Consider the following 136,599-nt stretch of genomic DNA (forward strand, 5'->3'; position numbering starts at 1 on the left):
CTTCTATGTGCTGCTAGAATCTGGTTTGTTTCTTTTTTTTTTTTTTTTTCCTCTTTTTTCTTTTTACTCTGGAAAATGTGCTGTACAGTTACTTGGTTGTTCTGCAGTTATTTTTCGACCTTCAGAACCTTAGCTGTCTGCACATGGTATCGAATCCAACACACCGACCGACACACAGGTGTTTCAAAAAAAAAAAAAAAAAAAAATATGAGCACCGTCAGAGAAAACAAAGGTCTTCTTATTATGCTTTGGCCAATGACTGTTCGTAAACTGCATCGTTATTCAGGCCTATTTCCGAAATATCAAGCTCTCTGTAGGGACGTCCTCAAACGGCTCAATTTTTTGCCGACATATCATGTTCTAGGGTACAACGAACGCGACCAGCAGGGGGCAGATTGGTGCCTCCGTCCAAGTAGCGAGAGGCAGCTTCACTGTCGGACTCCAGTGCCTTTCACTTTGGTGACCTCCAGAACCAGAACGGGCTGAGCGTCTCCGCCGCCTCTTAGCCACACACCCTTGCCTGTGGGGGCGGCTCTTTCGGGACGTCGCGGACGCAAGATGCCGCGTTGCGCAGTTCTGCAGATACTTGAAGCTGCCGAGGCATCGACTGACAATCGCGCTCCTTTTTATCGCGGAGACCTCTTTAAGGGCAGGTCGTCGTGGGAAAATGATGGGTTCAGTGGAACTGGTGAGCCAAAGCCCTGCGTAGGTTAGCCTCCACGCTACGCTGCTAGTCTGTAACGGTGCAAAGTAAAGCCAGCGGTTTACACTTCTTACCGTTGGCGGAACGCGCGTGGGCCGCCGGGAGCAGCCGGCTCGCGTTCCATCCGCTCCTTCTGACTGCGCACAACAGTTGGTGTCGCCGTTAATTAGCCTTCCTGTGAGTCAACCCGTAGTGAAAGCATTTGTCGAAGGCGGCGTGGCCTGGCGCGCTGTGGAAGAGCCGTCCGAAAAGCCGTCCTTCGAACCCGGCGGCAGGGTGAAGTGCCTGGCCACGCGGAGAGGGATCGAACACAACTCATCCACATGTAGGCCTACCCAGAAAGTGCGTCTTCACCTACACGGGAAGGATTTAACACACCAGATTACCGTACTATCACTGTCATAAGACACAGACAAGTTAATCATCCGTTCCTTTCGTTTCAGTGCAGTTAGCGGAATGTTGTGGTTTCGTTTGCTTTGTACGTGTAAATAAATATTTCTTTTCTTCTTCTCCTGATATTTGAAGTGCCATTCAACGGTTGTCTTAGTGCGTGGTGGCCTGCTGTAGCGCATTCTAATGCAAGCACAAGCATTCTGGAGCTCTGGGAAGAGCTTTCTGGCCTGTGGGTTCCCCCCCACAGACAGTCTCACGTGTAAATATAAAGACAAATTGAAGTAATGTTATTTATTTACTTTTCCGTTATTCTCTTCCTCCCCCCGACTCCCGACGATTTTTCTTTTATTGTTCTAGGTGGATTTTTTTTTTTTTTTTTTTCCCCCCCTTTTTTTTTTTTTCTGATTTCATATTTGTTTTGGAAAGTACATTGTGATTTCTCTCCTCTTTTTGGATTTGCCTAATGTAATGTATTTTGTATATATATGTATCATTACGTGATTTTCTTCTTTTGTGTGTTCCAAGTTACGTTTTAGTATATTACATCTTCTAAGATTGGCAAGAGCTAACTGATAAATGTAAGGGTGATTTGTATTGTGTATTTTACATAGAAGATAACAAAAACGGATAACAAAAACTTCTGGGGAACTTTTATATTTATAAAAGTATATATTAACATTTAGTGTGTCGTTTATGAGGAAAAGCATAGAAAATATTAAGGACACATGTAGTTTGTTTTTTCTGAATATTTCAGACTTGAGCTCAGGCTAGCTTATTAGTGTTGTTTTCTTAAATTTTGTGGCTTGTCTTTCAAAATAAACTTTTTTTCTGTTTAGCTTTCTCTTGGTGTCTGTCTTATTACCATCTTTTACACCTGGACAGGAAAAGGTTAATTTATTGGAGTTAGTTTAGCAGCTGATTAAATTAGATTGATGATTATAATGGTCAAGAGATGGATATCCGGGTGGAGGAATTGCTCCCCCCCCAAAAAAAAAAAAAAACAGTAAAGGATGGTCTGAGAAGGTGGCAGAGATTTTACTCAGTCCACATGTCCACTACTGTTTACTGCATTTACCCCAAAGGTCAATGCTTTTTACCATTAGTGTGGTGGTTAGAGCTGCCACCTTGTACTGGCAGCACGGTTCAAATCGCACCCTTGATCCATGCCCTTACCCTGAATTACCCCAGTAAAAATGACACTGCTGCGTAAATGAGTAATCAGTTGTAACTTAATGTGCGAGCTGCTTTTAAACAATCAGCCTAATAAAGAGAGACCCTGGAGAGGTCGCGTTTTTGTTTGCAATTAACTGGTTCTGATTTTAATGTAGCTTGAAGGAACAATACCGGATCAGTCGGAACCGCCCCCCCCCAGCAGGGACGCTACGTGGTCCAAGGTAGAAAGTCTGTGCAACGAGCTCCCCCTCTCCCTCAGAACTGCTGAATCCCACTCAGCACTCTAGACAGGACTGGAATCACAACTGTCCTGCGTGTGCATCTCTTCCGAACCTCTAACTACATTTGCATCACAACACCTGTTCAGATCATTTTCATATTTCCAGTGTGACCCTGAATTATATATTCAGCTCCCGGGGAGACGTGTCTGTAGTTGTATGACTGCATCTAAAGCTCTTCCTCTGTTGGGAAAACGTGTGTCACTTTGGACAAATTAATAAATGTAATGGATGTATAATAATAAAAGTAACTAACTTATTGTTTTATACAGAACTCTATCGATCTGTGTGTGAGAATCATGATGTGGGATTTAGGCGGGAAACGAAACAGTGTGATCAAAAATGCCACGATGGGCCTCAGTCCACAGGAAAATAGAGCTCATTTGTGGAAAAGACACATTGTGTCACCAAGAGGGTCCTGATGCAATATCCATGAGGTCCACTGGTAATATCCATGTACTGGTACCAGTGAGCTACTGGGTCAAATAAGGTGTCAGGTGGCGAAATGGAGTAATTGAGGCCCAAATGTTAATGTAGTAAACGATGTGTTCGCGCGCCAAACGTGACAAAGGAGCGGACGCTGTACGTGGGGCTGTGTGTGTCTCTCTCGCGCGCGCGCGTGTGTGTGTGTATTGGCGGAAGGGGTGGGGGGGGGCCTCATCCAGTCAAATCCCCGGTGAACGCCCCCGGGAGCAGCTCGTGTCTGCGGGGGGTCTCCAGTGCGCATGCCACGGGCCCCCGATCCGCTCGGTGGGAATTTAAAAAAAAAAAGGGGGGGGGGGCAGAAGAGAATTGAAATCAAAGAGCACAAGTAGCTTGGAGATCAGACCTGTGGAGCCTCCTCGTCTGATCGGCAGCAGCAGGTATGTATGTAGCGCGCGCGCACCTGACCGTAGCGCTTGTGCTGCACGTGCCCGCTTTTAATGGCCACCGCAATGTTTTTTCCTCATCATCCTTCGTGAAAAGACTGACTGGTGTCACGAGAGCCACTCAATTCCAACCCTTCCGTGCAGGAAATGATAGAGAGCGGAGTCGCGCCTCACGTGTCGGGCGTCTCGGGACAAAGTGTCCGTCCGTCGGCACCGCTCAGGTACGTACAGCGAACACACTTGGTTGGTTTTTAATTTCAAAAAATAAACTTAAGTGAACTGAACTGATCCACGGATGTGTCCCCAGTAATAAACTTCCCGCACTTTCCACACTTTTCATGGCGTGATTTGGCGGGACCGTTAGTTTTTCTAGGCTTCGACCTGCTCTTGTACTGTACTGTAGTCGAGCTGCGGAGGCCGGTGAACTGATTATTTCTGAAAACAACTTGTGCGTCAGAAGTGCTCTTTACTAGTTACCCTTGTTTTAGTGTACATGTGTTGGGATGTTTAATTCATGGGGGGGCGTTAAGGGCCGTTTCTCAGCCGCTTATTGTCCGGTTCCGTTGGTCACGCGCGGCCGGTCTGCTCAGCCTCCTCCTGCATCATCTGGACATCCTCCTGTGACTCCCACCTGGAGGAAAAACTATTATTATTACTTCTACTATTATTATTATTATTATAATATTGTTATTTCTTACTATAAATTAATACATCTATTGTTATTATTTTATATTTAGGATCATATTATGATTATTATAAACGAAGAACTGTATTATTATTATATTGTCATTTATTATCATAAACGAATACATGTAATACATAACTGTGTTATTATTATTATTATTTTTATTATTCTTATTATTATTGTTGTTGTTGTTGCTGGAATTCCCACTGTTCTGGAAGGGCTGTATTGGTGATGCATGTACCCCTTATGGTGAATATATATTATTTTGGGTTTGAGTAAGGAGCCATCATTGTGGGGTGAGGGGTTGGGGGGGGGTCATGGCTACTGGTGGGGTGGGGGGTGTGTCCCTCTTTCAATTAGACAAATCCCTTCTTCACCTCGACAAATGCTTCAACCGGAATTAACAGGAGCAGAAGGTCAATATGGTAATTTGCCGTTCCGAGAATTTGCTGTTCTGCTCTGTCGTGTGGAGATTACAGTGAGGATGACCAGTGTGTGACCTCGCACGGCTCACTGTTTTTTTTATGCTGCTAATTCCCTCAGTGGCACAATCTTACAAATGCAAGTGTAAAACCATGGTATTTCCAGGGCATTGGTTACTTAGGCAGGAGCATCTTTACCGCTTGTGAAGTTAAAGGCTTCCTGCCGCTGGCTCTTTGGAAAATGTGGACCGGTGCGTTCGAAAAATGCACTGCGGAGATTTAACAAGATAAAATTCAAACCTGTATGAAAGCATATGTCAGAAATGCCGCTTCCAAAAAATTTAAATTAGGCGCTGGAAAATGTGCAATTACAAATGTGTCTTTTTGTCGAGAACATTTCAACGTTATAGAAGGTATCAGTATTAATATGAGCAATAAATAGGTAGAGCAACATTGTGTATCTTTTAAGTCGTTCGAAAGTGTCGATTTTTTTGATGTGCTTCGGTGTAAAGTGTTGGCCGAGTAGAGCACCGGAGTAACTTTTGACCTCGGAAGGTGGTTAGAAGTACTAGGCCACTGGCAGCAGGAGGCTGAACCCTGTCTTGAACCTGTGTGCTTCCCTCTGCAAGGGGGCAACTTCCTTTGCATGTGTCCTCCACAGCTTAGCGACGTGATGCTGACACGGGGTGGGTCGCAGCTAACAGTTAGAACAACCTCTTACCTCTGATTAGAAAAACTTCTGGAACTTACCGGCAGGTTCTGTTCAAGTGGATGCTTCCCTATAGGAGGCTACTATACCTTTTCCTTTCCGGTATTATTTTAAAAGGGGAGAACGAGTCAAAAAGCAGTTTTTCATATGGACGTCGGCGCAACTGGACTGAATGTCCAGCAAATATGGCTGGACAGCGAGCTGGACATCCCTGTCCTGCCCACATGGCCGCAACCAGGTTGAAAACACACTTTGCAGCACAGTAAATGGATCACGTAAGAAGGCTGTATATGATAAATATTAATTTTAAGCTCCTGCTTCAGTTCAGCTTATTTGCAATTTTTGGAGGGAAAATGATCAAATAGTATCATATTGTTAACAAAGTTAATAAAACGCAAGATCGATCAATAATAATTGAAATGTATTGCTTTTATACATGCTACCAGTTAATGAACTGCATCTCATTCATATCCCCTCATTGAGATTATTTGAACTGTGTATTTATATGCTGTAATGAAGATTTAGCCCAGTTTAGGAAATTTTTTTTTTTTTTTTTTTTTTACATACTAATAACTGTTAATTTGGTTGTAGTATGAATAAAAACTGATTATCTGAGCACGTAACTAAAAACCTGGGTGGTACTCTAAGTGCTGTTGAATTCATGTCATGGTAACCGCTCGTGTAATTTTCATGGTAAAGGAGGTTATGGAAGCGGTTCACCGGTGAGTTCTTCGGGGTGTGAACAGGCAAACTTAAGACGCCCTGAGTGGGCTTCAAACCTACACCCAACCACAGAGGTCAAGCACCATTATGACTGCGCCGCAGAAATGGATGTCTTTGGCTATTTCTGTAATGGGTGGGTTTTAAGTTCCGCATCAAGTCCATGTTGTCAAATTACATTTAAATAGAAATTTCTGCACAATCTGGTTGGTGGCTTAAAGTTTAAGTTGTCTCACAGTGGCTGGGTGGTGTGAGAGGATGTGGGTTCAGTCCCCACTCAGGCTGTGTGGAGTGTTCTCCTTGTGTCTGCATGGGTTTCCTCCGGTTCTCTGGTTTCCTCCCACACTCCAAAGACGTGCTCTTCAATTTCACCCATAGTGTGAGAGTGACAGAGAGAGTGTGTGTTCCACTGATGTATGAATGAGTGACCCAGTGTAAGTAGTGCATCTAGCAGTGGAAGTCTTTGGGTGCTCTGGTTTCCTCCCACACTCCAAAGACGTGCTCTTCAATTTCACCCATAGTGTGAGAGTGACAGAGAGAGTGTGTGTTCCACTGATGTATGAATGAGTGACCCAGTGTAAGTAGTGTGTCTAGCAGTGTACGTCACCACGGTGAATAAGGTGCGTGGGCTCATAACACTACATAGAGTTCATTGGAAGGCGCTTTGGAGAAAAGCGTCTGCTAAATAAATAAATATAAATGTAAATGCATAAGTTGGCCGATATTCCCTGTCACTCCTCCTTCCGTTCAGCCGCGATCGCGGCCTGTGGTAATGTCTCGTGGCGAACACTTGGTGAAGCTGATAGCGGACAGAAGATATGACGGTTGGTAGGAGGGGTCGGAAGTTAAATTTCAAAGATCACGTGGCTATCGGGGAGGAAGCACAGAGCAGCGTCCGTTCGGAGGTGGACGGGGATTTGCCGTAGACCCCCAAAGCCTGCCTGCTGGTCGAGGGATGGAATGGCGGTCGGGTGGATAAAATTCATTTAGGCGACGCAGCTAAATTTTTACAACAGTTTAACCACGTTCGGCCCCCGCACCCCACCGTTGCCACCACCTGCATCCCAGGGGACAAGGCTTGTAATGACGAGGAGGCATATGGCCTCCTGTTTGTACCCCTTGCCTTTGCTGTCGGTCAGACAGATTCACGTCAGAACTGGTTAAAATGATATGAAAGGGGTGGGGGGCCGAGGAAGACCCCTAGAGACGATCAAGGGGGGAGTCCGGTCGAGACAATAGGGCCACATGCCCCTGGGCCGACAGCAGTCCGAGACACAATAGGTGATCATCTTTCAATAGACAGGCCAACTGTCACCAACAACACGGGCCCACTTCACATTTCAAATCGCACTCGTACCCTTGTGTACATATGATTCGGCCAATGGCGAGAGGGGACCTGTGGTCAGCTGACATCAGATTCGCCGTCCATGTGGCACTGTGTGTGCGTGCGTGAGAGAATACCAGCCTTTAAAAACCCAACCGAATCTCCGGAGTTGCCATGGTGACCCTCTTAAAGGGACACTTACCCTGTCGTAAAAAAAAAATAAATAAAAATAAACACAAAGGACCTGTAGATGAGTCAAACTCTCTGAGGAGGGGTGAACTTAAATGATGGCATTAGACCCGACAAAAGCAAATTGCACAGTATTTATTCGAACGTGCTACATTTAAACATTTTTAGCCTTTTTTAAGCGAAACTTTTTATTTTACGCAAAATACGTATTTGCATTTATTTTACAGACTGATTGACTCTCGGAAGACTTAAAATTTTCTTTTATTTTCTTCTGAATCGTTTCATTGGGTTGATCCACGTGAAATGCTTCATTTCATTTTCTGGTGGCAGGTTTTTGCCTGCTGCCCCTCTCAAGTTATGTTTAATCATGGGCAGGTTGCTCACCTTGGACCCGTCCCAACTGCGAGATGATGTCCCAGGGGACTTGCAGTCCCTCTCCTGGCTCACTTCTGTAGAAATGCACCGGCTGCAGTGCGTCGCTGCAGGAACGGGGGAGCTGGTTGTGGCCCCACCAGGTGGTCTGCTGGCTCCAGGTACAGACGTCTCCTGAAAACACAGCACAGTTGTCATATGTCCCCTGGTCCTTTGTTCAGTGCTCTGTGTCGCTGTGCGAAAAGAGAAGAAAATTCCCCAAAAATCGCGACAGGATCTACGTCACTTAATAACAACACTTATGGTTTCGTCAGTTTAGCGTAGCAGGCAGTGCGGTAGTCATGACCCGGCACAAGTCCCATGGAGGCTCAGATTCAAGAAAAAGTCTTTGACAAGCATCTTGAGATTCAACCTGTGACCCAAAGCGCTCAATTACTGCTCGATTTGCGCATATCAGCATTTCAAATAGCGAAAGCCTATTTCCCATTATTTTAAAAGGGGCTAAAGTATAATGTGTTCCCATCTCATTCAAAAGCCCCAGCAAATTTTCCCAAATATCTCCAAAACACAGTGTAACACCTGTGTACTAACACATGATTTCAGTGCAATATAAAACACATTTACACACTTAGTTCTGGGGTAATTTCCCACTTTTGCTTTTGATTTGATCATGATCACTTCTCCGCAGGATGAGTAATAAACCAAACGGGAATCCACAGAGCATGTTGTGTTTATTGTGAACAACTTCCTAAAACTGCACATTGCTGCTAAAGTGGACAGCTGGTAGGATAGTGGTTTGAGCTGCTCCCTTTGGCTCACAAGGTTGCTGGTTTGATCCCCAGCTTTGAGCAAGGTATTTACCCTAAATTGTGCTGGTAAAATTACCCGGCTGGATAAATAATCGTAATATTATAAGTTGCTTTGGAGAGAAGTGTCAGCTAAATACATATCCGAAAAACCATCATCTGAACTATCGCTACGCTGTCTCCTCAATTATATAACACTCCCCGTATTGCCGACAGACACTCCCGTGGAGTTTCACACACTCCCCATAATATCTCACTCTATTAAAGCAACTCTCACATTCTTAACGCACCAACAGGGAGAGATCTACATACAGATGCACCAACCACAGTCCATCGTTGCACTTTTGCTTCAGTCTTGCAACGTGCAAATTTCGCTTCTTTTCGACATGCTTTGGATAAGTTTCTTTAGGCTGATTTTTCTTTCCGTAAGCCGAAAACTGGGTCCGTTATGAGCCGTCGTGCGGAAATTTTGGTTAAAGAGAGTTCGTAAACTGAGGGATGCCTGTACTTTGAAATATTTCACAAGTGTTTATGCATGAGTCCTTAAAGTGGCTGCAAAGTCACTCTTGGTTTGTTTCGTTTCGTGCCTTTTTTCAGTCCAGATGATGAGCATGAATGGAAATGAAGGGCACAACAACATGGACCAGGTTTATAAAAACATGCAAAGTGGCCTTCTGGGAATGAGCATCGTCAGCGGTCACCATGGCAATGTGAGTATCGCCTGTCAACGCTGAGCGAAGCTCCTTGGTGGTGTCCATGTGTAAAAGTAAGAAGAGCACTGAAACGTGTGAGCACTCATGTGTCAACATTCTGCTCTTATTGATCTTCTGCATCTTGAGTCCAAGGAGTTAACAAATTGCTTTAAATTTATGGGAATGAAAGAGTATAAATGTTTTGACTCTTTGTGTCTTTTGATCTGGTTCGTTCAACCTTAGATGACAGCTTCGCAAACTGGGCAGCAGTACCCTGTTATCTTCCAGGAGTCCTTACAGCAGGTGTTTGCCCTGGCACCCTTTGGGCAACAGGTATCAGCCCCTCGCAACAAAATAAGACGGTGTGGTGGCAAAACCCGTCGTACTGTATATTTCAAGGAGTCGAAGAACACGGTGTTTGTGACACCTGCTGACTGTCGGGTTCAAAATTTAGGCTCAGGTTCAGCGCCTTCGTCGTATTTAGCGTGTATTTCTCCGCAGTGTCCTCCCGCTCGTCTCCATGGCAACGATGGCCTCCCTGACCACAGCGTGTTCGCCCAGCCGTGTCTTTCTCCTGAGAGCAGCCGAGACCCGCAGCCCACATCCTTCCCCAAACCCATTTACTCCTACAGGTGGGTCCTCTGGAACGCTCGAATTACCCAAGATCGCTGATATTGTTGTACGTACCTCAGGAAAACATAAGAGGAGGGAGCGGCAGAGATTTTGGAATGACCTGACGTGACCCTTGAGGCCGTGATCTTGTTTTCCAGCTGCCTGATTGCGATGGCTCTCAAAAACAGCAAGACGGGCAGTCTCCCAGTAAGCGAGATCTATAACTTCATGAAGGAGCACTTTCCGTACTTCAAGGTGAACGCCACCACAGTGTCAGGGCTTCTTCTTCGGTCTTGGGCGGGATTGCATGATCATGATTTCGTCACCGTCTGCTCTTACGGGTCTCTCTCAGACGGCTCCGGACGGGTGGAAGAACTCGGTTCGTCATAACCTCTCCCTCAACAAGTGCTTCGAGAAGCTGGAAAACAAGCTGAGCGGCTCCTCCCGCAAAGGCTGCCTGTGGGCCCTGAACCCTGCCCGCATTGACAAGATGGAGGAGGAGATGCAGAAGTGGAAACGCAAGGATCTGTTGGCCATCCGCCGCAGCATGGCGAACCCCGGTAAGGAGACAGTTGGCGACAGATGGAAGGATTGTGTTGATAGCAGTCTAGAGATCAGAAGAGTACAAAGTGTGAAGGAGAAATGAGGAAGGGATGAGAAAGACTGTTGTCTCCGTCTGTGGGTTTCTGCTTGATAACCTGGAACATTCGACCTCCGAAGAGGTCCTTACGTGGTAAAATCGAGGCAAAGTACAGAATTAGTCATAATCCTGTGGCGGGTGGGCAGGTGGTGCAGCGAGTAGCGCTGCTGTCTCACAGCGCCTGGGTGGTGCGAGAGGACATGGGTTCGATCCCTGCTCAGTCTGTGTGGAGTTTGTATGTTTTCCTCTGGGTGCTCTGGTTTCCTCCCACAGCCCAAAGACATGCTGTTCAGGTTCACCCATAGCGTGTGAGTGACAGAGTGTGTTCCACTGATTTATGAATGGGTGACCCATTGTAAGTAGTGTATCTAGCAGTGTAAGTCACCGCGGTGAATAAGGTGCGTGGGCTGATAACGCTACATAGAGTTCGTTGGGAGTCGCTTTGGAGAAAAGCATCTGCTAAACAAAGACATGTAAATCCAGTACTCCCTTGGGCCTGATTTCACAATTCCCTTAGATGAATTGGACAAACTGATCATGGATCGCCCAGAGAGCTGTCAGCGGAAGCCACGTGACCCCAGTGTGAACCAACTCCCTCCTCAACCCATTCCCAGTGCAGTCTTACCGACCCAGTTCCTGCCTCAGTCATACCCGGTCCACTCCCTGCACCACCAGCAGCTCCTGGATCAAGCTCAGGTCCAAGTCCAGTTGGTACCTGGGTTCAGCTCACCCTCTCCTGCATCGGTGTCTCCAGTCCACACTGTCCCCGACCTGGATAAGCAGCAGGCTGGACCAGCTGACCTCTGCGACCCGCAGGGTGATGTGAGCCCTGAAGTGGACACCCTGGACCCCAGTATCATGGATTTTGCGTTACACGGTAAGCACCTGGCATGCTGCCTCTCACATTTCTTCCTGAGCGTGGAATTAAATCGCACGTTGTTCCACGTTGTACGGTGACCTCGAGTCCTGAGATTAACTTTGCTAACAGTTTTCTGGTGTTAAGACTGCAGTTTACCTTTACACGCCTCCATTGATAGCAGTGCCAAGTACTTTCTGAGCTCTTGAACGATGACTACCGAATGGTTCAGCATTGGCCTGTGCTGTTGGTGGTGCTGAGATAAAAGTACTTCCTTACCTGTGATTATTACCATGGTGACCCCCCATTGGTGGCCCAACAGGGGACCTGTGGGAGGAGATGAAGGATGAGAGCTTCAACTTGGACGCATTGGGGTCGGTCAGCAACTCCCCCCTACGTCTGTCTGACTGCGATTTGCCCCAAGCCGGGCCCTTGCCCACGTCTGATGCCGCCACCGCGCCCGATCCTGCCATCGTGTCCTTCTCCGACCTTCAGCTCACAGGCCTGTATGCCAACCTTGTTCCCCTAGACGCGGCGTTCAGCCCCTCTCAGTACACCATCATGCAGGGAGGTAGCGAGCCCATCAGCCTGCTGTGACGAGACTTGGTGCACCGGACAGGAAGCATCGAGCACTTTGCCCACAGGAACATTCCCTCAGTCACACCCATCGCTTTGGGAGGCTGCTCTTTGGTTCCGGAGGCTATCGGAGCTTCCTCATCTTCATGCCGTGATATCAGAGGCACCATTGACGGAGATGGTCAAGCTGTTCGAAATGGACATTCTGGTCCACTTTCGCTCCGTAGGAGCCAGAAACTTGGCAGCAGGACTAGAACTTTTTGTCCGGCTGGCTGAAGAGGAGCAGAGGCTGAAAAGCTTGGAAGAACAGTGAGGAGAAAGGAATTGTCAGAGAACCGGCAGCCTTAGGCAACCTCCTTTTGAGGGGCCCGGTGCCGATCTCCTCTCCGAGCTCAGGAGAGCAGAATTAACCGGAACACATATTTATGACCCTGCAGGACTGCTTTGTTTATTCCAGTGCGTTTGTTGAAAAAAGGTACGCGAGTTCTATTAATGTGGAACACCTTGTTGAATCTTAGTGCCCTGTGCAGGGCTTTAGCCTTACAAGGGTAGTTGTGTGTCCCGTGTTTGTTGTTCTTGTGCTAGGCATACTGTATTTACCATGTTTGTGTTTTTTGTGGTCATTTATATTTATTGCCGGCAAAAGTATATTACAAGTTGGTCACGAGCTGAGACACCTGTAAAAGTTATTGCGGTGTTATAAGACTAAAATGTAAAACACTGAAGCCCATTGAAAGAAAGTTCTGGAGAATCCCTAGTTCATCTGATCCCTCTGTGGCTGTAGCTTTAGAAGAAAACAGGCATTGTGTTTCCCGGGCTGCTAATTTACCTGGAACGTGGCACGGGCCCACTTTGTGTTTATCTTATGGTCGAAAGCCAATTTTTGAGTCCTCCATCCCACATTTTATTAGAGCAGAATGGTGCGTAATGGTGCTCGAAATAGTTAAAAGTCAGCATCATTGCTGATATCATGCTAACACAAACTGTTTTTACAAAATTGTTTACATAATTGTCTAAACGTATTCAAACATGTTTTAAATCAACTGTTAATGAAGTCTGTCAAAATAACTGAACCAGAACAAATAAAATTGTGAAAACATGAAGCGTACAACAAATAATGTCTGTTTAATGGTTAGGCAGCATGCTACTTCTCAGCACCTCAAGCTTTGCGTTTGTTATTTCGTGCTACTTTTCACACAGTGAATATTCCTCGCTGTTGGTGGATCCATACATGACCGGACAGCGCAGGCTTGCAACCATGGTAGCAAAGCAGCCTTAAACCACTTACTACTTCTCAGTGTACAGATGTTCCACCTGTATTCACACACATACCAGTTTTGGTGACCTCTGTTGATATCCTTCTAACATCATTTGAATGATTCTCTATTACACAATTAACAAAAAGAAAAGAACACACAAAAATGTTTTCCTTTATTTAAAAATATAGTATTCAAACTTCTACAAAACAGTAGAAAATATTTACAGAAGACACGTCCAGACATTAGAACACAACAGATACAACTGTTTTTGAATGGGTTTTATCAATGCTTTCAGTGTAAGCTCTTAAAGCAGGGTGTCATCAAAAAAGTTTTCAGCTAACAATCTGAACTTTGTACCTTACTGTACTTCTCAACATAATACGTAACATTATTACTGTCTTCTATGTCTCGATTATTAGATTCAAATCTACTTATTCACTGTTATACTTCATTGCATGAAGTAAAATTATGAAATTTTCCAGGAAACCTGCAACCCGCTGAGCTGCAGAAACAAACTTCCTGCATGTGATATGGTAGAACAGCAGAACAAAACTGAAGCGAATGAGTGTTCACTCGGGATACTTGCAGAGCAGGGCACCTGGGAACTCAGAGCGCTGCCCAGTCAATGGGCTTCTTCCCTGAGCGCTGCAGCAGCTCATTAGTCTTGGAGAAGTGCCTGCAGCCAAAGAAGCCACGGTGTACGGAGAAGGGGGAAGGGTGCGCCGCTTGCAGGACATGGTGCCGTTTCTGTGGAGAGCGCAGACGCATCAGAATGTGACAATGAGGAAAAGATGGAGGGATGGCAGCAGGTGGAAATGGAACTTCAAGGGCTCTGCAACAACTTTATGAATTCTTAATTTGAGTTCCTTTGGTAACACCCAGCTACAGTACTTAAGAACATCTGTAAACTATATACTGCACCAAACTACTTAATAACATAGTAATGAAAATTAGGTGCATAGTACAATATCCTCATCCCAGATCTTCTAAATCATCCTTCATGCTCGAATTGCCCCAGTGTCCACAGGATTCTCCAGGCCACACTCACCCGGTTAATGACATCGCCCTTTCTCTGGGCATAAGCTCCCCATAGCATAAAGACTAGACCATCCAAGTTTGCGTTAAGCCAGAGGACCACAGCATCTGTGAAGGTTTCCCAGCCCTGGTCACGGTGAGAGTTAGCTTGGTGTGCTCGAACTGTTAGCACGGCGTTCAGCAGGAGGACACCTGGGAGGCACACAGGAGATAGCGGTCAAATAGCGGTACTAGTGCAGAACAAGCTGACAGTCCACATCACAGATGGTGCGTACTTGTACGGACATGAGTTGCTTAACGGCGGTGATGCGTTCTGAGAAAGGCGTCAGGCGATTTTGTTGTTGTGCGATTACAGAGTGTACTTATACACACCTAGATGGTATAGCCTCGATACAGTCAAGAGATGCGGTAAACAGGAGATTTATGACACTGCTGCCGGTATACCACAGCATACCGTTTTACAATAAACTTTTATTTTTTATTACTTTTATTTATTTTTAACTTTATAAATGGAAAGAATACACTGTAAAGTACAGTGTAATAAATACATACACCAGTAACACAGGTGTTTGTTATCATTATCAAGTATTATGTACTGTGCATAATTGTATGTGCTATACTTTTATACGACTGGCAGTGCAGTAGGTTTGTTTACAGCAGCACCACCACAAACAGGTAACACGTTGTGCTGTGATGTTATGACGGCTACGACGTTGATAGCTGACAAGATTATAATGGAGCAGAAAAATTCTTACGGGACCACCTTTGTATATGTGACCAATTAAGCGGCGCATGACTGTACATACAGAATTTTATATTCTGCAATACCCTTATGAATCACCCTACAATAAATCAATACTGTATCTTGTGTCCTCTGTAAGTCATTTCATATTTCAGCATCAGCATAGTTTACCATAAAAGACAAACTAATTGCACTGAGTGCAATTGATTTTTGTGTAATTGGCCTGGAAACTGAAAACAAAGCCCACCCTGTTTGGCCCATCCTGTGAGGTCCCCGTGTCCAGGATGCTGGAAGCCTTCTATATCCACGGACAGTTCTTTGTACATGTTCTCCAAACTGAATAACAGAACACAAGAATAAGTTACTGCGAAGCGGTGAAGAATTATAGCTAAAAACTGGAGGTCGGCTGGATGAACGGTACCTGGGTGGGGGTGAAACCGGCTTCTGTACGCTGAAGCAGAGCCCATGGGCCTGACTGGGGTTGTGGTAGGGGTCCTGACCCAAAATAACCACCTTCACCTGAAAGTCATGACAAAAGCATTGACAATGAATGGAACGGGAAGGGAATCCCCCCTTCGTGACACACTACAGGGTACAAGCACACACACACCCACCCACCCACACACACACACACACACACACACACACACACACACACACACACACACACACAGAGGCAAAACTGTGTGAGCACTCACATCCTGGATGGCACACATCTGAGTCCAGGAAAACACTTGATCGGGAGGCGGGTAGACGGTGTGTCGACTCCTCTCTCCCGCCACATAGGACATGAGCTGCGAACACACGTGTGTATGAATGTCTCCATGATGATCATGTTCACCTCTCAGCGCATCATTCAAAAACACTGCAGGGAGCCAATTAAGTTAAGGCAACAATAACAGACGAAATGTAGGGATATGGCCAAATATAACCCCCGCAGGCACGTGACTACTGCAGATGATGTGGGAAAAATGAGCGCGCCGTTTATTTCCGTGGTACCTTGGAGAAGTAGGGCTTCCCGAACTCGGCGCTCAGCGCTCTCCTCCAGCTCTCCCCGAACCCCGGCGGCACATTGCGGGCAGCCAGTCTCTCCAGCGCGGCCTGCTTGTTCTGCTCGATCCGCTGCAGCTGCTCGGGACTCAGCGGAGGGGAACCCGGTGGTGCGTCGCTGCCGCATCTCAGCTTCTTCAGCCCGGACACCTTCGTGTATTTGGTGATGCGCCGTTTAAACGCGGCTCTCGAGAGCACCGAGACATGATCACGCACGCGACTTGCTATGGCGCGCGCGCCCGTAAGCATCATGGTGCACCGCTGAGTAGTGGAATAAACATACACAGTGTATACACGCGTCCCACACGAAGTGTACTGCGCTGATGTTGCTCCTGCTTCAGACCCCGAACAAGCTCTTCGATCCAATTTTTTTTTCCCCTCGCTCTCTCTCTCTCTCTCTCTCTAAAATACGAACTCGCCCATTTTCTTCACCGCGAATGTTTACATCCGGGTTCAACCACGCGGCATTTTCGCGGTATTAAACACCCCTAGCGTGACTCTATTGGCCACGAGGGTACGTAGCCCCGCCCCCGGCGCCGCAGCGCGCTCAGCGTGCTCTTTAGCAGGCGATAAAGGTTCTTAAAGTGCTGGATGCGGCATTGCCGGATATATTATGTCTCACTGCCCGAATAAGTGAACAGTATTTCACTGGCGCACAGTTTTAAATGTATAAAATTAGAACAGAAAAACTCACGTCATCATCCTTTGACTTGGTTTCTCCCTCAGCATTCCCGTCCGAAAGCCTCTTTTTCACCACAGGGGAAAAGAAAGAGTGGATTGTCTTCTGGCCAATCATGCTGGTTCTTTCAGTTGATATTTTATTAATGTTGCTGTTGTCCCTTTATTAATGTTTTCCGCTACTTTCAGACCCAGACACCGCTCCGGTTACAGTCCCGCGCTGTGCCGCAGCTCGCGCCAATTGCCCTTTCCCGCCAATTCCGCACTTAACGCGAGAGTTCCGACACGGAAGCGCAGTTCACATGTAAATTTCATGTAAAGTATCGCGCTTCTCGAGCTTTACGTTGGGCTGAAGTCGAAAAAATAAATGTGTAGGTCGTAAAACTAGCATGTCAGTCTTAGCTCAAGAGGACACTTGTTTTTTTAAGTTCTGCTAAAGAACAGGCAAAACTGTAGAGAAGTTCAGCACCACAGCGGCCGGAGAGCGACTCGCGGCTTGTCACTCCTTTACACTCCGAAACAAAATGTGACAGAAACGTGCACTGATAAAAAGTGTGACATTTTCTTTATGGTTACACTAAGTATTAGTACATCTTGATCTTCTCCTTAATGGTGCAGGGATAGTATTGCGGGAAATCGTGGAGGCAACTGCCAGCTTCTTCCAAATAAAAATATATTAATACGCTTAGGGTAGGAACAAATCCAGCCATTCACGCGCTTATTTAAGTAATATTTACTTTCCTTCATGTAAGGGCGGAACGGTGACGCAGCGAGTCGCTCGCGTGTCCCGCGCACGCGGGTTGCGCGCTTGTACGTGTCGTTCCCATCCGGCTCCTGCGGAGCTCGCATGTTCGGGCCGCGTTAACTTAAAGGTAAATGCTCGTAAATAATCAGTGTACGTCGCACTGGAGAAGAGCGTTTGCTAAATAATATAATGTCAAAGCACACTTAAATACGTGCAGCCCAGGTTTTTGTCCTTTTGGCAAAGCTTTTGTAGTTTTTTTTGGAAGGGTGAAGAACGCCCTCTAGCGGTGACCGCGTTTTTACCATCACTGTGCTCCTCTGCAGACCCCCCTCCCCCCTCCCTGGATTGTGGTAATACCACCCACTGAGATTCTGAGCTCCAGGAAATATGTCACACCATTTCTGTCACAAAATGCAAATGTAAAATGTAAGTATTGTATCTAGCAGTGTAAGTCACTGCGGTGAATAAGGTGTGTGGGCTGATAACACTACGTAGAGTTCATTGGAAGTTGCTTTGGAGAAAAGCATCTGATAAATAAATGTAAATAAAAATGCAACTCAAATCGAAACAGTCAGTGTTTCCCCAAACACTGGAAAATTGGCCATTGTTCAACGATTCTTCAACTCATGAGATGTGACCCCATGGCAGCCACCGGCCTGCTTTTTGTCCCCCCGTGTGTGACAGGCAGCTCGTTGGAAGGTCCGAGCCCTAGCTGCGTCCCACATTTGTCAATCCGTAGATTTTCTGTGGTTTTTGGTGAGTGAAATTGCAATGACACATTCTCTGGGGATTGTCTACAGTTCCTCAGGGCATTTATGGAGTACAGCCCCCCCATGTCAGCTTGAGCCATATTTGAAATTTACTGGGGGAGGGACCTCAGCTTCTTCATCCTTTTACCCAAAACTCTAATGAATAATGAGTAGCAATTTGTGTATAAATTCTTTGACTACTATTGCTAATATTTCTTGGTCATCTACATCTGACAGCATAGTGGTCCGAGCTGCTCCCTTTAAATCGGAAGGTTGCCAGTTTAAATCCCACCTACTGCTGTGAGGTTCTTACATTAATTCATTTAGCTGATGCTTTTCTCCAAAGCAACTTACAGTGTTAAAGTTACAATTATTACAAGTTTCCAGCTGGCCCTGGTAAGTGTGCGAGGCTCAAGAATACTACATCAAGAGCTGCAGTTCAGAGTAAGGCCCTTCAGCTGCAAAGCAGCAACTATAACCACTGTACCACCTGCTGTTGACAACTTTAAACTTACTAAGAGGTCAGTAATGGAGCCCATAATCAATTAAAGTCAGTTTTCCTGTCTTTAATTAGAAATTAACTAGTCACCGACAGTACTGGGCCTGTCCTGCAGGTCCGAGAAAGCCCTTCTGTTGGCAGCAGGCGTGTGACGCTCTGTCTCCCCCTGCTGTCCAAAGTATGAATTCGCAGAGCATCCGCCCGTCCTCCCCTGCGAAGGATGAGCCCCACCCCCCCTCCCGCACAGGCCACCCAGCTCCCCGGCTTCTACACTGAATTGAGTAGAACGGCGCGCAGAAGCGATGCCGTTACAAGCTTGAGAATTCTCTTCCGATATGCCTGAATATGTTTTTTATTATTACCTACTAGTCCAGTGTACGGCGCAGGCGACCGTGTTTGGAGCAGGCTCAGCAGCCGGGAAGGATGCGCGCGACAAGGTGTGCGTGGCGCCCGCAAGCGATGCCGACGTGCGGGTGAAGCGGGGGGCATCGCCGGAGCGTGGATGTGTGGCCATCTGCTTGCACGCGGATATTCGCCCCGCCTCTCGAATTGTTTGGCAGCGCTCTGCTTAATCTCCGTGATGTAAAGGCAGATGATACCTCGCAGTGGAGAGAAGCGACGCGGTGATGTCTCCCCCCCCCTCCACCACCACTCCCCCCTCCATCGTCTTTTAGGATACAAAGGGATCGCGGGCATCGCCGGCGGCAGATGGATTGACCAGGACCAGTGGCTTTTCTAAGGCGGATCGGTGCTTCCCGCAGCGCATCTCAGTAAGGGGCACGCGCGGTATCGGGCCCGATCGAGACGCTTTGTCCCCTGCGCCCTGTGCCCCGTTGGCGTCCCACAGCCATGGCCCTGGTCACCGTGCAGCGCTCCCCGACCCCGAGCGCCGCATCCTCGGCCGGCAGCAGGACCAGCGGCGCGACCGCCAGCAGCGGGACCTGCACCGTAAGTGGACGCGCACAGGGAGTGTAGGTGTCCAGCGAGGACAGTCCTCTGGACACAGGGAGGACACATACAGGCCTTTCATTCAGAATAAACCATGTAGGACGACAAGTACTACGGGAATGAGATCATTTACTGAACGTAATGCTTTTCTTTGACGCGAAATAATATCCTAGTGCCATATTACCGCATGAAATACTGTATCTGAGTTCCGTGAGGCTCCGGGCACAGCGGCAGGCGCGCGCTGTCAAATAGCGGCTCGCGCCCGAACTAACGCCGGCTTTTGTCATGGGAGCGCCGGACGCGCGCCGCGACTCCCCGCGCCGTTGTTTCCTGCGCTTTTGTACCAGATGCTCTCCTTTTCAGTGACACCGTGTCGCACCCGTGGCGCTCGGGGACCCTCGGGCACCGCTGCCGTCGGCGCCCACCTGCTGCCCCCGGGGCCGAGACCACGAGCGCATCCGCGGCAAATGACGCACGAACGGAACGCGCCCGGCGCTCGGAGATGCCAAGTCGGGAGAGTTGCGATCATTCGATTAGCCGCTTCTACTGATCGTAAACAATAGCTGGTCGTGTGAGCGATCGGATGTGTGTGTTCATTTTACACAATCCACACACACGACGGCGCTGCTCTCGCAGAACAGCTCCAAATGCAGTACATGATGGAGCCCTATTAACGTGCCTTCAGAGGCTACACGTGTGGCAACATCTTTCATGAGATCTACGTCTTTTACTACCTTCTCGTTTTGCATGTTGTTTCGCGCAGCCGCTCGATTGCGTTTGAAGCGGCGCGGCGGTTAATCGAGCCGCACGAGGGAGACAAGGTGGCGCGCGCGACTCGAGTCCTCGCCTTGGCGCTAAGCGGGAGTTGCGACGTGTGCTGGGCGGTTGCGGACATTTCGCGAGGACATGAGAGCTGCAAGAACGCAAGAGCGTTTGTTCGTTGTACAATAGTGCGTGGCGTGTATATGATCTGGACGGGAAAAGTGAGCGATCCGTCTCTGGACGTCTGAGGATCTGCAGGTGAAGAAGGAAGAATCCGCACAGATGTCATTACGTTCTATAGACTTATTTACAGTAGCACAGGAGAAAGGATTTTGTGTTGGTGGCTACACTGCAATGTGGCTGTTGTAATTAAAAATACACACACACACACACACACAAAAGCATTTCAACTCCAAAATAGCTGCATTTTATTCAGTGTTTTCTCCATCCATTAGGAAGTACATTACCTCCGAGCCTAGGAACATCTTTGGATGACAAAGGTCTCTAAACTAGCATCTAATGTCAGATTCAGCTTATTGGCCCTTTCAGTTTCAGTTTAGGCCTTATACTGCATGTTCTTGTCACCCCAAAGCATCCTGCTACAGCTTCCCTCCAGGAGAGGGTGGCATTGCCTTCTTAGATACGTTTAGGTCGTCCATAAATGGGAGGACCGTAACAGGGTAGCGATACACCAGCACAACTCTTTACACTGAACTTCATCTTGCTGCCGTCATCATCCAGCTGCTGCGACTGAAACATTCTAGGGCTTCCTATGTTGGCTGTAAAATGACACACCATAACAAATAGGGCTCTTCTTTCAGCAAGCATCATGGTGGGAACAGGCCAAGCTGGATAGACCAGACTACCTTTTCCGTGGCAGTGTCCTCCTACTGTGGGATCCACAGGTTTTCTCCAGGTGGCCAAGGGGTATAATCTCTCTTTCATATCCTGGGTCTGCCTCAGGGTCTCTTTTCTGGAGGGCAGACCCAATGCACCTCTGACAGAAGGTGCCCATGAGACATCGTAACCAGATGCTTTACAACATCTCAACTGGCTCTCTCCATCTGAAGAATATGACCTCCTCTAAGGGATAGGGTTATGTCTGCTGCATGTATCCCTAGCCTTGTCCTTGTGGTCGTGACCCAGATCTTGTGGTCACGGGTGAGGTTGGGGTTATACACTAGCCTGTAAGTCACTAGTTTTGACTCAAGACTCAGTACTCACTTTACCACATCAATCCTGTAACCATACGCAGTACTGAAGCTGTTGCACAAATCTGCTGGCCAGTCTGCCTCTTGCCCCTGTTTGTGAAAAGGACAAGATACTTAAACACCTTCACTTAGACTCTGCTTCTAAATGGAGAAAGCAAACCACCTTTTACTGATAGAGCAGACGGCACCGGAGCATCCGGGCCCGCACAAGTCGGCTGAGGGACAGTTTCTTTCCTCAGGCCATTAGACTGTTAAATACGCAGGGCTGAGACTAAAATTCAAATCCGCTGTTTTATTTCCCTGTATTCTCTGTACATACATATAGATAGTTTGTTTTTTGTTTCTCTATTTTTTAATTATTTATTTATTTTTTATTTATTTATTTATTCTTCTGTTGTATAATCTGCAAACACAATTGGTATATACACTGGGTTTTTAACGTAACTTATGACATACTCTTAATACTGCACTTTCTGGAGCTGCACTCAAGATTTTTCACTCTTCTCTACATGTTATGTTGATGATGATGTGACAATAAAGCTTGTATTGACCGTATTGACCGTATTGATAGAGAATCATCACCTGAAATTTGGAGGTGCCACTTGACTGCAACAAAAACACCTGCCAAACACTCGAACGCATAGTAGAGATCGTGGTCCGATGAGACCAAGAAGAAAACCTCATCTGCAAATAACAGTCGTCTGTCTGATGATTTTTTTCTGGCACTTCAGTTGACTTTCTGCAGATTCCACTGCCCTTGCTGTGTTCCATTTACTGCCTGATCTGGTTTGTATTCTTGCTTTTCTACTCTTCTCATCCTTTGAGTAATGCAAAGCCACCAAAGGTGTGGCCTTCATGATCTTGACCTCTTCAACCAAGCATGAAATTGGAAATAGGAAGCTGTAACTTTGTGCTGTAGAGACCAAGGCTGGTGAAGCTAGGCGGAACCTCTAGCTAGGGGCAGAGAAACCTGTTTACCTTCTTCTGCAAAACCTGCACTTTGGTGGCTTCAGTTGCATAGAGCATCAGAGGTCACATAAGCCTTGGCAGTAATCCATTTTGATAAAGCCAATGCATAAACTTAGGCGCTGAAGCAGTTCAGTCAATCTCCCCTCAAGTATTTGTTTCTCCACTTTTTTGTATCATGTTCTTTTATCTTGTACCCAACCATTTGCAAAGGTATTTGATTCTTTCTGCTGTTACAGAGGGATTTTGCTCTCCTTGCACATTCAGCACAAACCTATTGGTGATCTTTCCGCTCCTGATTACTAATCTTGACATCTATGACTTGAACTTCATCCTTGCTTACTTCCAACAGCTCTGTCAAGAGCTCTTGAACTCCAGCTGACTTGGACTTGAGCTGTGGTTGTCACTGTTAGGTCATTGATGCATGGTCCAACTCATCTTGGGATCTCTGAACTTGTGTTGTGCTCTTCTGATGATTTGTTCATGGCCTTCAAAAATCAGGTGGCTAAAACTGTACAGCCAGCCACGATCCTTTTCTTTAGTCCTTGCCAGGCAGTTATGGATTTCTCTCCAGAGAGTCTCATCTTTATATCATTAATGTGTTTTTAGTCGCTGTCAGAACTTGTTGAAAGGATTCCTCTTTCAGACCATAGTACTTATCTAGGGTGGCACAGCGAGTAGCACTGCTGTTTCCCAGCAGCTGGGTGGAAGGAGAGGATATGGGTTCGATCCCTATTCCATCTGTGTGGAGTTTGCATGTTCTCCCTCTGTGTGGGTTTCCTCTGGGTACTCTGGTTTCCTCCCACAGTCCAAAGACATGCTGCTCAGGTTCACCCATAGTGTGTGAGTGACAGAGAGAGTGTGTTCTGCTGATATATGAATGAGTGACTCAGTGTAAGTAGTGTATCTAGCAGTGTAAGTCACCATGGTAAAGAAGGTGTGTGGGCTGACAACACCACATAAAAGTTCATAGGAAGTCATTTTGGGGAAGAGTGTCTGCTAAATAAGTAAATGATGTGCTGTAACCCCTAAAATGAAACATATACTCTTATAAAAATCACATTTACATCCACAAATAGCATACCTGTTTCCGTACTGCTAGTCAGTGATGAGACATATGAAGTGATGAAGGGAGTTTTAGGAAGCAGGAATGAGCTCTTTATCTTTCAGGAGTGCCCATCGTCATGGCAACTGCCTGATGCGCAAAAACAGGTGATGGCTGCGGCTTGAAAGTTATTCCATTGTTCAAGTAAACAGTCTGACTGCTGCTATATCTGCTTTCCGCAAACATCACACCAAAAGTATGAAAAATGTACACATGAGATGTAAATTGCCATGGGACTTTTTGTACAGTAATATTTCCTGTTTATTTCAATGAGAATGTCCTCAAAGTAAACTCATAATGGGTTTTTTTTAATGTTCTTTATTTTTTTTGTAGGATTTTGGGAGTGAGGATGATCGGAAGCTGAACCGGAGGTAAGTTTCTAAACTCATCTGTGTCCCATTTAAGGGCAAGAAAGATCATACGTTCTTTTTCTCCATGGCCTAGAAGCCACGCACTACATCGACTGAACTTTGCGGAGGTATTGGTCATGCAGGAACATGATAGCAGTGCCATCTTCATATTTTAATATCTTTACATTTTTCTTTAGAAGGCTCACAGAAAGATCAGTGCGTGGAGCTGAAATGAAAGACAATGGTTGACAGTTTCGTGAAATACAGCGGAAGATGGAACTCAAAACGAAATCCTCAGAAGGGAAGAACATGCTCATCATCTTTTTTGGAAGATGGGGTCAGTTTAGAATTAGGCCGTCTGCCAAAGTGAATCATGAAAGCATTTAACCATGATTTTGACGTCAGGTCTGGTATTCGAATGGTCTCTGACCCGCAGCCATGAAGATGAAGCCTGGTGTAGCATAACACAGCAAAGCATTAGAATTAGGTTTGCATTTTTACAAATTTATCAGATAGTTAGACTTGACATGATACATCTTGAGGAACTGATGAATTCCTGTAAGTTGTTCTGTGACAGTTGCTTTGGAGAAAAGTGTCGAATAAATGTAAGTTCATTTTACCTTGAAGAACACCTTAAGGGTGTGTGAAAGTGGGCCCAGTCTGGTTTTTCATTCCAACCATTCCATCTTTTTTTTTCTTTCCATCCTCCGGAGCGTACCTCGTCTCCCCTTGTTGTCTCATCCTCTGTGCCGTCGAGGAAACTGCTGACTTTTTGGTTTTTTTGATCAAAAGCAGGAAGTTGATTCATGCCCTGGGTTTATTGCACCATTTCCTGCCTTTCTGCTCTCAATTACTGTGATGCTGGTAGGGTGGGGTTACATGACAATGTGTGATCAGCCTGGGGAATTTTTAATTATGCCAGAGACGAGTGAGGTTAAAGTGAGGGTTAACATATCACTTCATTATAGGTTAAAGTCTCAAGGTGGTGTTGTACTTTCTAAGAAAAGGGGGGTTGGTAACATAGTCATTAAAGCTCCGATGTTTGGACCCCAGGGTTACAGGTTCCCATCCTACCACCAGATGTAGCACCCCTGAGCAAGGTACCTACCCTAAATTGCTCTAGAAAAATTATCCAGTTGTATAAATAGCTCAATAATAGTAGGAAGCTTAACATTGTAAGTTGCTTTGCAGAAAAGCATCAGATACAGGTAAATTACTTCAGTGAGATTGTTAGGCATGATGATATTGACCTGAACAATTTCACACCAGCCGTAATGGTTAGAGTTGCTTTCTTTGGCTCTAAAGGTTGCGGGCCTGGCTGTAGTACTGTTGAGTAAGGTACTTACCCTAAATTGTTCCAGTAAAATTACCCAGCTGTATAAATGGTAAATAATCGTAAGCTTGTGATAATTGTAACCTTAACGTTAAGTTGCTTTGGGGAAAAGTGTTACCTAATGAATAAATAAATATTTAAGTTAATTTACTGCTCTATTCCAAGCTTCTTAGAATTTAAGATGTGGCCTTAATCAGCTTCAGTGTGATTTCTCAGCTGGCATTAGTGGCAGGAATGCTCTAGCATTTCCACATTTTTGGTGTAGAGCACAGAAGGCATCTGTTGGCAGATCCCCTGAAAGAGGACTTTTATTGCTGTCTGGCGTGAGCGAGAAGCCACTGAATTATAGGGTTCAAGTGGATCACGTTGGCTGTGTCTGTGAGGGAGAACATGTAGTTAAAATGTTCAGCAGGAAGATCAGTGAGGTGTGGGAAGTTGTAGGCACTTTGGCTGTTAAGAGGAAAATCCTCAAAAGCTCGTGTTTGTGTTTTAGGCTAATGTTCCACATGTTCCATAGAGAGCTATTTTTGGTTGCAACCAGCCATGAATTTTGACTGTCTGTCCAGGTCCTAACTATTAGATCCATAACTTGCTTACATCTCATCATGATGATAAAGGTGTGAATGCCAGAGTGGTATCCATGTGGTATCTAAGCATATTCTTGAGTAAGGGGATAGATGTCTGTTCAATGAGCAGAAGAATGTAGCTGTAATGTCTCCTCAAAGGTTCAACCTCATGAGCCTTACAGCTTCTCGAGGCTTATTCCTTATTCTGAACAGTGGCTGGTGAAAGGTAACAGAAGAAGAGCACCAGAGAAACACCATCCCTGTTGGCTAGGCTCTGTTCGGCTTGGCCTTTCAGCTTGGGTCACATCCCCAACCTTGACCTCCCCAACCTTTTCTAGACTTTAGCTTGTCTCTCACTGCAGGGTGCTTTGTTCCGACATACCGGCCTTTTCCAGATTTCCTTGTCCCGGGGGGTTTGTCTGGACCCCGCGCAACAGTAAAGAGCAGATGTGTTCCAAGCTTACCCGTGAAGTGCCTGTCTTTCGGCAACACAGCAGGTTCACGTTGCTCTCGTACGCTTGAATCCCACCATACTTTGCCCTGACTTGCCCGGCCTTGTCCACGTTCTTACGCTGCTTGCTGCGGAGCGCCTAAATCCCCGGTCGCTTTGCCCCGACATGCCCAGCCTTGTTCAGAATCTAGCCCTGCCTGTTGAGGCACGCTGAAGTCCCACTTTGGTTTCCTGGGTCGTGTCGCCAGCCGTCTTTGCTCAATTTCTTCTTTAGTTCCCTCAGGGGTTGTGCGAAGAGTCGTCATACCTGGGGTTTTATCTGAGTGAGGTTTCCACGAGAACATTGCGATGGAGCAGTGTTGAAAACCAAGAGTGTAGGACAAAACTCCCCTCGGACAAATAATTAACAAAATTTTTATTCTTCCGATAATTTGTAGTTTATGAACACTTCTCCGAATTGTAAAATACTACATTTATTATATAATGAGACTACAATAAGGAAGGCATTTTAAATTTACAGCTCACTTACTTTCATTCACTAATCATTCAGATCATTTGGATTGTTCGATTTGAAGTGTTACCGGGAAAGTCCTGCAATTATTATTACTTACTTACTCCTCAGCTTATGCCCACAATGGGGACTAATAGTCTTTCTGCAGTTTTTGTTCATAACTCCAAAGTCAAAGTTTGCTTTCTGATCCTTGGTTCCACCTTTCAGCTTTCTCTGGGTGATGCTCTATGAAATAGAAAGAGGAACAAAGGTTGATGTATCCTGGAGGAGTGCAGGGCAATGGGAGAGGATGGCGGAAAGGGACAAAAGATGGGTGACGATGCAGGTAATCCAGGTGGAGATGGGAGGAAGCCTCAACATCTGACTGTTGCCTGTCACCTTGTGTGTTTCAGCTTGAGCGAGAGCTTCTTCATGGTGAAAGGTGCAGCCCTCTTCTTGCAGCAGGGTGGCAGTTCCCATTGTCAGAAGGCTCAACCCAACCACCAGTATGCAGGTGAGTATCAGATGGCCATACCGTTGTATGGGCGGCATGGTGGCACAGCGAGCGTTGCTGTCTCACAGCATCTGGGAGGTGTGAGAGGACGTAGGTTCGATCCCTGCTCAGCCTGTGTGGAGTTTGCCTGCTTTCCTTGTGTGGGTTTCCTCCCACAGTCCAAAGACATGCTGTTGAGGTTCACCCATAGTGTGTGAGTGACAGAGAGAGTGTGTGTTCCACTGATGTATGGATGAGTGACCCAGTGTAAGTAGTGTATCTAGCAGTGTAAGTCACCGCGGTGAACAAGTTGTGTGGGCTGGTAACACTACATAGAGTTCATTGGAAGTCACTTTGGAGAAAAGCATCTGCTGAATTTGTAAATGTAAGGACATACAGGGGGTGCGGTGTGGCAGGCTTGGTCTGATCCTGCTCTCTGGTGGGTCTGGGGTTGGAGTCTTGCTTGGGGTGCCTTCTGATGGATTGGTGTCCTGTCCTGAGTGTTTCCCCTCCCCTTTCAGCCCTGTGCTGGTGGGTTAGGCTGTGATCCCTGCTTGGGACAAGCGGCTTCAGTGTGTGTGTGTGTGTGTGTGTGTGTGTGTGTGTGTGTGTGTGTGTGTGTGTGTGTAAGGACATACCCTGGAGAAGGAACAGTGACTTCCCCATCTCCTTGTACAGAGTGAGGCCCAGCAGGTGGACTGTCAGCTCTGACTGGTGCTGTTTGTTCTGGCTTGGAAGGAACAGGCCACATGTGTGGGCTCTATGAATAACCTGTAAAACACAAACCATCTGGATTGTTGCATCTAATGAAAACAATTTGCTTTTGTTGAGAATGTGGTTTAGAAGGACATTGTGTTTCAAATTAGAGACGTGTGGAAATCTGTGCTTGTTGTTCCGCTGTGTACCCCGTCCAGCTTGTCCAGCTCCCAGCTGAAGTTAGTGGTCTCTTTTATTTATGGGGGTTGAATGATGTCACAAATCATATAAGTCATTATAAATGTCTTGGAAAGAGATCGAGTAATTTTTTAAACTGCACAAACAAGCGCAGATGCAGCACTAAAGGAAACACCCAGTTTAGGTGCCTTCCACTTCCGTGGGGGGAACTGGGTGACACAACCTCATTTGGTGTTATTTTGTTCCTCCAGGTACGTTGTAGCAGTTGGACGTGTAGAGCAATTGCATTAAAATAGACAAAACGGAGCAATATAACAAAAGTCAGTGAGATACGCTGTGGTGTGTTTCTTTCCCACCAGGTGACCTCCCTCAGCACCTTCAGATAATGATCAACATCTTGCGTTCAGAAGACAGAATTAAACTGGTGAGAATGTCGGAACGATGCTGAAACCCCTTCCTTCCGTATCTGATCTCCAGAGACATGTTTATGTAGACCCTCGTTAACCCCAGTTAGATACCTCCCGTTGAAGGGTCTTTGTTGCGTGTTCCCTACCCCAGGCCGTGCGCCTGGAGAGCACGTTGTCTGACCGTGTGCGCTATATGGTGGTGGTGTACACCAGCAGTCACCAGGGCACAGAGGAAAATATCCTTCTGGGCATGGACTTTATCAGCAAGGAGAGGTACACCAGTCTTCTGTTAGATGTGTCTGTACCCTTTGGATACCATCCATAACCCTCCTCTTATTGTGGTTTCAGTAAAAACTGCTCTATTGGAATGGTCCTACCATTGTGGAGTGACACCAAGATCCATCTCGATGGGGACGGGTGAGTCGCGGCTTCTCCCATCTCTAAGAACGCAAGGCGTTGTACCTTTTGCATGATCAGATGACGATAGTGTGTCAAGTTTATTGAGGACAGTTAAAGACAATTAAAAGGTAGGGTAATTGACCTACAGTAGTTCTGCCACTGACTGCAGCCTATGCACTCAGGCCTGGCTGCTGAGAAAAATGTATATGTCTGTCACGTCCACGCCCACAACTCAACCGACAGCACCTGATTCTGGTCCAGCACCTGACTAACTGCTCACCCTTTAAAAGACCCTTCTCAGCTCCCATACCTTTGTGGAATCTCGTCAGAGACAACCGCCCTCCCTCGTGACGTCCAGTGCACACTCAACACTTGTTCTTCGGTCTCATCTTCCGGTTTTCGTCCTTTCGCTTTGCTTCCCGACCACATCCACGGATCTTCGTTCAAACACCGACCGCCGACCGACCGACCTTTCGCTTCGTCCCCTGACCTCGTCCATGGATCTTCGCTCTGACTTCGACCGTCTATCGACTGGCCATCTTCCCGTTCCCTACTCTGAGAACTTGCCTTATCCCCTGAATCCAGACGAACGACTCTGCACTTGGGTCCTGCCGTCCCGGTTCTCTCGGCCCCATGTGACAATGTCCTTTTTTCAGTTTTCACTATTAATTTATTTGAACGGACTGAGTCATAGCACGCAACACAAGGAGTACACTGAGAAATTGCAAATACATCCGCATACATAAAACAAGGGCAAAAGGTCGATAGGTTACAGCATTTCACAGGTATAGTTCCGCACAGCTACCTAATAAATTCCAGAAGGGTGTTGAGATATTCCAGAATTACTCAGAAATGTCACTGAGGTCAAATATTTATTGTAATGGGCAAAAAAGGTTCAACATTTTGGTCATCCGCATATGGATGTCACGTCCACGCCCACAACTCAATCGACAGCACCTGACTAACTCCCTACCCTTTAAAAGACACTCAACAGCTCCCATACCTTTGCGGAATCTCGTCAGGGACAACCGGCCTCCCTCGTGACGCTTCGTTGACAAGCATTGTTAACTCTCAGTTCACGCCTCTGGTTTTTGACTCTTCGCTTCGTTTCCCAACCACGTACACGGATCCTCCTTCCTGTCCTGTTTGCCGCTCGACCGACCCTTCGCTAAGTCCCTCGACCTCGCTCGTGGATCTTCGCCCTGACCGCCAATCGACCGACCCTTCGTCTGTCCCGGACACCGAGAACTTGCCTCATCCCTTGACTCCGGACGAACGACGCTGCACTTGGGTCCAGCCGTCCCGGCTCCCTATGTTTCGCGTGACAATAGAGAGGGAATTAAGGTGTAGACCGTAACATTTTCCTTAACCGCTTCTCCTGGTCAGGGTCACGGGGCTGAACATGTCAATATGTACAGTATGTAAGAGTAGTATGTTCCATAACTTCTTCATAAAAGAATTGGGGTTAGGGTTTAATAAAAAAGATTGAGGAGGGTAAATGAAACTTTGTGCTAAAGATTTTATTGGAACAGGGAAGTCCGCACTGAGAGAGCTGGGTTCAAACCCCTGTCCAAACCCACACCCCAGTGGCTGTGAGGCCCCGGTGTTACCCACTATATACACAGGCCTTCATACCTGCTGGTCATTCTTCCAAAACTGTCAACCATCTCAACTAGAGGTTTTTTACTGTGGGTTACAGTAGTGTGGAAGCTAAGGCTGGAGCTCTAGGGGGTCACTGTGTCCCGGTGGCTATGAACCAACTTCACATTCTTCTCCATAGTGGGTTTGTTTATGTTAAAACTGGTGCAGCTTCTTACCCAGCAAATTTAATCATTTTTTTCACATTTTGTCCCCGGGCAACTGTTTCAATTTGAAGTAAGAATTATTTTCCCTCCTCTCCAGTATCGTTGACTTTGCCGTTAGGCAAAACCATCATCCTTGAACGAATGTCAGTCAGTGCGTGTTTTCGACCTTTGCTTTCCCCCGTGCTGAAAAAGACAGGTGTGAAACAGCACATTATTTCAGCAGAGAAACATTTTTAAAAAGTCTTTTTCAGCTACACCCCAACCAGACTGCTACACTCTTCCACATGTGCATGCATTGTGGTCCCACACATGAAAGGTAAAGCATGAAGGTTCTTGGTTCTGGCTCCGTTGTGGTGGAATGACCTCCCTCTTTCACTCAGAACTGCTGAATCTCTGTCTGAAAAGGGTCTTAAAACTCACCTCTTCCAGACTCACTTGGCCCATCATCTTTTAAGTTCATGAAAGGTGTAAATGTTCATGCACCATAACTTTAAGATCATATCCGGATAAACCTTTTTACAGCTACTCCTGTAATGTAACGTAAAAGTTTATATGTATCTCAAAAAAAAAAAAATTACTTGGAAGGTGATCGGGAATCATGGATACTTGGAGAAAGTTTTATGCAGCTACTTGTGTGATGAACATTGGTTCGTATGGTGGAAAGAAACAAACGAACCGCACTTAAGAATCACACGTCTGCATCCAAGTGTCTCTTTCTGCTAATGTATTGAACACATTGTATTTTCTATGAGATGTTCGTCTCTTTGGAGGAAAGTGTCTGATAAATGAATACATGTAAATGTAAATGTAACTAATGACGGGAGGCACATTTCTAAGATGATGTACATTGTCTAGTGAGGAAAAAGTCAACAGAGCTCTACCATGTACTGGGCACTTCTCAGAAGCTCTAACAAAAGGTCAAGCCTTTGTCTCATGAACAAGTCAGAAGAGTGTCTCAAACGTCTCCGTTCCTAAACTAGGAAGCATAGCTCCTAACAACCTTTCTTTCGCACTGCAGGGGTTTCAGTGTGAACACAGCAAGCCGGTCGCATGTCTTCAAGCCGGTGTCCGTACAGGCCATGTGGTAAGGAGGCCCACCTTTGCTGCCAAAACACTTAATTCTGACAACTCTCCGTAGACCAGAGTGCTTGGAGTCCAAGGAGGAGATGTCATGGCAAACACTTTATTGGGAGGGGCCCATATTGTGCCAAGTTTTGTTTTCAGTGTGGTTTCTAGAACAGGTGCCGTGATGTTGTGCAGAATCGGTGCTCAGAGGGACCGCTTATTATGTAAAAAAAACTGGACAGCTGCTATCCAGTAATGTGGAGTCGGAGTTGGAAGCAGTTATTGGGTCACTGGAGTCGGGGTCCAAGGTTCTGTGTACCGACTCCACAGCCGTGCTGCTATCTGTTGTCAAAAATGTCGAATTTCAGGGGGAAAAAAGTGTAATGACTGCCACCCTGGAGAGGTACAGTGCTTTAAAAGTACAAGGATTCGCGGTGTTCTGAAACAAGGTGTCCTGGAACAGCGCATCGATACCTTAACCCTAACCGTAGGGGTTTTGCGGTTCCTCGGATACGCCTACCACATTTTGAGACTATTAATTGTTGCCGCTGAAGCGCACGATCTTGACCTCCCGAATGATCGTTTCAAATTCTTGGCGACTGATGACTTTCCCTCTCGGTGACCCGCGCTCGTCTACCCGGGCAGGTCGGCGCTACAAGTCCTCCATAAGGCATGCGAGGTGTCGCGCAGGTACAACTACTTCCCCGGTGGCCTGTCACTCACCTGGACGAGCTATTACGAGAGCTGCATCGCCTCCGAGCAGAGTTGCATCAACGAGTGGAACGCCATGCAGGACCTGGAAAGCACACGACCCGACTCGCCCGCCCTATTTGCGGACAGGTATCTCCCTGGAACACGTTCGTCACCTTGCTGAGCGATGGACTATCGGCCCCCAAAGGTCACAAAGTTACGGAAGGCCATAAAATACGTCCGCGTGCTAACCTGTCTAGTGGTTTTTGAGAGAACGGTCCGAGTTGTGTCCACGTGAAAAAGTTTGAGCTGAGTAGGTCCTCAAGTTGAGTTAAATTAAAAGTGAAATTGTGTTTTATTGAAACCAGTTTTAATACAGTGCTGACACTCCACATAAATTCAATGATACCGTTCTCTAGCACAGGGGTTTTCAAACTGGGGTCTGCAAGAGGGAGCTACTGGCTCCGCAAAAAACACACACACACACATCATCTGAAACCGCTTGCCCCGTATGGGGTTGCGGGGAGCCGGAGCCTAACCCGGCAACACAGGGCGAAAGGCCAGAGGGGGGAGGGGACACACCCAGGACGGGACGCCAGTCCGCCGCAAGGCACCCCAAGCGGGACTCGAACCCCAGACCCACCAGAGAGCGGGACCCGGTCCGACCCACTGCGCTACCGTGCCCCCCTCTGCAGAAAACATGAAAGGAAAAAAAAAAGTACAGTAAGATAATTTTTTACATTATTTATTTTTTAACCTAAAGATGTTAATAACCAAATCTACATATAGTTTTGTGATTTATAAGAGTGGTTCCTTAATACTGTGAAAAAAAGGTACCCTGTTCAGTTAATGTGAATATTTTCCAATTTTTCAGGAATACAAAAAAACTACAGAAGCTACAGAAAATTAATTGTGAGAATTATTTTTGGCTATAGAGAGTTTCCAAATAATAAAAGGAAACTGTTACCGAAACAACATTTCAGATGTACATTTATGTTATATGAATTGCAATATGTCTTTACATTATATAAATGTCTTTACACATGAAAATATATAGTTGCCTTTATATTTTAGGCAAGGGGGTCCCCTGCATAGAATCATCATATCTGGGGGTCCTTGGCATTAAAAAGTTTGAAAACCCCTGCTCTAGCAGACCACAAGGAGTTTCTCCACCGCCGTGTTTCGCAGTCAATGTTTGACGGGGTAACGATGGGAACCGCTGCTCTTGCAGGCCCACCGAAAGAGAACGGACCGAATGCCTAATCAGAGCCAAGCTAAGGAGCATCATGATGTTCCAAGACCTGGAGAATGTTACTTCCAAGGAGGTAAGGACGAATTGTTGGAAGTTCAAAGCACCACTTGAACGTGGGGATAACTGTAAACGAAAGTGCTGAGACCCGGTCTTTGGCCAGATCCGAAACGAGCTGGAGAACCACATGAACTGCAACCTGAAGGAGTACAAGGAGTTTATCGACAACGAGATGCTGTTCATCCTTGGCCAGATGGACAAGGCAACGCTCATATTTGACCACTTATACCTGGTAAGGGATCGCGGTCCATCTTCCGCTCTTGCTGCGACTCCTAGTTGCCGTGGAGACGCAGCATATTGACATCTCGCTGCTCACACGGCAAAGCATCGAGATCTGGTGATAAAAAAGCGATGCTCTTATTGAACGAAACAAACGCCTACAATAAAATACTTGTTTCCGTGGTAACCATTCAGCTTGTAAGCGGAATGCAGAGAGTGGAACAGTGGCGCTTGTTCACCCAGGAGTGTTACACCAGTTTTATTTGAATGAAAAGTTTCAGTTCATCCTGAAAAAATAAACAGTCACGTCTAATGAAGACGGCATCCTTTGCTCACCTCCCGCCTTTGTGTCCCGCAGGGGTCCGAGTGGAACGCCTCCAACCTAGAGGAACTTCAGGACGCAGGGTGAGTTGCCAATCCACAACATATGTCAGAGCTGAGGTGTTTATTTTAAACACCCCACTATTACCTTTTTTTGCTATATAAGGGTCCTGCTTATATCTGAAACTCAACAAAAATTGCGATCGCTGCTTTCCAGGAGATCAGTTCGTAATCGACCTAAACGCCAGTGTCTGTGTGGTCAAAGTGCACGCCTCTGTTTCAGCGTGGGCTACATACTAAATGTCACCCGGGAGATTGACAACTTCTTCCCAGGCACATTCCTGTACCACAACATCCGAGTGTATGATGAGGAGGCCACCGACCTGCTGTCCCACTGGAATGACACCTATAACTTCATAGTGAGGGCCAAGTGAGTACTCTCCCATTTCCGTACGGTGTTGGAGGCAGGAATTCACAAAGAATGCGCTGCGTTGGTGATATGAGGTAAGATGCCAATTGGTTCAAGTCCTACTTGGGGTGCCTTGCAATGGACTGGCGTCCCATCCTGGGTGTGTCCCCTCCCCCCTCAGCCTTGCGCCCCGTGTTGCCGAGTTAGGCTCCGGTTTGCTGTGACCCTGCTTGGGACAAGCAGTTTCAGTCGGTGTGTGTATATAAAAAACAGAAGGTTCTTGAATGAAATCAAGGGAGAAGCGTTTGTCAAAAGTTTTCATAGAAAGAAATGGACGACGGAGCCGCCAGGCTTTAGCTAAGGATATTCCAGAGGGTTATGGAAGCAGGAGATTCCCAGTGGTGTTTGTTTCTTGTGCTACTTGAGAAGTGCTGACTCTTCTGGAAATGCATGCTATGGAAGAGTGCCATTTGGTGGTCTTGTTTCTCCAGGAAGAACCAGTCCAAGTGCCTGGTCCACTGCAAGATGGGGGTGAGCCGGTCGGCCTCCACGGTCATCGCCTACGCCATGAAGGAGTACGGCTGGTCGCTGGAGAAGGCCTACGGCTTTGTCAAGCAGAAGAGGAGCATCGCTTGTCCCAATGCCGGCTTTATGAAGCAACTGACTGAGTACGAGGGCATCCTGGATGCCAGGTGAGTCCACGGCCAGTTATTGTCTCCATGCCTGTACCTCCTTATACATCATGCAGATCTGACCCGAGTGCTGAGTGCAGATACGCTTGGAGACACAGCACCAGGTGGTAGTAAATGGGATTTAAATAAACCTTGACACTCAGTGATATTTTTAATATTTCAAAGATATGATATTCTTTTAATTATGCCTTTTTATATTTGTACAAATAATTTCATGTTGTAAAACAGTGAGCTGTAAATTTACAATGCAAGTATTATCAATAATACAATATAATACAATACTACCGGCCACCTGCATCATTACAGCAAGCAACGCCACAACAAGTTGTGGAGACCCAGCCCTGCTGGCGATGCGCTGGAAGGGCCACAGAAGGTCCAGTGTGGCAGTACCAATGGCTCAGATGACACGGCTCGGGATCCCACCTCTGGCGACAGCGGCTCCGGCAGGAGCGCTGACCAGGAGAAGGACGCCGCCGACCCGCCCAACTACAACTATTACTTCCGACGGCTCTCAGACTCGGCTCTGGACTGCGAACCCCCCTCGCTGGGCGCCCAGGGCGTCTTCATCGAAGTGGAGGACGTGGAGAGAGACGCTCTGCTGGACGACGGTGGCTTCGCAAGTCGCCAAGCCCACTCGACTTCACACAGGGAGTCGCTGGAGGAGCTGCGCGCGCGGCTGGAATTCAGCACCGTGGAGGAGGACGCCGAGCGGGACGAGACGTCGGCTCGACGGGGGAGGAGCGCGGGCAACGGGGAACGAGGAAGGGTGGGCTCCTGCTGCTCCTCTCTGACCGCACGGAACAGCTCCAAGAATGAGAACACCAACAACAGCAACCGCCTGAGCATTAAACGCTGCTGCCCCCTGGGCTTCGATGTGAGCACCCAGTCTTTGCATTTTCTCCCTCGCGTAAAACGGTCGTATCTAAGTATCGCGCGGGCGAAGACCACTGCCGTCGTCGTGCGTGCGGCATATTGATGAATCGTTTACCTTCGCGGTGCTATTGATGGCTGAGAAATGAACGTGCTCTGGGTCCATTACTCAGTGTGCAGGAGCGTCACGCTTGTGTCTCACCTCTGTCTTTCCATCTGTGGTCTCTTTAGGACAGTGCTAGCAGCGGAAAGCCTTACAAAGTGAAGCCCTCCTACCAGCCACCCGGCCGAGTCCACAAGCTCGTGGGCGCGGACCGTGTCCGACGCCTTAATCCTGCCCGTTTCGGTGGCATCGCCAAGAACCTCGTGCCGCTCCACGTAGCCCAGGCCCTGCCTCCAACTGTGCACCTCGAGTCCTACCGCCAGCAGCTGGCATCACCGATGAACTGTGACGAGCTGACCAGGGATCTGCATTTCTCTTTGGATGCAGACGCCATGGACGAACTGCAGAAGGAGGACGAGAGACCGGAGGAGGAAGGTTGCGGCCGCATGGCTGCTCCCAGTGCTGGAACCGAGCTCACCCTGATGGATCTCAGCCTGGGGGCAGACAGGCCAGCGACGCCCGGGGATCTGACTCAGTTGGAGCTGTCCGGCCTGGTCCGCAGACGTGCCGAGAGGCTGGAGAAGTTGGCGGCGCTCCGTCCTGAGGCTTCCAACCTTTTGGATGCCATGGAGGTGGAAGCCGGTCTTGTCGAGGCGCCGTTGAAGGAAGGGCAGGGTGCACAGACCAACAACTCCAGCACCAGCACCAGCAGCAGCAGCAATGTGCGTGGTGCTCCGGTGAAGCCCGATCCGCCCCTGGGCAGCCTCACCCTTTCTGCAGGGGATGTTCCCCGTGCCAAGCCGCTCCCAGGGGAGGCGGAGCTACTGTACACCTTAGACTTACGCAACGGACCAACAGGGGATGACCCAACAACGCCTTTGTTAAAAAGCCAAAGGAACTGATGCCCTATAGCCTGAATCTGAACTTGATGAGTCCCTCCACAGCTTCCTACAGACATGGTCATGGGTGCTTTGGGGGGCAATCAGCCCTGAGAAGAACTTCACCCACAGTGCTGTAATTTAGTGTCATATTTAGTAGAAAAAGATGCCAAAAAACGGTTGTGTGGACACAAGCTCGTGTTGCATGAGGCTCAGTGAATGAGTACCGCTGTGCTTAATGTGGAAGGACTCACGTTCTCTCTTTCCCAACCTCCCCCAGGCAGCCAGACTGGTTGACTTTGAACAGTCTCACTTCTTACTCCTGTTGCAGTTTTAGGGAAGTTCCTGCTTCCCATATTTCAAGAAAGTTATGCAATATTTCACGGTGGATCACAAATACAGGTAAAGCTCCACGAATAAAAACCACGTGGCGTACGTCTAGTAACGGATTCAAGGTCCCTCTGATACTTAATGTAATGATAGTGTTCAATTTGGTAAATATAGTCCATTCATTGTGGCCAGGTATATTATGTAACGTATGATTCTCGCTGCATTAACTGGTGTTTTACAGGAGAGCACATCTATGAAGCAAAGGATAGTCTGGTGCGTCCCCCGTTCTTGTATCTTTTGAATAATTGCTTCGAATCACGTTCTGTAGGTGAATCCACCTTCCCTAGCGGTAGAGCTGTCCATCAAGGGCAATAATTTTACATCTGCTTACACCATATTATACCACCTGCTGCCCACTTAAACAAGGGCTCTCGGTCAATATTGTCTGACCCAGTCATCACTTGTACTGTATCCAAAAACAAACCTCACTCCGTGTCATAGAAACTCTGCCGGATCTTCTTCCGGGAGCAGTTGCCAGTCAAGCCGTCAGAAATGAGAGCCGAAAAAATTGCTCAGTCGTTCGGCTGATGAAAACTGACACGTTAAGGGTTTCGTCGCTCTGCTTTCACCTGAATTCACCTTTCTGGCCTACATCCCCAGCACTGGCCCCGCTATTCTGTGGACCGAAAGGCCTCTGGCTGCCGTGATTTAAAGCACCGACACACTGCTCTTATGCAAAGGCCTTCAAATTCGTCCTGCTTTTTTTTACATTTTCAAGGACGCACTTGAATTCATTAGCATATATCAGGCAAGTTTGTAAGATCCGAATGCATCTGTGCTGCGGCCTTCTGAAATAATTTGGCCGTCGCCCGCTCTGTTTAGAGCAAACCGTTCCCTAGTGTAAATTTCCATAACAGGCGACGTGAGTGTGAACGATATAGTTAAAGGCATAAATCTGTGGCACTTGACATTGCGAAGGTAGAGGAAAAGTTCGAAATGCAAAATGATAGGAGCATAGAACTTAGCTGCACAGGTGGGCCCCGATTTACGGTGGGGTTACGTTCCGCGAAACCCATCATCATAAGTCGAAAATATCGTAAGCCGAAAATGCAGTTAACGCACCTAATACGCACTTCTACGTGACAGACCGGGCGACGCGGATCGCTGCCGCTGCCCAGCATCGCGAGAGAGTATCGTACTGCATATCGTTTGTCTGGGAAAAAAATAAAAATGCAAAATTCAAAGTACGGTTTGTACTTAAATGTCTATCGCCAGCTCACCATCGTAAAGTCGAAAAAATTGCAAGTCGAACCATCGTAAACGGGGGACCATCTGTACCGAGTGGAATTGGATGTGCCCAAATGCATTTACTGCTTTGAGAGGCACCTGAAGTACTGGGTTCAATCTCTACCAATGCGATATACAGGAAGCACTGGAGTTGTTCAGCTTGAGTCCTGCGGAAAAATTTCCGACTCCGACTCCTACCCCATTGCCGCTCACGGCGAGCTTGGAATTTGCGGAAACGTAGAAAATATTTTTATTGCGACGTGACGTTTCATTCGCTCGCAGTACAGGTGCTCCTCCGCTTGCGACGGTTCGATTTTTCGGTTTTTCGAAGTTACGACGGCAGTACGCATTCGGTAGATACCGATTCGGTACTTTCGAATTTTGACCTGTTCCTGCACTGGCAATACGCGGTATGATACTCTCTCCCGATGCCGGGCGATGGCAGCAAGCCGCAGCATCCGCTGAACCCGAAGGTCGCATTGACCGCGCCAACGAGTGTGAACAAGCGATACCGTGTTGAAAACGTTTTTTTAATTTTGGGTTTTCGCATCCGTTCACGTCTACTAAACGCCCACGTGTGCCTCCTTCTTAAATTTGCCCAGCTGTAGGCTACGGTAAGCGTTCTGAGCACGTTGAAGGTCGGCTAGTCTAGGCTATGATGTTCGGTAGGTGCGGTACCGTATTCTTTTTCGACTTACGATTTTTCCACTTTATCGGGACGCGACCCCGTCGTTAGTCGAGGAGCATCTCGGTGTAATCTCGAGCTTTATATGTCGCTAGAATGTGCATTTTCACTTTTGCAGACAGGTGTGGGTAATGACTGTTGTTTACCCTGTGTGTTCCGAGTGAGAATGTGTCTTCTTCACCTGCCAGGAAGGAACAATTTTTATACTGGGCTCAGCTCTTATACAGGCGGAGAGATGCACCACGATGGCACCCAGTATAGAAGGGGGTGGGGGGGACACACAGCCTTTCTGATGGTGTGTATAGCAAGCGCTCATTTCACCACGCATTTCTTGAGTGTAAAGTGTACGTGAACAGGCATGGGCACATGTGTGTGTATGCATATCTATATGTACTTGTGATACGTTTGTGCTGTGCGTGAAGCCTGTGGTTCTCTATGGTTTACTTCGCATTCCTGACACTTGAAAGCATTGTTACAATGACTTAATCCTTAGAAAGGTTAACGGCCGACGCGACCGATGGACGTCGAGCGGGCGAACGTGTCCCCCGTCGCGTTCCTCTCCGGGCGTTCCGCACCGGTGGTTCGTGCCTTTCCTCTTATGCACGCAGTAACACAAGTGTCTTCGGCCGTGTGGCTCTGGGAAGCGGTGCCTTATTAATCGCATCGCACGGGAGCGTATGACTTGGAGAGCATGTCCACAAGATGGGACAATCTGCGGGGGCACTCCCATCCATAGAAAGGCCATTCGAACGATGCCGGATGATGAAAGGTTGACGGTGTCTCTCAATTTCCCACATTCAATAATCTAAAAACGTACTTGCTCGTTATTTCCGATGCGTCGATTTCGAATATCATCGGAAAAAGTAGGACGGCATCGTCAGATTAGCTCGTGCCCCAGGTGGTTGGCCGGTCCTGCGCAAAGGCTTCGTTCTTTCTGATATCGGCTGGTTTCCATATCTGGCTTCAGAGCCTTACATGTGAAAGGCATTAACAGAGCGCTTTGACATTTTGCAGCTTAAAAAAAGAATAAATAAAAACAAAAAACGTGGAACATCAAGGTTTTTAAGTATAAAGTGACCTCATTTTATACTGTTAATTTTCTGTAGTGTGAAGGCATAATGCACTTTTTTTTATATTATTAAAACAATGTCTTGTATGTGATTATTATGGAAATAAACTTTGTCATTCAGCTTTGCTGAAAAACGCTGGCAACACTGGAATGGATGTAAACAGAGTACCGCGAACGTAGCCTCACCCGCTTCAGAGATCTGGCGACACGAGCAAAGCCGCGACTCCGCTGTGACTTCGAACGGATTTCGGACTGTCTGAGGGGAGAGAAATGTGTAATCACGGACATGTCATGGTAAGAAACTGATGTGCAGTCCAGACATTTAGCTGTTTCCCATCAGTGTGTGTCCATGTGTGGAGTTTGCGTGTTCTCCCCGTGTCTGTGCGGGTTTCCTCCAGATGCTCTGGTTTCCTCCCACAGTCCAAGGACATGCTGTTCAGGTTTCCCCATAGTGTGTGTTCCGCTGTTGTACGGATGAGTGACCCAGTGTAAGTAGTGTATCTAGCAGTGTAAGTCACCGCGGTGAATGAGGTACGTGGGCTGATAACACTACACAGAGTTCGTTGGGAGTCGCTTTGGAGAAAAGCGTCTGATAAAGAAATAAAGAAGTAAATGTAAAGTCCGGATTTTATGCTCTGCAAAATTTCGCGTTCCATTTTGTTCGTTGTTTAAATTCCGCTCTCTGCTGGCACGCTCGTAGCGCGTGACGTCTTTCATATGACGTTTGGAAAATTTCACAGGCAGCAGCCCTGCATATTCACCGCGGTCTCTGGAGACTTTAACCATATCGGTCTCTCCTCGACTCTGCCGGCACTCATTCGGTTTGTCGGGCGCAATGCAAGAGAGAACGGGGTTTTGCACATTTTGTCACACCAACCTTGTTTGCTGCTGCCAAGCCCACCCCCCCCCAAAACACCACCCATCCACACTAGATTTCCCCACTGCTGCTCAGGTGAGGGAAGAGCTGCAGGGCCCGGTGGCATTGGTCCAAAGGTGGGGAAGGTGTGTATGGAACAGCTCTGCAGAGTTTGGCTGCATGTGTTCAGCTTGAGCCTGGATAGGTCCCAGTGAAGTAAAAAATACCTTGCTTGGCTCCAAGACCCCAGAAAGGTTGATCATCACCTTTAAATTCATCTGGCAGCATAGCAGTTACCCCTGCTGCCTTTGGACCAGAAGGTTGTAGGTTTGATTCCCACATCCAGTTGTAGTACACTTGGGTAAGGTACTTAACCTAAATTGCTCCAGTAAAATTACCCAGCTGTATAAATGGGTAAACAATTGTAAGCTTGTGATAATCACAGCCTTTGGAAAAAAGCATCAGGTAAATGAATAAATATAAACTATGACTGGCCTGTTGCTCTGACTTCATGCATCATGAAGACAGTAGAAGGGCTGCTCTCAACACACATTTTCTGAACCAATTATCCCAGACAAGGTTGCAGGGAGCCAGAGCCTAACCCAACAACTCAGGGCATAAGGCTGGAGGGGGAGGGGACACACCCAGGATGGGATGTCAGTCCATCGCAAGGCGCCCCAAGTGGGACTTGAACCCCAGACCCACCAGAGAACAGGACCCGGTCCAACCCACTGCACCACTGTGCCAACACACCTCAACCCTATTCCTGAGACTTCTCTAGACCTGCAGTTTGCCTACATTGGAGTGGATGATGGGCTCATCGACATGGTGAACAGAGCTGACCCCCCCCACTCGGACAAGGCAGGCTGCACTGTGAATGAAGCACAACACCCTTGAATAGGAGATGGTGACGATGAGTTATTTCCATTTTCAGCCATTTAAAAGTAAACTTTATGTTAAACTTTGTTAATCGAAGATGGTAAACTGGCATCCCAGTTCCCCGTGACGCATATTATGCTTCCCGAACAGAGACACTGAGACCCTAACTGTATGAGCTGTCGAGAATAAAGTCTTTCAGGCAAATTTTTAATTCATTATAGTTTCATGTGACTTTGTTTTTTTTTTACAGAACCTAACCTGTGGAAAAAAGACAAGGAATTAAACTGAATTATTAAGCTTCTGTTTATTGCAGCGTAGCAGGTGGACTCAAGGACAATTGAGATTTACAGATTTATGCTCCAAGTTGTGTTTGTGAGATGAGGTACAAGTATATTATTACCTGGTATTTAGTTGACATCATTAGTTAGTAAAGCAACTTACAACGGTACAAATCCCATGTTATACTACTTATAATCATTACTCAGCCATTTATACAACAGACTGGTGTAACACATGTTCACTCACTCACACATGTACACACTGAAGGCCATTCAGATTCACCAGTTCACATGTCTTTGAACTGTGTGAGGAAACAGGAGCACCCGCAAGAAACCCATGTGAGTACAGGGAGAACGTGTCAACTCTGCACAAACACTGCTGAAACGAAACGCTAGGAAGGGCTTCCCATATCCACATTTATACAGACTGAGAAGGGGACGGTAATAAATGTGCCGGGATGTGCGGAAATGTGTGTTATGTGTGAAATCAAGCAAAGTTTTTTCCTAAAAACTGAACTGCATTCTAATGGGAGAGACTTACAGGTATAATTCCAAAAAATCAGTTGCTTGTTTTCATGCTTGTTTTCATGCTTTTGTGCTGGTGGTAGCGCTGCTGTCTCACAACACCTGTGTGGTGTGAAAAGATGTGGGTTTGATCCCTGCTCAGGCCGTGGGGAGTTTGCATGTTCTTTCTGTGTTGGGGTGCTCTGGTTTCCTCCCACACTCCAAAGACATGCTGTTCAGGTTCACCCATAGCGTGAGAGTGACAGAGAGAGTGTGTGTTCCCCTGAGGTATGGATGAGTGACCCAGTGTAAGTAGTGTATCTAGCACTGAAAGTCTTTGGGTGCTCTGGTTTCCTCCCACACTCCAAAGACACACTGTTGAGGTTCCCCATAGTGTGTGAGTGACAGACGGAGTGTGTGTGTGTTCCACTGAGGTATGGATGAGTGACCCAGTGTAAGTAGTGTATCTAGCAGTGTAAGTCTTTGGGTGCTCTGGTTTCCTCCCACACTCCAAAGACACACTGTTGAGGTTCCCCATAGTGTGTGAGTGACAGACGGAGTGTGTGTGTGTTCCACTGAGGTATGGATGAGTGACCCAGTGTAAGTAGTGTATCTAGCAGTGTAAGTCTTTGGGTGCTCTGGTTTCCTCCCACACTCCAAAGACACACTGTTGAGGTTCCCCATAGTGTGTGAGTGACAGACGGAGTGTGTGTGTGTGTTCCACTGAGGTATGGATGAGTGACCCAGTATAAGTAGTGTATCTAGCAGTGTAAGTCAGCGCGGTGAATAAGGTGGGTGGGCTGATAACACTACATAGAGTTCATTGGAAGTCGCTTTGAAGAAAAGTGTCTGTTAAATTCAGCATGTAAATGTTGACGGCCCCATCTCCTAGACTGACATCTGCACCTGGGGGGAGAGGCTCTAGATGCACCCAAAACCTTTCCATTACCTTCTTCTCCCAAAATATTCCATCCCTGTCCTGCTGTTTACTTTCTTTTACCTGGGCCTTTACCTTGCCCCATTGCCCTGTCCATTTCTGAGGAGCCCCCACCTGCAGTTCCAGATGTGGCCATTGCCCTCGGTCCAGTTCCCGCAGGAGATCCGCCACCATCTTTTAAGATGGACACAGACTGGAGGGAAGAGAGAGACAGCAGTTTTGGGGTCACTGCTTAAATTCTGAGTTTGAGTTATTTTTTTAAGATGAATTATTTCTCTATTTTTCTGGTTTTTTGCGTTTGAAGAGTGCTGGGTGTCGCCGCTCGCCTGATCCCTTACGTGCTCGACAAACACGTGCTGTGTTTGTCCGTTTAATAATTTCGAAAAAAACCCCCATCTGCAGCTGGACATGTAATGTACAGTGGTTTATACCGTGGTATGTGACAAACTGAATGTACTCTACAATCATCAAGATCTCTCCTTTTGTTAACGGGATGCACTTTTTGCGCTGTTCTCGGAGACGTACGTCGCTTCGGAGACAAGCGTCCGCTAAACAAATAAGCGCAAACGTCCGAAGAAGTCCCACGGCCGCAAAAACGAGGCGTGGCCGCGATGACCCGAGCGGTAAGGGAAGGGAAAGGAAGGGCTGTCCGAAAGCCTCCGGCCGCTTTATCTCAGTCCCGGATGGAAATAAGGGCCGGAGCGTTTGGGCCGGGCTGATAGTCACACAGGCTGGGGAGACGCTTATTGCATTAGGGAAATGAGGCCTGCGCTAATGGAATGGGGAAGAGCACGGGGGCACTCCAGGGCTCGCCCACCTCCTCAGAGCAGAGCGCGGCTCAACAAAGGGGGCTCTGTGGAGCCAGAAGTGCGGGGAGGTCTGGGAACGAGCAGCTGCGGCCAACGCCAGGTGAGTGGAGCTGCTTCGGACAGAGAGCTCGGCCTTCGTCTTCGGTGCTCCGCTGCCTTGGAAGTCGCCGACTCGTTTCTGGGTAAAGTACTCTGGTCTGCTTGCCCGTAACCCGCCCGTTTCTTCCTCTCGACATATGTACACATGAGACGAAGCACAAAGTCGCGGGGCAGAGCATCTCGGACAGCGATCAGCGGATCAGCGTTACGGGGATGGGGGCTGTGCTCTTGGTGACCGTGACTGAGAGCTTCTCCTTGGCTTGGTTGCTGTTCTTGCATTAATACTTGGATTTCTGGCTGATATTTTTGTGTCCTATAAAACATCGATGCCTCGGCAAAATTTGGTTTTGCCGCACATTCGTTTACTGGACGCTTTTCTCGAAAGCGACTTCCGATGAACTCTACGTAGCGTTATCAGCCCACACGCCTTATTCACCACGGTGACTTACACTGCTAGATACACCACTTGCACTGGGTCACTCATCCATACATCAGCAGAACCAGGTGAACCTGAACAGCATGTCTTTAGAGTGTGGGAGGAAACCAGAGCACCCAGAGGAAACCCACACGGACACAGGGAGCACATGCAAACTCCACGCAGACTGAGTGGGGATCGAACCCACATCCTCTTACACCACCCAGGGGCTGTGAGACGGCAGCGCTACTCGCTGTGCATCCAGACGTTGACCGTTTCAACTAAGTTATTTAATTTTTCTAGGCCTTTCCTGAGCATAAAACTTGTTTTTCTAAAGTGTGAAAACTTCCAGATGGCTCTCATAGTAGAATTATTCATATTTGGCTGAAGAGATAACCTACATTAAATTAAAAACAGATGAAACTGAACCGAATAAGTCACAGAAGTTCCTTACATTTTTACATAAATGTATTATTGGCTTCACAGATATGTGCGGCGAGGGAATTGTTTCTTTTCTTTGGGAACGTGCTAACAGGCTCTCCTCACGAAAGTCACGCGTCTCTGACGGACAGGAGCGTGAGGTCGGAAGCCTGGGTGCAGGGCGGAGGAGACCTGAACACGAATTCGGAACACGTTTTGGGGGTCTGCGCAGGGAGCCGATCCAGGGCGGGGGCCGGGGGGGGGGGGGGGGGGGTCATACCCTGGGGCTCAAGGATGACGCAGCCTTCCTTGTATTGGATGTACGGATGAGTGACCCAGTGACCAAGTAATGTATCTAGCAGTGTAAGTCACCTTGGTGAATAAGGTGCGTTCTGCACATTCTCTCCGTGTCTGCGTGGGTTCCCTCCGAGTGCTCTGGTTTCCTCCCACACTCCAAAGACATGCTGTTCAGGTTCACCCATAGTGTGTGAGTGACAGAGAGAGTGTGTTCCACTGACATATGGATGAGTGACCCAGTGTAAGTAGTGTATCCAGCAGTGTAAGTTACCACGGTGAATAAGGTGTGTGGACTCATAACACTACGTAGAGTTCGTTGGAAGTCGCTTTGGAGAAAAGCGTCTGATAAATAAATAAATGTAAATGTAGGTCCATTTAGAAATACTTCATTACTCATTAAAATAGTGGGCCAATTCAGGAACAAAGACATATGAAAACCTCACCTTTACTATGGTGCTTTTCTCATATGGAGGATCAGCTCTTGTGGCTCCCCCTGCCGTGGGACCCCTGTCCTCCGTCTCCCTCCGAGTACCGCCCTGGAGCCGGAGGACGGTCGTGTCGGGTCCAGTCGTTTAACTGCGAGTCTTACTGACATGTGGAGATAAACCAGCGCTGGTGGCTCGGTGCCCAAGGGGCCTGGTATTGAGCTATTTAGAGCCTCTGTGCTGTTCCAGCAGTGGAGAAGCCTGCCCAGATTTCAGTGAGTGACGAGACACACACTTAGCAACGCGAGCTCAGAGTCAGAACCTGCCTGAAAGGGGACTCTAGTGTCTGAGGGCTTTGCTGTAGCCTTCTGGGTGCTCCTGTTTCCTCACACAGTTCAAAGACATGTGAATTGGTGAATCTGAGAATCTGCCACCTTTGCTCTGTTCCACTACAGTATTTTACCTAATAGATGTTTGTATCTCTGGTTCTACCTCGACTGTGTTACAGCCAATCTTTTCATATGAGTTCTAGAAAAAGAAAACGATCCTGGACTCAGCTGATTCTAAACAGCCCTCTCTTTATTCTGCGGGAGTTCAGCGGAGCTCCCGCCCGCAACTTTGTCGGGACAATTTAATAACCTCAGATCACAAGACATATTCTGTTTGGTAGGACTCTCCTCTTTTTATGACAATGCTGAATGCGATTAAAAAACCGACGCTGACATGCGGAACAGTTTATGTTCTGGAACCGCTGAAGCCCAAGGTGATCAGAGGGAAGGAGGGAAGGGGGGCACGAACAGCGAACGAACACGGTTGCGCATAATGTCGGATCCCTCTTATCAGCATAACCTCTCTAACCTTTTGGAACGTGGAATCACGAGGGTATCGGAGGCCCTTATCCATACCCCACGAACAGAAATAACGCGCAGCTGCCCAAAATAGACAGTGTCGCCAGCGCTGCACCCTTTTGTTATCCAGGAAAAAAAAAGGCAGTGCTGCCGTTGTACTCACACCTCCATCCATTGAGCCATTCCAGTTCATCGGTCTGCGATCATGCACTGCATGTGTTGTTGCAGTGTTTCAGCCCAGTTGTTGAAATTGCGTGTTGTTCGCAACATAAATCACAGCACTGCTATTGAAGCTCTTTTGAGCCTCTGTCTACATGAAGTATTTATACATGTCCATTTGTCCAGAGTGACTTACTGGTCAGTTTTTCCTGGGTAATTTAGGGTTCTGCACTCAAGAGTACACCGGGAGATCAAATCTAGGTCTTTCAACGCAAGGGTGACTGCTGTAAGTGCTACAGTACCTGCTCTCTTGGAAAAAACTGTATCAGTACCTGCTGAAATATGGGACTGCATAAAAACAAATGTTACATCATTTTTAACATTATTGTAAAGTATTACATATAACCCCCATAACATATGTTATCCAATATACAGTTTTTCCACAAATCATGCAGAGAGCTGGTAGCATAATGGCTAGACTTACTGTCTTTGGACCTTAAGGTTGCAGGTTTGATCCCCACACCTGGCTGTAGTACCCTTGAACAAGGTACTTACCCTAAAGTGAGCCAGTAAAATTACCCAGCTGTATAAATGGGTAAATAATTGTAATCTTAACACTGTAAGTTGCTTTAGAGAAGCATGTTAGCTAAATGTAAATCCTTCAATATTTGCACTAATGAACTGGTCATTATCTGCATAATTTAAATGCAGGTTTCCCTTATTCTGAATTGGGCCAGCCTGTTTAGTTTATGTCATTTGTTTTGTTGAGTTGCACAACACATTTACTGAGTTAGCTAACACTTTTCTCCAAAGCAACTTACAATGTTAAGGTTACAACTATTACAAGCTTACAATTATTTACCCCTTTACACAGCTGGGTAATTTTACTGGAGCAATTTAGGGTAAGTACATTGCTCAAGGGTACCGCAGCTGGAGATCAAACCCACAACCGTTGGATCCAAAGGCAGTAGCTCTAACCACTACACTACCAGCTGTCCCATAAAACATGCCCACTCATGCTCCATCACATGGGTACCAATAGCTCTCATCCTGCCTCCAACGACAGAAGAAACGTGACCAGCGCCACACACCTATGATGGCATTTAATTTTCATTTTGACTTTCAGACCTTGGAGTTGTCAATAATCTCTCAACATCAGGCACATGTCACTGACCTCTCAATATAGTCACAAGACAGCATCTGACCGCAGCTATAAAGGCGTAACTATCTTCCTTTTACTTCCTTTTTAACAAGAAATGTAAATATGTTCATCTCTCTGCTGAACGCCTCACCTGATTAGTTTACCATAAGCTGCAGAAGAAACCCAATTTACTGTACGCCTGGGAAAAATTGGCTGTTGTAAAGTGATTGCATATTTGTACAATGTAACAACCAAAACGGTGCAAATGAAGGTGAAACGTGGATAGAGCCTGATACAAAATGCAAATCGAAGGACCCGTGCTATAGCATTGACCCTGGAATTTGCTTCCTGAACAACAACAGGCTCGGTGTCGGTCGCACACTTGCTGTGTCCCTTTTACACCTATGACTGATCTCTTACCCAGCTGTCTTTCCTATTTCGTCCTCTGACTCAGAGACAGTTGTTTAGCCGTGCTCTGTGAGACAGATTTTAATTATAGCCCCCGCAGCTCCTGCCGAGAATATGAGAGTTAGAGACAGAGCAGAGTGGCAAACCGAGTGAGAGACACAGAGAATTTCAGAACTGAAATTGACGGCTTAGCAACTTCGTGATATTAAAAGTCTGATTTGCGGAGGGAAATGTAATTATTCCAGCTTAAGAAATCTAAATTGAAATTGAACTACTGAAGAAAAAAGTAATAGAGCGAGGGAGGGCAGAGAGAAAGTAGGAGAGAAAGAAAGAGAGAGAGAGCTCAGGACAGGCTACCGTGCCAGATAAAGGCGGTTGTCCTGGCGTACCAATCTCATTCCATCACAGGACACGGGTACAGCTTCACACTGGAGGGTAACCGTGCCTTATTCTCTCCTTTCCCACAGACGGGAATGGGACAAGCACAGCAGAAGAGCTCACGGCGAGGACAGAAGGGCAATGCAGAGAAGGAGAAGGGTGCCAAGGAGGCCGGCAGAGCAGGAGGTGAATGGAGCCGGAGTGAAAGCCCTGATGATCGAGACAGTGGCCTCCTTGGGGAGGTCAGCAAAGCTCCAGCACACCTGCACATCACCGAGTCCCCTCCAGTACTGGATAGCAGTTCTTCACAGTTTGGTGGACCTACAGCCGGAAGGGGTATAAAACGGATCTTATATGAGCACCAAGGATTTGGGGGTCGTCGCCCCGGTTGTGAGGTCAACCAGACTACCATGAACACGCTCACAGCAGCAAAACACCTCGCAGACACTAGCAAAGGAGAGTCCTTGCCGCGAGGACAGGACAGGAGGGGAGAGAAAACGGCAAATTCCGGGAAGGTGGAGAGCGAAGGGGTAGAATTTCACACGGGGAAATGTAAGCGCTGTGCTGATATCTGTGATCCGTCACCAAATGCCAGCCAGGGTCAGGAGAGCAGTGGGGTACCAACTTGCGCAAGGAAAGGAGGTGTTGGAGAGCCAGAAAAGGTGTCAACATCGCTCTGTGCCCGAGTGGACTTTACTTCAAATCATTCTGCCGAGAACATTGCTGATCCCGAGGGCCGTGTCGGCAAGAATCTCGCCCCTCTTCCAGCAGAACCAAGTCAAATTGCAACTATTCCACCAGGACCTGAAGACGGCCATGAAACGCAGAACAACGTAACACAAAGAGGTGTAGAACTCGGTGACGTTGCCGATGTTTTATCCACCATCCCTGATCCTAAGATAGTAGCGATAACAAAAACGTTCTATGTATTCTCTCCCGAGATTAAGCACGCCACGAGTTCATCACAGAAGGACGCCCGTGAGGAAACGGCTCCGGCTGAGCTAGAAAACAAGAAGACGGAGGTGACTCTGCACAAGGAGGACAAGCTGAATAAGGGCAAAGGGCCAGCTGAGAGTGACGTCAGGACATACCAGTCTGCTGAAACTGACCTTGCATGGAGACACAAGGCCAGCCTGGAGACCCATCCGTCCTCTTCCACAGGAGCATTAGAAGCTGCACCCAGTTTTCAACACAGAGATGAGAGAAACCCAGAGAGCCTTAGGGAGTGTCAAACGTTGAATAGAAATCTTCCAGACAGTGCCAGTTTCTTTCCGGTCCAACCAAAGACTAAAGCAGACTTTGAGAAAGAAGGGACAGCAAGCACATCGTACCCAGAAGTTAAACATGACAGACGTTTTACTGACAAGGGTCCCATTTCAACTGTAACCGATCTTATACCAGAGAGTGCTGTCATCCCATCCAAAACAAGGAAATCTGAAGCTGTCGTCTTTGACCACAACCGACAATCCACACGAAAGAGACAGGAACCTCTACAATTGGCAGCAGAGATGGAGAGAAAGGATGGAATGCGATTAGGCCAAAATGAGAAGGACTCCAGGCAGCCTGGTGAAAACCATGGCGATTTTGAAAGTGCCTTTAAAAAAAGAACATTCATTCCATCCTCAAAGTCTAGGTCAGTTAGTTTCCAAGGCAGTACAGAAAAAGAGAAGCTGAAAAGACTGAGTCTCCAAGAAGGAGAAAAAATTACCAATAACAGCACAGGTACAGTCCCTGTTCAGCCCCAAAGCAAAGCTAAGAACGGAATAATGATGTCATCTTCATCGGTGGCCAAGGCTGACAGCTGCTCAGTTAACAAGCATGCCAAAGTAGGCGCTGACCCTCGGAGAGTATCTGCCACATTGAAGGAAAGCCCATGTTCTAGGGATAAACAAAAGCAAGGAAAAACTCAAGGCAAAGGTGATATGAAGATGGACCACCAAGCACAGCTTGTCACACGGAATGGAAGGACAACCAAGGGAGCACAAGGCAGCAATGGGCAAAGCACAGATAATGCTGGGAAAAGCTCATCTTCTTCAGCGCCAGGGAAGTCCAACCCCAACCCTAAGGAAAATAAGAAGACAGCACACTTGACAAGGGAGAAAGAGCCAAGATATTTTACTGCTGTCATTACTCCGCCACCGAAGATTCTGACATTCCCGGGACGGAGTGAGCAGAGGACGACAAACACTCAAACAAAATCTACATCCAAGAAGACCAGTAAAACGGATCCTGTTCTAAACGCATTAAGAGTTGGATCAGCAGAGGCAGAATCAGAGATTCTCGCAGGGAATGTGAAATCAAACAAACCCGAAGAGGACGGCAGCCACCATGCTGAAGAAATAGCACCTACTGCAGGAGCAACTGATTCCACAGAAGGCAACTGCATGTCTCCAAGAGACCTTGACGAAGACTTGGAGCTCATGGTCCCACAAGTGGCGTCACGTGACAATGCTCCTCACGTCTCTCATTCATCAAAAACTGACAAAACCGCAGAAAGTGATTTAGACAGATTTGATGTGTCTGTCTCAGGGCTTCGCCACACTGAAGACATGTTAGAAAAGGAGGTTCAGACAGACGTACCATCTGTACTTATCCAAAAAGAGCTGAAGAGGCCATATGCTGACACCGAAAATACCGAGGACATGACTGCTGTTTCTGGGCAAGCCCTACATTCCAAAGATGAGGAGAGGTACAGGAAAGTCTTCCACTTCCAGGATATAAAGACAGAGGAAGAACAGTTAATATTAACCCCAGTCAAAGAGAATGCAAAGGCTGGTCAACCAGGACATGACAGCCCCATGTTAGAGGCCAGATCCATCTCTTCCTCACTCTCTACATTGGGACAAAACGAACTTGACTCAGCAGATCTTCTAATGCCACAAAGTGATGATGAGAATGGGAAGAAGAAGGATGCTACACAAGAGTTTAACAGTTTTGCTTACTTCACCACTCCTGCGCCAGAAGTCTTCCCAGAAGGAAGCGAAATTAAGATGTCAAAGAAAGAATTTTGCCTAAATACCATTCAAGAAAAACGCTCAATTCAACTACAAACTAAGGAGATAAAAATGGCCCCTTCAGTCCTGAAGACTGCCTTGAAGAATGTAGATACTCAGGAATATGAGACTGGCCATACTTTTGAAAGCCACATTGATAAAAACAATGCACAGATAGCAGAAGCAGTTGAAACCACTCATGATCTTGCTCCACTGGTCCTCGGTAAAGGCACTGGACAAATGAGACAGGGAGATCTGTGGCAACAGGATGAAATGCTCAGGGACATCATCAGTTATGCATCTCACCTGTCAGATGCGGAAATTCCACCTGGAGCAGACACAAAAAGGTCTTCCCCACCCTTGTTAGAAGTCTTGTTGGAAAAGAGGACTCATGTGAAAGGCCCTCCACCACCTGTCCCAAAGAAGCCCAAAGTTTCTCACACTTACTTGCAAGCCATAAAGGCAAAAGTAGATGCTTTGAAGCATAGGGTGTGTTCCGAAGATAGCAGAGATGACAACAAAGACTTCCTCTCCCAACTCCCAAAGACCCATGGACAGCATCAGTCAAAAAAAACGAGGAGACTGAATTATGTGACGTCAACAGACAACGCTGGCACAGATCATGAGTCTTCAGCATCTGTGCAAGAGCATTTCAACACTGCTTCCTTGGAAGCTGCAACATCTCTAGGCCAAAGGGAGCATGGGAATAAAAAAAAGAGTGTTGAAGCAGTGAGGGAGAACGAGCACGACTACCTCGCTGTCCTTAACCCTCTGTTGGAAATTCAGACCTTCTCAGGTAGGAACAATGTAAGTTCTCCAGACAATGGAACTAGCTTGGATGGCACAGAAGCGATATCCTCATGGGAAAAAGCTACTCCAACAGACACAGACTCTACTCTTCCACTCTTGGAGAACGTACACGGCAGGTGGTCAGATGAAGATGATGATGTTGGCAACCAAATTCCAGTTGAAACACAGTCGGGTTTGTCTTCTTCAGCTCTTCTGCGCATCTCCTTACAGGAGAGAGCTAAGAAAAAGGGGCCACCTCCACCCATCCCCAAAAAACCCAAACTCCACTTATCTCCATCTGAATTAGACCAATACCTGACAATGCTTTCAGCCATATCGGATCCAAACCAGCAGTTTCAGAACATTGACACAGAGGAGCTCCAGCTGTGGGATTTACACACAGAGCATTCATCTGCATCCGATCCAGACACAGGGATATCGGGGCATGATGGACCTGAATGGGCTGAACCAGGAGGCCCCAAGGACTGGGAATCTGATGAGCCAACCAAACCCAAGACCATTTCTAAACTGATCAGAAAAAATTTTCAGATCCATGAGAGGATGAAGCAGCAGAACGTGACCAGATCAGCAGAGGCGAGGGTGGCTGAACTTCTTGAACAGGAACAGACTGTGAATGTGGCGCAGATGAAGAAAGCTTTTGACGCTCCCAAGAAGTCTGAGAAAGCACCAGAAAGAATGCCCACACCGAAAAAGGGTAAGCTGACACTTTGTAATTAAGCTGTGTGTATTTAAAGAAAGCTATCGAAAATTAGTAGTCAAGCATTGCAAAGTGCAAAACATAAAAAATATTAAAACCGAATAACACCAGAATGGACACAATTACTTCAATGGTCATTAGTAATAATACAATAAAGCAGCTTCCCTTCATTAATTACTCTAATACTGCAGGTCTGTCTGTGTACTGTATACTTAAAGCCTCTCTAAAGAAAAATACATGATACATAAATTCAACCTTTAGAGCAAAAAAAGAGAACAGTAAATAGGAAATGCATGGAATCAATGCAAATGAGTGAAAAAGTTAATACTGTTCAGATAGTCCAAAAGGACATTACATTTAGGTGATACTTTTCTCCAAAGCAATGTACAGGTTATAATTAAGATACTTTATTGTCAATATACACCATTAATTACTTACCCATTTATATAGTTTAGGGTAAGTACTTTGCTCAAGAGTACTACAGCCAGAGGTGGGGATAGAACCTATGACCTCTGGCTCTAAAGGCAATAGCTGTAACCACTACGCTGCCAACCATATTAAAAACAGTGACACCAGCAAATAAAGTCGCATGGAGGCTGAGATCTTAAGGCCGCAAGAGCTGAACTGTAACTGCAAAGAAGCTCATTTAATGTCTCCAGTCTTGTTACATAGCGGGGGTGTGTGTGTGTGTGTGGTCTTCCAAAACACAAATTGATATTTTGTAAATTGAAAGAGGCATATTAAATGAAACCTTTGGTAAAGTCAGGTTCAAAAGAACGCTCATATCTTGGGGGATAACTTCATAATTTTATAGCTCTGCTTCAGTTTAAAGTACATCTGTGCAGTAGCTCAGGGTAAAAATACTTTATACTGCATATTAACCATTCTTACACACACAACCACTGCTTACAGGACAAAATTGCTATAGAAAAAACAGAATATTGTTAAGTAATTGGCTAAACACGTATTTTCTTCAGCTTACATTTACGTGTTCATTTATTAGACGCTTTTCTCCAAAGCGACGAACACACACACACACACACACACACACACACATTTTCAGAACCGCTTGTCCCATATGGGGTCGCGGGGGAACCGGAGCCTACCCGGCAACACAGGGCGGAAGGCCGGAGGGGGAGGGGACACACCTAGGACAGGACGCCAGTCCGTCGCAAGGCACCCTAAGTGGGACTTGAACTGCAGACCCACCAGACAGCAGGACTGTGGTCCAACCCACTGCGCCACCGCACCCCCCAAGCGACGAACATCTCATAGAAAATACAATGTGTTCATTACATCAGCAGAAAGAGACACTTAGATGCAGATGTGTGATTCTTAAGTGCAGGTATTTTGTTTCCATCATACGAACCAATGTTCATCACATGAGTAGCTGCACAAACCTCAGAATATCGACAATTCCTGATCACCTTCCTGGTACATTTTTTTTTTGAGATGCATAAACATTTACGTTACATTACAGGAGTAGCTGTGAAAAGATTTATCTGGCATCATCTTAAAGTTATAGAGCATGAACATTTACACCTTACATGAACTTAAGAGATGATGGGCGAAGTGAGTCTGGAAAAGGTGAGTTTTAAGATGCTTTTTAAATGTGGACAGAGATTCAGCAGTTCTGAGTGAGAGGGGGAGCTCGTTCCACCACAACGGAGCCAGAACCGAGAACCTCCGTGCTTTACCTTTCCTGCACGGGACCACCAGGCAGGCAGATGTGGAAGAGTGAAGCGGTCTTGTTGGGGTGTAGCGGTTGATCAAGTCTTGTAAATAGCTGGGAGCAGTTCTATTGATGCATTTGTCGCCAATAACCAGGGTCTTAAATCTGATCTGGGCAGCTATAGGAAGCCAGTGCAGAGAAGCGAGTAGAGGAGATACGTGAGAACGTTTCGGCAAGTCAGACACAACTCGGGCAGCAGCGTTGTGTATCAGCTGTAGAGATCTGATGGCAGTAGCAGGAAGGACGACAGCAGAGAGTTGCAGGATCCAGACGGGATGTCACCGTGGCCTGGACAAGTAGTTGGGCAGAGTCAGTTGTGAGGTAAGGACGGATCCTGCGGATGTTATGCAGGATGTATCTACAGGACCGGGTCGTGGCTTCGATGTGCTGAGAAAAAGACAGACTTGAGTCAATCGTCACTCCCAGACTCTTAGCCGAGGAGGTGGGCGAAATGAATGAGTTGTCCAGAGACTTCTCGACAGGAAGATGGACCAACTAGGAGATGAAGAATCTCTGTTTTGGGGAGGTTGAGCTGGAGGTGGTGATCAGACATCCATGCGGAGATGTCCGACAGGAAGGCTTTTTCATCTGACTGGCTTTTAAATCAATGTTCTCCAAAAAGCGGACGAGTGGGCGCTCAAAGTGACAGCCGCGCAATGGGCTGCTGGGGGGCGCCCGCGCGCTTCGCCACGAGGACACGAGTTCATTTGAATGGAACGTGACGTCAGCGTTGGCTCGCAGCACGGAGGGGTGTGCAAATGATACTTCCAGAACTGGCGTGTGAGCGTGTCAGTGTGTGTGGAGCTTTCTCCACTTTTACTTTGACCATTCAAGCCAATTAGTTTGGAATCTACAGTAGCAATTTAGTTGCAGCGTAAACGCACCGTATTGCAGACTTCAACAAGAGGAGAGCTGGTGTTTCAAACAGGAATGTGAATTTTCCGCGGAAGGCTGAGATCACACAGTTACGCTCAAAATTACATGCCAATTATGAAACAAATTATGCATTCGATGTCTGTTGCCACTCCCCATTTCCTAAATCTGTACTCTCACAAAGTTGTGACTATTAATAATAATAATAATAATAATAATAATGTCACGACATCAATTCAGTTGAAAACTGGCCATTTGCTTTACTCCACACACTTCCTACCACCTTCACACCCGCATTCCATGATCTCGCGGCCGGAGGGCTCCCTCTCCCGGTTCGCTATTGGCGCTCTCCGCTGCCGATCAATTTTTCCCAAATGTGTTTGGACGAACCTGCGGGGGGGGCGGGGAATGGAAAGGGCGTCGCTTCCGGTGTATCTTTGCCAGCGAGTTGGAGAAGAAGGGGCCGAATATCAGCGCTCTGCAGCGGGGAGGAAAAGATCGGATATATCCAGAGTTGGCTGGGAAACGCGCATGTTTTAAATCACCCACAGGTTCCTAAATTCGGATATTCGCCCATAAATCAGGAAGGTAAGGATGCGCTACGCGACAGGTCCTTGAGGTGTGGGTGCTCATTTAAAAAATGGGATCATTCGGAGAAAATGTGATGCTCTCATCATGGTCATGGTGTGTGTTGGCTTCACACTGATGAAGGCGCAGCTACCTTACATTTACTAGCAAGGCTAGTAGAGTAGAGCAGCCTGGGTCATAATTTTATCTGTTGATTTCTACCCGTCATGTTCTGTATCGTGCAACAACATGCAGCTAAGCCTCGCCTCTAGAGTACTACATCCCGAATATTTTCTGAATGTATGTAGTAAGTGACGTCGGTGTGTATTCCTAGAACATATCTGAAAATGCTGAGGAGGGTTTAATTTAAAGACTGTGTGAGCGCCGCACTCTGAGCGGACGCATGTTCCGTGTGAAGTAGGTGGGCTCGCTTGTGTTTCCGAGCTCTCCGCTCCGGCAAGAAATCATGGCTCCTCCTGACCGATCGCAGCGCCGCTGACGTGACCGAGACACGTTTTCCCTGTAACGAAGCCGCGTTCGCTCGCGACTGTGTGTGTGCTCGCGCCTGTGTTAAAATTTCCGCTGGGCCTGAAGACTAACGCCTCGGCGTGGCTGATGTTTCGTTGTTCCTTCTTGCAGCCGATTCCTCGATGACATCACCTGCTGCTTCTCTTTGTTTAGGTGGGACTGTCGCCGCGCTGATATATAGCGAGCGCGGGGTATCGATCCGCGAGGGTGCCGGTCGCGCGGTGCGGCGAGACCTGTCACGCGCTCCAGGTGTCTCTCGTCGTGACGCGGTTGGTCGAACGTGCGATTATGTAATGCCGTGCGCGGAGTCACGTAGTTCGCCGTCGTCACCGCGCGTCCGGTGCAGGCAGGAAGGGAAAGCGCGCGGCCGGCGGGGAGCCTTAGCAGGAATCCCGCCCGGTGACAGTTACGGAGAGCCACTGGCTCTCTGCTTGGTAGCGCGGGCACGTGTCCACAGGAGGAGCGCGAACAGCTCGCTTTGCCACGTGAAGGAGGCGTCCACGCTCTTCGGGCGCGCGCTGCAGCCTCGTGCCATCGGCACCGGGTGACGCCGTAATAACCTGCCGCGGGGTCATGACCCCAGAGGGCGAGGCGCCAAAGACGAGCTGGAACCCTGTGTTTGTTGGGGGGAACGCTATATATATATATATATATATATATATATATATATATATATATATATATATATATAGTAATATGTGTGTGTGTATGTGTATATATGTATATTTCGTGTGTGTATTATTTTTATATATATATATATATGTGTGTGTGTGTGTGTGTGTGTATGTATGTGTATATATATATATATATATATATATATAAAAATAAATAAATAAATAAAATCAGAGTATTGGGGTAACAGTGTTGGACTGGGGTGTAAAACTTTGCACTTACCAAAATAATAACAAATACGTACCAATACTCACTGCCATACCTCATACTAGCAAAGACTTTAGGATGTTGATGAAAATCATTCATATATATATATATACACATACATACATACATTTTTTTAAATTATTCTCAGGACAAGCAGTTTGGTTTGATTGGTCATTATTGATATATTAATAAATTTTTGGTTGTTTCGATAATCTCCTGTCAAGTTCTCCGTGAAGGCCACATCACTTTCAGGTTTGGGTTTCATTCTCCTTTTTACCTTTGTGACTGTTCGTGCTTCTCACATGTTCGCCATCCTTCTCCGGATATGACGCAGCAAGTTTGAGGTTAATCGGTTCTTTTTTTTCCTTCTTCCCAGTGGTATTTCCTACCGTGTCTCGATTGAAATAAGGAGGTGTGTGTGCTGCTGGGCCACTGTTGGTACCGTCGGCCAGGGGGTGCCGCGTACAGTCATCGGGACACATGTTGACTGCAGTGATGCTGCCACACGCTGCATCACATACTACTGCTGCTGAGGGCTTTGTCCTCCAGCCTTAATTAAAACCAAGCTTGATTTCGGAGCATGCGGCTTGGATCGCTGAATCACTTCCACTTCACCAGAGTTCCCTTTCAGTCGTGGTCTTTTTTTTTTTTTTTTTTTCTTTTTTCTTTACATCAACTGACATCCTGATCGCTCGCTCCATCTTTCCTGTTAAATTTATGGCTCTTAGTCATCTCTTTAGTAATATTTTTGGTTGTAATATTTTTTTTGTTTATTTCAGCCAACTCATTGTTGAGTTCTTACTTTTGCGAAGTTGTTGGTACGGAATATGTTCCCGGGATGGCATGGTGCTCTCAGCGGTGCCGCCTTTGGGGTAAGTGCTCATGCTGGCTGGGGTCGCATCCCACTGGCTGTGAGCGTGTGCTCTTCCAACCCGGAACCCGTTCCACCTGGGTCATTCTCACGGCAGTTGCTGGGATTGTCAGCCTCGGGATGCCCGCGGGCCTGGTGCCCCTTGCCAGCATAAGCTGTGCTGTGGCAGCAAACCCTCATCTGCCCCATATGCCCTGTCTGGGGGGGGAGGGAGAGGAAAGTAGGTCAGGATGTTGAGTGAAATTGGGCATGAGGTGCTGGGGAAGTGTCTGGAAGGATGTGTAATGCTTCTGGGGTGCAGTGTGGCTTTTGTAGAAGACAACCCTCACCCCGATTCCTGCCCCCGCCCCTTCCAGCAAAGACCTGCCATTATGTTCACTGGAAAAAATGAAACCTGTGCTTCAAACATACATCCCGGACTTAGTCTGCAAAGCTGGAACCTGTCCTTAGTGAGTCTGTCCTAGTAGTAGGATCCATGTTTGCATGTTGATCCTTTCAAAAGTTGAAATCTCAATTTAATCTTTAGTTTTTCTTGTCGTCAACTGAATTGTTCCCTTAACTGCTCATGGTCAACATTTTCTGGAACAATGAGAACTGGCTGGACCGGCTGTGCGGCACCTGAGCCCACGGGAGGAAGTAGTGTTGGAGAATAACTTGTGTGATGTTGGAAATGTCTCCTGGGATGGGCTGCAGTCCTTCACCAGAATCCAGCAAAGTGTTCTACGGAGCGGCCTTATGGGAAGCAAAGGGCTCTCCAGGTTGACTGTATGATCCAGCCGAGCTCTACTTCTTTTTATTTTATTTTTTTTGTTTATTTACAGATCTGAGGTCCCCTCATTGGTATGCTTTGTTACCCAGAATGCATGTGTTCCTTGTTTTTTGTTTTCCATTATAGTCAGTGAAATCCTCAAATCCTCTTCGCGCAACACTCTTGATGAAGGTTGCAAAACAGACAAGGGATTAGAGCAGCTAAGAGTGAGTGGACTTGTAGCAAGCTAATGTCAGTTATTAAATGAAATGATCTGAGAATAGGATGAGAAAGCAGGTAAAGGTTGATTGAATTAGTTTTTAGTTTGAATTGCAGCTTGAAGAAAACTGCATTCGTTGTTCTTAAAGGGAGATGATGGGATGGGATGAGATGAGGAAGCTGTTCTGTAATGGGCAGCGGTGAGTTGTTAGACATCAGGGCTGAGTGTGGGATTTCTGAGAATTTGAGAGTCAATGCCTTTGTGAGAACAGCAGCTCTAGATCCCCGACCAAAGTTTTGCCTGAACTGGCTCTTAAGGGATTTTGGGGAGGCGAGTTTCTCAAGTGTTGGATTTATGGAGCTGAAGCCTCTGCTAATACTGGTGATGTGCCTGACAGACTCGGGTTCAGGTGAGCTGGTGGTACCAAACTTTGGGTGGGGGAGTTGGCGGGCTCAAGTGTGTGATGTGTGTCTGTCCAGGTGGCTTGTAGATATAGAGTATAGGTGCGGAGTTTAGGAGTTTACGGAATTTACAATGAAGGTGCTGCCGTCGGGCTGCACCGAGGTGATGCTCTGTGTTGCTAGACAACAAAACATTTTTAAGAGTCAGTTTCGTCAATGTTTATAAATACTCTGAGATTTTTCAAGTGTGGTTTTCCTGTGCTCTTTTATTACCGCACAATTAATCCAGTTGGGCGGTTTGTGACAATTGGTAGATGGAAGCTTTTAATGATGTTTCTCTTCCAGGAGATGCTTTGAAATATGACTGTATTTTCCAGGGCCTTCAGTCCCATAGAAGCACAAAGCAGTGTTTGTCAGCAATAATCTGGATACAGATCTGAATTTGCATAGTTGATACAAGTTGAGAATTTGGAGGGAATTGCCAGAAGGTGTTTTCAGAGTTGTGCTGCTTCCTTCAGCCCTGCTCTGTGTCAATGTACTTACGTTTATATTTGCTGGCGTTTTTCTCCGAATTGACTTACAATCTTAAGATACCTACAGTTCTTTACCCATTTTTACTGGAGCAATTTAGGGTAAGTACCTTGCTCAGGAGTACTACAGCTAGAGGTAAGATTCAAACCTGTGACCTTTGGGTCCAAAGGCAGCAGCTGTAACCACTACGCTACCAGCTGTCCGTAGACTTGGAATGATGGCGTTGCCATGACATTCCCACTTTTTGTTTTCTTCCCCTAAATTGTGGCAGAATGACACAGCCTTTCTGATGGGATTTACTTCAGCATCAAGGATGGAATTGCATGTGTCATTTTCATTTGTTTGTCCTTTAGAAAAGTACACCATGAGAGTCAGATCTATGAAAATGGTGACGTCAGCTGTTCTTTATTTTCCCTTCTTCACTCTCAACCAGCTCGTCTCCGGAATTATAGAAACGAGCCTCATGGCAGTGTTTTTATGTGAGACATGGAAGCATTTTGGAATGAAACAGGCTTTTAGTCTGGGTTCATGACCATAAGTGTTTACTGACAAGGTGTGGCATCAGTCTGGACTTATTTCCTCACATCACCGTCATGTACCACTACAACAGTCTGCCTAGTGGTTTAAGATACTTTTTTTTTTTTTTTTTTTTTTTTTTTCCCTCCAAAAACCTGCACCTTGGACCATGTTGTTTGGCTTTGGATCTTTTGGGTCCAATCCTATCATAACTTACACTTTGCAACACTGACACAACATGGACTAAATTGACGTGGGAGGTAAATTTAGGTGAATCGCACTGCGAGTTGTTTCTGAGCGCTGACTGATTTTTCAGATGTTTTTCTTTTGTTTTTAAAACATGGTAGAAATTGATATGTCAGCAGATTTTCATTGTCATGGCTTGACTGAAATGGTGAGATTCCTCCAATCAGCAGCACAGTGAAGCTCAAAGAAGACCTGAGCTGGAGTGAAAAGTAGTGTACAGGATGTGACCCGTGGCAGTGTTTGACACAGCCGTGAGGGGCGTTGTGGGTCAATGTGAGATAAGGTAAAAATGTGATGTAAGTTTCATATCCCTGCACCATTTGCACCTCGGGTCTGTCTTCTGTCTTTGTAGAGCTGGAACGCGCAGCAGAAGTGATTTGGGTCGTTGCGGAAGATGAGTCTCCCGGTGAATCAGATGGCTGGTTGTGTGGGGGGGGAAGAGCGATGGAACCACACCGCGCTGCACCGCGTTTCACCACACCGATCACAACGCACCGCAGCACACGCCATGCTGCAGTGTCAGTAGGAAGGGATGTGTGTAGCCTCCTGTTCCCCCAGTAGCGCTGCCACGTTCCCATGGGCTATGATGCCTGCTGCTTGGAGGAATTGACTGCCACAGACTCCCAGAATGCCCTAGGTGTGGGCTTTATCATTTTTAACCCATTGACAGAGGAGTTTGGCACAGCACAGCGGGGAGGCGGAACTCGGCCTGTTAGCTTGCGGCGGTTCCAGCCCTGCTCTTCTTCCTGCTTGTTAAAACACAGGAAAAGAGATGTGGCACCGAGGTACTTTCCTGGTGCAGCGATTCCTCTTGCGCCTCCGAGCCCCGAGGTTCTGGGATGTGTCGGCCGGCGCCGCGTTTACTCTGCCGCAGCTATGGAGACTGTCTGCCCGGTGAAAAGATCGGGCTCCTGTAAGGCCTCGGATTCACCGCTTCATTTTTTTGTCTCAAATTATTTCAAATTTATCCGCTCACTCTCCCTGATAGTCGGCATTTTTTGAGTATCGCTGTGGGAGGGGAAGTACCGTTTGCCATCCTCTGCTCTGTTTTTATAAGCTGTGACTTTGCCCGTGAATAATTTTCCCCCCTTTTTTTTTTTCTTTTTTTCCTGCCACGGCTTTTCGAGGTTCTAATGTTTTGTTGGAGGACCGTGAGGCTGGCGCACGTGACCTCAGTGCGCGTACTCTGGATCGCCTCTCCGTTTCAAAAATCCCCCCCTCCCAAGGAGGCGTGATGCTCCAATGTGGCGGTCTTCGCCGGCCCTGGGCTTCCGCACCCACTTTCCTTTCTCTGCGCCTTCTAAAAAGCCCCTCGGCCCTGTAAGGCTCCTTCTTCCTTCCTTCATCCTTGTAGGAAGAAGGAATGTGTGTAAGGTTGTCTGCTCTGTGCAGTTTAAAACCAGCTGTATTCTCTGACTTTTGATGAATCGGTAATCGATCAGTTGTAAACGTATTACTTTAAATATATATTACTTGTTACAACCCTAATGGGTCATAGGGGCTCCAGTTACACTGGTTCTTTTAAACAATTCTCATAGTTATTTTTTTAATGTGTTATAATAGCTCAAAATTTAATAAACGGTTTGGTGCGCTCGGTGGAACGAGTTCTGCAGCTGCTCAAGGAAAGGAAGCACTAAATATGTCAGTTAAATATGGCTGCTTTGTTTTATTCTGAGCAAAAGTCCGTTTTCCTGAGCTGAGGTTATTTATAGATTTATATTCAACATATTTTCTCTTACCAAACCCTTTTTTTTTTTTTTTTTTTTTCCCCCCCCCCTCTCTTCTCCAGAATGGGTTACGAAAGGTGGTGACCGTTGACCTTTGATTCTTTGCTAGGTGTTCAGATCCCAAACCTGTTTAGGGGGAATTTACACTGTTTATGTCCCCAAACATTGAGTAAACTGATACCTTTGTCCTTTTCTGCTAATCCTGCACCCTGTAAAAAGAACAGCTTTTTTCAATGTAAACCTGTATCCCCCCTCCTCCCTCCCCCTTTACATAACTTTAAAACATAAATATTTGTGAGAATCTGAGTAGTTGTAGACTTGGCTCTTTGATTTGAAGAGCTGGAATGCTTTTGAGAGGCTCTCACTCTTTAGAGCTTTAGCACATGGGGGTCAGAGCATCACCCATTGTCAGGCGTCCTTCTCTCATTTGGCCTTTGAAGAATACCATGGTTCTCCTCATTTTTGTTTTGAACATAAAAGGCAAATCTTCTACCCTTAACGTTCCTCTCTCTCTCTGCCCCCCACCCACTCGTGCTTTTTTCCCCCTGTTGCTTTCCTGTGGTATTTATGCACCGTTGCCAGGCAACAGAGAACTGTTGGTAAACTCGGTGCCGGGCAGGCGGTCTCCAGGGCTTTGTGGACTGGAAGACCGGGATGGTTTGATATCACCACCTTGGTGAGGTCATACGATTCCAACGCGGACTCCGGGAACGGAGACGCGATGCTCGGCCGCAACCCGTGAAGAGCGGGGTTGAGAAGAGGGCGCCGGGTCGCGTCGGAGCCGCAGGGCAGAAGCGTGACTCAGGCCGGTCCCTGGGGTGTCGAGACGGTCCCGCCCGTGTCCGCGGATCTCAATATTCCCCTCGTCGGGCGCAAGCTCAGCCTGTCCAGACAGCAAGCTGCTCAATTCATGTTCCCGAGGTCTTTGACCATTCAAGCATCTCCAGAGCGCCTCCAGCCTTCTGCTTTTTCAGTAGAAGAATGTTGTGCAGCAGCAGGGCCCCTTTGTCCAGGATCTCACAGTCCTACCCAGTTAGCGCAGGGACGGTCTCTCTGCTGCTCTCCCCAGCCCCACCCCCCACCCCCCAGCCCAGGGCTTTATCCCTAAGTAGGGCCAACCCAGTCATTGTGTTGTGCAGGCACAGAAAGGTCCTGATGCAGACTAGCAGGGCACAAAGTCCACAGTAATAACACCACATTCCTCTTGGCTGCAATCCGGACCTCACTCTGCATACCCATCGCTGAGGATTTTCTGCATATTTTTTTTTTTTTTTTTATATTAAGTACAGCACAATGGGGTGACTGTTAAGCCTTGCAATTTTCTTCCCATCATCCGTTTTTGCCGACGCTATGCGCGATATTTTGAGGGCTGGAAGGGCAACGCTGGGGGCACGAAAATGGGAAAACCATAAAAATTTGGTACCTTAATCTGTATAACCGGGACACAAATTGCACTCCATAAAGTGCCGTGTGAAATATGAGGTGTTCCGAAAAGTGCGTTATGTGCTGCTGAGCAGTTTTGCAGAGGGCTGTACGCTCTTCAGATGTAGCCCTGTGTTGTGTCAACGGCGATTTTTGCACGTTCTCAGGTGGGGCGCTGTCCCACTTCTATGCGGGAAATGTGGTCCAGATGGCCTCTGGATGCAGCTGTTTGGAAGGACAAATGAGGGTTATTAGCTTGCGCTGGATAAGGGTGTGTGTGTGTGTGTGTGTGTCAAGCAAGTCAATGGTGGGGTAAGCGATGAGGTCATAAATGTGAAAAATCATCGGTCCTCTTACCCACGTGACAGATGGTTACAGCTGCTACCTTTGGATCCGAAGGGCCCGGGTTCGATTGCCACCACCTGCTGTAGTACCATTAAGGAAGGTGCTCTTTTGTGATTTGCACCAGTAAAAATTACACTACTGTATAAATGGGTAAATCATTGTAAGCACGCATTCCGTTTTTTTTTTTTTTTTTTTTTTCCTTCTATACTTGCTGTGTTGCTGAAACCTCTTTTAGGTTAGACCTTTGTTGCAGGTGGAACAGCAGGCACCTCTTGTTGAGTCCAGATTCGAACCCGTTCTTTGCCTTCCATACCATCTAATGGACAAATCCCTGGTTGTTGTCATTTGTCAGAACTGAGGAATCTCATCGTTCTCATGGGATTCCTGCGTGTAGCTTTTAAATGTGAGGTGGAATCTTATCGCCGACTTTCTGGTGCGGGAGTTGGCGGAGTGGGCGTGGCTTGAAACGCCTTCAGAGCACCACTTTGGAGATGCACTAAAAGCTCCATTTTGCTAATGAAATATTTAGGCGTGTGCACTTTGTCTTAGTGCAGGGCACTCTGACAGCTCCATAGAGTTCCCCTCTCCCCCCCTAAGCAGCAGACGATGACTTCGTGACCCTCTTAATGTATGATACGCTTGTCCAAAGAGACGGCACCAATGTTCAAGGCATGCTGGGGTTTTGATGGCATTAACAGGCTGTGAAAACAGTGGAAGAGTGAGGACTTTCATGGGGTAACACGATAGCTCGCTAACCCGCTGCAGGAGGGACACAAGACTGAGTGGTGTCGGCGGTGGGGGGCGATACTTATTCTTGTTGATCGGGGGATAGCCTTGTAATAATCAATAATATCTAACATGAGCCGCAAATTGCAGCAGCAGCATTCGCTGTGCTGCTGGTGTTGTCCCGTGATGCAAGTGGTACCGTAACTAGTTCTCCTTGGGTTGGGTGGGCATGGCAGGGGGTGTCTGGGTGGGTAAGTGGGAGTTGACCTGGTGTGTCCAGTGAGAGGTGTTGTCCTTGGCTCATTTGAGACCTGGTGCGCTGGGCACGGTCCTCCAGCCCCGAAGGCAATAAATCCGCTTTTGTGAGGGACAAACTCCTTTGACTCCGTATCTGCGTTTGCTCACAGTATCGCGGTGAGTTTGCCCCTTCGTGGGGTCAGTTTCGCTGCTGTGTCCCCGGCTGGTAGCCAGGGGATTGTGCAGAAATAGCCGGGAGCCTGGAGCCAAACTCAGGGTGTGACACGCGGTGCAGTGATTTCATAAACGGTGGCTTTTTAACGTTTCCTAGGAAACCGATCCAACAAGTAGTATTGAAATTCCAACCGTTTTCGATCTGGGTTTGCATTGATAGTTTTTCGCTGTGTATTCTGCCATCGGAAGGTTCTTCCATCAAACCTGCGGGTGGGTGTGGTCTAAATGGGTCCCTTCCCCAGGTGTGTGTTTTGTTGAAACCCCTCTGAGCCGATGCTTGTCACGAGAAGAGCACAAGAGGACTTGGTGAAGCTGTCCTTGAAATGCTTTCACTTGGCCTTCTTAAAATATTTTCTCCCATTTTTGTGCCCCCCCCAGACATGTTCAGGCGTGTTGTGCGGCAGAGCAAATTCCGCCACGTGTTCGGCCAGGCGGTGAAGAACGACCAGTGCTACGACGACATCCGCGTGTCGCGGGTCACCTGGGACAGCTCCTTCTGCGCCGTCAACCCCAAATTCGTGGCCATCATCATCGAGGCGAGCGGCGGCGGGGCCTTCCTCGTCCTCCCGCTGCACAAGGTGAGTCCACTTCAACGGTCGCTGCTTTTCGCGCACGTTTCCGCCAGGAGGACCCGTGCGCTGCGGCAGGGTCGCCCTCAACATTGAGTATAGAGGTTCTCCTTCACGTTCTCCTGTGCTGCTGGAATTGCGAAGAACACGTTACATTACATTTACATATATTTATTTATCATACACTTTTGTCCGAAACGACTTCCAATGAACTCTATGTAGTGTTATCAGCCCACACACCTTATTCACCCAGTGACTTACACTGCTAGATACACTACTTACGCTGGGTCACTCATGCATACATCAGCAGAACAGCATGTCTTTGTACTGTGGGAGGAAACCAGAGCACCCGGAGAAAACCCACGCAGACACGGGGAGATCATGCAAACTCCACACATATTGAGTAGGGATCAAGCCCACGTCCTTTCGCATCACCCAGGTGCCGTGGGACAGCAGCGGTACTCGCTGCGCCACCGTGCCACCCCACCCTTGACGACATGTAGGTGGCATCACGGCGTAAAGTTTGCTCTTTGGGTTCAGCTGTTTTAAATTTGAGTGCTTTTAGGCACTTTGCGCTTCAGGAGACATTTTCAGGTCTGCGGAGAAGAGCGCAGCTCGCAGATTGCATCTCGCTCAAATGGCTTTGTGTTGCTCGTGTTTGTCACCATGGCGACGAAGATGGAGCGCAGCTTTAACGCAGGAAGCTTTCTTGCTATCTGTCGAACGTGGCCTACCAAAAATCTGAAGTGCACTTTAAGGAGGGGGGCAAGGAACTGTACGAAACAAGTCAAATCTGGGGCTTTGAATGTTAATGTATTAAGTGTGCTTCTCGTCCCCTGGGCCAAACCAGAGGTGGTTCCGTCCAAATTTGGCCATAGTTTGGGTGCCCCTGCTGCAAACTGCTATTGCTCATGTTGTAGGAATGCAGGGAACAGGCCTTGTATTTTCTGTTTTCAGGAACGGAGGGTCGAGTTCATGCAGGATGTGTGCTTGGATGTACCCTGTGCTCCTTCACGGTTGGTCACAGTCGCTCCTCACTAGATTGAGACCGAAATTTGATCTCGGTGTCATACCTGTGCTGCGTAAGAATCCTTGTAGGGGCTTTGTGGAGGTGCGATTGTTAACTCTTGCACGGAGTCCAAATTCTAGATGGGAACTGCCTTTGTACCTTTAAGGAAGGTTCTACAGCAGGTCCCTCTTTTGGGATTTGAACCAGTCGCCTCCAGGTCGCTCAGATCCGTGCGTTGCGGCACATCTACGCTAATGTCAATTTAGAGTTTTTCTGACCTTTCAGGAGTAATTTAAAGCTGGTTAACCAGCCTGTGTGTTGTTAGGCTGGTTCTAGTGAATCATTGAGATTACCAGGGTAAAGCTTCAGCGGTAGGTGACGGCAAACAGGAGTGATGTGTCATTGCTGATGAGTCAACAGCGGCCAAGTCACCCCAGTCGCGTCTGGTGGTTTGGATTCCACCCACTTCTGTTTCGTCGAGACGATCAATATGCCGCTTGTTCCCCGGACCGCTTTCTGGTTTCGGTCGGGAATGAGCCACGTGCGGCGGGCGCCGCTATTTGGGTCGCTAGGGGTGAACAAAGCGCGCTTTCACTTGGGAGCGGCGATCTCCGGGATTCTTGCGTGTGCGTGCTGTGGATGCTGGAGAGGAAGTCTTTGGGGGGGTGGATGGAATGGGGGCCTTCCATCCCTCTGCGCCTTTCGCTCACCTGCAGCTGACCTTCGTGCATTTATCTGTGTGTTTGTGACGGGGCGCCTGGTTTTGGGATGGATCCGCTTTGTCATCGTTTGGCTGAAGGAGGATCCCCCCCCTTCTTTTTTTCCCCCTTACGTCCTGCCCTGCCCTGCCCTGCCCTGCCTCAAGCTCCGTCATGTTCCCCAGAGCCTTTGTGCATGAAGGCCCATCTGCCCGTTGGCCGCAACCACCTCCACCCCCCACCCTGTCTGTAGGGCTCCCTTTGTCCCACGGCACGCTTAAATGAGCCTATTGTCCCCGCCCACTCCCACGGGGCCTCGGTCGTTGCGCTCCCAGGGGTCTTTGCAGCCCGCTCACGTGACGCGCTGATCAAAACATGCCATCCTGTGGGTTTTTTTTTTTTTTTTTTTTTTTTTTTTTTTTTTAAATTAGTCCGTTCATGTCTGGTGAGTAGAATTTGTGTGCGACTCCGTTGTCGGGAAGCATTTTTCGAACCTCGGCACTAAACCATGCGCGAACCCGTCAGCAGCGGGTTTTGTTCCGTATCCTGCACTTTCTCCGCCGGGACGCGAACACACACGCGACTGCTGTGCAGCAGATGGACGGGCCCATTTTCCCCTTCGTGTGGGAGCTGATAGGAGCGTTTGTCGCTTCCTCCTTTCGGGTGTGTGCCGCTCCATCCGGCGTCTGACAAGTAACGCTGTCGTGTTTGTTCTGCGCTGTTCTTTTTTTCTGCTCCCTTCCCGCTTCCCCTTTCCACAATTTGTCGCCTCCTGAACATACGGAGCGAAACAAACGACAGACAGACTCCTTTATCAATAGCAGAAAATGCCGTTTCCTGTTGTTCTTCTAAACGGCCGAACAATGGAGCTTAAATGGGGTCTCCCCCCCCCCCCCCCCCCCCCCCCCCCGGTTCCTTCACCACCAATCTTTTCCCAATGACTCCAAATTTCAAAATCAATCTGTGATGCGTTTGGTTCCGAAACTGCGCCATAACGCACGTGCCGATGTCCTATTTCTGCTGTGCAGCTTCATTGCGTCCGAATGCCGTCGGGTTGCTAGGCGCCGCGACCTCCCGTGGTCCTGGAAAGATGGCCGGCACCGGGATTGCCTCGGTGGCGTGGAGCCAGCCTGGGCGTGTCAAATTGCTGGCTGTCCTCCTGCGAGAGTGTGTGTGTGTGTGTGTGTGTGTGTGTGTGTGTGTGTGTGTGTGTGGTGGGGGGGGGTTAGAGGGGTTACAGGGGTGTGGCTAGAGGTTTGCTTTGTCATCTAACCCTCCACCTGCAGCAGTGGTTGACTTGCTCGCTCGCTCGCCCCCCTTTCTCCAGCGTTGTGTTCATATGGAGTTCTATATGAGATATGAACACACGTGGGTGCGTGTCGCATTAGAGGGTGTGTGTGTTTGTGTGCGCGCGCATGCTCTCTTCGCTGTATGCCGCCTCGCTCTCCTGATCTGTATTCCAGGAGGCTGCCGCCACCACTGCTGACAGCAGATTTGACCATATATGGCCTTTCAGAGCTCTCTGCCTGACAGCCTTCCAGGGCCATTTCCTCCCTGCCTGGCTATTGGCTGCGACTGTGACTAGTGCCCAGTGCATTCTGGGACGGGGGCGTACACTGCCCAGGGGAAGAGTGTGAAAAGGAGATCCGGTGGTTTGGGTCAAGTGCTCCTGAATGTCCCCCACCACCACCGCTCCTACTTGGAGGACAGGAGAAAGGGGGAGCTTGGATGTTACCGCTACTCTACTGGAGTTTATTAATGAACGGGTGTAGTATTTTCACACGGTTAGGATGTATTTTTGAGAAATGTGTAATAAACACATTCGGTCAGCGTGGTGATGGTGGTGAGAGGCTCAGTTGACCCGTCTACCGTTCTGTAGTCTGGGACGGGTGGGGTTTGTGTTTGACAGAGTTGGTGTGTATGAAATTCCAACACACACACACACACACAAAGCCTGGTCATCTGTGAATCTGGTCTTGTCCTCTGTGTACAAGCTTCTCATTTTTGGAGTTTGGACAGGTGTGTGTGTGTGTGTGTGTGTGTGTGTGTGTGTGTGTGTGTGTGTGTGTGTGTGTGTGTGGTAGGGTAGGCATGGCAACCAGTGTTTCGGAGGAGTGCATGGCCATGCTTTGTTTGGCTACCTGGGCATGATGAGCTGGTTTCGTCATGATCAGCAGGGTGGCTCTGTCTCACGTTAAAGCCACGTTGAGGTCTTGGGTAAGAATGGGCGGAGCCTGTCTGCAGCGGCGCTGCTCACTGGCACAACACACCCAGAAGCATTTTGGTTGCGAAAGCAGCTCCCCGTCTGCTGAGGGTAGGTCTTAATCCAGCCGTCAGCCCCGGAGAAGCCCTCTCTCCCCGACTCCCTCCATCCCTGTGCTGTGGGGTCAGGCTCTGATGGGAGACTTTGCTCAGAAAACGAGTCCCCGTCGCTGTTCCTCTCCTGGTGCTGTAAAGGGTTACTCTGACCTGGCTGGACACTTGGCACCTTCACACACACACACAAACACACACCTTAGCGTCATGCTGATGTCGCCCCATCCCGGGTCACACTTCCCATTGGTGTCTGTGTCGGAGTGGATTTCAGACATATCCTCTGTCAGAGGTGCGAGTCACATGACACCGCAGGGCAAAGGATCATGGGAGCATACCCCTGTAAACTGGGGGTGAATGGTTAAGGTTCATTGCGGTTAGCCACAGACGTGCGAACGTGAGGCCAGCGAAAGCCGATGAACACCGATCGCGATGGAGGGGCTGCTCGACGCGATCCGGATGCACGGAGTCTCTTCCCTCCCAACCTGAGACCTCAGAGGAAGCGAAACAAAGAAAGAACTTTTTTCTCCTCACCCCCCCTCCCCCGTTGTGTGTCCCAGAGGCAGAAGTTAGAAACAATGTTAAGGAAACTGTGTGTAAGAACAAGCAGTGACGTTATGGAAGGCCACAATGTTTTCCTTTTTCATGACCAACAAGCTAGAAAGGCATCTCAGTCTATGGCGTGAAGAGTTAACTGGTCGACTGTTGTATCTTGCGAACCGTTTACGCCCTAATTACCGCACCTTGTTATCGATATTGATGTAACGAGGGTCACTGGTTTGTTTGTACTCTGCTGGTTTTTCTTATTACAGGTTATCTGTGTTTCCCGCGTCAAGGGACTGCAGTGAGCTCATGCTTTGCCTTCGAACCGTCTACCTCGTGCCTCGAGGCAGCAGCTCGGTGCGCCGATACCCGTGTCAGTGGGTTCTTTTCGCTGTTCCGGAAGCACTGCAGAGGTGTTTTCCCGAAACTGGTGGAGAATCTTCACAACCGCCCCCTCCCCTTCACACCATAAATCCAGAGCAGTTTTTTCTATGCCTTGAAGTCAGAGCTCCCAGCGGGGAGGGGGAACCGTGGTAGCTTTACCTAACCCACACTACACATTTACAGTGCGGCAGATGGTGGCTGACCCTAAAAAAGGAACTCTAATAATGGGTGTGATTATTTTTTATTTCTGGGGGGATGTACACTGTAGCAAGTGTAAAGAAGGCTTTAGACAATATTCTGTAGGAAGCAGCAGATGGATGAAGAAAGTGTGACGCTACAGGTGGGGGATGAGAGTGAGCGATCCTGTTTCCTCACAGCCCCCTTACTTGAGACCAGCCCGGGTAGAAGATGGGAATCACTCGCTGCCGGCAGTGACATCATCGAAACGCGGGCTGGTTTCTGTGACTCCGTTGACTCCCACAACTTTTAATGTCTCCTTTCTGCTGGAATGCGTGCACTTTACTGTGGAAAAGGTACTTTGGACTGAATCGAAGGGGTTCATGTACAGTTGGTGAGAAATCATCATACACGCAAAATACTACAAATGGATCTTTCATCGATTTTCTGTATTTGCAGTAATAGGTTTTTATTCGCTGGCAGAGACGTGGGATTTGTGTGACTTTGTTGTGGTGTTTGTGTTCACAGACTGGACGCATTGACAAATCCTACCCCACAGTGTGTGGTCACACGGGCCCCGTCCTGGACATCGACTGGTGCCCTCACAATGACCAGGTCATCGCCAGCGGCTCCGAGGACTGCACAGTCATGGTATGTTTGACTACTCTTCTGCAGAACCCTTAGACACACACACGCACACAGAAGAACCTTGACACCGTTATCCTCCACATAGACAGTAAAGTTCATGCTGTCCACCTGGACACCTGGGCTCTGCGATCAGCAAAGGTGAGCCTTTTAAAGTCTCAGCCTGGTCAGGCGCTCCTCACGAAACCAGCACGCTTAGGTCTGCCCTTGAGACGATTGAACACAGACCACTTTTGCCCCAGACTGTCCTGGGTCCACCTTACCACTTCCCGCTGGACCGTGAAATGGTTCTGTTGGCCAGCTAGGCACCCGTTTGGAGGGGAGCTGGTAACCCTTGCTGATGTAGATGTGCTGCACTGTTTCCTCCTGGGAAGGGCCCCCCCCCGTAGTTGGAGCTGAAAACTCCACCGGAAAGCATTGCACTCCCTTATTTCCTTAATTCTAGAAAGAGAAAGCGGATTTTCCATCACTGCCTGTAGGACGTGGGCACTTGTGTAATATTCCGCACTTGGCTCCAGGCTGCCTTCAAGAGTGCTGGGTTTGTGCGAGGAAGCTCCTATCCACACCTGTCTGGACTCGCCAGTGAAGAATCAGGTCCCGATTGCACACGAAAAATCTTATTTTGTTCCATCTGCCCCTTAGGTCTTAAATGATCCTCCCCTTGTGGTTGGTGCTTGGATTCAAAGCGGAAGTAGACAAAATGAGGGCCGCACTGCAGTCTGTGCCCTTTTTTTTTTTTTTTTTTTTTTTTTTTAAATTAATATTCCAAGGAGATGCACCTAAGATTTAGATGCTGTCTGAAACTCACACTTAGCAGATTTCCAGGCAGTAGTACAACACCTGAGAGTCCAACCCACAGCCAGTTTTGCCTTTGTCCTTCCATTTGTTTTCACTGCTTTGGACAGCAATTCCTGTTCGTTTTTTTTTTTAAAAAACCTGAATAGGAGATCGCACCACTTCCCCACTTCCTGCCCCCCCAGGGAGGGTTCTTTCCCGCTCAGCTTGTGCTGAAGGACCCATATGCAGCACATGAGAATGATGTCATCCGTGCAGTTCTAAGTGCTGCACGCTGGCATCCTGCTGGCACCCACCGGCTGAGAAGTGGAACTGCTTCGTCCAGTTCTTAATCCCAGATGTGAAACGGCTTTGTTTTCACGTGCGCTCGTCCCGAGTTAACCAGTCAGAATTCGTTCCTGAAAGGCACCGCATGCTAAAGAACCCACACGATGCAATTATTCATTCCATTACTTCTTATGGGGAAAAATTCCAGTTTGTCCCAGGTTCAGTCCAGAATCATCCTAAGTGATGCCCGATGTCATCAGTGGGAGAAGGTTGTGTAGCACATAACAGAACAAATAACAATTTACATTTATTCATTTAGCTGACACTTTTCTCCAAAGCCACTTACAATGTTAAGGTTACAATTATTTACCCATTTATACAGCTGGGTAATTTTATCGGAGCAATTTAGGGTAAGTACCTTGCTCAAGGGTACTAAGCCGGAGGTGGAGATCGAATCTGCGACCTTTGGGTCCAAAGGCAGTAGCTCTAACCACTACACTACCAGCTGTCCTGTGTTTTCTTGTATAAGGTGAAAAAAATTCCAAAGTTAAAAAATTTGTCACTTTATAGCTGCTTTCTGAGGGCTTGCTGTTTGTAGACAGTGTCGCAGTTGAGCTGAGAGTGTGGCGTATTTCCCACAATGCCCTGTGTCTCTCTCTCTTTCACACAGCCTCATGGTGCAATTCTGAAATACAGTACTGTGCAAAAGTTTTAGGCACTTGGTTGGGGGGGGGGGGCTGTAAAGTGAGAATGCTTCCAAATATAATGTTCTCGATTAATAAACTTCCTTCAAGCTTAGTAACCATCCATCGTCAATAAACGCTTGTCCCAAGCAGGGTCGCTGCGTGTTTGGCCGGGTCCTGCTGTCTGGCAGGTCTGGGGTTCGAGTCCCGCTTGGGGTGCCTTGCGATGGACTGGCGTCCGGTCCTGGGTGTGTCCCCTCCCCCTCCAGCCTTGCGCCCTTTGTTGCTGGGTTAGGCTCCGGTTTACCGCGACCCCACTCAGGATAAGTGGTCTCGGACAGTGTGTGTGTGTGTGCGTGCGCTTTCTTTCTTTAATGACATACAAAACCCTTACTGTAATACTGCTCCTTTTTGCAAAAGGAATGCTTGGAAATCTAAGATACGCTCTTTCCCACTGACACTCATGCAGAAGACATTAAATAACCGTCTAAAGCAAATATTTTTGAGAAACATCTAAGTGCCTAAGACTTTTGCGCAGTACTGCATGATCTTGATGCTCATGATGTCCGCGCCGAATCGAGCGTCACAGACCCAGACCTGATATCACAGAGCAAATAATGAAATTCCAGACCAAATAATGATGAGGGGTGTTACTAATTGTGGACTGGATATGTGAAAATCGTGGGATACCAAATAACTTTAATGCTTATTTGATGCTTTTCTCAAAGGCAACTGAGAATGATACAGCTGGGTAATTTTCCTGGAGCGATTTAGGGTAAGTACCTTGCTCACGGGTACTACAGCTGGAGATTGGATTGAAACCTGTCACCTTTGAATCCAAAGGCAGCAGCTCCAACCACTGCGCTACCAGTTGCCCCACCGCTTCTACGATACGGTACGATATAACTCAAGCAGATTTGCTCATCGGTTTCCTTTTGTTTCTTCAGGTGTGGCAGATCCCTGAAAATGGACTGACCAGCTCCCTTTCGGAACCTGTGGTGGTACTGGAGGGCCATTCCAAGAGGGTGGGCATCGTTACGTGGCACCCCACGGCGCGAAACGTTCTCCTCAGTGCGGGTGGGTAACTTGGCTGCAGGTCGACCGTGAAAATGGCCACCGTTGCAGTGCAGCGCCGTCAGACCTCTTCTTCACAGGACTTGTGAAACATGCGGGTTGTGCTCGTTCAAAGCTCTTTCCACCGTTTCCGCCCCGCCAGGCTGTGACAACCTGATTATCATCTGGAATGTGGGTACGGGAGAGGCGCTCATCAACCTGGAGGACGTGCATCCCGACGTCATCTACAGCGTCTGCTGGAACCGCAACGGCAGCCTCATCTGCACCGCCTGCAAGGACAAGAAGGTCCGCGTGATTGATCCACGTAAAGAAGAGGTCATTGCGGTGAGTTTTTCTGCTCCTGGTTCCGAGACCTCTGTCCCTAAGCTTAGTATTTGTATTACACAACAACCTGGATGTTGAGCAAAGGGGTTAAATCAGTCTAGATAACTGAATTCTGTCGATTAACCGGTGAAGAGACTCTTGTAGATCTGCAGTCTTGTGCACTTTGAGGCCGCTGGCCTTGACTGCAGGGGACTGGTGAGAAGGAGCCGCTTCTATTTATCGAGGGAATGTCTTTGACTGCCTTTCAGGAAAAGGACAAGGCCCACGAGGGGGCGCGACCCATGAGGGCTATCTTCCTGGCCGATGGCAACATCTTCACCACAGGCTTCAGCCGTATGAGCGAGCGGCAGCTGGCTCTCTGGAACCCGGTGGGTGGCCCGGAGCTGTCGTGTCCAGCAGGAACCATATGAGCATCAAACACTGAAACCATGTGACCTGCTTCCACGTGATCTCATTTAAGCGTCTGCACGGAGCGTGTCCAAACAACACGACGCAATGTGTACACCTTACCGGACACTGTTAAAACCCTGGTAGCGTGGTTCTGGGGGTGGCATCTTGGAATGGCAGAGAATGATGGGACCTTGTTTCATTCACAGCAAAACATAGAGGAGCCCATCTCTGTCCATGAGATGGACACCAGCAACGGAGTCCTGCTGCCCTTCTATGACCCGGACACCAATATAGTGTACCTGTGCGGGAAGGTAATAACGCCAGGCTCTGCACGTGGAAGTAGGAAGTAGTTTTGAATGTATCTACAGTACCAAAGCAGTTCCTCGCTCGGGCAGACAGTTTTTCAGAAGCCCTGACTGAGGGAGAACTGGGTCCTGTGGCTTTACGTGTGACTGATCCTTGGGCCTCTCCATCCAGGGAGACAGCAGTATCCGGTACTTCGAGATCACAGATGAGGCACCGTACGTCCACTACCTCAACACCTTCAGCACCAAGGAACCACAGAGAGGCATGGGATACATGGCCAAGCGGGGACTGGATGTCAACAAGTGTGAAATTGCCAGGTGTGTGGTTGTGCGGGAGGGAATTGGACACAAACCAAAGGCTTACGGTTGCGTTTGTCCTTTTTTTGGAAACGCACTCTACAAGTAGGATAGTGAAACTGTAGCAAGAAACACACACCATGCTTCTGTGTCCTTTTACACTTAGAAGTGTATGGGGCACCTGGTACCGTAGTGGTTAGAGCTGCTGCCTTTGGACCCAAAAGGTTGCAGGTTCGAATCACACCTCCACTTGTAGTGCCCTCAAGCAAGGTACTTACCCTAAATTACTCCAGTAAAATGACCCAGCTGTTTTAAATGGGTAAATAATTGTAGGTAAAAAAAGTGTCAGATACATGAATAAATGTAAATAAGTGAACATGGTGGCTTAGTGTGTCCACCAGAGGGCAATGAGCGGTAGAATTTACCTTTTGCGACACAGTACTGCAGTGACAGCTGTCGAACTCTGGCCAACAGTATCGAATTCACGTGGTTACAACAGACGAGCTGCCGCCGGATATTGTTGTAAAATACCGGAAATGCCATCAAAGCAAAAGCTGATTTTTCAACAATATATGAAGTGATGTGAGCTATGTTTGTAGGAAGTAATTTGCAGTGTGGCTGTGCATCTGCATTTCTACCATTGCGTACCTGTTGCTCAGATGACCCCCCCCCCATATATTGTCTCTCCGTTCAGGTTCTATAAACTCCATGAGAGGAAGTGTGAACCTATCATCATGACTGTCCCAAGGAAGGTGTGCAAAGTTCTATATTTTCCTCTACATTTACATAAAACCATTTTAATGTAACCTCACAGGGCTTGGATGTTTACACTCTTGAAATGATATATAAAAAGCCCTCATAGCTTAGAATAAAGCAAAATACATTTTGTTCACAATGAACCAAACTGAAATGATTTATGTTCAGTAGCCATTAAATCTACATCAAACAAATGTAACAAATCAGAAATTCTTATTGCAGGAAAAATGTACACAGGTTTAAAGATAAACGAATGTGGTTTCTAGTACAGCTCTTGCAGTATTTTGTGGAGGCTCGTGATGCAGTTGGGCTGTTAGTTCAGACACGTTTTTGTCCCCGTCCTCCCCAGTCGGACCTTTTCCAGGATGACCTGTACCCCGACACGGCTGGGCCCGACTGTGCCTTGGAGGCAGAGGAGTGGTTTGAGGGCAAGAACGGCGACCCCATCCTCATCTCCCTCAAGCACGGCTATGTGCCTGGGAAGAATCGCGACCTCAAGGTGGTCAAGAAGAACATCCTAGAGAACAAGCCGGCTAAGAAGACGGAGCATACGGCCCCTGCCCATAAGCAGGTCTCCTCTACCCCGTCCATAGTGAGTACGCTGATGGAGACCGCCCTCCCTTCCTGCTTCCGAGATGCACCACAGCTGACGATGTCAATCGCGACATCTCATCTTTTCCTTTTACCCCTTACAGCAGAACATTAATCTTAGATCAAACTTGCAGACTGTTCCGTTGTAACCTGTTTGTCTCATGGTAGGAAAACCCAACAAAATAATGAACGATTTCCAGAGGTGTTTTGGAACGTGAAGAATTCGGCGCACAAATAAACACAACAAACAATTATAACTGTAGCATCTTCATGTTTGGAGAGCCCGCTGCATATCCTGCTTTGTAACCCTCGTTTGTGCACCGTCTGTGTCCTTTACTGCTCGGTTATAAAAGTGCTCCAGGAAGACGGAAGACCAAAATATTCAAAGTATTCCAGATATTGAAAGGATAAAGCGTTCTGCATGTACCAAATCCAAGAGAGAAAAACAATTTCTGAGGAAGTTGCCCATGGGCTTACTTACGTACTGTTGGTAAAGCGCTGTCTTTTTTTTTTTTTTTTTTTTTTTTGGGATCCTCTTTTGACTTTTTAAGGCTTGCACTCCCCTGTTTGACCCGAACCCTGCGTTCCTTTTCCGCAGCAAAGTGAAGCCAAACTGGACGAGATCCTGAAAGAAGTCAAATCCCTCAGGGACCTCATCGGCAGCCAGGAGAAGAGAATCGCCAAATTAGAAGAGCAAATGTCCAAGATCGCAATCTAAGGACCTCTCGCATCCCCCCCATTCCCCATATCCAACCCGTTGTATCCCACAGCCACCACCATCACTTAGGATGATTCAGTTAGCTGGGAATGGCAGGGTGGGCGGGGCCACTCACTGCCAGTCATCTTGACAGCATTAGGCCTGGAGCCCATCCGGCAGTGGTCCCGGCAACATTCCAGTATCGACTTTCTCCTTACCCCAAGCCTGCCTCCGGCAGACCTCCCCTGTCAGCTCACTGCAATTTTAATACACAAAAAAAAAAAAGGATAAGCAAACGATTATTTGGCTTTTTAATGCGGGGATGGAGAGGTGGGGTCAAAAAAATACTTTTTAATAATGGCAGTATATTTTATTGTTGGAGAAGTCTTACTTTGTTTCCTTTTTAAATTGTGACCAAGAACATTCTGACGTGAACAATTTGTACTTTCGTGGTATACCCAAATGTTTTATATATAGCTATCAGTATTGCATTTTTCCCTTAACTCGTTGCCAAAATTGACATTTTTGTTTACAAAGCTCTTTACAGTATTTTACTTTGCTGTTTTTTTCCATTTTTTTTTTTTTTTTTGCATTCCAGATGTATAAGGGACAATGCAATAGGATGGTGAAGTAAAAATGTCGAGTTCTGAAATGGAATCTTCTACTGTAAAAATGGAAAAGGAATGATATTCCTTTTTTGGCCACCTTGAGAGAAGAGGAAATCGTTCTTTTACCGAATAGCTAGTCTTTCTGCTGCCATTTTCTTTCGGGTGTCCTTTTTTAACTTTATGGTATAGAGGCACTGTGGAAATGGACGGTCCTTCATTCCTGTAAGCGTTAGCTGTAGTTGGCGCAGGAGCCGGGTCTTGCGGTTCACCTCCAGTCAGCGGCATTTAAGGCAACCGTCTGTCTGAGTACGTGCTTCTCATCACTGCCCTCCAACAACAATTTGTGCATGCAATAAAGATTTTACTCGTGGAAAAAAAGAAGTGTTCTCCATAATAAATCTGCTGTGTTCTACTAACATCTTTTCGCTAACTTTTGCCTCTCTGCCCTTCGATTCATCTCTGCCCTCTTTGGCCTTTAACGGTTTTCAGAGGCGGAACACAACTGTCTTTACTTGTTGTTGCATATTTACAGCCAACTTGGAGGCGTCCGTGACTTTTTTTAAAATTTTTTTATTTTTTAAACCAGACAGAATTGCTCAAATGTCCATTTTGTCTGGAAGCGATGAGACGAAAATTGGTGCGGTGTGTCCGTCTGGGTGGGGGATTGCGATGCTTTCGTGAACGTCTTCATCGAAGTCGCCGGCCTCCTCTTTACGCTCCTCCGCAGGTCAGGGAGGGAAGTGAAACTGGCGCGGAGTGGCAGGTGTACCCGCGTGGCGAACTGGGCCGGTTTTGGCTTGCGCGGAGGAGAAAGGCTGCCTTGTGTACAAACTTTTTGAGTTTTTTTTTTTTTTTTTTTTTTTTTTTTTTTTTTTCCTTCATGTTTTTGATTCCCGTTTGTCCTGTGGTCTCGTGCGGCGTTGCGTTGCTGTACAATCTCTGCATGGGTTGTTGTCACGGCGCTCTCTCCCCTCGCAGCGAACCTCGCACGTGAACCGTGAAGCTGCTCTTCATCTCCCCAAAGAGACCCTGGAGCTCCAGACAATTTGACGGGCAGGTCCTGCGTTAAATAATTGCGAAAAGTCCAATCTCGCGGTGCCTCGGATTGACTAAGTACAACGTACAACCTGGAAGCTCCGATGGAGTTAATTTTATACCATAAGCTGCTTTAACAGGTGACCCCCCCCCCCCCCACTTACTCCCACCCTGTGGAGAGTGAGGACAGCACACCCAAAGATATTAATGTGTCGTATGGATTAGATTTACATGTCCATCTTTTCCATTTTGATCACGTCTTCAGTGCCCCCCCCCACTTGTCAGGTGTGTTTCATTTGAACCATCTGTCTCTCTGGCCAGAGGATGGGAGTTGCTGCTTCACTGTGGTTTGTTTGAGGCGGTTTCCCCCTTCCCCCCCACAGCATCCTTGGTTGTGCTGCACTTGCCTTGGTTTTCTACATTTTTGCACAACCGATTTCCTGCCCTTCCTTCAGTTGAAAGCGGTGCTGTCAGCAACACGTTGCAGATGTGTACTGAAGCGGCACCTAGAATGGTATGGTTGCCAATAAGCCGTGTAAAGCGCAGTAAAACATCATGAGCCAGTGGAGAAAGACACGCAGACTTTGTGTTACCGGTCTGGTATGGGCTTATTGTCCTACAAATTAGATTTGTTGCTCCAAGGTCCAAACAATGAGTTTTGTGTGCAGGGAATGTAGAAAGAGATGGTATTCGGTGAGGAAGTGATGATTTTAATGCATTTTCAGAGAGGAACCAGGGAGCATAGAGCAGATTCTCCTTTCATGGAACAATAGGTTGAAGGTCTAGTGGTTCTGAGCATCTTTAACCAAGATTGGCCCTGAAATGAAATCAGTTCTTGGACAAGGAACTGAAAGTTGAGGGAAAGTGGCACTGACCTTTGAGCACCTAAGGGGTTTTTTGGACCATCTTCAGGGCTTGTCTGACCAGTGCTTGCCTGTTTGGGGAAGCTGAAAGTCATGAGTTGGTAAACGGCAGGTGGATGCTGTGGACCGGAAGGATTCTTGAAGAACGTTTTGTGTGGTAATTCGAATGCGATTGGAATGTAGAACCTGTGTAAGCGAAAGGTAAAATGGGTGCACTTTGAAGGGTGATCATTGGGTTCCAGAGGCTGCCTCTCTTTACCCATCTTTCTTACACTGCATGATGGGATTGTCCAAGCCCCAGGTTTCACTCAGTAGTTGATGGAGAGTTGTGCAAGTGAATTTCTCACGACTGACCTGCTTAGGACTGGTGTTCTCGCATCCTGTCTCCACCAAGAGAAAACTTGGCTGGTCTGAAAAGATGAATAAATGAAGTTGAAAAATAAGCAAACGTGTGGCTGTCTGTGTCCTTTCGTGCTTCTTTTCTTTGCTCGCGCTCTTGTAGGAGTTTCGAACAGAGGCAGGAAGAAGCTTTTCGGTCAGGTGGCATGAGTGTCCAAGGTCCTGCGTGTTATTTTTAACATTTTATTTTTAGCACCGTCACCCATGGCGGTGCGTTTCTCATGACGGGTTAGGGAAAGGGCATCTCAGACTGCTGAATGTTTGAAATATAGTGAAGACTAGTAGATGTTTTAGTACTGTATTAGAATTTTAAAAAAAAAGGTCAGTTGCACACACAGCCATTTGTTCCAAGTGGGGTCGTGACAAACTGGAGCCTAACCCAGCAACACAGGGCGCAAGGATGGAGGGGGAGGGGACACACCCAGGATGGGATGCCAGTCCATCACAAGGCACCCCAAGCAGAACTCGAACCCCACACCCCCCGAGGTCAATCGATAGGGTAAATGTCTGCCTTTGTAGTGAAACCTCCCTCTCAAAAAAAAAAAAAAAAAACTAAATCCTGAATCTACAGACTCCCGTCTCCACTGCCCACTTGGGGACCCATGATGTTTGCGTGTTACTCCAAGATCATGCCAAGCTTTCACCCTCACTCTGTGGACCATTTCTAAGGGGACTTTTACACCCAGATGTCAAGGAGAGAGGGACCAACGCCTGAACCTCACCTGTCCTTTGCTAAGCTCAGAAGTTGAGGTTGCTGGTTCAGTGTGTCGTTGCTGCAGGAAGCGACTGCCACTGTGAGTCGTCGTTTTTAATACACGCCGACTTTCCATTCTGCCGTCGTCTCAAATTAGGCGCGTGGTGTCTAGTTCCGGACCGTCGTTCGCAGATCACGCAGCTATAAATGCCGAGCTAAATTGGAGCATCTTTTTTTATTGCCTAGATTTGAAGAACTTCCCACGTTTGCTCATCTCGGTAGCGCTTGTTTTAAAAGCTGTCGGATGCCCACGTCTCCGGTGGGTGCCTGGTTCGCAACCTTTACAGTATGTTCATTTAGCAGATGCTTTTCTCCAAGGTCACTTACAATGAACGCTGTCGTCTTCAGCTGACACCTTCTCACCCAAGATGACTTTCGGTACAATTGTAGATACACCGCAGGACCTTGAACCAGCCTGACAAGGTATCGTAAACCTTGAGTCTGGCACAAAACGGGGAATAAGAGCGGTTACACATCCGGCGTGTTGGAATCTCTGGTTCGAGCGACTCGGAGTCAGTGTGTGTCGCTCTTGGACGGCCTCGATTCGTTGTTTTTGCAAGCGGTGCGAAGGGACTTGAGCAAGCCTTCCAATGGGAGGAGGCCACCACAACTGCTCCGTTGCGCTAGTCGCATGACTGGCCGTTCCTGTGCTGCGGGGGAGATGATGTAAACGTGGCCGATCCTGCAACCGTCAAGGAAGGAGTCCGGCCGGTTCAATCTGGGTAGCATGTAGTTCCTGAGCTGTGCGGATGCAGGTTCAAATCCGGCTCGGTCTCTATGGAGCTAGCATGTCCTTCACGTGTCTGTGTGGGTTTCATCCCGATGCTGTGGTTTCCTCTCACACTCCGAAGACATGGGGTCGAGGTGGATTGGTGACCCTAGATGTCCCAGAGCGTGTGGCGTCCCACCCAGGGTATACTCCACCTCACCTTGTGGTCTGGGCTTCTGGGAGAGGAAACCGCTGAAGACCTTCGTTAACCACGTGATTAAGGACAGTGGTTTAGCCAGGGTGGGGAGGTGTAGGGTCAGGCCGGATCAAGTTGCAGATACGTCTACCGCAATCGGTCAAGATGAACTTTGCCAGATGCGAGTCGCTTTCGCCTGACAGGTTTGAGAACGTGTTTCCATTCTCTTTGCGAACTGGGCGTTACTCTTCAACTCCTACTCCGTCGCAAGGCGTACGCCGCGTTCGGAGCTACACCGCGGCAAGATGAAGTAAACCGCCGCTCTGTAAGCTGATGAGTTCACGCACAACACGATAGCCGGGAGGGCGATTATTCTCCAAGCTGATGTGACACCAGCAAAGATCTCGAACCCAGCCTCCCTCATTTGTCAGCGTGCACGATGCGTCACTGCTGAAAACCTCAGTTCCACTTCTTCAGAACTGCACTTCCTGTTCCTTCAGATCAGGTAGCGGCTCGCTGCTCGCCACGCCGTCAGCTGGGCCGCACGTTTCGACGTTGACTTTGCCCCGTAGGAAGCCGATTCTCCGGGATCTCCAGCGAAGAAATCCCCGCTACTCTCGAACCGGGTGAGTAAATTCTGCCGGGCGCCTCGTCCTTGGGCTCGTCAAACGGACGGCAGAAGTTCCTGTGAGAAGGAAGCTAACGAAGCCGCCGGGATGCTCGTGAGCTCCACGCGCCCACGTGAAGTGTTTGTCGCCGGAACGCTCGGGATGCTCTCGTTTCCACCACAAACGGAGATGGCGAGTCGCTTCGTTGTTCGGTTACAACTCCCGGCGTGCGCGAGCCCTGAGGCAGGTGCCGCGTTACCATGTGCAGACAGCAGATCTTCATGTTTTCCACACTTGTTGCCAGATTTCCTTTTTTTTCCCTCTTTTGCGGAAGTGTCACCTTATAGTAGCGGCGTCAACTTCAGCTTTAGAAAAGCAAATAAACAGCTTTTTTACCGCCGAATACCGCGTGTTGTTTTCACTACTCCTCGCACGAGGCTCTGGATCTAAGCAGGTTCTCAGAACAGCCCTTCGTGTCTTTTTTGACGCTTATTGATGTTTGTCTCCGCGGTTTTTTTGACCCCGCTGCCCCCGGCAGACAAGTCGCACACTTCGCGAGATGCGATGACGCAGGCGGGGGTGTTTGGAACTCGGTGGAGCTCAGCGCTTCCAGTTTTCTGTTATCTCACATCTCCTATCATATATGTGTCCGCTTGCAACTCTCGTCCTCAGCCTGCGGTAAACATCTATGCATCGGCATGTGACTATTAAAGCTACAGGAATGTTCTGGAAGGGCCAAAATTAACACTGAAAGAACATCAGGAACGTGCATTGTTTGAATCAGCAAGAATATTTTTATCATTATTGCATCCTATTATTAATTTCGCCGTCTGCTGGGATTCACAGAGATTATGATTTCTTTAATTTTATTTTCCAAATTGCATGACTAATCCCTTAAACTGGATACATTGGGATGTTCATGTAAAAATGCACCTTATGCTGCTGTTCTTGCAAAGAAACTCAGATCACGTGTCGCATCTCAAATTTAAAGGTATTTTAAAACGAAATTCTAGGACGTTGGCAACAGTCATAGCATTGCGTTCGGAATGGTCAATGTGTGCAAATGTAATTCTAAAAGTGAAGTAAATGCCGTTTAGCCCGAATAACGAAACACGGCCTGCGGGAAAAAAAAAAGTGATAATTTCTTAGCGGCTAGGATTTTCGGGCCAGTGTTGTTGACCGTGTTATCCTGTTTATGCAGTAAAAATCTGTGCTTAACGGTGCATTTCACCATCAAAATCATCGTTTGGGGTATTTGTCGGCCTGCGTCCTCCTCGCTGCCTCCGAGGCACATTGAGCCATTCCTGCCAATGTCAAACACCGCGGTATCTGCCAAGTGCTACCCAGGGCATGGCGATAACATCACAACCAGCGAGTCGGCGTTGCGCCACCATAATGTTTCACACTCGACATTCATTTGCTTTTACTCGCCGTGCTGCTTTTCCGCTGGAGGAGTTATGATTCTTTAGAATTTAAAATAGGGACCTTTTAAAATAAGAGGAAACGGAGAATGCTAACAGGATGTGCCTCGCAGGAAACCAGACTTTTCAATCGTCGCACTCGTCTCAGGTGGCTGCTTTCTGTCACGCCGGGAGCGCTGGCAGTGAAGGACGCTTCTCGGCGGACAGACGCGTCAATGCCGTCGTCTCACAACAAGCTTCGTACATATGTTGATGTAAACACTCCGGCAATTTCGGGTTCAACAAATTGAACGAAAGGGGACGCAATTTTACCGCAGTAGGCCCGTTGGCCTGGGGCTTGCAGCGTAAGCTACTGCGGCAATAATTTCGTGCTTTTTAACTGCCCGTTTTCCGAGGTTCGTCACCTCGCCGTCGCTAAAATCTCGAGCGAGATGCATCTTCGTTGCGGTGCCGCAGAGCAGCGGTTTCGAGTTACAGTTAAAGAATGTGAACAAATTTCATGCAATCAGTTTGACTTGGCAGACACCTCAAGGACAGGACTTCTACAGCCAAAACTAGCCAGCTTTTCATAATATGAATAGCATGTGACCCTAAATAGCATACTAAACATTCGCTAATCGACACGCTAAAGTCTGGAGGAAAAGCGTCACGTGGAAGGGGGAATTTAAACGGAGGAAAATAGATGTTCAGATACAACTGTACGTAACGTAGATCATTTACCACAGCTTATTTTATCGTCATTTATTATCACTTTGTGTACCATCTTGTTTTTTTGTGTAGAGTTACTGTGCAGTCCCTGTCTTTCACAGCACTCACCGAAGCGTAACAGATACTGCATTTATTTTTACAGAGATGTGTCGCTTAACGGCGGGGATGCGTTCTGAGAAATGAGTTAGGTGATTTCGTCGTTGTGCGAACATCATAGAGTGTACTTATACACACCTAGATGGTATAGCCTCGATCCCAGAGTGTACAGATACACACCTAGATGGTATAGCCTCGATCATAGAGTGTACTTATACACACCTAGATGGTATAGCCTCGATCCCAGAGTGTACATATACACACCTAGATGGTATAGCCTCGATCATAGAGCGTACTTATCCACTCCTAGATGGTATAGCCTTGATCGTAGAGTGTACTTATACACACCTAGACGGTATAGCCCGGATCAAAGTGTACTTATGCAAACCTAGATGGTATAGCCTCGACCACTGAGTGTACTTATACACACCTAGATGGTATAGCCTGGATCACAGAGCGTACTTATCCACATCTAGATGGTATAGCCTCGATCATAGAGTATACTTATACAAACCTAGATGGTATAGCCTTGATCATAGAGTGTACTTATACACAACTAGATGGTATAGCCTCGATCATAGACTGTACTTATACACACCTAGATGGTATAGCCTGGATCACAGAGTGTACTTATACACATCTAGATGGTATAGCCTCGATACAGTCAAGAGACACGGTAAACACAAGATTTATGATGCTGCTGCCGGAATAACACAGCGTACTGTTTACATTAAACCTTTTTATAAGTAGAAAGAGTACACAGTGAAATAATGATTAAAAGTACAGTGTAGTAAATACATAAACCAATAACATAGGTCTTTATTATCAAGTATTATGTACTGTACATAATTTTATGTGCTATGCTTTTATATGACTGCTAGCACAGTAGGTTTGTTTACACCAGCACTGTCACAAACCCGTGAAAAAAAATTCGTATCAACTTGCGACGTCGTAGCCGTCATAACGTCATTGCAATGTAATGTAACACGTTGCGCTACGATGTTATGATGGCAACGACGTCGCTAGTCGATAAGAACGTTTCAGCTCCGTTATAATCTTATGGAACCACTGTGGTATATGCGGTCAGTCGTTAAGTAAAACGTCGTTAAGCGGCGCATGACTGTACTTACCTGTTGACCTGCGATAGTTTAATAGTCTCTGTTTGACTCATCCTTTCAGAAACTCTTCACCTTTTCCCCGGATGGCAGAGACTCAGCATCTCATGCTTTGGACCGTGGTGCTGTTGAATGTAGCCCTGGTCAAGAGCATCCATCAGGACAATGAGACTCTAACTACATCCAGCTCCGGTGAACCTAATGGAACTCTGGGAAGCTCCATGTCCAACACAACTGGAAACAGGCCAGAAGCAGTGCCCACAAAAGGGGAGGGCTTGTCCCTGTCATCTAGAGCAGCTTCTGCAAGGTCTGTGACAACTGGAGACCAACGGCTGACAAGCACCTCTGCTACGGTCCCTGTCGTGGAAACTACCAATGGCCAGCCTACACCCAGCCCTGAGCATTCCACCAGGGTTTCACATGAGCACACCACCAACGTTGTTTCACATTCAGACACCCCAACTTCTCCAAAGTCTCCATCGAGCTTTACTGAAAACCATGATCAATATACCTCGGTGGGAACCACAACTGATGCTGCAACATCGTTTCACTCAACACAGCATAAAGTTTTCTCCAGTGGATCTTGGGATTCAGATCCACAGTCGGCTAGAACCACATCTATATCCCCTGACTCTACTCCACCTGAAACTAACCATACGGTATTTTACTCCACCTCAGGATCAGATGACTCTAACTCCAGTTCAGCTGTGCCTTACGTCCACCCCGGCTCCGTAAACTCGAATTCAGCCTCTCCTAGTTTCACAACCTCATCCACTAATTCCACCAGCTCCTCCAAGAATGTTCTCATCCCCAGGACTAACCCAAAAGAACGGCCAGTGGCTACCACTTCAGTGGACACAAAGCCACCCACTGTGGCCCCTGAAGGAGGTGGTCCATCAGGGGACAAAGGAGAGAGCTTTTGCTCTACAGCCACATCACGCAGGGATGGGCTGGTGTCTCAGTGTCTCATTGCCATCGCCTCATTGGCAGCTGTGGCCACCACCTTCTTAGTCTCCACTATTGTCCTCTGCACCAAGCTCTCTGCCTACAAACACCGGTTCAAAATAATCAAGAACCAGGGCACTGAGATGGTGTGCATCTCCAGCCTGCTCCCAGATGGTGAGGTTTCCCAAGGGAGGCTGCGCATCCCAAAGAGCAACGGCGCGTTGATCCCAAGTGGCGATGACAGCGAGGGGGATGATCTCACGCTCCACAGCTTCCTGCCAGAGAACGATCGCGGCTGAACTCCACCTGGAGGTGGCATTTCCATGAAATCACAGAAAGAAAAAGAGAACTAGAACTTGTGATGCATCCATGATAGGAATCATGAGTTTCTTTCTTATTGTGAACATGCAGGTAAATGACCTTCCGCTTGCAGTATCTTCAACAGTTATCCAGTTATCGCTGGTGCCCAGACTTGACTGGGATCAAGCTGATGATCAGGTCTTCAATGAAAGGTGTTTCCAGTCATCATCTGGCACCAGACTTGTTAATTTCCTTGATTCTTTGCATCTAGAACTTCTGTTCTTCCACCATCCAGAAGGAAAAAAAAAAAAACGATAGTAATGTATATGTTGTATATCTTTACCATAACATCAGTGACTGACTGCTTGTTCGTGCACCATGTAATTCCTCTTCCCCCAACACTTTCACAGTCCCGACCTATGACTTCTTAATTTTCACAAGCTGAAGGTATTTTCAAAAATGTTTTCATGGTTATATAACGTCCACAGGTCTGTGGCTGCTGGTTACTCAGGGATGAAACGACAGCAAATTCTGAACCAAACTCCTATTTAAAGGAAAGACAACAAAGGGACACTTGTCAGAATCCCCCACTGTGCAGAGTTTGTTAGAGGGATTAGTGAGTCAGCAAAAAAACTCTTTACTTTCTACTGAAATGGGATATTCCACAGCGCTGGACGTCAGTTTTAATACCCGAAAAGTGGTGGAAGCTCAGAAACTCGGTCGATGGACAGATGGACCTGGTCACTTCATGGGGTCTCTGGCTGAGTTCAAGCTTCGCGTTCTGTCCTTGTTGCAGTCATTATATGCGAATATATAGTTTTATATATATGTATATGATATATGTAAATATTGAAACGTGGTAAATCCAAAAGTATCCGCAATAATTTGCTTTTGACCAGAGTACTAAAATTTTTGACTTTCCTTTGTACATATTCCCTTCCGCCGTGCCAAAAAAACATTTTAAACCAATCTGGCTCATCGAGGCTGGAAGATCTGCCGTACCAAGTTTAAAAATCTCGTAATTCAGAGCAGCTGTCTTTATCTAAAAGCTATTGCTCTTCTGTCCTGACCAACCTTGAGCCTTGTCTGTATTTGCTTTGGTCTACTGTATATACTCTATAAACAAGAACTTTTTTAATATATACTCGCCAGTTTATAAAATACATACAATTATATTTACTTATTATATTATTAAACTGTAAAAATCTACTCACAGTACATGCATATTTATGAATAGTTATCGTGTACTTTTTTGCCGCCTATATTTCTTCCATATTCGCCTTCCCTTTTTTCTCCTATGTTTACTTAAATTTTGGAGATCATGTATGTGATTCAGGCTCTGGTGGCAAAAAGGTTCACCTTATTTTCTCAGTTGATGAAACTTATGACATTATCGGAAATGTGTAATACGACGTGGACAACGGGACTGTTTCTCTAGGGGTTTTCTCTTTGTTGTGGGGTGTTTCCGCATTTCCTCTAAGGTTTCACTGAAAAGCTTTTCCTGTGAATACGTGCAATGCATAAAAAGTTTCAGTTCTCTTTTTCAGATTTAATCATGTTTTGCACAATACACCGGCCTGACTGTTCTGTGACCGTTAACGGTAATATTTACATTTATGTATTTAGCAGACGCTTTTCTCCGAAGCGACTTCCAATGAACTCTATGTAGTGTTATCAGCCCACACACCTTATTCACCACGGTGACTTACACTGCTAGATTCACTACTTACACTGGGTCACTCATCCATACATCAGTGGAACACACACTCTCTCTGTCACTCACACACCATGGGGGAACCTGAACAGCATATCTTTGGACTGTGGGAGGAAACCAGAGCACTCGGAGGAAACCCACAGGGAGAAAATACAAACTCCACACACGCTGAGGAAGGATCGAACCCATGTCACCACCCAGGCGCTGTGCCGCCGTGCCGCCCCACGGTACGTAAAGCAGCGTAAACCAGTGAGTGAATTAACTGTACGCCGGCTCCTCGCATGTTTGAGTTATGAATTTTCAAAGATACAAAGTTTCCAGTTCATTAATTCCAACTTGTTTCTACAGTTTCTGTGTATTGTAAGTGTGTCCTGTGTTGACACAGCCGGCCAGTAGGTGTGAGTCGAACACACCCCAACAGAACAGGAGTGTGGTGCTGCCTTCATTAAACTCACTTCCACAGTGTTCACAGCTCATCTCAGGTGTTTGTCAGCCAGCGCTGGGGATCGAAATCAAGATGACAAACTTTGCACATGTTCATGGGCTGCACTGGTCACCACCACAGCTGAATAAGGGTTTGCGGAAACAACGGATACCTGTTTTTGCTCATTTCTCTTATGCGTGCAGTCATTTTAATATACACACACACACACACTTTCTGAACTGCTTGTCCCATATGGGGTTGCAGGGAACCAGAGCCTAGCCCGGCAACACAGGGCGCAAAGCTGGAGAGGGAGGGGACACACCCAGGACGGGACACCAGTCCATCGCAAGGCACCCCAAGCGGGACTCGAACCCCAGACCCACCGGAGAGCAGTACCTACTCTAACCCACTGCGCCACCACACTCCCCTATTAATTTAAAAAAATTTATAATAGACTTTTACAGAAATGAGTTTAATAAATTGTAGATACAGTGTGGTACATTGTGTTCGTTTGTTCGTTCATTCGCTCGCTCGCTCGCTCGTTTGTTCGTTTATGGCATAGGAGTTAGCGCTCCTGCCTGTAAACCCAAAGGTTGCAGGTTCAATTCCCACCTCTGTCTGTAATACTCTTAAGAAAGGTCTTTACCTTAAATTACCCAGCTGTATAAATGGGTGAAGAATTGTACGTAGATTAACAGCGTAAGAAATCTCATGTAACGTAAATGTTTATATGTATCTCAAAAAAAATGTACCAGGAAGGTGATCGGGAATCATCGATATTCCGAGTTTCATGCAGCTACTCGTGCGATGAACGTTGGTTCATATGATGGAAACAAAATACCTGCACTTAAGAATCACACGTCTGCATCCAAGTGTCTCTGCTCATGTAATGAACACATTGTATCTTCTATGAGATGTTCGTCGCTTTGGAGAAAAGCGTCTGATAAATGAATACATGTAAATATTTAGACTGCAGTTCATTAAACTCTGCACTTGAATCCCCATCATCACACCATGTTTGTTCGTAACACAAAGGCTATGAACGGAAGTCAACTAATGCCCCTCGTTTGCCTGCTTCCGAAACATCGGTTCTGACTTTCAGCGGGGACGACGAGACAAATTTCCACCTGTACCGCATGAGTAGTTCGTTGGTTTAAAATCGAAACGATCTCAATGGAAAAACACGAGATCTGGGAATTTAAATCCGCAGCAGCGGAATTGCTGCTAAATTACTTAGTGATGAGCTTGCAGAGAGCGAATGCTGTTTTCGAGTAAAAAGTTTCCGTCGAGGAGCGATGGAACGTGTCCTCCAGCAGGAGCCGGGAGGGCGGAGCCGTAGCGGCACGTCCGAGACGCTCTCGGTGGCGGGTTCGAGCCGCGATCCTCGTGACCCAATTGCTGGCCTTCGGGAGAACACTGTTCTCGTTGTTTGAGAGGAGGGCCCACGCGTGTGCGGGTTCTGCCCTTTGTGCAGGGGGTGGTGGGGTGGTGGGGGGGTCTGGAGTTGCCAGTTGGCCATGGTTTGATTGATGGCGAGCAGCGAGTCAGGGAGGCCCCAGGCTACAGTGCGGGGCTGTCATGTGACTGGTGGAGCAGTCGCCTGGGGTGAGGGGTGTCTTTAGAGCCCCACCGAGCCAAAGCACAGATACCCCTCTGTGTGTGTGTGTGTCTCCTGTCCAAGGGGGACAATGGCGAAATCTATCCTGGGTGTGACTCTTATCTGTCTCTTGCACTGATAACAGGAGTGATCATTTTTGTTTCCCCCCCGCTTACATTTACATGTCTCCGTTTAGGAGACGCTTTTCTCCAAAGCGACGAACATCTCGTGGAAAACACAACGCGTTTGTTACGTCAGCAGAAAGAGACACTTAGACGCAGACGTGTGATTCTTAAGTGCAGTTTGTTTCTCTCCACCGTATCAATCAATGCTCATCACACAAGTAGCTGCATGAATATCGATGAATCCCGATCACCCTTCTGGTAGCTTTTTTTTAAAGATAGATATAAACATTTATGTTACAATACTGGAGTAGCTGCATAAACGTTTATCCGGATATGATCTTAAAGTTATGGTGCATGAACATTTACACCTTATACGAATATAGAGATGAAGGGCGAAGTGAGTCTGGAAGAGGTGAGTTTTAAGACCCTTTTTAAATGTGGACAGTGATTCAGCAGTTCTGAGGTAAAGGGGGAGATCGTTCCAGCACAACGGAGCCAGAACCGAGAACCTCCGTGCTTCCAGCTTCAACACATCCCTAACCCTCTAACCATCTGCATGTGATATACAGTGACCCGAGAGAGGACGGAGCCCGGGTGCGAGAAAGAAAAATCCAACGGAAATGAAAGCGGCTCAAAAAATTCTCCCAAATGTCGTGCGCCTTTGAAAATTATTTCCAAATACAACGTTGATATTTGTTTCCGATTAATGTATGTTTACATGTGTTGCTCACGTGTGTTTTGAGACGCAACCCCCTCTTCCCTCCACATGGAATGAGAAGCAGAAGTTTTGTCTGACAAACAGCTCTGGAGCCCAGTCCCTCCCCCCACCACCCCACTGCACATACTGGAGCAGCCGCCTTCCTGCTCCACATCCCCAGATGTGCTGGCAAGACTCCGGCCGCCTGCAGGGTCCTGCACCGACCTGCAAGTGGAGAGACGCCCCCCTCCCCCTCCCCCTCCCCCTCCCCCTCTCCCTCCCCCCACTCTCTCTCCTCCAGCCCACATTAAACCTGAGCCTAATAAGAACAATCTGTGTGTTAACTGGCCGCCACTCTGCCCCGATGGGGAGCACTGGGGGTGGGGGATGGTGGAGCGAGGAGGAGATTTGGCCCATTTTTTCAACTGAGGACAAGTCCTTCAAACAGACAGGAGCTGATGTGAGTTACCGCTGGGGTATGAGAGACACGAGTGGTCTCTCTCTCTCTCTCTCTCTCTCTCTCTCTCTCTCTCTCTCTCCCCCTGCCCCTTTCTTTCCATCTGCCCCTCATCCTGTCTCTCCGTGGGCTCCGCGGATCCCCTCCGCTCCAGAGGACTCGCACCACTTTGCTGCGCTGTGGGTAAGCAAACCTCTTTGCTAAACATGACTCTTGTTCTCCGCTTGGCGAGTGGAAAGAATGCAGTGAGAGACTCCGCGTGTACATGTGCCGTCCTCATTCCGGGGATTCGTGCCTCTTTCCATTTGGCCACAGGTTTTATTAACTTTCGCGCTGAGCGATATACAGTATATGCAGAGATTGAATAAACTGGAACTTTAGGATTCCTCCCGAAACTTTCTCCGCACTTCTTGGAAAGGGACTGTTTCCCTTATAGGGGGTGCAGTGGTGCAGTGGGTTGGACCATGGTCCTGTTCTCCAGAGGGTCTGGGGTTCGAGTCCCGCTTGGGGTGCCTTGTGATGGACTGGGGTCCCATCCTGGGTGTGTCCCCTCCCCCTCCGGCCTTATGCCCTGTGTTGCCGGGTTAGGATCCGGTTCCCCGCAACCCTGTATGGGACAAGCAGTTCTGAAACTGTGTGTGTGTGTGTGTGTGTGTGTGTGTGTGTGTGTGTGTTTCTCTTGTTCTTTTTCCTATGGTGATGCGGTACGGTAAACTTTACACTGCGGTGGAGAGAAGGAGGCTCCGTAGCCGACTCTGTGACAGTAGTAGAGCCCTCTTAGGGGGTTTGATTCATACACATAGACTGGGGCAAAAAGTTGAAGTGTTGGAGTCCTCGCACCCCCCCTTTTCCATAGCAGTGCATGTTCTTGTGTTTCTGGGCTACATCTGCATTTACTCATTTAGCTGATGCTTTTCTCCAAAGTGACTTACAATGTTAAGGTTACAATTATTTACCCGTTTATACAGCTGGGTAATTTTACTGGAGCAATTGAGGGTAAGTACCTTGCTCCGGGGTACTACAGCCGGAGGTGGGGATCGAACCTGCGACCTTTGGGTCCGAAGACAGCTGGTACCTAGATCTGAGAGCGAAGCGGATTCGTTATAGCAGGACAGAAGAGCCGTCATATTGATTTCAGGATTCAGCATATTTGGAAGATAAAGAACAAACAGAAATGTTGCACAGCTGAGATCCAGAACTTTCCACCCCTCTTTGTTTTTAACTGGAACCAGATGTGAGTGCGTGACTTTGAACGGCAACTTGGTGTGATTTGTAATAATAATTAAAACAAATTGCCAGTCGTGTTTCACCGGGGGGTGTCTCTGCTCTGAACCGCGGCGGTACCAGGGTACAGGGTTCCAGCCCAGCCTCCGATGTGCATGTGCCTAGAGGACGGGGAAGGTACTGCTGGGTGGTCCTGCTTCTCCTGGACCAGTGATTCCACCGGGCAGCAGTTTGTGGGTGCGTGAGGTCAGGGGCTCAAGGACGGAAGTCTTTGGCCATTAGCCACCTTCTGGAGTAGCAACAAAAATAATAAATGTTAGAGAACTAGAAGCATGAAGCCTCTAGTGTTGTTTTCTCCTAGAGAATTCGACCCAGGGATGAGCGAAAGGTCCCAGAAAATATGACAATATATTATGACTGACAAGCGATGTGACACGGAAGGACTATGACAGGCAGCCGCGTAAGAGGTGATTTGGCACATCCCTCGCACTCTGCTGCCCGAAGACTGAAGTCATGTAACCGTGTGTCTGTGCGGCCCGTCCGCCCAGGGCAGGAAGCGTCCAGGGGTCGGGGGACGGAGACAGGACGTCGGGGAGGAAATGCACAGTGGGGACCTTGGAAGGATCCCTCAGTTATTTTTCTGGCCCTTTGCACCACACTTTAGCTACACCACAACTCCGAGTCATTAGTTTACATTTATTTATTTATCCGACGCTTTTCTCCAAAGCGACTCCCAATGAACTCTATGTAGTGTTGTCAACCCACACACCTTATTCACCGCAGTGACTTCCCCTGCTAGATACACTACTTACACTGGGTCACTCATCCATACATCAGTGGAACACACACACACACTATGGGTGAACCTGAACAGCATGTCTTTGGAGTGTGGGAGGAAACCAGAGCATCCAGAGGAAACCCACACAGACATGAGAACATGCAAGCCCTACACAGACTGAGCGGGGATCGAACCCACATCCTCTCGCACCACCCAGGCACTGTGAGACAGCAGCGCTACTCGCTGTGCCACTATTGTTCTTCTAGTATAAATACATTCATTCTAATTAATAATTAATTAATTAATTGATTAATTAATTGATTCTAATTCTAATTAACTGATTCTAGTTCTTCCAGAATAAATACATTAATTAATAACAGGCCACAAACCCCCACTTTACCCCTCACTAACCCACAGCTGGTCACCCAAACACAAGCCGCTCACCTGGACCGACTGCGATCCCTGAACTATTTTTCCAGGTCCTGTCTGCTCATCTGAGCTTTGGTACAGAGACGCTGTAAAGGGGTAAAAAAAGTAAAAGTAAATCCCCAATCACAGCCCTTATTTATACAGCTGGGTAATTTTACTGGAGCACTCCAGGGTAAATACCTTGCTCTAGGGTACTACAGCAGTAGGTGAGATGTGAACCTACAACCTCCACACCCAAAGGCAGCAGCGCTGACCCCCCAGCCGCCCCTCCTGGAGTGTATGTACATGTTTCTCAAAAATTACAGTAATCAATTTACAACAAATACCATAGTAAATCATTTTTACTGTAAAACAATAGCACAGCTATTATTTAGCTTTTAATTTTGTTGCTGTTATATGATTCATGTCTGATGATTTCATCACATCAAACAGTCTGAGGCTTTTTTGCAAACCGGGATCTTCTGTTTCTCTTCCCGTGGCGTTTGATTTTCAGTTCTGCTCGAGCGCGTCTCCGTCGGCCGAAACGCGGTGACATATTTAAGGAGGGCGTTGAGAAATAAATACAACGTTCCGGATTTGGTCACCGTTGGGGGCGGGGGGGGGGGGGTGGCACTGGGGTAGTCATTGCGGCGTGCGGCGAGATGGGGGCGGCGCACGAGACGTCCTGTCGAGCTCTGAGAAATTTGTTCGACATGGCATCGTTACGTCTCGACGCAGGAAACAGAAGCTGGTTGAGGTCGATGCTCACGATGAGAATGATATGCGGGATCCCAGTCTGCTCTTATTTATTTGTTCCTGTCGCTCCGTCCTCCGCCTGGCGCACCTTCGCTTGGGTCTCGTCTCGTCAAACTCTACGGATGCATCATGTGTTTGGCACGCTGTTGTTTTCCGCTTTCGCTCTGTCCAATTACGTCTCACGCCGAGGCTGAAAACCTCTAAGTGCAGAGTTACAAAGTCTCCCTTTAAATTTAGTTACATAAGAGAAGCTTTTCTCCGAAGTAACTTCCAATGGATACTATGTAGCGTTATGAGCCCACACACCTTATTCACCGCGGTGACTTACACTGCGTCGCTCATCCATACATCAGTGGAACACACTCTCTCCGTCACTCACACCCTATGGGGAACCTGAACAGCATGTCTTTGGAGTGTGGGAGGAAACCAGAGCACCCAGAGGAAACCCACACAGACACAGGGAGAACATGCAAACTCCGCACATACTGAGCAGGGATCGAACCCCTGTCCTCACAAACCCCCCAGGTGCTGCGAGACAGCAGCGCTACGCGCTGTGCCACCGTACAGTTACTTTAAGCCCCTCCCACAAAATATGAGTAAACAGATGCACGAATGCAGAGGTGAAAGTGGCTGTAAATGTCCAGTATAATTTCCAGGCATCTCGTGCCCTAAAAAAGTTTAACCTGCAGTTTTCTCTCAACATGAGGCCTGCAGGTTGCTGCTCCGGAGCGGTTTTACTGTAGTACCCTTGAACAATGAGTGTAAATAAAATACCCAGCTATATATAGAGATGAAATCCTGCGTTGCTTTGAATAAACGTATCGAATAAGTATCAAAGTGATTTATTTGAGTATTATTTTCTGAGCCTGTTTGGATTCCATGCGAGCGAGTTACTCCTGTAAGCCTCTCACGTTGGCTATAACTCCGCGGTTCCGGTACGGTTCTGGTCGGTGTAACGGTACCGCGGTGCAGCAGAACCAGCAAAGGCGTTCAGTGTAGATCTATGTGAGCAGCGGCGGTGGTGTGTGGGGCCAGAACAGCTGCTGTGCAGAGCGGAGGAAAAAAAACAAGAGTGTCGCTTCCTGCCGGCCCTCACAATAAATCCTATTCTCATCGCCGGCGGGTTCCGGTCCGAAAACAACACGAGCGCGTCCGGCGGGTCGGCCGGAGACAGGCGCTTCTGTCTGGAAGGGCGGACGCTGGGGCCGAACAAAGATGTCAGTCGACACCTGGCCGTAAACAAAAACACCCATCGGTTTCAAAGAGATTAAAAATAGATGAAGAAACGCAGCTTAGTGGAGAAGCCGAAAGTGAGCCAATAATATAGAGAAAAAATATTCAGAACAAACAATATACAGGTGGTCCCTGATTTACGACGGGGTTACGTTCCGCGAAGCCCATCGTAAGTCGAAAATATCGTAAATCGATTTTTAATACACACCTCTGTGCGACAGACTGGGAGATGTGGATCGCTGTCGCTGCCCAGCATCAGAGGGTATTGTACCGCATTTTGCTTGCCTGGGAGAAAATCAAAAATTCAAAATTCGAAGTATGGTTCCTACCGAATGTCTATCGCCAGCTCAACATCGTAAAGTCGAAAAAAATCCTAAGTCGAACCATCGTAAATCAGGGACCACCTGTGTTCGATACGTACAGGAGCTGGTTGCCCACGGTGCTACGTTTCTCCGCCTCTGGCTGCCTGATGGGCCCACGCACAAGAGGTCTAAAATGAAAGGCCCAAACGTGTTCGAGTCTGACTCCGATGTGGTGGAACGAGGTCCCTCTGTCCCTCAGCACTGCTGAGTCCTTCTCTACATTCAAGAAGGGTTTCGAAACTCGCCTTTTTCCGATTCACTGCTCCCCTCATCTCCTATGTGCTCAATAAATGTGTACAGTATGTACTATGTTATCCGTCTAATAATATAAAACCCTAAATGCAACTACATAATGTACACCGCTTCATACCATGGTATGTGACAAATTGACTGTAGTCAAGAATGCATCCAAATGTCTCCTTCGGTTGATGTGATGCACTTTTGTATTTTTCTATAAGGTGTACGTTGCTTTGGAAAAACGCATCTCCTAAACGAGTAAAAGTAAATGTAAATACAGTTGACCCTTGAACAACGGGGGGGTGAGGGGCACTGACCCCCCCCCCCCCCCACAGTCAAGAATCCACGTATAGCTTTTGACTCCTTAAAAACTTGACTACTACCAGCCTACTGTTGAGCGATGACATAAACAGTCAATTAACACATGTTTTGCATGTTACATGTATATATACTGTATTCTTACAGTAAAGTAAGGTAGAGAAAAGAAAAATGTTATTAGGGAAATCATAAGGAAGAGAGAATACATTTACAGTACTGTACTGTATTTATCGATACCGTAAATTTACGTCGACCGTTTACAAGATCGTCTGTCTGTCTGTCTGTACCTACATCAATATTGTCTGAAAGTGCGTAAGGTGGAGAATGTTATGTAGTGATTAGAGCTGTAGGCTTTGAATCTGAAGGTTGTAGGTTCAATCCCCGCTCCTGGCTGTAATACTCTTGATGAAGGTACTTACTCTCAAGTGTACCAGTAAAATTACTCAGATGGGTAAATAATTCTAACCTTAATAGTGTAAGTCGCTTTGGAGAAAGGCATCATCTAAAGGAACGAATGTAAATATGATACAAAACAGTGAAGATGTTATACATGACAAAACAGACTAGTATCTACATATATTTTACGCATTCACGTCAAACCTAACTCTTTTTTTTCGATATTTCCGGGCCGCGCGGTTCGTCTGCGAGTTTTTTTTCAAATTGACGCAAATCTCCCGAAAATTTTCCAGCGTATTTAGGGAAAAAAATCCGTACAAGCAGACCCGCGCACTCCAAACCCGCGCGGCCCAAGGGTCGACCGCACAACCTGTCGCGTTACAGTTTTGCGTAAAAAACGCGTGAAAAATGTTGTGTCTCCCCGCCTGCTGCAGCTCTCCTGAAGCACCATGCGACTCTCCTTGACTCTGCACCTGAGCTCCACGTCGCTGCTGCTGTTTTCCAACATCTGCGCCGGCGCCACGCCGCTGCCCTTTAACGCGTCCTCCGAGGCCGGGGGGGAGGCGCGGCCACGGGGTTCGGCCCCCGCTCTCTTCGCCACCCGCGGCCCCGCCGGCGCGTCCACCGCCGGGGGGCTTTCGCGGGCCGTTCCCGTGGAGGAGACCCTCCTCGGCCGGGCGGCCGGCTTCCTGCGGGAGAACCTGCTCCTCAGCATCGCCGCGCCCTCCCTTCTGGTCGCCGTGATCGTCCTGCTGTGCTGCGCCTCCGCCGTGGGACGCAAGCGCAAATCGAACGCCTACTACCCGTCCTCCTTCCCTGCCCAGAAGTACGTGGACGAGAGGGACAAGGCGGGCGGCGCCGGGACCTTCAGCGAGGTGCCGGAGAGGCCGGCGGACTCCCGGTGCGCCCGGCCGGTTGATTCGGCCAAGCAGCTCCGGGCCGACATCAGGAACGCGGCCAAGAACCTGCGGACCCCCGCCGGAAGTCCGGCGGGTGAGACGGGAGGGAAGGAGACCCGTCCGCAGCCCGCAGAGGTCAAAGGGTGGACGGAGAGGCCAGCGGCAGCAGCGAGCGAAGGAGCGGAGGGAGGGGACGTCTCTCCAGGCCAGGAGGCTGAGATGAGCAGGGCGCCAGAGGAGCACCGCTGTCCAACCCAACCCCAGGATGCTCTACTCGACCCCGCGGAGGACGCGACGCTCGAAGGAGACGGCTTCGGACAGGAGGCCGAGAGAGACGAAGCTCCGACGCAGGAGGCCCGGGAGGAAGCGACGACGTCGCCGCCGGGACCCGCGCAGAAGGATGAGGCTCCTTCGGTGGAGCTGATAACAGCGGAGACGGCAGCCTTTTGACGAGCGCCCGGAAACCGTCAAGCGTGCGGACACCTGACCGGAAACTTCTTTACGCCGCCTTAGAAGCCCTTAAAGTTGTCCAACTGCCAAAACAAAGAATTGATTTCATTCCTTTTTTCAGGCGTCGCTACTTTGTTCCCGTCCTCCTTACCCAGTTTCCGTCCAAAAGGGACCACAGGTTGGACACCGTGGTATGAAATCAGTGACCTTTGTACTCCTGCATCAATCACCTGATGGCTTCTCATACTTTTTGACCTCCGCTGGATGAGCGGTGCCATTGGCGGAGACCCACGCTGTACAGGTGACAGGTAACGACAGACACCATTTCTGTGTGGCAAAAAATCATTTTCCTACATTGGCACATCCACTTTTTACACAGATCTGTTATTCGTTCAGATATTTACACATTTACATTTATTTATTTCACACACTTTTCTCCAAAGCGCCTTCCAATGAACTCTATGAGGTGCAATCACCCCACACACCTTATTCACCGCGGTGACTTACACTACTAGGTACACTACTCACACTGGGTCACTCATCCATACATCAGTGGAACACACACACACACTCTCTGTCACTCACACATTATGGGGGAACCTGAACAGCATGTCTTTTGAGTGTGGGAGGAAACCAGAGCACCGCAGTGACTTACACTGCTAGATACACTACTCACAATGGGTCACCCATCCATACGTCAGTGGAACACACACACCCTCTCTGTCACTCATACACTACGGGGACCCTGAACAGCATGTCTTTGTAGTGTGGGAGGAAACCAGAGCACCAGAATGAAACCCACGCAGACATGGGGAGAACAAGAACTTCTTTACGCAAAACAAGAGAGTAGAAATGTTCTCTCCAGTGGACAGTCCATCCTATTTACATCTATTCTTTTAGCTGATGCTTTTCTCTAAAGCAACTTACAATTATTTACCCATTTATACAGCTGGGTAATTTTATGGGAGCAATTTAGGGCAAGTACCTTATGCAAGGGCAGCACAGCTGGAGGTGGGGATCGAACCTGCGACCTTCAGGTCCAAAGGCTCTAACCGCCGCACTGCCAGCTGCCCCCTTTACTCTCCATATGTGTACTACAACCAGTGCTCTGTCTTTCAGTGTCATTACATCGCTCTACGAGGACTATTAGGACGAGGTTCTTTCGCTCTTGTGCTGATAAACAGGTGAAGACACACCTTCGCTGTCGGAAAAAACGGTATTTGTGCGATACAAAATGATTGCCCGTCTTGTACATACTGTATGCACCACAATTTTTTATGCTTTATGAGGACTCGCGAGGGCTCTTGGATACGGCCGGACTCCCAGCGCTGCTGTTGGACCCTCGATGAAGGTGCTGGTTCTGGATTTCTTCAGTAAAATACAGAGCTGAGTAACACTGCAGTGGAATGAGATGAAAATACGCGTGGCGTCACACGACGATCCGTTGCTGTATTTCGTCTTCTGCTTGTTCCTCCTCGCTCGGCATCGAACGAACGGGTCGAGCAGAAAACGCAGGAACCCCGAAGGCCAGGTGGCCACTCGAACGTCACATCCGGTTTTCCGAACGCGCTTCCTCCGTCGAGTTCGGCCGAAGGAGCTGAAGAGCGGCTGCTGTTCCGCTCCGCAAAGGCCGGGAAAATAAGCGGGTTTCCGCACGGTGGAGACGCGAGTGACAAAAGGCGGTTTTGGATTTAGTTGCTGGTTATTTGTTCAGAGAGGCAAATGTGTGTATTCATTTTTAATTTTTTTTTTATTAAAAAAAATTTGATGTTTTTAAATCAAAATGTCATAATGGATTACGTAATACCCCTCAACACTGGACCGAGTTCCTAAGTGTATAATGTATGCTATTAAATTAATTCATTTCGGAACATCTGCACATGACGCATCTGACATGTAAAAGTGATGTAACGCGTTGCTGTGGTTTGAGCTCAACAACTGAACCCATTATGACTAAAAAGTGACCGAACTGAGTAAGAGTCCATTACCGGCATAATGGTAACTTCTACACTTCCAAAATTTAACTGCAATTCCAGCAGCACTTGCCTAAATTTTTCTTCGTAATAAAACCTCAGATAATAGCTAATAAGGCCTTTTAAGAGAGAATTATAATAGTCCAACTCATTACTTCATTCAGGCTGCCAGCCTGACTCATATTTTATACAGTATGTGCCGCAGGACAATTGAGAGATGAGAATCAATGGTTCTATCATCACATTTTATAAAATTAAAGTATGAAGGGCTTTGAACTAAGGGGGATGTGGTGGCACAGTGGGTTTGACTGGGCCCTGCTCTCCAGTGAGTCTGGGGTTCGAGCCCTGCTTGGGGTGCCTTGCGACAGACTGGTGTCCCATCGTGGGTGTGTCCCCTCCAGCCTTACGATTTGCGTTGCTGGGTTAGGCTCTGTCTTCTTGGGACAGGCAATTTCTGACGAAGATGAGTTTTGACCTAATATTTCAACTATGTAGTATCTTGTCCAACACAAGCCTTGGTACTACACTTGTATGCGGAAAAACTGTAGTAACACCGCTTTTCGCGACACCAAGTTTTCAAACTCTTTTCTGAACAAGTAAATATTAGTATGAATTTATTTTACTCGTGAAATTTAATTCTATTTTCATGAACAGCTCACACAGTTCAGGATCTTAGTGTTCCTCTATCTGAGAAATGTTGGACACGACACTACACGGGCGGCGATGCCAGTTTATCTATTAACATGAAGCAACATTAAATTCTACTTCCAAATGACCAAAAAAATTGATTTCCACAACCTTCTCTACAGTGTTGTGGTCCTCTTACACGTGCGAAACAGTGCCGTCCTGCTTCTGCACATCAGGTGCCACAAGAGAATGAACAGTGGAGCAAAAAGAGAGTCGGAAAAAGTATTAAAAAGCGTTTCACTTTTATACTCATTTGTGCCACAAAACTGCTCATGAGTAAGCAACCGATTGTCAGAATCTGGTCACTTTTAGTTTGCAACCAGGAAAATCTAGGTAATGGTCACATGCTTCTATTTTTCCACTGGGTAGTTAAATTTCTCTAAGTCTCATATACAGCTACAGTAAATAATACAGTGAATGACACCCATCTGCAAAAACTCCACGACAGTGTTCCATGTCTTGCTCCCTCTCCCCTTCACCCTCCCCCCTCAGTATTTCGCTGCCAGTTAAGGGTGACTTGTATGAACTAAAGGTCATTTTTACCCTGCAATGGAGACAATTTAGAAAACAGAAGTGGAAAAAAAATGCTATTAAATATAAACTGAGAAGTGTCTGTATCTTTGAAAATTCATAAATCACAATACAAGCTAAAAGTGTACTGTACTTGAAATAAATCTGGTGGCCACACATCTAACACAATGTCTCCATCTAGTGGACAAACATATTTCAATACCCATTTTTTTTTTCTTCCATGTCAAACATCTTGGTGATCTTGCTCAAGCACTACTTTTATACCATTTGAACTTAGGACCAGCGAGCATATCATTTTAGATGCTTTATTACTATTTTAACACAATCATCACAACGTGGTACTCTGTCCAAAATGTTACAATGCCAAGTAGAAGTTCAAACTGCAAGCTGCATTTCTTGTCTCTTGTATTACAGCTAGAGAGGAAATGCAATTTGAGCTCTAGAACTGCTCATGGGATGGGTACACAGCACAGGAAGCCATCTGTCATTTCCAACTCTCTCAAGCTTCATCTTTCAGAAAAGAAACACAATAAATCCACACACTCATACACACGTGCACAGACTGCTACAGCTTTTATGCCTGACAATAAGGCTTTAAAATACCAATCACCTCATGAGCGATTTTAAATTGTGCGTTAACAACTGGAAAGATTGGGAGGGGGAACCACATGGTGTCCGCCTCTGACGGCTGAGCTAATGAGGGAGGACCGTGGTTCGGGGTGTGAGGAATAGGGGCGGAGGTGTGTCATCTCTTTAGTTGCTGACTTTCACAGCCTCCTCGTCCTTCTTCTGCTTCAGCCTGTAATCGGCCAGCGCTGCTTTGATCGCATCCTCTGCCAGCACTTATGGGGGGGGGAAAAAAAGAAAAAAAAGAGACAAGCTGTGACTGTTTTTCAGAGATGTTACATCTCACCTCTTTTGATATATGCAAGTACATAACCCTAAAAAATAAAACTCTGAAACCCTGAAAGTCACTGCAACAACTTTGAATACAATTTGAGCATCCTGTAAGGTAATACAGTGAAACCAAACCATTAAAAATGTTTAATGAAAAAATACCAGGAAATAAAATGTCACATGGAACTCTGACAACTGGGTAACTGTAGACAAATCACATATACAGAAGCCAACCACAGAAATACCAAATTTAATAAAAAGCAGAAAGAAAAATAACATACTAGAACAATGAAGCTTGACTGGAGGAAGACTCAGTTCCTTGGCAATTTCTGTGTTCTTTATTTTCAGAGCTTCGTCAATCTTTAAGGTACAGGAAGAAGACATACATGTGTTACACAGAATAACAAACACAGAAGAACAGGAAATGAGTTAACTAGCAAATAAAGATTATTATTGGAGGAAATTATGCAAGAACACAGGAAGAAAAAGTCAAAAAGATGGAGGAAATAGTGCCAGGGAAGAGAAAAGGAAATTTGTCAACTCACAGACTTCCCCTTAACCCATTCGGTTGCCAGGGAGCTGGAGGCAATTGCGGAGCCACAGCCGAACGTCTTGAACTTGGCATCAACAATCTTGCCCTCGTCGTCGACCTCGATCTACGGGTTGGAAAGTGTGTGGGCAGAGTTTACCCAAAACCTCACTGCTGTGTAAGTATCCTACGTACATTAAGAGATGCCTTACACTCTACTTGGGAGCTCAACCCCAAACACTGAAGAGTAAATATGGCACAAAAAAGGGAACACTGAAAGGGTGGGGGTGGGGGGCGCTTACTTGGAGTTTCATCACATCCCCGCACGCCGGAGCGCCCACCAACCCGGTCCCCACGTTCTTAGCATTCTTGTCCAAAGAGCCGACGTTCCTGGGGTTCTCGTAGTGGTCCACCACCTTTAAGACAAATCAGAAAAGGAAGTCTACGTGTCCCCAGGCGTCGAACGGTTCACCTCTGCTTGTGCTCATAACCGTGCTCAACTGTGCTCAAGGCTACATCATGTTATGCAACAGGAGATTTTAACGTTGCATAACAAGTCAAAATAAATAAATCAAGACAATGGCGCACTTTGGCGCCATCGAAGCAGTAGGGGCTGGCTTCTGAATTCCCCTCAACTCTTTCTGCTTTTCTGGGTTTCAGGACAAAAGTGCTGAATCATTCTCGGTAGTCTGAGGGCACTGAACATAACAGTGGAAGCGCTTCATACTTTCTAGGCACTAAACAAGCTTTGGCTCCATGTGAACCCAAGCAGATGGCAACGGATTAATTTGTCTCATTAGACTAATCCGATTACTGTGTGTTCCGGCCCCAAAACGAACACGGACCAAATTCAGACTGGGTACCTACAGCAAACAAGCTTAGCGAGGTTTAGGTAAAAAGATCCGAGAGGTACACAGACGCACACAATGTGACAAGGCCTCCAGATCTTTCCATCAGGAACGGTCATTACTCTCATTTTCAACACAACAGTGTGTGACACAAGTGCTTAATTAAAAAAAAACAAAAACATTCCCTCAAATCTCAAAACCACCAAAATCTATGGGACCACAAACGCCAGGCTTCACGTTCTCTTTGCGGCGAATACAAGCTGCTACCATGTTTCTGGATTAACGTCACTGACGCAATTGATAAAAAAGCCGCCCTGACATCCCGCACGTCACACAGTGAGCGTCTTACAGTGGAAGCTGCATTTGTTGTTTGTTTTTTTTTTTGCTCCCCAGAAATGTCATGTTATCTTAACAACAATATAAATGTAACGGGACAAAAGCATTTTCTACTGACAACTGTGAAGATGGATGACAAAGTGCCACCAAGGAGGAGGACTGTCCAAGATCACGATAGGGCTGCAGTGATGGACAGTGGTGACGGAGAGCGGACGTGGACAGTGATGATGACAGCAGTGATGGATAGTGGAGGTGGACAGCAATGGGCAGCAGGAATGGACAGAGGTGGTGGACAGCAATGGTGGACAGAGGAGGTGGGAAGTGATGGACAGCAGTACAGGTTGAGTGCAGTATGTGAGTCTGATGAAGATCAAAATCATCAACTGTACCTACATGAACTACCCAACATATGTAACAGCTAGTTAGTTAACACTCGAACAAGTGCCAATAAGATTAGTTACCCAGTGTCCCCACAGTGAGTGTCCAAGAGCCCCTGTCCATCGGCCCCTTTAAGCACATCCGGGCACCTTGCAGCGTCAGCCCAGGAATTAAGGTGAAGGGAGAACTGACCTCCCTCACAAACCCTCTCATCCTACAAATATGAAATAAAACTTCCAGAAACTCCAAGTGGAACCGGCGGAAAAATAGTGTTTTAAATGTTTAGTGATTTGACGCTTCGGTAAGCGGTTACAAGATGTATAACGTCACAAGCACGACTAACAGACACGGGTCCAAAGCTTACTTTTAAACGATGGCGAGCTGCCTGCTGGTTAGTTGCAGTAACTAATTAAGACCGCAAAGTTGACACTCAACTACGACACACACGACCGACGCATTCAGTTAGCGCCGTATCAAAACAAAGCGGCGAACGCGGTCTAAACACTCCTGTTCACTGCTTCAGCAGACGGATAGGGTGGAGTTTTACTTTACCTTCTTGTGGTAGGGACACGGAAACTTTATCTCTGGCGCAGACAGCCGTCTGCTGACGAAAAGCAGAGGAGAAACACACCTCTTCATAGCCGCGCCCGCCATCTTGGCTGAGTATGTAACGCAGCTCGTGCTGCCTCCGCAGGGAAAATAACCACAACTGTACAGGGCACCAAATAAAGGGCGGGGCCATTGAGTTGTAGTCCAATCAGACGTCGATACAGTCGGAAAACCACACCCACTTTAGCGGAAAAGGGAGGGGTATTGAAGCCATCTGTGAGTGACGGAAAAGTGCGCATGCTCGGTTGCATTTTACTTGAGTTCTAGTGCCCTCTGCTGGCAGGTTGTAGTAGTGCTGCGGCCCCAAGCGGTAGTGTTACCGTGTATTTTGGATTTTACAAATAGATGCCATATAATTAACCCTATTTTCTTATTACATAAGTTTAAATTTAGGAGTTTAAAGCATTCCTTTCACCTATTTATGAAAGAAATGAAACATTACAAGAACCGTATTGTAATTTCTTAAAACCCCAAAACTGCCAGAACTGTCCTTCTGCTGACATTTTTTGCCTTATCAGTGATAAATAAGGTTTGATTGTTGATCTATCTATCTATCTATCTATCTATCTATCTATCGATCTATCTAGTCATTTCTCTTTGTTATATTCCTTCTGCCATTATTTGTTGCAATATCTGTATCTGGTTCCTTGTTCTATTCATGATTATAACTTTTGTAACTTCTGTTTTTTTTTTTTTTTCCCAGTAAATTAGAAAAAGGCGGTCAAATGTTGCACAGACAGTTTTCAACATACATAAAGGTTTCATTCTGAGCTGGATCTCAGCCACACCGCTGTGTAATATTGGATTTTGTGACTATGATAGATAACAACAGTTAATATATAATCAACCTTATTTTCTTATTGCCAAATATTACACACTACAGAAGTGTCAATGCAGTAACTCAGTGCCTTTCTTCCCTGTTTCACTATTTTGACTTGTAAAAATCCTAAAGTTGCGAGAGCTGTGCGTCTGACATCTTACTGCATTTGCGATGAATAACTCAATTTTATTTATTATTTGTTCCCCTTGTATATTCATGTATTTATTTTTCTATTTATTTATGTTTCTTCCTCTGTTGTATTTCATCTGGAGTTGTTTGCACAAGTGAGGTCCAGAAAACTTTTGAGATCTGAGGTCAAATCAACAATGGCTGGCAGCGCTTCCAGCGGTGTGTGTGTGTGTGTGTGTGAACAGTGGAAGATTCTACCTAATATTAAGTACTACCGAAATTTTGTCTGAAGCTCACAAACTTTGATGGTACCTGGAACATTTTACCTCGTTTTCTTGGGGGGGGGGGGGGGCACAGCATTGCAGAGACAGAAACAGTAGATGGAAAAAAACTGCAAACACGTCCACATGTGCCAAACATAAAGGTTAGAAACATGCAAAGGTTACAATATTTCACGTGTCGTTACGTAGCGCTGTCTCAATAGTTCCACAAAAGTGTCCAGAATTACATTTATTCCTTTAGCCCACACTTTTCCCCAAAGCACTTACGCTCTTACTCTACCTACCATTTCTTACCCGTTTATACAGGCAGGTAATTTTACCAGATCAATTTAGGGTAGGTACCTTGCTCAGCAGTACTAGAGGCAGAGGGGGGCATTGAACCTGTGACCTTTGGGTCTGAAGGGGAGAGCTCTGGTTTCCTACCACTACACTACTAGCTGTCCCCAACTTCAGTGGGGCTCAATCACTGAATGCCTCCAGAATGTTCCGAACAGAAAATCTGCCAGACAAGTTTACCTTATAAACATTCTGTGATTTACCAAGAGGGGGCGACACTTTGCCACTTTCTTTACTTCGATAAACGTAAAAGCATCGGACAACTCGCCCAAGGGTGACATCGCTTGGGTTGTGAACCCATAACCTTCAGAATGGAAGGCCGTGCCTTAAGAAATTACTGTATATTTCCCGTGACGTCTCTGTTTGGCGTCCCTCCGGCGGACCGGCATCCTGTTCTTCTGAGTCACAGCAGCTCCTCGGCGAGACTGACGGGGGGACGGGGGGGGAGGCAGAGACAGGGATGACTTTGATGAAGACTGACAGCTTTTAAAGGCCTTCAACTCTGCCTCCAGTAGCAACCTGGCAAAAAAAAGTCACATCGAAATTCGAGCGGTGGAAGGTGGCCTCGTACCTGCAGCCCCTCCCACCCCCCTCACCACAGGCTGTCAAGTGCTACCTTGCTCTTCCAGGAGAAGAGACTCCTTTAGATGTTTCGAGGGAAAACCTGTCTTCGGTTCTCGGTTTGACCGTTGATCCACCTGTTCACTCTCTGCGAAAACTATATATTCATTATATAATTGGACTGTACTTTGAGACATGCGCTTCTGCACTTCGGTGAGTGAGAGAACCTGTGAGCCTCGACTTGCACACACATGAAAGGCTGCCGACATGAAAAGAGCGGAAATGAAAGGTAGTTCATGAAAGATAGAATGAGAAAGAGAGGTTTCATGTGATTTCGCAAGCAAAGTTTGGGGAGCAGTTTCATGACGAAGGGTGAGGGCAGCAGTCTTCGCAGTGGGTGTGGGGAACGTCTGTGCACCTGAGACACTCTGAGCTCATTGTTGTGGCACATCAAGTAGCTTTGCTGTCTCACAGTGGCTGGGGGATGTGAGAGGACATGGGCTCGAACCTTGCTCAGTGTGTGTGGAGTTTGCATGTTCTCCCCGTGTCTGTGTGGGTTTCCTTGGGGTACTCTGGTTTCCTCCCACACTCCAAAGACATGTTGTTTAGGTTCCCCTATAGCGTGTGAATGACAGAGACAGAGAGAGTGTGTGTTCCACTGATGTATGGATAAGTGACCCAGTGTAAGTAGTGTAGCTAGCAGTGTAAGTTACCATGGTGAATAAGGTGTGTGGTAACACTACATAGAGTTCACTGGAAGTTGCTTTGGAGAAATAACTGTGAAGAAATATCTCACAGGACCTTATGGGATGTTTGCACGAAACAATAAATGGCACCTTTTTTGCTTTTGTGAGTTAATACACGTTTCCAAAGTGTCACCGCAAGTAAGGTGTGATCCTCATGTCCACGGGGCTGCGGGTGCAAATGTTCGTTTCCTCCCTAATAACACTCCGTTGTTGCGTCCTTGAGCGCGGAGCTTACACGAAATTACTTCCAACGAGCCGCTCATCTGTACCGACAGGTAAAAAAAAAAAAAAGTTAAATGAAAAACGGAAATTAGTCAGCCTATGGGTGACATACAGAGAGGGTAATAAGACCGAATCTGAAAAGAGCACCATTAATTGGGTGCAGGAGTCCCTCCGGAGATAATGATGCAATTTAAAAGAAATCATGCTGGAGAACTGACTTCTGACGCATCCATCTCCCTGCAACGGGTTCATATTTCTCATCTGATCACATGGCACTGAGACAAAGGCTAACCTTGGGCAACAAAAAACCAGCGACACCCCCGACCCCACACTCTCCCGCCTCTGCCCTGCTCTCGTTGGTTTCAGCATTCGTCGTACCTACAGCCCAAACGATGGCCTTCCTGACTCCACCTCCAGAGAGCTCCGCTCTCTGCTTCTCTCGCTCACGGCCAGAACACAGCATACAGAGAGATGGCACGTGGAGGAAAAACGGATATGTCCACATACACAGAGCGAGGGCTCAGGGTCGGAAGGTTTCAGATTCATCACGGGTATGATCCTGTCCAGAACTTTTTATACATCTAAATATGGACACATATATTTACAGTTGTCTGAGACTTTTCTTCAAAGCAGCTTACACTGTTAAGGTCGCAATTCTTACAAAGTTACACTGATTTACCCATTTAAACAGCTGGGTAATTTTATTTGAGCAATTTAGGGTAAGTACCATGTTTAGGGGTACTACAGCTAGAGGTAGGGATCAAACCTGTGACTTTTGGGTTTTGGGTCCTGGGTCCAAAGGCAGAAGCTCTAACTACTACACTACCAGCTATATGTATATGTGTGTATATGCGTGTGCATGCATGTGTATGCGTGTGTGTGTGTGTACATATGCACATATACATATACCTATGTGTGTGTGTGTGTGTGTGTACTATACATTTTATATATACTGTAAGTGTGCATATATATATGTGTGTGTACAGTAAATATACAGTATATGTATATTTATCTTCACAGACACACATTTGAAAAGTAAGACTTGCTTGGTCTTCTCATAAACTAAATGAACATTAAATCTGTACAATTTATTAAAAGCACCTTTCTCACAGAGTCACGGTGAACAAAAGCACATCACACCAACACGTGGAGCAATGCAGACGCAGACATGGGATTGCCGAAATACAGCCAATTTGTCTAAAATCTGATTCTTTCTCAGCATACATTTCATAAGTGTTTGCAAATAACTTATAAATATAGTTTCTTAAATTATCAGACAGATTACATAATATACCTTTGCTGAGCACACGGGGGGAAAGAAATGAGCCTGAAAAAGCTGAGTTTCTAGACCCTTCTTGAATGTTAAGAAGGATTCAGCAGTTCTGAGGGACAGAGGGAGCTCATTCCGCCCCAATGGAGTCAGAAACCAAAACCTCTGGGCTTTCAGTTCTGAGCGTAGTAGTCTGCTGGGGTGTGGCGAGTGATCAGGTCCTGAAGACATCAGGTAGCAAATCCACTCATGGTCTTGAAGGCCAGAAGCAGAGTCTTGAAGTTGATGTGAGCAGAGACAGGAAACCAGTGGGTGGAGATGAGAATGCTTTGGATGGTCAGACACAACTTGCAAGCAGAGAGGCTTCATGGCAGTGGTTGGAAGAGCAGACAGCAGGGAGCTGCAGTCGTCCAGGTGGGATGTCACCATGACCTGGACCAGAAGTTGGGTGGGGCTCCTTGTGAAATGACAGCTGGTAGTGTGGTGGTTTGAGTTACTCCCTGTGGCACCAAAGGTCACAGGATTGAATCCCACCTCCAGCTGTAGTACCCTGGAGTAGAGTACTTACCCTGAACTGCTCCAGTGAAATCACCCAGCTGTATAAATAGGTAAATAATTGTAAGAACCTTTGCAGGAAAACATAGTTCAGCACAGTCAATATGTGGTAAATCTACTACTACTCTGAAAAATTGTGTTTCCTGAGTTATTTACTAATTTCATGCTAAAGGTACCTTGTAAGCACCCACCTCTGGCTGATGGAGATGTGCAACAGCTGTGAATCGCACAGAAGGGGGTGGAGAGAACATGTACAAAATACTTTCATCTTCCGATCGCGCTGCTTTATGATGTGTTAGGAACTCTGAGGACTTGTGAGAAGACTAATGAGGCCTTAGAATAACCCCTCCGTCAAGGAGAAGGCTGCCCATGGAGGGGGCCTCGTATCAAAGCGTCCTGCCCATGCCTCTAACTGAACGTCGACCAGAAATTTCGCTGAGGGCAAGGGGGTGATGGGAGAAGCTTCCTCTGCAGCTTGAGAAGAGAAACACACACACCCACACACCTGTTCTCGCTCTCATTCTTCTTCTCCTGAGCAAAGCAGGACTCCTCTGCTGGCTGCGTCCCAGCTCGATGACAGCGTCCTCATGGAGATCGTCACCCAAGGGAGCACGCAGCAGCTTAGCCAGACCGCTCGTTTGTCTGCTTTAGTCTCAGAAGGAAAGAGGAGGGTTGGACATGAAGACCTTCTTCTTTGGTGGCTACAGAAGTTCAGGTGAAGCCTGACAATGGGAGGGTGTTTACATTTACTTCCAGAGTTCAACATCTGCCCATCTCTTCTTAGCTTATGAACTTGTCCATCAGGACAGTAGGAGATGCTGCTCCTGTCCACCGCTACGCTCCGTCAAGGGCTCTCGACACATCCAAGACCTTCACGCCACCAGTCGCAGGGACACGGTGCTGTTTGAGGGTTGACAATGAGCCCCAAAGCCGCTCAGATCACATTTACTGCAGTTTACATGCGCTGTGTACAAAATAGCTCTATTAGGAAAAGAAGTTTCCCCAAGGAGTCACCTGGTAGTGAAGTGGTTCCCAGTGTGGTTTTTGGACCCCAAGGTTGCAGGTTCAAATCCCACCTGTATTACTATTCAGAAAAGTACTTACCATAAATTTCTCCTATAAAATAACCCAACTGTACAAAATGGGTAAATAATTGTGGGCTGGTTAACATTGTGAGGGGCTTTGGAGAAAAGTGTCCTATAAATAAATGTCAATGTACTTGCTATGATGTGATGTGACAGTTGGAGACCTGCTTATGTGTCCAAACTACTTAAATCAAGTCGTTCACTTTTATAAAGTGCTCTTCTCCAAAGCAACTTACATTCTGAAGAGTATTGATATTGACACAGCTGGGTAATTCACCGGAGCAACATAACAGCCAGAGGTGGGATTCAAACCTACAACCAGCAGAGTCAAGGGCACCAGCTTTAACCACTACTCCAGCAGGGTCCCCTATGCTTGCTATGTACCACCAAGGTGAGGCTGAAATTCTGGGTTCAGTGTCTGTTGTTAATAAAAGGGCAAAACTGACAGCAACAGGGCATCCGAAACTGCGAAAGGAAACATGAGCGACCTCGAAACCCGCTGAACATGGTGCCAACTGCACGTGTCAGGAGTAAAATGAAACCAACATTTTCTTTGGGACATTAGCCTGAGATGAAAATTTCAGAAATGAAACAGCAAAATAAACTGGAACAAACGTGAACAGAAAAAAAAAATGTAAAGTATTTGTTGCTTTCTAATTACATGGTCGCATGAATGATTTGAATGTAAAAACAGGAGTACAACGGCAGCCTTCAGAGTACCACTTGTCAAAGGGTCAGACAAGTGGCGTAGTGTTGCGATGCCCCCCACGGAGCGCAGAAGTACCGCACATTGAGGAAAAAACAGACAATATCAGTTGAGGAGCTGCAGCAATAAACTGCACGCAAAAATTTGTCAGGTTCTTACCTTTTATTCGCTTCACCGGCTGCAGCACGACGGTGCAGCAGGTAGTGCTGTCACCTCGCAGCACCCAAGCTGTTTGGTCAGGGGTCCAAATCTGGCTCGCTCTGTGTGTTTATGCTTTCTGCATATCTGTGTGGGTTTCCTCTGGGTGCTCTGGTTTCCTCTCACACAGTCTAAAGACATGTAGTTCAGGTGAGCTGGTGATGCTAAACTGCCTGTAGTGTGTGAATGGGGGGGTGTGTGTGGGAGGGCATTGCTGACTGTTCAAAGCAGCTCCTCCTGAATATGCAGTGTCTGTTTATTTTTTTAAAAAAATCAATAATGTCTATAATGAATTGGTAACCTTGACTTGCTTATGAAGTTTTCTCTATGTATCTGTCTCCATTTATTCCTCAAACCCACTCTGGATTGGTAAATAGAAAAGACTTCTATTCATGTCAGGCTTCATTTTACTTTTCTCAGCATTTGTTTCATAACGCCATTTGATTTCCACCATAATCGTCACGAATTGCGGAATACGTGGCCACCCTTCCGGAAGTTACTAGAAAGTGCTACAGGATCACACCTGTGATACAGTTTGACCTTCTAACCCTGAGTCCTCCCTATGAATGTGGACCTATTTACCATTTCTCACTGTACCGTCTCTACCTGTATGTTGCTGTGACCCTGTTTTGTTTATAAAACCAATAAAAAGTAATAAAAGCAATGAAAAAGTGAAGAGTATTTAGATATTTCTCCTTGGCTGCAAAGCGGATGAGATGCTGTGGAACGTCTTGCGGTTCCCTCGACCAGTTATTTTGCAGGGGTGAGACCGACATCGATCTTGTTGTCACATTGTGTTCGAAGGACCCGGGTTTGAATCCCCGACTAGACCAGTTCGCCGTGACGTACAGCTGACTGCCTTCAAATTGCACGTCTGTGATTTCCTGCGCTAGGAGAGCTGAAAAAAAAACACTCTTCCATATAGAGAGGGTGAGTTTTTGGTTCCATGCTCCCATCTCAGAGAATACATGATCTGCACTCCTCCACATGTACAAGAAGAGAGTGAAAAAAAGATTCCTGATGATTCCTGATCACCTTCCTAGTAATTTTTTTTCACGTCACATTACAGGAGTAGCTGCGTAAAGGTTTATCCAGGCATCACCTTAAAGTTATGGTGCATGAACGTTTACACCTTACATGAACTTAAGAGATGATGGGCGAAGTGAGTCTGGAAGAGATGAGTTTTGAGACCCTTTTTAAATGTGGACCGGGATTCAGCAGTTCTGAGTGAGAGGGGGAGTTTGTTACATACATGCAGAGTCATTCTCATCGCAATTAATTTTTTATTGTGTTGATGTAAGAAAAAGAAAAGAAACTTTCTTCTTGGGTTTCACTTTATTTTGTATGTAAAACTGCACCTTTCCCCCTGGTCTGTATATATGTTTTTCAGCATGTTTATGATACAAAGTCCATTCTGTGACAATGACATGAACTGAAGAGCAGGCCTTCCAGCACAACAATGTTTAGCAGCACTATTTCCCCCATAACAAATACTGGGAAATGTTCTTAATGGGGGGGGTGCAGTGGCACAGAGGGTTGGACCAGGTCCTGCTCTCTGGTGGGTCTGGGGTTCGAGTCCCACTGGGGGTCACCTTGTCTGGTGCTAAACGTTGTTTTACAGCAAAATACCAACAGTGTTCCTAATCATTGTAAATCCTTTTATAGTGACGATGTGCCTACGCTATGGTATTAGCAAGAAGACCCAACCGAAGCATTGTCTTACTGCTGTGGAAAACACACAGTGCTGTCCTGCAACACACATGGAGTGTCATGTTTCTCGCAGCGCCTGGGTGGTGGGAGAGGACTCGGGTTCGAACCCCTGCTCAGTCTGTGTGGAGTTTGCATGTTCTCCCAGTGTTTGTGTGGGTTTTCTCCGGGTGCTCTGGTTTCCTCCCACACTCCAAAGACATGCTGGACAGGTTCACCCATAGTGTGTGAGTGACAGAGAGAGCGAGAGAGAGAGAGAGTGTGTGTGTGTTCCACTGATATGTGGATGAATGACCCAGTGTAAGTAGTGCATCTAGCACTGTAAGTTACCGCAGTAAATAAGGTGTGTGGGCTGATAACACTACACAGAGCTCATTGGAAGTCGCTTTCGGGAAAGGCGTCTGCTAAATAAATGAATGTTACTTAAAATATTGTCTGTAACAATTAAAGACTAGAATTTTAAAGTGCAAGTATAAAAACACACATTTAGGACTTGTAATTTTCAAACTGAACTTGAACATTACTGCACTGGCACACTTTGCAGGGGGTCTCACCCCCTCCCCCGACGTTGGCCTTGCGCCCAATGCTTCCAGGATAGGCTCCGGATCACGGTGACCCTGCTCGGGACAAAGCAGTTATTGAAATCGGATCGATGGAGGTATCCTACTGCCAAGCTTACTGTGTCCCTCCTCATCTCTGACTTCATATTTGTAGGGTAAAAGTGTCACGTGACTGGAGGTGGCCACATGTATCCATCCTTTCCTTTGATTTTCCCGTCTTTCACTTGTAATGTTTCTCAAATGTGAAGGCAGCCGATGTTCTGGAAATACTGCGATGCGCCGGCGCTAATATTGCATTCGGGGAAAAATGCGCTCAGTCTGAATTAAAGCGCTGAGTCGCACTGAGCCGCGGGGCGATCTTGTCGCTTTTGGGACCGCGGAGACATTGCAGAGCTCTTATTAAACACCCCAGTGGGCTGAAATTCTTTATTTTTTCAGCCGTGCGCACCTGATACCACAGTGGCTCTGTGCCTCTATGGGCCGGAATGATAAACAAGGACACGCAGTTGCAGGGAGACGTGTTTGCCCGCTTGTCTCGACTTACCGCGGTGCTCCTGTAGTAATTAACCTCCGACAACCGGTTCCATTCATCAGCGCAGATGAGATTTGCCTTTCATGAGCCATAATTGTGTCTGCAAACACACCATTGTGTATGGGATTCTGCTCTCTCCATGAGATGCTTTCCATCGAGTCCTCCAGCTTGGGTAAAATATGTAATTTTCTACCCATTTCTAAATACCGACAACTCTTCATACGTTACATAATTTTTATCATAACTACAGACGCCCCTTGACTTATGCAGGCAGACTGTTCTTCAACCCCTTACGTAAATCAGAAGTTACGTATGTCGGATTCCCCCTCCTCCCCCATCATTCAGCATGATAACATTCATAATTTTTCCATCTCAGTTATTGCTCCTTGATGTTTCTTCGTTATTATTGTCGTTTTCATGCTCGCTGTTCCTCTCGCTGCTCCTTTATACGTGCAGCATCCTTCGCTATCGTATTCACAGTCGACACGGCTCTACCTGGCTCCCGTGCTATAGACGATCATCTTCGTCCACCTTCATACTTCGTATTGTTTTCAATTTCATCTCCAAATCGATTGCTGTACGCTTGCGAGATGCTTCTCGTTTCCCTTCCGGTGCACGTTTACCACCAGGCATTGTCAATAATGAAAAGGGTAGAAAACGTGGGAAACAAGCACTACGCTAACGAAAGGAGGTGCGTTCACGGCTCAAAACGCGCGGGAACTGGGAAGATGCAGCTTCCTGCCTTGTCTGGTTAAGCCGACTCGGGCTTAACATATTTCACATGTTTTGCGTTAAAAAAAAGTGCAAATAATGCACATGCAGGGAATTTTTTACGAAAATCCAGATTTACGTAAGGATTAAGTCCAACCAACTTCAACAAGTGCTTGCCCTGAGCGGGGTTGCGGTGAGCCAGGGTCTATCCCGGAGACATCGGGCGCAAGGGGTCGGCACGCCCTGGACGGGACACCCGTCCATCGCAGGGCCGCGACTATTAACCCAGACACACGGTTGGGTGAAGGTACCGGAGCAATTGCAGGGCAAGCACCTTACTCAACGGCGCTACACGCGGAGGAGGGGATGGAACCACTAACCTTCACAGCCAAAGGCAGCCACTCCAACCACCCCAAATACTAAGTCAACTAAGTCCAATTTAAGATCCCACGAACTAAGTCAAATCTACATAGTAGAGGGGTGTCTCTACTCAGTCTTAATGTCAAATTGCACTTCTTTTGTGTGATGTCATTATTGCTGGCGCTGATACTGGGATCGTGGACCATCGTGAGCTGGTGTAGTTTCTTGGGCCTAATATTGAAATACACACACACAGACACAAACACTTTCTGAACCGCTTGTCCCATACGGGGTCGCGGGGAGCCGGAGCCTAACCCAGCAACTCAGGGCACAAGGCTGGAGGAGGAGTTGACGCACCCAGGACGGGACGCCAGTCCATCGCAAGGCACCCCAAGCAGGACTCGAATCCCAGACCCGCCGGCGAGCAGGACCCGGTCCAACCCACTGCGTCACCGCACCCCCCTTATTCAAATACACACAGAAAAAATAAGCATAAACCTATGAGAAAACTACCATATTAAAACTGTCCTCAATAAGTCCGAATATTAAGTTTGCACCAGCTGGTCCGGATGTAAAAAGCAGCTCGGTTATGTTCCTTACATCTACATTCCGGGTATTTTTGGTGAATTGCTTACATGGGATAGGCTACCTGGTTTAGAGTACATCTGGTTCAATTTGTTTCCTCGTGTGTTTAAAGGAAGAGAAAAAAAAAACAAGAATTATTACAATGATCAGCATAATTTGATAGGCAGCCAAGTTCTAATTAACGCAGCACGATTCTCTCGTAATCTACATATCAAAGTGCCATTATGTTCTAAGCGCATTTGTCTTATTCCGTGTCAGAAGACAAAGTTTGAACTTCTCATAACAATCGGGCGTCACGGCTGCTTGCGAATCGGTTCCGTGCGTACATCGCCCGTTTCGGCGTTGCATGCGATAAAAGCGAGATGAAAGAGAAATAACCGAAAATCCATCCCCATAACGTGCCAATCATTTTGAGGCGAGTGAACTGGAGTCCTGCTTCTCAGGGATGCCTGCCGCTAATTCGCGGGCCATAAACCGCACTCTCATATGACATTTGAAAATGAATGTATGACTGTTTCATTTTGAACATGTCAACGAATTACTTTATGAAGATGAACAAAGAACGCGGCGAGCTTCGAGAAAGCAGCGCGGCTGATTCTGTCAGTGTTGTTAGAGCAGGAAAAATTTTGTACAACAATTGTGTCAAATTTATAGTTAACAATCATCCTCCTCCTCATTATCATCATCATCGTCATCAACACCTTCCACCCCTCCTGGGGCACAGGTCACCAAAAAGGGCTGTCCAGGCATCTCTGTCCCGTGTGTATTCCAACATCCTGGTGTCGGCTTCAAGATCCCTCCTCCAGGTGTTGTGGGGTTATCCCCTTTATAGCCATCAATCCATGATAATTATTTTATTCCGGGCCATTTAAAGGGCACGGTGGTGCGGTGGTGCAGCGGGTTTCACCGGGTCCCGCTCTCTGGCAGGTGTGGGGTTCGAGTCCTGCTTGGGGTGCCTTGTGATGGAGTGGCGTCCCATCCTGGTTGTGTCCCCTCTCCCTCCAGCCTTACGCCCTGTGTTGCCGAGTTGGGCTCTGGTTTGCCGTGTGTGTGTTTTAAAGGCGCCCCTTTTTAATGCTGGCAAGGTACTGGTGTAAAATATAGAATGGAGGTATAATGCTGCTCAGGTGGCGTTCAGCACTGCGAGCTGACCTTGAAGCGAGACTTGTCCTTGGCACAACATTCGGCACACAGTTGGCCGTTGAGTTAGTCTGCCTGCGATATATTGGTCTAGTGGACTGAGAAAAAGTGTTTCTCCAACGCCGGGCTCCTTCTGAGTGACCATAATTGATTATGATGATTTCTGTAATTACATGGGCTTCAGTCTTTATATCTGGGAAACAGGGTTAATATTCTCAACCAAACACATGACCAACTCCGCCGTGGATGCTCCTAAGCCAGAGAAATGAGGAGGGTTGGACGTGGGACTAGCTACCCCACACCGTAAAGCCCTTGCCAGCTACAGAAACGCCAAGAAGGAAACTTCCAGACATCTCAGCTCTTAGGGACGCCTGGAGAGCCCTTGTTGGCCTGTGGCCCAGGAGGGGTGGAAGGCATAAGAAAAAGAAACACACAACCAACGAGCCATGCATTACATTTCTCGTCTTTTTCGCTCGAGCCCGGATATGGCTCGCCGGCTCTCTCTGGGCGATTTGCCCATGTTGGCAGTCAACCGCAGGGGGGTGAAGGGCAACCCAACAGTTACGGCCAGCTTACAAAACAAGCCATTTTTAGGACTGAGGAAACAAGTGAGGCATGAGCCAATTTATCAGCAGTGAGTGGAGGGCTCCCCGGGGCCCTTCTTGTCAGAACAAATATCTTATAATCTCTTCTTTATGGCATGTGTTTCAGTTGTGAAAGGCCTGCAGGTCTCGGGGGGGGAAAATAAGAGAGACAAGCCCATAGCCACTCGCCGGAGGTGGAAGGTTGGGGGTGTGCATGGACAGGATGAGATCCCCCAAAGTGTCAGAGGTCGTCAGTCCTTCGGTAGAGGAAAAAGTGCAGAAACGCAGCAGGGACAAACATCCATATGTGACGTAATTTACAACACGTGCATCGCGAGTCATCGGCTAAAGATCTCTCCGGAAGGTATCCGAGCCGTTGATTCGGATGTTTCAGTTCTGATTTTTGTCCGAGGAAAGTGAACATTTTACATGCTTACTTACTTCATTTACTTATATGATTGAGGTTGGTTAAAAATAAACTTCGACCATGAGTACTAGAGCGCATCGCCTCTAGGTCTTCAGGATGGGAACCATTCCCTTAGTTACCTCACTGCTGTCTCTCACAATCATCCTAACACTTCGTTCAAGTCAAAGACAAATCAAAGTGGCTTTATTTTCATTCAACCATATACAGCTGGTACAGTGAAATGAAACAACATTCCTCCAGGACCATGGTGCTACATAAAACAACAATATATTACAATATATAGAAGGTGGCTGGTGGCATTGTGGTTGCAGCAGCTGCCTTTGGCTCTGAAGGATGTCGGTTTGATCCCTGCCTCTAGCTGCGCTGCCCTTGAGCAAGGTGCTTACCCTCTAATTGCTCCAGTACCTTTGCCCAGCTGTGTGTCTGGGTAACTAGTGGTGGCCCTGCGATGGACTGGTGTCCCATCCAGGGTGTATCCTTCAGCCTGTGCCCAGTGTCTCTGGGATAGGCTCCAGCTCCCTGTGACCCCTCTTGGAACAAGTGGTTATTGACAGTGGCTGGTTGGTTGGTATGATACTGTATATACAAGAACAATTTGCAAATGGAATAGTGTTTAGTTGAGCACAGGTTTATTCAAGTGGTTTTTATTGTCATTCCACTATGTAGCTTGTATGCAGTGGAACGAAATGTCATTTCTCCGGAGACCATGGTGCAACACAGAACAATAATCTGTGTGCAATAATAATCACACTAATCAATAACAATATATACACACACACACTGCTTGTCCCATATGGGGTTGCAGGGAGCCGGAGCCTAACCCAACAACACAGGGCGAAGGGCTGGAGGGGGAGGGGACACACCCAGGACAGGACATCAGTCCATCATAAGGCACCCCAAGCAGGACTTGAACCCCAAACCCACCGGAGAGCAGGACCCGGTCCAACCCGCTGCGCCACCACACCCCCCTTAATAACACCATTTACATTTACATTTATTCATTTAGCAGAGGCTTTTGTTCAAAGTGATGTACATCTCAGAGTATAATATAATAGTATAATAATACAATATACAATATTATAATAATACAAAAATATCAATAACAATCACAATAACCTGTGAGCAATAATCAATAATCTCTGTGTGTGTATGTACATGTGTGTGGGCTGCTGTCAGTCCAGACCTCCAGATCCTGGGGGATGTTATAGTTGTTGTTGTTGTTGTTATTATTATGATTATACAATTACTATTTAAATGTCACGATTAGCTGTGAAGAGCTGTTAAGCTATGCACTGCTATAAAGGACGGCGCAGCTGTGTGGAAAGCAACTAAATAAGTAGGTAATGACTCCTGGGAGCCTCGCTCTGCCTCGCTCTGCCTCGCTCTGCCATGCATCTCCTCCGCTGCATGAATAGGTGAGCAAAAACATACATGATGCATTTAATGTTGCGTGAAGCTCCTGAAAACAGATGTATTTGAGAGCGCGACGGGGAAAAAGGAACCCTTGCAGGGTAAATGCACGTGGAAATCGATAGACTGCAGTTATCTAGTGGGGGTGATGTTGACAGAGTAGTAGGGAAAGCTTTGCAGGAGGGACTTTCATTGACTGGGACCTGTCTCCGCTGGGGGTCGGCTGATTTGTACCTCTGAAAGGGGATGGAGATGTAATTCAGCATCAGCTCACAGTCCCACAAATGAAATAATAATAATAATAACACGCAGGAGTGAAGGTCTGTGGGGCAACCTTTTAAAATGTGGACAGAGATTCAGCAGTTCTGAGTGAGAGGGGAAGGTCGTTCCACCACAACGGAGGCAGAACCGAGAACCTCCGTGCTTTACCTTTCATGCGTGGGACCACCAGGAGAGCAGATGTGGAAGAGTGAAGCGGTCTTGTTGGGGTGTAGCGGTTGATCAAGTCTTGTAAATAGCTGGGAGCAGTTCTATTGATGCATTTGTCGCCAATAACCAGGGTCTTAAATCTGATCTGGGCAGCTATAGGAAGCCAGTGCAGAGAAGCGAGTGGAGGAGATACGTGAGAACGTTTCGGCAAGTCAGACACAACTCGGGCAGCAGCGTTCTGTATCAACTGTAGAGGTTTGATGGCAGTAGCAGGAAGGGCGACAGCAGAGAGTTGCAGGATCCAGACGGGATGTCACCGTGGCCTGGACTAGTTGGGCAGAGTCAGTTGTGAGGTAAGGACGGATCCTGCGGATGTTATGCGGGATGTATCTACAGGACCGGGTCGTGGCTTCGATGTGCTGAGAAAAAGACGGACTCGAGTCAATCGTCACTCCCAGACTCTTAGCCGAGGAGGTGGGCGAAATGAATGAGTTGTCCGCTTTGATCGATAGATCGTGACAGGAGGACAGGCCAGCTGGGAGGTGAAGAATCTCTGTTTTGGGGAGGTTGAGCTGGAGGTGGCGATCAGGCATCCGTGCGGAGATGTCCGACAGGCAGGCAGCAACGCGTGCGGAGATGTCTGACGCTCCGGGTGGAAAGGAGAGGAAGAGCTGGGTTTCATCAGCATAGATGTACATAGATGTACGTCGCTTTGGAGAAAAGCGTCTCCTGAATGAATACATGTAACTGTAAGTGTAGTGCCGGATGTGCAAAAGTACAGTAAAGTGAACAGCAGGTAGTGTATTGGTTAGTGCTGCCTGGCAGTCAAAGGCCCCGTAGGTTTTTTTTTTTTTTTTAATACCAGTTTCTGGTTAAAGTAGCTTTTGGAGCAAAAAAAAAAAATTTCACTGAATTATTCACCATGTGAAAATCAAAACTCACTTTGCACCCATGCCCCCCCCCCATTCCTCTCTTCCTTGGCAGCCTTAGAAGCAAAAAGTCCCTGGAGAGATGTTAATAAATGAACCGGAGAAATACAATGAAAAGAAAGCGTTGCAAAATGCGCAGAAATTATAAAAGCTGAACTCAGCAGAAAGATTTTCTAACTCCGTGGCCGATATATGCAAAGTTTCAATCCACACCTGTACAAGTTTTAAAATCACATGATCTTGACATGTGGTGTCTGTATGTTCACTTGCAGTATGAACATGTACAATAAACACTGTCCCAATGCAGTTAGGTGGCATAGCAGGTAGTGCTGCTGTCTCACAGCACCTGGGTGATGGGAGAGGACATGGGTTCAATCCCTGCTCAGTCTGTATGGAATTTGCATGTTGTCTGGGTGCTCTGGTTTCCTCCCACACTCCAAAGACATGCTGTTCAGGTTCACCCATAGTGTGTGAGTGACAGAGTGTGTGTGTTCCACTGATGTATGGATGAGTGAGCCAGTGTAAGTAGTGTATCTAGCAGTGTAAGTCACCGTGGTGAATAAGGTAGGTGGGCTGGTAACACTACATAGAGCTCCATGGAAGTTGCTTTGAGAAGTCTCTGATATTTATGTAGATGTATTAGTTTTAATGCTCTGCCTTTATGTGTTTGATTTTTTATTTGTTTGTTTATTCATGAGGGGCACAGGGGCGCGAGGGCACGGTGGATTTGGCCGGGTCCTGCTCTCTGGCGGGTCTGGGGTTCGAGTCCCGCTTGAGGTACCTTGTGATGGACTGGTGTCCCGTGCCGGGTGTGTCCTCTCCAGCCTTATGCCCTGTGTTCCCGGGTTCGGCTCCGGCTCGCAGCGACCCCACTCGGGATGAGCGGCTTCAGCCCATATGTGTTGCTCATTCATCTCGAGTTTTACCTGATGTTTTCATCCATAGTCACTTAACCCTTCCAATGTGTGCGAGACAGGTTTCTATTTCTGGTGTTCCCGTCCAAAAATTGGCCGACCCATTGCAGTTGTTTACAAAGCGATTATAAAGCATAAATTATCACCCACTGTTGTGCCTCACATTTCTCAACTCCATTCCCAGCCTTTACCACTTTGTCGCAAACGTGTAAAATTCTGTGAGGCTGGTGATCATTGGTTTGATATATTCAGATGCACAGTGCGGCGGATGTCGTGAAGCCTCATGGGAATCGCATGAAAAAAATCATATTTAACGCAGAGGAAACTTGAAAATTGGTACAAGGGTTAACAGCTGGAACAAGGCACATTCAGGACTTTGCCTAATAAGACACAGGAGTCCACTCCACACCCGAGGGCTCACGGACCGGCAAAGGTGGACGTCCACATACTTAACCTCAAGGCCACGTGCTGCAAAATCATTCATTCTAGATGCCTGCGGCTATAATAGATTCATCTTAAAAAGATATTTTATAATGCGTGCAATTATACAGCAGCGTTGCGTTAAAAAACACGCTTCATTTCTGCACATCAAAACAATTGTTCACACTTAAAGGTTCATCACCCTGTCATTTACCTGGAATATAGAGGAAAGGTTAGTGATTCATAACCAGATCTGCAAATAAAATGTAAACGTTACATGATATCATACATGTAATCATGTTTTGTGTTTACAGCGTGAATTACATGACAATATAAGGAACGTGTGGTCTGTGGCAGGACTGAGCCACGTGAGGCAGATGACCCACTTCTTGCTCACTGTCTCGTGAGGCTTACATTTGAGAGGCTCTTGAAATTTAGAGTCTCGGTTTGGTCAACAGATAATTCAGCATTTTTACATACTTCTTATAGGGGCTGAGGCAGCACAGCGGGTTTGGCCTGTGCCTGCTGCGTGGTGGGTCTGGGGTTTGAGTCCTGCTCGGGGTACCTTCTAATGGGCTGGTGTCTTGTCCTGGCTGGTCCCCTCCCCATCCAGCCTTGTGACCTGTGTTGCTGGGTTAGGCTCCGGTTCACCGCAACCCTGCTTGGGACAAGCGGCTTCTGTGCGTGTACGTACATACTTTGTTCACGTTCAAAAGTGCAGTTTTGGGACTCGTAAAGGTGAAATATTTGTCTCCTTGAGCAAAGCACGTGAACACAATCGCTGGAAAAACCACCCATCGGATGGAACGTCTCCTACCAGATTACCTGCGAGTGCAGTAAGAGGAACCGAAGGAGCATGCAATCTTGATATTTGTAATAGTTTTTAATGTATCTTGTCCAACACTATAACTGTCACTTACTCAACGAGCAACACCAGTTGCAGCTTATTTTATAAACAGTCCTGCACTCCATTGCAGTCTGGAGCTTCCTGAAGCCAGTAATGTACTGCAAGCCAGGGAAAATGGCCAGTGATGCTGCAGCAGCACCGTGGCACAGTGAGTCCCACTACTGTGTCACAGCACCTGGGGGGTGCAAGATGACTTAGGTTCAATCCCTGTCCAGTCTGTGTAGAGTTTGCATGTTCTCCCCGTGTCTGTGTGGGTTTCCTCCAGGTGCTCTGGTTTCCTCCCACACTCCAGTCTTCCACTGATGTATGGATGAGTGACCCAGTGTAAGTCACCACAGTGAATAAGGTGTGTGGGCTGGTAACACTACATAGAGTTCACTGGAAGTTGCTTTGGAGAAAAGTGTCTGCTAAATAAATAAATGTAAATCCAGACTAAAGACTTACATGTTTACTTGGGCATATCACCACAAAATTTAATTCCACTTGGCTGTGTTTCTGTTTTTCCCACTTCTGTACCAAAACACACACACACACTGGCTGAAACCGCTTGTCTCAAGCGGGGTCGCGACAAGCCGGAGCCAAACCCGGCAACACAGGGTGCGAGGCTGGACGGGGAGGGGACACACCCTGGATGGGACACAGTCCACCAAAGTGCTGTACCACTGACCGTTTTCCATGCATGTCTTTGTGTTGCGAACATGGGGACAACACACAAACACCCGAACTCCACTTGAATTCTGTTCGAAACCCTCACCCCACCGAGAAGCACAGGAGCTGTTAGGCACCAGTATTACCTATTGTGTCGTGATGTCGCTATGTAATAGCTAAATATCCCTAAATTAAATTGGCCATACTATTAAATTTGACATCTGTATATTGTAACGACCCATGTTACCGTGAGTTCGAGTGGAAAATGTGTTTATTGTAAATACAGCTGGTCCCCGATTTACGATGGGGTTACGTTCTGCGAAACCCATCAAAAGTCGAAAATATCGTAAGTCAAAATTTAATACACCTAATACACACCTCTGCGTGACAGACTGGGAGATGTGGATCACTGCCGCTGCCCAACATCGCAAGAGAGTATCGCTCCCCATAGTGCTTGCCAATGAAAAAATGAAAATTGAAAATCTGAAGTACGGTTTCTACTGAATGTCTATTGCCAGCTCACCATCGTAAAGTCGAAAAAATCGTAAGTAGAACCATCATACATTGAGGACCGCCCATAGTTGAGTTATGGGAAAACTGGAATTAAGCATTCAACCGCTAGGGGGATTTAGAGGGAATATAAGGGGGTGACACAGGAAAAGGAACTCACACCTGAGGAAGGGGGGTCCTTGGAACAAGAGGCTTATTTTTCTCTGTGCTGGTGTTTGAATAAATGTTCCTCTTCGGCCCATCGGAGCCTCGAGTGCACAGGTGGTGTTCATGAGGGTTGAAATGCTGTTTCATGAAGTTGACCTATATAAATAAACATATATAAATACACTCACTGAATACTTTATTAGGTAGACCTGTTCAACTGCTCGTTAACGCAAATATCTAATCAGCCAATCACATGGCAGCATCTCAGTGCATTTAGGCATGTAGACATGGTCAAGACGATCTGCTGAAGTTGAAACTGAGCATCAGAATGGGGAAGAAAGGTGGCATGGTTGTTGGTGTCAGACGGGCTGGTGTGAGTGTTTCAGAAACTGCTGATCTACTGGCATTTTCATGCACAACCATCTCTAGGGTTTACAGAGAATGGTCAGAAAAAGAGGAAATATCCAGTGAGCGGCAGTTCTGTGGGCGAAAATGCCTTGTTGATGCCAGAGGTCAGAGGAGAATGGCCAGCCTGGTTCGAGCTGATAGAAAGGCAACAGTAACTCAAATAACCACTCGTTACGACCGAGGTATGCAAAAGAGCATCTCTGAACACACAACACATCGAACCTTGAAGCAGATGGGCTACAGCAGCAGAAGACCACACCGGGTGCCACTCCTGTCAGCAGAAGATTGGAAAAACGTTGCCTGGTCTGATGAGTCTCGATTTCTGCTGTGAAATTCGAATGGTAGGGTCAGAATTTAGCGTAAACAACATGAAGGCATGGATCCATCCTGCCTTGTATCAACGGTTCAGGCTGATGGTGGTGGTGTAACGGTGTGGGGGATATTTTCTTGGCACACTTTGGGCCCCTTAATGCCACAGCCTACCTGAGTATTGTTGCTGACCATGTCCATCCCTTTATGACCACAGTGTATCCATCTTCTGATGGCTACTTCCAGCAAGATAACGCGCCATGTCACAAAGCTCAAATCATCTCAAACTGGTTTCTTGAACATGACAATGAGTTCACTATACTCAAATGGCCTCCACAGTCACCAGATCTCAATCCAATAGAGCACCTTTGGAATGTGGTGGAACGGGAGATTCGCATCGTGGACGTGCAGCCGACAAATCTGCAGCAACCGCATGATGCAATGATGTCAATATGAACCAAAATCTTTGAGGAATGTTTATAGCACCTTGTTGAATCTATGCCACGAAGAATTAAGGCAGTTCTGAAGTCAAAAGGGGGTCCAACCCGGTACTAGCAAGGTGTACCTAATAAAGTGGCTGGTGAGTGTATATACAGTACATATGTAACAATGAATAAATTAGTGTGAAATTTTTCAAAAGCAGTTGAATAGTTGTTGTGGGTGCGGGAGCTACTGATACACGTCTTGGTCAATCATTCCGGCCACTGACCTCACGCTGTGGGCGGAAACGGACTCATGCACTTTTGCTTTTTGTTTTATTTTCTTTAGCCTGAAAACGAAAGGCTATAAAAGAACAGACCTCCTAATGACCGTTTTTATATTTATAAGTCAAACCCATTTCCAGTAATAATTTCTGGGAAAGCAATTTTGAACATATTTCTTTTTTTTGTGTTTTGCTATTAGTGCGAGATCTTGGTAGGCATGTAAACGTGTGCTTCCGCCTGGGTTGTGCAGGCGGTGATAAAAAGAGGAAGAGCGAATTCTCAGATGGTATATATGGGGACAGCAGACAGCTTTTAGAAATATTCGCCTTCCATCGGCAATGACTCCTCACTGACTACTGAGGTAAGAGTATAACATTCGGCAACCTTTTTCATAGCTTTTCCACAGTTACCCACGTAAGAAACGATGCTAGAAAATCAGCATTAGTTTGACTGCAATGAAATAAGTTTGGTGAAAATCAAAGCTTGTTGTTAATGTTAAGCTTCATGCAGTCCTGACAAAATGCTTGATTTTACTTTATCATACCTTTTTTCTTGTTCATTGTTGGAACAATTTACATCACGGTCTTATTCGTCTACGGTACTGACGAGTAATATGGACTTGTTTCCCAATCATCTTTTTTGTTCTGTTCTCAGTGGAAGACAAGGACACAATACACTTTTTTGTCAGTCGCTATGGAGGACTTTGTGTACAATTTCTACGAGGATTATAGTGACAGAAATGACTCGCGAGAAACCAATCAGGTGGTCGAACCCGTTACGTTCACCTTCGACGGCCATTGGTCGTACCTGACTGCAGTTCTCTTGGCTCTCAACATTGGCATCTGCTTACTGGGAATGTGTGGCAATGGTGTGGTCATTTGGATCTCTGGGTTCAAGATGAGGAGGTCCATCAACTCCACCTGGTACCTCAGTCTGGCAGTGTCTGATTTTGTGTTCTGCACCCTTCTCCCTTTCAACATCACGAACATGGCCACCTCGAACTGGCCTTTTGGCCTTGCCATGTGCAAGGTGAGCTCTTTTGTCCTGTTTCTCAACATGTTCAGCAGCATCTTGCTTCTGGTCGCGGTCAGCATCGACCGCTGCTTGATTGTCAGTTTTCCTGTGTGGGCTCTCAACCACCGGACTACAAGAAAGGCTTCTGCTGTGGTCCTGACCGCCTGGGTCATTTCTGCTGCACTGAGCATGCCTGCCCTGGTCTACCGCCAGGTCAAAAGTCAAGGGAGCGCCACAGTGTGCTACACCAACTACGCCGGCGCCCACAGAGCTGTGGCCCTCAGCCGCTTTGTCTGTGGATTTTTCCTCCCGCTGCTTGTCATTTTCACCTGCTATTCCTTTATCATTGCAAAACTGAAAGACAAGCGAATCATGAACTCTTCGAGACCCTTCCTTGTCATGTCTGCCCTCATCGCCACCTTCTTTCTGTGCTGGACACCCTACCACACATTTGTGCTTCTTGAGCTCCACCTTGAAGGTGTCAGCTCTGGGGTTATTCACACGGGACTGGAGATTGGCAGCACCCTTGCGGCTGCCAACAGTTTCCTCAACCCCATCCTCTACGTTCTGCTAGGCAACGACTTTCGGAAGAAGCTCAAAAGATCCATGTTTCAACGAATTGAGAATGCTATTGCTGAGGAGGGCCACAGTCGCAGTCCCGGGCTGTCCAGGTTGGCCTCAGTGGAGCAAGGACGAGTAATGTTGTCAGGTGTCTAACTGTCATTGCGAGGGCTGTGCTCCACACACAGCTACAGCACATCGCAGCACATTAAGTCTGAGAGTGACATTTCCGGTCATGGTTCACCTTAAAAATTAATTTTGGACATCTTTAATGGTTTGGTGTTTTGTTTTTGCCGATGTCTGCGATGCTTCTAAAAGAAAACAGGGCACATAAATTAGAAATGGAAAAGAAACGTTGACCCTCTTGATAGTGCTCTACACAACGTACAATAATATATTTAATTTTAAACTGCAGTATAAGACATGAGCTGGTAACAACTGCTGTGTTTGCAGTCAGTTACGAACAGGGATCCCTCCTTTTACAGAATGAATTCTAAAACTGTGCCATTATTGAAATTTCCGCTACCGAGAGTTTATTTCCAATTGTTTCGAATGGAGAAAAATAAGTGTCCCCAGTCTATCCAAAAACCCTACACAAATTTTCCCAAATATCCCTGGAACACCGTGAAACACCTATATAACTATGATTTCAGATCAGTTCTCCACAGGATAAGACATAATCCAAGCAGGGATCCCCTAAAAACGTAGAATTTCTTGTGAACAACTTTCTAAAACTGCTCACTGCTGCTAAAATGTGCATACATACCCTAAAAGCTAACAGCTAAACTTTTCCCGCAATCCGCTCTGCTGTCTCTGCGCTCACAAACACATGCCCTAACTCTAAACACACTCACTCCCCCACATAGTGAAAATCACACACATTTATGCACTAATAGGACAGTACAGGAGTATAACTGAACCGGCACCCCTAATAAAGCAACAACGCGGATTCGTGTTCACATGAGCGCGGCCCATCAGCAGCGTTCGCACAGGACTGGACCGTGTAATCGCATTTGCAGCTTCACGTTACGCTTTGCTGCTCATCTGTCCGAGCGCTGAACGGTTCAACTCGGCCCAATTTACTAGGCAGGGACACCAACTTGTGGATTCTGAGCACAGAGTCATTGGTATGACTGGTGCAAAATGCTGCGCTGCGGCAATCGATCAAAAACCGGCAAGGCTGTAAAGCTCACCTGTGGCCTATCATGAATTCAACAAGCGCTTTAAATCTGACCCAGGTACCGTCTTCATTACCGCAGCGGAACTTACCTGAGACCTGCTGGCACTTAAATACAAAGGTGAGGTTCCTTCCTCCTATAGTGACAGCAGTTGCCCTGAGTTTTCTAGTAGCCCCCTGTGAAATAAGTACACGATTGTATTGAAATGAGAACAGGTAGAGTAACCTGTCTGTCTTTGCTATAAATACACCTCTTTGTGTAACTGAGTGAGGTGCACCCATCACCGTTTACTGCACATTCTGTTATGTTCTTCCACCTTCTGTTAGAATACATGTGAGTTAATGCTGAGGGATGCAGAGACACACAGCTGGGGTTCCTCAGGACCATAGGCACTGACACCTGCATTAATACTGCATTGTGCTGTCATACATCTTCATAAATCATAATGAGGAAAACTGTATGGAAAACATGGTACTGTAGTAAATATATGTAAAACTCAAGAGGCAATATAAAGACATTATTACTGTAGGTATTTAAATACAGGCAGTCCCCGGGTTACCAACATCCGACACACGTAGAACCCGTGGTTAGGAACCACCCCTCGTAAAGCCTATTATATTAAAAATTCGAGTTACATACGGTGGTTCGTAATAACAAACAGGCGCTACTTTGTGGCGCACATCAAAATATTGCACTTCTACGGTGGTTTGTGGGCTCGGGGGCACGTGAGCCCAAGGTAGGGCAAATACTTCCTTATTTTCAGTCGGACCATGTTGCTGTTAAGAGCGTCTTGGAGAAAAGCGTGTGCCGAATGAATAAATGTAAATGTAAAAGGAAAACGATCACGACTGAAACTAAAGTGGAAATAATAAAGCGACTGGAAAAAGGTGAAATGCCAACGAACACTGGAAAAGTGTGAGGTTACAGTCGCTCAACAATCGGGACAATTTTAAAGGACAAAGTGAAAATAATGGAACAAGTAAAAGGCTCTGTCCCGATGTCTCTGTCTCGCTGTATTATAAATACTGTAGTAACATTTATTATTATTATCTCTTTCTGTCTCTCTATTATAAATACTGTATGTAGTTACATTTATTATTCTTGTTGTTATTACTGTAATTACTAGTACATCATTATATTGTATTATTATTATTACTGCATTGTTATATTAAAGATGTTTTATTGTATCTGGAAGTGATTCTTTAATGTTTTTTATGCATAGAAAGGTACACGATATACTATATACTAAGAGAAACATTTGGCTGACGCTAGACACGAACCGTACCGAACTGTTCCGACTTACGAACAAATTCGACTTAAAGACACTTTGGGAACGGAAGTCGTTCGTAATCCAGGGACTGCCTGTAATGGGTGGTGTGTGATTGATGGAGAAGTTTTGTATTTTTTTAAAAATAGTAATTTTAAGAATAAATACCATTTCCGACAAACTAATGTGTCTAATACACTGTACTAATATACATATTTGCGCTGCTGTGTGGAAGCTGGACTTGCAGTGCCATGTTCCCCGCTTTTGAAATACTCAGATATTACAGCGTTGAATTATATTGCAAAAGTATGTATGATGGAACTTGCGTTATGAAATCTGGCCCTGTGCAGAAAAGATATTTTTCTTAAAGCTGCATTTTTTACAGGGGCTGTGCAGGAAATCCAACGTGTGATACACGTGAATCATGTACTAGTGATGGACCCTAAACCTGGTAAACACGGGGCCTATATAAGAGCTCCGTGTCGCCGCCGGTGAGCCACTTCTAGAAGCGTCTGATGTTCCTCCTGTGCGGGAATAAAAATCTCAGTCTGCAGCAGTTCTTTAGTTCCATTTCTCTACAGGTATTACTTCCTTTACCTTCAGAGGCTTACACTTCTCTTTTGCAGAAATCTGAGGGAGGCTTGTGGTCATCTGTGTGTCGGGGTACTTTGGGGGATTTTTATTTTAAGGTAATTTGCTCCAAACAGTGCATAGCTTTTCTCAGTTCCTCTTTTAAGAAGGAACTACAGCGGCGTTCCGTTCTAAAGCCACTCATCCATACATCAGGGGAACACACTCTCTCTCTGTCATTCACACACTATGGGGGAAGCTGAAGAGCATGTCTTTGGACTGTGGGAGGAAACCAGAGCACCCAGAGGAAACCCACACAGACACAGGCAGAACATGCAAACTCCACGCAAACTCTTGCTGCGATGAGTGGGGATTGAACCCACGTCCTCTCCCACCACCCAGGCGCTGTATGACAGCAGTGATACTCGTCGTGTCACCACACCATTTGTCTTATCTATTCATTCATCTAGACACAGGCGCTGAAAATATTTACTGTCGTGACTTAGAGCATTGATGACTGGGCCTGGTAGTTTTTTGAGCGTCTCATCTTCCAGAGAACAAGCCAAGAAACTGGGTGAACAGTTAACAGCTTCTGTGGATGCTGAAAATAAACAGCCGGCACAACACACGGTTCATGTGGTCATGTGCGGAGATGAGTACGTTTGAAAATCTAGATCACTGCAGTGGTTTGAATCTTTCAACATGATGAAAAACGAGAACATATATCTGTTTACATATTGAAAAAATACACATTTCCAGAACCGCTTGTCCCATACAGGGTCACGGGGAACCGGAGCCCACCCGGTAACACAGGGCGTAAGGCCAGAGAGGGAGGGGACATACCCAGGACGGGACGCCAGTCCGTCGCAAGGCACCCCAAGCGGGACTCGAACCCCAGACCCACTGGAGAGCAGGACGCGGTCCAACCCACTGCGCCCCCCCGAATGAAAAAATACACACACACACACACACACATTTTCAGAACCGCTTGTCCCGTACGGGGTCACGGGGAACCGGAGCCTACCCGGCAACACAGGGCGTAAGGCCGGAGGGGGAAGGGGACACACCCAGGACGGGACGCCAGTCCACTGCAAGGCACCCCAAGCAGGACTCGAACCCCAGACCCGCCAGAGAGCGGGACCTGGCCAAACCTGCCGTGCCAGACATCTGAAAAAATATTACAATACAATCCTTTTCAACACCAAAAGAGGAACATAAGTATTGAAAAGAACTTTGTACATTTTTTAGAAATATGTGGGATGTTCTCCATTAAACTAATGAGGTAAAATATAACCCATCACCTTGACAACCAGCACTTAAAAAAAACCCTTGGAAATGTGAAATGAGACACCTTACACAACGTCGGGATGTCAGGAACCCTTTAATGACAGGTACATGTTGAGCAAACCTCAGGAAAGCGCAACATCTCCACCTCCACCTTTCTTCTCCAAAAGTCTCTTTCTTATAATTACGTGATCACGTCCATATTACAGGGTCAGACATGGTGAAAATTACCATAAATACAAACGGACAGATCTGTTATCCTCTTGCTGCGATGTTTTTGTTTTCGCTTCGATTGGCTGTATCGGTACATTCGTTGCATACAAAAATACATTCAAAAACTGACGTCGCCGCCTTGCCCACAAACAGTGCCGGTGTCCAGGATGTAGCCCATTGTGAAAAAATAGCGCTACGTTTGCATTTGCAGAACAACTTCTAATACATCGAGGCATTACAAAAATAAACACTGCTTTTATGCTTTCCGGCCGACGCCTCGCGTTCACCGACCGTCATCGGTAAGCGGACGGGTGACACGCACCGAAGACATGCAGCCTCACATCAGTGAGTTCCACACCACCCACAATCACACACCATCTCAGCGCTGCTGACAAACCCTCTCTTATACATTGCTAATGAATTCAGGATGAACTTTGAGAGGTTTTTAAAAACGAAGTGGTTAGAAAGTTAAAAAAAAAAAAAAAAACAAAAAAACAAAACACGTTAAAGTTTAGATTAGGTTGATTTCCTAATCCAGCGTACTGTAATTTGACTGGAAAGAAAACTACTCTCACATATTAACTGATTAGTAACAGGCTATACCAGGGTAAATGCTTCTGTAAAGGATTCTCCACCCAAAACCAGGGACAGCTGGTAATGTAGTGTTAGAGCTACTGCCTTTGGACCCACAGGTTCACACCTCCCCTTCAGCTGCTGTACCCTTGAGCAAGGTACTTACCCTAGAATTACTCTAGTAAAACTACCCAGCTGTATAAGTGGGTAAATACTGTAAGTAGGATAACACTGTAAGCTGCTTTGGAGAAAAGTATCTGCTCAGTGAATAAATATCAAACATTAAGGACTAATTGACTCTTTTTGTTTTCTTTTCCTAAATGAAAGACAAGCAATAATATTCATTCATTGTCAATAACTGCTTTTCCTACTGCAGGGCCTTTGTGATCCAGAGACTCTGCCGGAAGCATAGGGTGCAAGGAAGGTTACGCCCTAACAATATACTTATATATGCTGCGATGGACTGGCTTCCCATCCAGGATGAACCCGTCCCACCCCCCTTCAGCCTTTTGC

At 47.0% G+C, this 136,599-nt stretch overlaps 8 protein-coding genes across 10 annotated transcripts; 6 read left to right on the plus strand and 2 right to left on the minus strand.

The window, feature by feature from the left end:
* The first annotated feature begins 3,563 nt into the window (after positions 1–3,563).
* LOC108933066 (forkhead box protein N4-like) lies at positions 3,564–13,085 on the plus strand. The gene is made up of 9 exons (XM_018749887.2): positions 3,564–3,637; positions 7,841–7,998; positions 9,241–9,353; positions 9,579–9,668; positions 9,837–9,967; positions 10,106–10,202; positions 10,300–10,507; positions 11,105–11,464; positions 11,766–13,085. The coding sequence occupies exons 1-9, from the start codon at positions 3,564–3,566 to the stop codon at positions 12,038–12,040; spliced, it is 1,506 nt and encodes a 501-aa protein (XP_018605403.1). The 3' UTR covers positions 12,041–13,085.
* A 439-nt stretch (positions 13,086–13,524) lies between these two features.
* On the minus strand, positions 13,525–17,343 carry LOC108933863 (uracil-DNA glycosylase-like). Its single transcript, XM_018751242.2, has 7 exons — positions 16,800–17,343; positions 16,055–16,255; positions 15,754–15,849; positions 15,477–15,574; positions 15,303–15,391; positions 14,327–14,505; positions 13,525–14,025 (listed from the first exon to the last, which is right to left on the minus strand). Exons 1-7 carry the CDS (start codon positions 16,899–16,901, stop codon positions 13,885–13,887), a joined length of 906 nt encoding a protein of 301 aa, XP_018606758.1. The 5' UTR covers positions 16,902–17,343; the 3' UTR covers positions 13,525–13,884.
* A 2,249-nt stretch (positions 17,344–19,592) lies between these two features.
* LOC108932845 (protein phosphatase Slingshot homolog 1-like) lies at positions 19,593–39,053 on the plus strand. The gene is made up of 15 exons (XM_029252583.1): positions 19,593–19,724; positions 24,102–24,139; positions 27,372–27,472; positions 28,705–28,769; positions 28,904–29,025; positions 29,101–29,169; positions 31,975–32,040; positions 32,667–32,861; positions 33,943–34,036; positions 34,124–34,252; positions 34,598–34,644; positions 34,844–34,990; positions 35,461–35,661; positions 35,968–36,535; positions 36,763–39,053. Exons 1-15 carry the CDS (start codon positions 19,626–19,628, stop codon positions 37,534–37,536), a joined length of 2,715 nt encoding a protein of 904 aa, XP_029108416.1. The 5' UTR covers positions 19,593–19,625; the 3' UTR covers positions 37,537–39,053.
* A 14,286-nt stretch (positions 39,054–53,339) lies between these two features.
* Positions 53,340–79,844, plus strand: LOC108935567 (coronin-1C-A). 2 transcript variants are annotated; one of them, XM_018754307.2, is made up of 11 exons: positions 53,340–54,233; positions 67,418–67,617; positions 73,261–73,383; positions 76,070–76,199; positions 76,339–76,520; positions 76,769–76,888; positions 77,117–77,221; positions 77,388–77,533; positions 78,207–78,264; positions 78,618–78,860; positions 79,458–79,844. In XM_018754307.2, the coding sequence occupies exons 1-11, from the start codon at positions 53,840–53,842 to the stop codon at positions 79,575–79,577; spliced, it is 1,821 nt and encodes a 606-aa protein (XP_018609823.1). In that variant the 5' UTR covers positions 53,340–53,839; the 3' UTR covers positions 79,578–79,844. The 2 variants fall into 2 exon arrangements, with proteins under 2 accessions (XP_018609823.1, XP_018609831.1); XM_018754315.2 differs by lacking the exon at positions 53,340–54,233 and adding an exon at positions 57,258–57,429.
* A 4,535-nt stretch (positions 79,845–84,379) lies between these two features.
* Positions 84,380–90,481, plus strand: selplg (selectin P ligand). Its single transcript, XM_018750850.1, has 2 exons — positions 84,380–84,746; positions 88,133–90,481. Exon 2 carries the CDS (start codon positions 88,155–88,157, stop codon positions 89,310–89,312), a length of 1,158 nt encoding a protein of 385 aa, XP_018606366.1. The 5' UTR covers positions 84,380–84,746; positions 88,133–88,154; the 3' UTR covers positions 89,313–90,481.
* A 3,833-nt stretch (positions 90,482–94,314) lies between these two features.
* On the plus strand, positions 94,315–101,839 carry LOC108933058 (transmembrane protein 119-like). The gene is made up of 2 exons (XM_029253104.1): positions 94,315–94,510; positions 100,474–101,839. The coding sequence occupies exon 2, from the start codon at positions 100,489–100,491 to the stop codon at positions 101,386–101,388; it is 900 nt and encodes a 299-aa protein (XP_029108937.1). The 5' UTR covers positions 94,315–94,510; positions 100,474–100,488; the 3' UTR covers positions 101,389–101,839.
* Positions 101,840–104,870: 3,031 nt separating this feature from the next.
* Positions 104,871–108,278, minus strand: iscua (iron-sulfur cluster assembly enzyme a). The gene is made up of 5 exons (XM_018749006.1): positions 108,120–108,278; positions 106,308–106,421; positions 106,022–106,132; positions 105,758–105,836; positions 104,871–105,421 (listed from the first exon to the last, which is right to left on the minus strand). The coding sequence occupies exons 1-5, from the start codon at positions 108,219–108,221 to the stop codon at positions 105,333–105,335; spliced, it is 495 nt and encodes a 164-aa protein (XP_018604522.1). The 5' UTR covers positions 108,222–108,278; the 3' UTR covers positions 104,871–105,332.
* A 21,487-nt stretch (positions 108,279–129,765) lies between these two features.
* LOC108935715 (chemokine-like receptor 1) lies at positions 129,766–133,931 on the plus strand. Of its 2 annotated transcripts, XR_003797760.1 has the most exons (3): positions 129,766–129,787; positions 130,081–132,299; positions 133,832–133,931. XR_003797760.1 is itself a non-coding variant. In XM_018754540.2 (2 exons), the coding sequence occupies exon 2, from the start codon at positions 130,120–130,122 to the stop codon at positions 131,155–131,157; it is 1,038 nt and encodes a 345-aa protein (XP_018610056.1). In that variant the 5' UTR covers positions 129,766–129,787; positions 130,081–130,119; the 3' UTR covers positions 131,158–133,003. The 2 variants fall into 2 exon arrangements, 1 of the variants encoding a protein (XP_018610056.1); XM_018754540.2 differs by lacking the exon at positions 133,832–133,931 and having other exon boundaries at positions 130,081–133,003.
* Positions 133,932–136,599: the final 2,668 nt, after the last annotated feature.

The sequence above is a fragment of the Scleropages formosus genome, chromosome 6 (genome assembly GCF_900964775.1).
Source record: "Scleropages formosus chromosome 6, fSclFor1.1, whole genome shotgun sequence".
Lineage (NCBI taxonomy): Eukaryota > Metazoa > Chordata > Actinopteri > Osteoglossiformes > Osteoglossidae > Scleropages > Scleropages formosus.

What these genes read in the sequence shown, in the direction of transcription:
- LOC108933066 (XM_018749887.2), top strand. Translation starts at nt 3,564, where the DNA reads ATGATAGAGAGCGGAGTCGCGCCTCACGTGTCGGGCGTCTCGGGACAA. An exon ending in CGTCCGTCGGCACCGCTCAG is followed by an intron (nt 3,638 to 7,840) that starts GTACGTACAGCG and finishes AATCATGGGCAG; the next exon opens with GTTGCTCACCTTGGACCCGT. An exon ending in CATGGATTTTGCGTTACACG is followed by an intron (nt 11,465 to 11,765) that starts GTAAGCACCTGG and finishes GTGGCCCAACAG; the next exon opens with GGGACCTGTGGGAGGAGATG.
- LOC108933863 (XM_018751242.2), bottom strand. Translation starts at nt 16,901, where the DNA reads ATGATTGGCCAGAAGACAATCCACTCTTTCTTTTCCCCTGTGGTGAAA. An exon ending in CCAAGTCAAAGGATGATGAC is followed by an intron (nt 16,256 to 16,799) that starts GTGAGTTTTTCT and finishes AAATACACGAAG; the next exon opens with GTGTCCGGGCTGAAGAAGCT. An exon ending in GGAAGCCCTACTTCTCCAAG is followed by an intron (nt 15,850 to 16,054) that starts GTACCACGGAAA and finishes GTGTGTTCGCAG; the next exon opens with CTCATGTCCTATGTGGCGGG.
- LOC108932845 (XM_029252583.1), top strand. Translation starts at nt 19,626, where the DNA reads ATGGCCCTGGTCACCGTGCAGCGCTCCCCGACCCCGAGCGCCGCATCC. An exon ending in GTGTCCGTACAGGCCATGTG is followed by an intron (nt 32,041 to 32,666) that starts GTAAGGAGGCCC and finishes CTACCCGGGCAG; the next exon opens with GTCGGCGCTACAAGTCCTCC. An exon ending in AACTTCATAGTGAGGGCCAA is followed by an intron (nt 34,991 to 35,460) that starts GTGAGTACTCTC and finishes TTGTTTCTCCAG; the next exon opens with GAAGAACCAGTCCAAGTGCC.
- LOC108935567 (XM_018754307.2), top strand. Translation starts at nt 53,840, where the DNA reads ATGCTTTCAGCCATATCGGATCCAAACCAGCAGTTTCAGAACATTGAC. An exon ending in TCGTCCTCCCGCTGCACAAG is followed by an intron (nt 67,618 to 73,260) that starts GTGAGTCCACTT and finishes TTGTGTTCACAG; the next exon opens with ACTGGACGCATTGACAAATC. An exon ending in TCATGACTGTCCCAAGGAAG is followed by an intron (nt 78,265 to 78,617) that starts GTGTGCAAAGTT and finishes CGTCCTCCCCAG; the next exon opens with TCGGACCTTTTCCAGGATGA.
- selplg (XM_018750850.1), top strand. Translation starts at nt 88,155, where the DNA reads ATGGCAGAGACTCAGCATCTCATGCTTTGGACCGTGGTGCTGTTGAAT.
- LOC108933058 (XM_029253104.1), top strand. Translation starts at nt 100,489, where the DNA reads ATGCGACTCTCCTTGACTCTGCACCTGAGCTCCACGTCGCTGCTGCTG.
- iscua (XM_018749006.1), bottom strand. Translation starts at nt 108,221, where the DNA reads ATGGCGGGCGCGGCTATGAAGAGGTGTGTTTCTCCTCTGCTTTTCGTC. An exon ending in GGGATGTGATGAAACTCCAA is followed by an intron (nt 106,133 to 106,307) that starts GTAAGCGCCCCC and finishes TCCAACCCGTAG; the next exon opens with ATCGAGGTCGACGACGAGGG. An exon ending in AATGGGTTAAGGGGAAGTCT is followed by an intron (nt 105,837 to 106,021) that starts GTGAGTTGACAA and finishes TGTACCTTAAAG; the next exon opens with ATTGACGAAGCTCTGAAAAT.
- LOC108935715 (XM_018754540.2), top strand. Translation starts at nt 130,120, where the DNA reads ATGGAGGACTTTGTGTACAATTTCTACGAGGATTATAGTGACAGAAAT.